The sequence below is a fragment of the Astatotilapia calliptera genome, chromosome 7 (assembly GCF_964374335.1).
Source record: "Astatotilapia calliptera chromosome 7, fAstCal68.1, whole genome shotgun sequence".
In the NCBI taxonomy this organism is placed as follows: Eukaryota; Metazoa; Chordata; class Actinopteri; order Cichliformes; family Cichlidae; genus Astatotilapia; species Astatotilapia calliptera.
In genome coordinates this window covers 27,007,881-27,117,376 of record NC_137428.1, presented here as the reverse complement: position 1 = coordinate 27,117,376, position 109,496 = coordinate 27,007,881, and the positions used below count along the sequence as shown (strand labels likewise).

Sequence of the window (109,496 nt, the reverse complement as noted above, 5' to 3'; positions counted from 1 at the left end):
CAGAATGATTACTTGAAGGCTAAAGTGACTTAGATGGTGTAGTTTGGCTCCCTCTATTGGTTCTCATGGGTCACTTAAATAGTAGCGTTACACGTTGACTCGTTGAATGAATGGCTTGATTTAAGATACGTAAACTCCGGGTGGTGGAGAGTTTTTATTAAAGCAATAATAATAATAATAATAATAATAATAATAATAATAATAATAATAATAATATAGCAGCCTAGTAGTCTCTTAAAACCTTTGGATTGAATGGTAACTGGGTTAATTATACAAGAGTTTTACTTCAGATAGCTTTGTTTTAATCATTGACAGTATAGTTTTAATCTTGAATGATCATCAATGGAAGATCATTCAAGATTCAATGAAAATTATACATATATTAATGCATATGACACCAATTTGTAAGCTAAATATTTAACAGTGTGGATGGTGGATACATGACCAGCAGAGAGAGGGACTGACTTTCAAAATGAATTCCTGTCAGTTTTATTTATTCTTGTATTTGAATAACGGAGTAGCATTAATTTAGCACTAGTAGTGATATAGTTTGAGATATACTCGGAGCTGCGGTGGACTTTGATGAATTCTGAAACTTCTTCTCTCCTGAAAGTGAAACAGAAGTTAAACTGCCAGATGAAATTTCATCTAGTCACGGCTGGAGTTTTTGGACTTTGAACCACCTGAGCCATCAGGTGTGACATGATCCTACCATGAATTTGTGGGAAAAATAGCATCCCATGCTTGTTCTTCTTCAGTTTTCCCCTCTGAATTCATGAATCAAAAGCAAAATGAACTGGACTTATGTGATAGTTTCATGCTGCAGTGACTCATATCAAGCCAAGCTATCATGTACCATCAGTGAATTACAATGGCAGTGGGAACTTCTCATCTGTCACCTTCCTGGCAACTTCACATGACAAATGCTAACTTAAATAAACCGTGTAGAGATATGTCACACAGAGAAGTCACAGTGTTAAGTACATGTGTGAACGGTCGTCACTGCGGACAAAACTTCTCCATATTACATCTGTTTATTTTTCTTTTTGAATACAATAATTTACTTATTAATAATTTTAATTAATTACATTTAAAGGAAAAATAAATAAAAGATGTCATGTCAGTGTTTCAGATATCCTTGCCTCGCCAACACCGTGTCTTTGTCATAGTACCTTTTACAGACAGACAGCTATTTTACCTGTTTTCCGTAAGTGAAAAAGACTGTGAAAATAAAGCTTCTCGTCACATTAGCTGATATTCCTGATTCAGCCAAGAGGTAAGCACATGGGAAACCCAGAAATGTTTTATGGTTCGATGTTATGCAGGTTGGCACAGGATAATGTCTGGATGACACCCTGCTGTATATTCCACATGAGGGATGACTTGACATGCAGGTAAAAATTCCCTCAGATAAGGTTATTTCATTCAACTCCAGCTTTCCAGCTTTCAGCACATGACTTGTTAAGTGTTGTGTAAACATCTTGGTTTTGCGCGTGTGTTGATTTAAACGGTACTTTTTTACAAATACATTTACATGCCAAATGAAAATTCCACAGTATTGACTGCTCTGGGGTATTGAGTCAAATACATGTGGCTTAAACTCATTGGGCAAAATTCTGCTTTGTTTAAATTTACTTGTTAATATTGCACTATGGCTTTTGTGTTTATATGCAATACTTCTCATCAGAGTAGCTGTTATGTTAGGGTGGCATAGTGCTGTCATGGTTAGGACTGTCCCCTCACAGCAAGAAGGTCCTGGGTTTGGGTCCTGCGTGGACTTTGAATGTTCTCCCCATATCTCCCCGTGTGTGGGTCTACACCGGGTATTCCTGCTTCCTCTCACAGTCGGGTGGATGGATGGATAAGAAATGCTGAGGCAGCAGTACTTTCAGAGCTCATTTAACAGCTTCACAACCAAAGGTGGACTCAGCACCCACCTATAGCTCTTCTCATGGTCTTAATGCATGATCACTACACAACTTCATCAGTCAATCGGTCTGTTGGTTGACTTTGAATGATCCCCTTAAAACTAATACGTTGGCTTTGCTATATGAATTTTGCAACCCAACCTAATTTAGATCAAGTAGTTATGTATTTTATCTTATTCTTTTTCTTTCTGGATATTGTTTATTGTTGCCGTCATTAGTAATACTGAAAAAGTAAAACTTTAGTAGAGAAGCTTTGGTGGGATCCAACTTCTTCCAGGAATGTGCCTGATTTACTGCCAGCACAAGAACCAAGCTCTAACTGGAACTGAAACAATGAGCAACACCCTGGTGGAGTCAAATGTCTTCTCCAAGCCCACAAAACACATATAGACTGTAAACGTGTAGACACATAGCCACCTAGGTGAGGGGTTTTTAGGCATGTCCTGCTGGGAAGAAGACATGGGGGAGACCCAGGACACACTGGCCTGGTGGCCTAGGAGGGGATATGTCTCTGCTTAGACTTCAACTCTGATGACCCAGATCCAGAAAAGAAGATCGATAGATGGATAGATTCTGAGTTAAAAACTTAATCAAAGAGTTACAGAGACACTATTAATAACTGTAGTTTTTAGAGGTGTTACGTGATAATAAACTATACTAAACACGTTTAAGGGGAATGAGTATGGCAAACACTGAGCTGAGGTTAATAAGATCATGTCTTGCTCATTACTTACCATCAACAGCGTATTACTATGATGTAGTAGAGGGGAAAACCTTAGGTACTGGCCCTGCTGGTGTTAAGTATGGAAAGGAAGGATAAAGCATTAATAAGTTACTAATAAAGTGATACTGTGCTATTAATAAGCAATTTGTAAATGATAAATATTTAACTTAGCATACTGAAATTAAAATAGTTACATGCAGTTTAAAAAGAACATCTATGAAGACAATGAACAAAAATTACAAAGTATTATAGTATAGTATTTAATTTTTGGTGCTTCAACCCTGAGTCAAAGTATAAAAAAAAGCCAACGACATCATTGATTGATTGATCTTAACCACAACCCATGGTAGTAGTTAATTAGTTTTCTCAAGTCTTGATAACCAGAGAAATGTAACCATTAGCCATTATAAGTGGTACATTAAATAAATAAATAAATACATTTTCTAAGAAAAAAGTCCTTCTTGATTCTTTCCCCCAAGTTATAGAGTTAGGATTATGACCTTAGACCGAGAGTTCAGGTGCTGCTGCTGGAATTTTACTTATTATTTACACTAAAATATTTACACAGCCTATTTTCTTTAAGTAGAGGATATCTTTGCTAACTCTTTCATCACTAATGATGATATTGTTATGAGTTTTACCTGGATTAATATTTACAGTAAGTGGTCAAACTGGGTGATACTAAGGTAGTATAAAAAATTCCCGATAAAGGACGCCATAGTTTGGGAGTCCTGACCACATAGACAGAAACAAGTGCGTTAAAAAAAAAAACCCACAAAAAACTAACCAGTATTAGTTTCGGACACAAGCTACAGGACTCGAATGTTGCTCAATATGTGTTTGCTGATCATTAATGTTTGAGCCACTATATTTGGAGGAGTTTACTGTCGGGAACATTTTGATCGCTTCTTTATCGGTGTGTTACAGTAATCACAAGTCAGCTTCCGTGTGAGCAGCGGAGAGTTAATTTCGAGCCGTCTAAGCTTTCCACGAAAAAACACGCCGTAATTTCATAAAGAAGTTGAGCTGAGTACAGTAAAGGAAGGAGGCGTGGCCACTTCTCCTGCCTTAACTGTTCGAAGGGACTGACGGAGGGAGTTCAGATCACATTTAGAGCTCAAGGAAGAAGGAAATAACTAATGAGAACACAGCTGGCTGTTTTTGAATGACCTACAGGTAAGAGGACATATTATTTATTTAGGACAACTCAAACATTTATATATATATACACATATATATTTTTAACACTAGAGCAACACCATCAATAATAACAATATTAATAATGATAAAAAATAATAATGTAAAGATATTCTATGTTCGGTATCTTTTTGCATGTACAAATGAGCCATGTACATTTTTTCTGTTTTTACACGGGCCATCTATTTTTGACGTTAACATTTATTTTTGTCTTTGGATTCTGTTTCGACTCATCTGATTTATCTGTGTATGCATACACGTACTCTAAAACTCCCTTACTATCACGTATCAGATAAGACTATGGTTAACCAAACAGATGACAGATCTTAACAATCAGAGTTCTGCAGAACTGTAGTTGTCTTTCCACTTGGGGAGGAAATCCCGGAGAAAATGTCTATTTATATCCTACTTACTCACCTATCAAAGTTGCTTACTGTGTAAGCAAACAAAGATGCTCTTGTACACATTTGCAGTTGCTGTTAAGTTATATTTTTTCCATAGAAGCCTGGTACAGCTACACTTCCAGATATAATGGTGTGGTGGAAAGATGTTTTATGTAGAGAGGTGGGCTGTTATGTGAGGATGGTGCGGTTGAAGTGTGCTGGCATGGCTTCAGTGTCAAAACAAAAACTTCCCTGTGTTATTTTTTCCTGTTATAAAAGATAAAGAAGAGGGAAGTACTTCTTTGGAGCTGAGTCATGCTAGATTGGGATTACCATGTGATATAGTGTCACACAGCTTTTTGCCAAATTAAGAGGCAAACAAGGTCACACTGCACATCTGGTTTTCTTCGGTAAAGTGACTCATGTTTCATCACTAAAGAATCTCAGCATCTGGTAATAATCCCTTTTTTCATCCTCAGATCTCAATGGACTGGGCCCTTATTATAGTTTTACAAGTGTTATTTCAGCCCTCTCTCTCAGGTGGGTGGTAAATACATTTTTTGGATATGTAGAAGCAAAGTCAGAACAATAACTACATATTTGACACGTGAGGCACTTACAGCTGCAGAGTGAGATTATGTAAAAAGTATAAGATGCTTGTAAACATTTTAAGACTGGAGTGTTTACCTTCATCTTGGCATTATTTTGTGTCATTTCCGTGCAGTCTTATTCACTGTTGAGGCAGAGCAAAGCATGTATACGTCAGAGTTTGGAGAAAGTGTCGTGATGGGCTGCAAGTTCAACCCTAAACCCTCCTATCCTCATCCTGACCTGAACGTGACCTGGCACTGGATCAACTCTGACTCCGTTCAGGACGTGATCCGGCTGGATAATGGCGTGCCGCGCTCGGAATCTCCAAAGTATCGGGGACGAGTGCAGCTTCTGACCGAGGAGCTGGCGGAAGGCTGGGCTAAGCTGAAGGTAATTCCTGGCACTGAGCTACTCAGACTTACATAACACATGTTGGACGGCTTACCACTTAATTCCTACTAACTTTACTCCGAGCATTAAGCTTGTTTAAACTTGCCAGCTCTTCTTCATCTTTTTAAAAATTACTCTCAACAGGTTTAAATTCCCTAGAAAGTGCCACAGGATAACTTTACTGGAACTTTACAGGGGTGTATACTCATAAAATGACTAAGTCTGTTTAATTTTTTATATTATAGTACAGAATAAAACCCTAATAAGAGAGGCAGAGGGAGGGATAGAGCTGAAAAGTTTTCCATTTTGGTTTCTTTAAGAGGGCATAACAGAGGACTCTTGTTCTTTTGTCACTTTACAGATGTCCAGTCTTAGAATCAGTGACGCCGGGAAGTACCAGTGTGTGGTTCATTCAGCGGATGGAGCCGACTATAAAACTATAGCCTTGTCTGTTGAAGGTGAGAAGTACATGTGTTGCAGTGTAGGCCTGTTACTTTTCTTTTCTGAAGATTTCACAAGCATTGTTCTGGGAATGGTCTCGTAACTGCCAAAGCGCATGGTCATTTCTGGCCAGTTAAAGTTTCACTCAAACTGAAAATGAAATAAAGACCACTATTAGTCAATTTTGTAAAAAAAAAAAAAAAAAAGAGAGAAAAGAAAAAAGAAAACAATCTTTGACAAACTCAGCACATGCTGTTATCAATCTTGTGTTACAATAGAACGTCATTTTCTTCCCTAGCATCTTATAAATCAGTGACCAAACACATTGAGAGGGCAGCAACAGGTGATGAGGTCCTGATAACCTGCCAGTCTGAGGGATACCCTAAGTCAACGGTTGAATGGCAGAATGGAAACCTGAAGACACTCAATCCCAACACCACTGCTGAATCAACACCAGACCAGATTTTTAGAATCACCAGCCAGATAAAAGTCAGCTCATCAGAAAAAAACAACTACACCTGTAAATTTACAAAAGACGGCAGCTCTGCAACAATTTATATTCCAGGTAAGCGTTCGTTTCCAGTCTTGAAATGGTACATGGTATTTACATGTCCTCCTGCGTGTGCATGAGAGTTAGATGCAGCTTATAGCTGTGCCTTTGAGATCAAAAGGAGGGCTTCCTTTCAGGAAGGCGTTGCAGAAGTGGATTTCTTCCAAAACAATACTCACAATATTTAACAGGAAGGGGGATGTAACATAATCCCAGCTTTTCCAGGTGGGAATCATCCAGCTGTACTGTGTGCCTCCTTTAAAAAAAAGGAGAGAAAAGGCTCCAACATTACATACTGTGCCTGTTTAACTGATCAGAAAGTGAAATAGATTTTTTTTAAACAGTCCCCAAAAGAGCAGACGACACTAAAGTTTAAGTGAAGCTCTAAATGTTCAAAGCTACCACAGGAAATATGTTCTCATAACCTGTGTTCCTGTCATCACCAACTTCCTGTTATGATTAGAATTTTGATTTGTACATGTTGGCTTTTATCCCCACCCTACATCAAACTGCAGAGACTTAGATATGTAGATATGATTCCCCCACTTTTTCCACCGCTTTCCTGGAATTCAAAGACCCTCCCATGTGTTTCTGTGAAGCCGGTGGGTGGTGTGTGTCTGGTGTGTGGATGTAGGTGCGTAGCAAATCTTCAAATGTGAGACTTTTCCGTGTCTGCATGTAGGGTGCTCATTGTTTTCACACCAATATGGAAAAAATATATATTTAATCATAACACGTATCGAAACCGTTTCACTTTTAATTTGCTTTGCGTGTGTCATATTTATTTCTTTGATGAAAAACTAGCCACATTTTCCCATGCGGTATTTCCCACAGGAAGCTTTATTGTAAGTCATATTGTAATGATAAACACAAAAGGGTTTAATGATGATCCTGTTGAGGGAAATGAGAAATATATTTTAATTCATTTCTTATACATATAAAATGTTCAATGCTAGAGTAAGAGAAATGTATTTTTAATACAAGAACAAATAAATAAATACATAAAATATGTGAAAGAAGATATTTTTATGTGATCATATCTGCCATTGCACCAGCATAACGAGGCACTATAGCTGCCATAAGGTTTTGTCCTTGACCAGCAAAGGGGAAGTTTGTGGTTATATGCCTTTGGTATGTTTGGTTATTTCCAGAGCGGCTAAAATTGCTAAAGCATAGATATTACCATGAAATACTAATCCCACAATGTTTTGACTCTTTTCACAGATGAAATACCACTTAGTCCTGCAAAAAGTGATGCTGTCATCATTATACTGTGCATAGCAGTGATAGTGGCATTCGTCTCTGTCGGAGTGGTCACCTATCGACGACGAAAAGGTAACCAATCAGTCCCTCAGTTCAGCACAGACAGGAATATCACATATCCTGTGTCGTGCTGCAGACAGAAATGTTGGTTTCAAACAAAATGATGGGTAACAATTTAGTGAGGTGTTAAAATACCACAGATAGCAGCAGTTATCTTGAATAATGGGCTTAGATAAAAACAGTTATCTCAAACAATGGATACTTTGCAAGATATTTAAGAAACAAATTCAAAATGAAAGCCAGTCATCTTGCAAAACCTGTAATACAACATGTAGGTGATCTTAATGCAAACCTGCATTTCCCTTTGCCACAAAAACAGACAAAGTATTTAACACCTCGCTGCAAATGCTCGCTCTGGTTTCATTTTAAACATTCAGTAAAACTGCATAAAATGTGCAACGACAGAGCTGACATCGGCTAAATGATTTTAACTTTAATGCCCAAGAAAAACCAAAACTTTGTTGTTGGTCTTGTGCCAAACAGCTCACAGACAATCTGAATTCATTACTCAGCACTGCAAAACGTATCTTTCCTGTGTCAAAGGCTGCGCAGCTCTGACTGGGAAAAAAAAGAAAAGAAAACAACACATGCATACTCCCGGGAACACTGGTGACACTGTAGGTCATGTAAAAGAGGAAGCATCTGTGAACGTTTCAGGAGGTTCTTGTCCGATTTGTTCTATAATGCTTGTGATTTGAACAAAACTTTGCTGGAAATTCTTTAGCATGTGACCTGCAGTGTTTTTTTTTCTTTTTCGTGTGACCATGACTTAGCTTTTTACATTCTACTGCGTTTCGCAACTATCAGACCAGACCGGCTAGATTGTGGGAAACACCCAGTGTGGTTTTGGTTTATCTACAAGGGGAATTCAAAGCTAATTGTAAACGCATGGGTGATTTTTTCAGCACGAGTTTATATTATTGTTCACACACCTCACTCAAGTTCACTGGAAAACTTATTAAACATATTTTCACATATGAATGTGTAAAAATGACGTTTTACTTACAGATAGATCAGGAAACTGTCACACAGTTATCAGGAAGGCATGGATCTTTATTGTGGTGCTTTCAAGAGCATATGATAATATTGGACATTTTGAGGAATAATTGAAACTTCAAAGCCAAAATATTAGAATCAGAATCACAGAGACTTTATTAATCCCAGAGGGAAATTGAGTGATCATATCTGCCATTGCACCAAGCACTGATTTAAAATAAAGTGTAGAAACAGACATATCGATACAAAAATATAGAGAAATACAGAGATATAGGTATAAATATACGTACCTATTTTAGCAAATATAAGATCAATTAAAGAATGTATAATTCAAAACAAACCAAACCCAACAACCTCCATACATTCAGTGTATCAGTGCTTAAAGACTACATCACCTGCTGTACCAGTACGTTGCATTAAAGTGCACTTTTTTGTTACAGGGTCCCACAATCACAGCACTCACAGCACCAGGAACCTCCTGGAAAGACCTGCTTCTACCGCTGCTTCCCGTGAGTTCAGTGGTTATGTTTTTATTGCTGTTTTGCTGTTGAATTTCTACACTGGTTATAAATAAAACTGAGTTCTTCAGTGTTTTTCTTTTTATCTTACTGTCCTCCGTGTTGTCATATTTCTAACAATGCTGTTCCGTCCTGTCAGGTCTGAGAAGTTATGACGACAACTATGAGAACGAGATAGCTCCTTGTAATGAAGGTAGGTAGCTTATCAAGTTGAGAAATATAGTTTACAGGATTTATGTGCCACTGAAAGATTATCTGAAAAGAAAGACCTGCAGGATATTTCACATCTTCAGCAAATGACTGACTGGACTTCTTTTTGTCTCCAGGCGACGTTGAGGAAAATCTGGGGTTGAATGTGAAAACGCATTACTCAGAAAGCTTTCTCAGTGCAGAGCGAAGGAATCAATGCACCACTTTCAGTGCGGAGGAGCTGCCTCGCAGACTGCAAAACAAGTGAGTCATAAATACATGCGTCCAAAATGATTGGGAAATAGACGACTATGCATTTATCCGATATCATTTCCCGTACACGCAGCCTTAAAAAAAAAATTGTTCTTCTTTCCAGAAAATCGCCTTGAATGAATCCTCTTTTCGTTTACTTGCAACCACCCAGCATTGTGCAGAGCTGTGTGTGGCGTGCTACATGAAGTCATCTCAATTAGTGTTCTATTAGGTAGTGGTCCTTGTTAGCAGTAACACCATCCTCTATGAATCTACAGTAATGGATAGCACATTTAAAAAATAATGAGGTTATTGTATTTTTAGGGGTTATTAATCAGAATCAGAATACTTTATTGATCCCTGGGGGAAATTATTTTTTGTTACAGTGCTCCATTATAAACCAACATTAAGACAAGACAGACAATACACTAACTAAGAATAGTACAATCTATACGTGTATATATACATACATAAGTCACTCATAAAGACAAGTTTATGGTCACAATTAATTTACTGTGTGGACTTCAACTAAATTTGTGTTGTATATTCAGCCACAGCCTTCGATTACTTACAGATTTAACTTAATGAAACTATATAATGCTGGGTTTAAACACAGTTCCTGTGACAGCTAAAAACTTTTTATAATACACAAAAGGGAATGACCATGGCATGGCAAGGCTTTTGTTTTCTTTTTTTTGTTCCTACATTTGTGTTTGCGAACAGTACTTCTGCCTATTTAATGCTAATTTATGATAGTTGACTGACATTGTCATGGCTATCGGTTTATCCAAGGCAGCAGTTGCGAAATCAGTGAGCGAGCTTGTGAAGCTCAGCTCAAGAACATTTTTTGAATGCACTGATAGCTACAGTACATGACGATGTATCGCAGTAAAGTTTTTAAATGCAAACGTTGTTATGCAGAAGTCACTGTGAGGTAAAGTAAAAGTAATCTGTAATAAGCCCAGGATCTCGAAAAAGAACTTAAACCTCACAGCCACACCATGCTCTAAATTTGTTTGGGGTTTTGTTGACTTCACAATCTCGACTTTGCTTTTTTTATTTTCAGTGAAGGCCACCCTGTGAATCTTCCTGCTTTACTCCCGGGTCCTGGTGAGACATTTTTCCTTGAGGGACTTCCCGGAAGCGGGAAAACAACTGTAGCCCACATCCTGATCTCATCCTGGACTGAATGGCCCACAGATTCCCTTTCCAACTTCCTCGACCTCAGCGCACTTCATCTTCTCTTATATGTTGACTGCAGCTCCGTGAAAGACGACTTGTTTCAGGAGATAACAACTCAGCTTTCACTCACCAAAAATATATCAACAGAAAAGTTGAGAACTCTTTTAATCACATCTGGCAAGGCTCTGCTTTTGTTGGACAGCTACAAAGAAGGAAACCAATATTTCGACGACTCATTAAGGAAGTTTCTAAGTGAACGAACAGGTTGCAGGGTGCTGGTCACGGCCAGCCCAGGACACTGCCCCGTGCTCAGGCAAACGGTTGGGAATGAAGGAGTTCGAAAGCTTCAAGTACAACCTGCAAAGTACTGAGTTTAAAAATAATATTGTGACCAAAAAAAAAACACTGTACATGAGTTAGATTTTTAACAAATGAGGCAAGAGTTTTGTGTGTGTGTGTGTGTGTGTGTGTGTGTGTGTGTGTGTGTGTGTGTGTGTGTGTGTGTGTGTGAGAGAGAGAGAGAGAGAGAGAGAGAGATAGGCATTTAGATTTTTTATAAGCCCAGATATGCTGCAGAATGTATGTACTGCATGATGATGTGTATTCAAAGTGATGCTTGGGAAGTTATAGACGTGCAACAAATTATAATTTTGTATTCTTTGTTGTCTTGTTTGTCACTTTCATTACTGTGCAATATGTTTTTTCAAAATTCTTTTAGAGAAAGTACATCATTGTTACTGGAAAAGCTGCATAGTGAAAGCAGTGATAAGAAACTGGTGTTTGCAGAATCTATGAACGCGGCAATTAAAATCTCCTTTTTCAATACATGTAACAGTTCAGATACAGCAGTGGTTTCTGTTTTAGCTCAGTGTGTGTGCATGAAAAAGAGAAAGGTCATAGTTAAGGCATCAGCTAGACTGCAATCAAAGCAGCAACAGCTTCTCTCTGGTGTCAAGAGTAAGAGGAAGTGACACTTTGAGTGTTCCTGACAAGAGATCATTTATGCCAGTAACATTTAATTTAAAAAAAAGAAAGGGTCTTTTTTTAAATTCTTTTTTAAAAATTTTTGTAGGTTCTTCATTTTGTGGAAAAGCTAGCATGTTTACAAAATTTCAAATGGCATCGAGCCAGTAACTTCTCTCAGCCCTGATCTGTTGCACTGGTCGACATCATCTTTTACTAAACTCGATTGTGCGCTTTTTCGCTACGGCTGGTGACTTTACATGATCTCAAAAAGTCCTGAGTCAGCAGTAAACAGCATGTTGTTGTTTCGTTTATCAAATGCACAAAAAGCGATGAACGTTTGTGTGGTAAATAGAGAAGTGAAAGAAAACATGCTTTAAATAAGAGAATGATATCCAAATAATGTGGCTTACTGTAGTTTACAGTCACACACGTGATGTGCGATTAACACTGCAACAAAACAGACGGGGAAATATTCCACCAAAGTAGTTTGTTGTCTTTAAGCTAATACACAACTAAAATGTGATTTTAAAAAAGGAAACTCAGCAGAGATGGGTTTGTAGAAAGCTAAAACAAGACCAAATCCCTAAAGACTCATCACATAATTTTACATGTAGGGAAGAAGGGCCTAAATCAGGGAAGCATCCAAGCAATTTGTCATTTAGCAGCCATAGTAGTTAAACCCAGTAAAAAAAAGAAATTTAAATTGTTGTCACAAAAAGACCTCATATGTTTGCTTTATTTCCTCATTTGGCAGTTGATTGGCTCGGTTTCCTGACAGATTTTTTTGAGAGTCCAGGATGTACAAGAAGTGTCTAAAAGATAATTACAAGTGGGACAGAAGAAGGAGAACCATCTCAACAGCACTTTATTACTTGTTGTTTTTTTTCTAAGCCAAGATGGCTAATAGCACTCCAATGCTAAGGCACGGTGGAGGCTGCATCATGTTATGGGGCCGTTTCTCAGTAGAAGGAACTGTTGTAATGGTCAGAAATGAGAAAGAGCGCATGCAACCTAGTCAGCCATCTACTTCTCTTTCAGCACAAGACCTTTACCCCAGACAGCATCTGTTTAAAAAAAAGACTTACCCAACTCCAGGCTTTGCCCTTGTGCACTTTGACTTCAATTCTTCACCATTTTTTAAAAATACAAACTTCTGTCAGATCTGTGTGGAAAATCACACACAACTCTGGGAATACCCGGCTGTCTAACTCCTGGAGTTTATAAAAAAATTCTTCTATATAACTCCCTCTTTATATCCAGTAGAATTGATTAACTGATTATTTTTGAAACAATCTGTGACTTCATGGTTTTTACTGGTCAGAATATCATCCCCTCTTTAGATGATATGCTTTTATGACAATACAACCACTGCTAAAGATGAAAAAGTGTTTTTATGTGTGTGTGTTTTTGCATATTCTTAACGCAAACAAACTTTTTCTTTGAGAAAATGTCTCCTTTTTCATTAAGCTCACCTCACATCTCTATCATTTTTCAAACTAAGCAGTTCCACAGTAGTTTACAGTTGATTTCTAAAGCCAATTAATTTGTATACAAATTTGTTTGTGAAAAAAAAACCAACTTTTTTTATACATTAAAATGGAAGATTATTGGATGTTTTTGAAATTTTAAAAGAAAAGGCTTAAATTAGATCAGCAAATAAGGGGGAACCAAAAAGCAACAATCCTGGAAACCTTTGCCGATGACCTGTAAAAAAATATCGATGTGGACTAATTTATTTCAATAATGCAAACCAACAAGAGCACTGTAAATTAGATGATCACAGTCCTCATTAGGCAAACATAACAAGCATAAAACAGTATTTTTTTTTTTTTAAATTTTATGCATGTGTTTCACTTTCACAGACAGCTCAAGTAAAGGCAGATAACAGATAATCTATACACTGTGATGTAAGGGCAAACCTTCTGTAAGAAGCTGAGGTGGAGCTGGGTGGGATCTTAGAGGCTGCTGTTCCCTGGAAAAATCTGGCACACAATCTGGAGCGCAGGCATTATCCAAGAAAACCTGCTTTAATGCAAAACCAGGGTGCAGTGTAAACTGGAAACTGGCACGTCATCAAAACACAGATCATTACTTCCAATCAGACCCTAAGAAATCCTTAAGTTGGTGAAGTCATGACTACTATGCCATGGTATCATCCTCATCATTTTCCCCCCACATGTGAGGCTGCAGATATTTAAGTCAAAGGGAAGAATCTGACTCAGAGTCATCTGAGAACAACAATTTCTGCAAAATCTGAACAGCTGAATAAGTCTAAATCTTACAATTTGCTGGTCTGCTAACTCAGCTCTGTCTCAGTCACGATACAATCTTGAAAAACATTCAAGCATGAATAAAGGGGAGGAAAAATAAAAGCCAAATGTATTTAAGAATACATTTGTAACGTTTGCAGAGCTCTGTGTGCAAACTCAGCAGTTTGCACACAGAGCTCTGCAAACGTTTTGGTTCTTCTTCCAGCTTTCATTATTGACTGATCTCTGTGTAAAACTGAGACTAAAACCGGACGCACCCTGACACACTCAACACGCTCAATGTAAAGAGCAACTTGGCAGCCTGCATGTGTCGTACTGGGTACGTTTATGATTCACTTAAATATTTTCCTCCCAAAATTTAGTGATGTGAAAGGGAAAACACGACATACGCAATAAATCTGTTTACGTGCCTTTCAGTCACAAACTTGTTCATGAACTTCTTCGGCAAAGCCAGACAGCAGACAGTAAGGTGGTTTTGTGGGCTGCAGATAGGAAAACGCAACATCCAGAACGCAGGAGGGAGAGAACTCGAATAAAACTCTCGCTTTAATTGGCGATTAAATAAATTCAAAAACACAAAGTCCAAAAACCTCCGATATAATCAAACACTACGAGTCAGACAAGGTAATTCTGTACAACAGAAATGGACCCAAAGCAGATGACATGTCGAAGAAGAAAGGGAGGACTGTTTTATTTATAGCCTATACTTACAACTCGATGGGAACAAGAAACAATCCGACAATCAGAAGGTCAGAAATGAAACAAGGCACCAGTGAAAACTTTTATAAAACAAAACAGGAAGCAATCCAAAATATATCGACTAAACACACAGACAACAGAAAGGAAACAAACTAATCGAGTGGGAAAGTAAGTAAGTAAGTAAAATTTATTTATATAGCACATTTCACACTGGAACTCTTTCCCATGTTGCTTGTCTGTGTTTATTGTGCTATGGTGTGTTGATATCTGTGCATTCCTGTATTATCCTTTTGTGTTACACATTTCAATGTTTTTTTTCCCCCTAGCCTGACCTGTCTCCCCAATGTGATGTTTGTGTATTGTATGTACGGTCGGCAAGGTCTGTCATCTCGGTTGTGGGCAAAAGACCTGCAACTGACAAATAAAGGCTATCTCTCTCTCTCTCACACACACACATATAAAAATCACAAAGTGCTTCACAATAAAATCAGAAATACAAATAAAATAATATAAAACAGTGAAAAAATTAATTAAAAGCTTGTTTGTTTATAAATGTCTTCAGCTGCTTTTTAAAGGAGTCAATGGAGTCTAGACAGTGTAAAGACAACAGCAGGGAGTTCCACAGCCTCTGTGCCAGTGCCTGAAAAGTCCGACCCCCACGTGTTTTAAACCTAGTACGCAGGACCACCAGTAACCTCTGACCCGACGACCTAAGTGCTCGGGATGAAGCATGAGGTTTCAGCAGGTCAGAGACATACTGGGGAGCTTCACCGTGCAGAGCTCTAAAAGTTACAACTAAAATCTTAAAATGAACCCTAAAATTTACAGGCAACCAATGAAGAGAAGCCAAAACTGGAGTAATGTGTGACCTCTTGTTTGTGCCAGTTAAAAGTCTTGCTGCGGCATCCTGTACAGACTGAAGGCGATCCAGAGCTGATTTGTTAAGACAAGTAAAAAGACCGTTACAATAATCCAAACGAGAAGAGATAAAAGCATGAATAATCATCTCAAGTTCTGCCTTTGACACCAGTAGTCTGAGTTTAGAAATGTTTCTTAGATGATAAAAAACAGTTCAAGTTGTTTAGAGTGTTTCTCAAGAGACACTGAACTATCAAATATAACACCTACGTTTCTGAGACTCGACTGAAATGAAGGGTCTAAAAAACTGATATGCTGCTTAATTTCTGAGAGCATGTGATCAGGTGCAATAATCAAGGTCTCTGTTTTATCTGCATTTAACTGGAGGAAATTGTCATTTAACCATTGTTTGATTTCTGACAGACAATTATTTAAACACGACAATTTATAAAACAGAAGTTTTGAAAGAACAGTATAATATAATATAATAAGAAATAAAGTCAAAACAGAAAGCGAAATGTTATACAAGACTGAGTCTCAAATGATAAAGCCAAAAGCAGGAAGTTATAATGACCAAAAAAAACAACAACACAGCACTAAAGAAACAGAAACCAACCTTACCATAAACCACAAAAATAACAAATCCCAGGGACCATCACAGACAGGAGGCTTTTTCTTTAAAGCCAAAAGAGGGTTTTACCCTGGCAGTGAGCAACAGAAAATCTGCCCTGAAAGGAGAAATATCAGACCCTCGTAACCACGAACACAAATCCAAATAAATGCCACATTTACTTGAGATCAGAGAAATAGATAAGAAAGGCAATAAATATGACTAGACTGAACAGCAAAGCCACCCACGATTATTACACATTATCAGATTTTATTGCCTTGTTCTGATCAGCAGCTGCCTGTAAATGATCTAAAACAACTTCCCCCAAACTCTAAATTGCTAAAGCAGAATCTGCTTATTCGGGGGTTTTTGGTAAGCCTCGGATTTTCTGCTCTTCGCAGCAAATTCAAAAATGGATCATTTTTTAGTTTAATCATTGCGCCTTTACTTTGTTCACTGGAACTGCTGGAAATTTCATTATATTTGTCTCTGACAGGGCTTCATCATTTGGGATTGAGTGAAGAGGAGGGAAAAACACTTACTGCCATGAAAGAGTCAGGAGCTGAAATAACCTTTTTTTTCTGAATCATTACATTTTAGTGTACACACACACACACACACACACACACACACACACAGTCATAAAAAAAAATCCATCAATCCTCATTCTTCTACATTAGACACATAACAGACCGCATAATCGAAGCAGTTTGACCACATTTTCAGAAACATCAGGACTCAGCTTCATTTAGTCAAAAATGCCTCTTCCATAGCTTCCACATTTTAGTATCTTCTTATTCTTAGGAAAACCCAAATTTACAGGAAGCACCAAATGTGTTGCGATATTTTGGAGATGGTTACAGACAGAAGAGAAGTGGTTAATGATGCAAGAGGGGCTTCTTCTTTGTGTTAACATAATTTCACCACCCTCAGCTCTCGCCAGAAAACCATTTGCTAAAGAAACAAAAACTGAGCTCATACGTGCTCTCTCTCAGCTACAAGCCTGCGCCTACATCAGAAGCCTCATGTATTTCATGGCTTTAAGTCTGGGTGACGTCTGGGTTTATAAAGCTAAACGGTGAGTGTAAACCAAAGCTAAGTACTTACTGGGAATTTACTTTTCAGAGATTTCTGTTCATTTAATCAGTGTTTACAAGCATGTTGGTCCAGCCATTAAAGCCTACTTACTGTGGGATCCATCGTTGCCTGCTGTGGTTATAAAAAGTCATTAAAATGTTTGTAAAAAATGTAAAAAAAAAAAAAAGAAAAGAAAAAAGAAACCAAGATAAATCATTTCAGAACTTTTTCCACATTCAATGTGTCCTATAAGCTATACAGTCCTGTTATAAAACAAACCAACATCTCTTAGTTTACTTTCCAGTAGGAGTTTCCAGACGTTAACTTAGTTGCAGCAAAATCCATCATCTGCGTAAGCATCAAAGAGATCAGTTGGAACACAAAAGAATTTCCAAGACATGAGATGGGTCACGGAAAACAAAGACGACGGTCATCAGTAAGTGAAGAAAACAGGGACAATATGGCACATTACATAAAAACTGGAAAGCCCCTCCAAAACTGGTGAAAAGAAAAGAAGAAAGCTGGTGAGGGAGGCTTCCAAGAGGCCTGCAGCAACATTAGAGAAGTAGCAGGGTCATGTACTATATGTGACAACAAGCTCCATATTCTGTATATACATTAGCCTGGGGGAGTTGGGTTGCAAGATGGAAGCTTTTTCTTATAGAGGAAAAACATCCATTTAGGCTCAATTTTGCAGCAAGTCACTAAAAAGCGTGTGATCTGATGAGCCCAAACATCTGCTGAACAAGGTAGTGACTATTCTTCTTTAGCTAGAACAGAGGCATCTGCTAGAAAGCTGAAATAGAAGATAAATTTCACCTTTCAGCACACCACCACTACACATGCACCCACGGAAAAACAAAAATGGCTGAACCAGAAGATGATTAAAGCTTTGGAGTGGACCGGTGAGAGCCCAGACCCGAACCCAGCAGAACATCTGTGTGGGGTCCTGGAGAGAGCTGTGGACAGGAGATGCCCTCACAATCCGAGTTAAGATGTGCCACGATGAAAGAAACTTTCCCTAAAACAAGTGAATGCTGTGTTAAAACCAAAAATGTGTTTCCACAAAGAATTAGTTTAACCTCCTAGGACCTGATGTCCACATATGTGGACATCACATTTTGGATTGTCTCAACCAAAATACTAAATTTTGCTCTACAAGGGCCTGATATCCACTTACAAGGACATTATGCTCCCACTGTTTTATCAAAATTTAAAACAAATGTCCTCATATGTGGATCTCACTTTTGTCAAAAACAAAAATCTGGTAATTCTTTGTTTTTACATTCATCAGGTCCCAATCAGAACAAATACCAAAGAGAAATTAAAAATGCATGCCGTGAAAGAGTTCAGGTCTTAGGAGGTTAAGGGTGTCCGTATTTATTTACCAACCAGGTAAAGGATTTCAGTTTTCAGCTGTATTAAGTTACAGGTCACGATAAAGGTGGAAAAAGTTCTGAACTTACTGATCTTGGTCTCACTTTTTATGCACACACACAAAAACAGACACTTTCTTTAGCCACTGTACACGAGGGTCCCACTAGATGGTGCAATTGCACTTCTCATGCAGGCTCACAGTGAGAGCTGTGGACTTGGTCTGCTACTCAATCCATGAAATTTGATTTACTTGTGTGGCTAATCTGGATTTCAAAAAAAGAAAACATGAACAAAAGCAAGCAATATTTGCTGTGATTCTCTCATTGGGAAGGATTTTATAGCTTCCTTTCTTCTGTCTTATCTTCAAAGTGATTTATCCCCTAAGAAACCCTGATGTCTGCCAAAAACCTGCCTAAACTGAATCAATTAAAGTCACTGATCAAACTGTTGTCACTGTAAATGTAATGGTCCTGTACTGAACTTCATTTAACAAGGAAAAGAGTACATAAAATATCAAAACAGTGGCCAAAAGAGCGCATAAATATTACAGTACAACTATTAGACATCTGGTTTTATGCCTTTTTGTTCTAATTGAAAAAAACTTTCTTTGAAATCAACGTAAATCTATTGATAAGCGATCAATCACTCGCCAGTAACAGTAAAGATCCACTTTGTCCAGTTGTCCCAGAAAATTCTCATCACCCATTCAAAAAAACCCAAACCTTGCCCTGAAACCAAACTCAGCCGCTCTACGCTCCACATCACAACAGACCCACAAGTCGCACACACGCAAAACGAGAGTTAACCCCCATCAAAAAGAACGATCTCCTTCATGTGTGCCCCCCTCCCGCACTTCCTCCCTCAGTGTCAACCTCTCAGACCGACAAAGCTTCATCATTTGGTAATTAATATTCTAGGAAAGAGGGGAGCATCAGGAAACAATTATTCAATAATGTATGAATGTAAATGCACACTCCCTCCACACAAAAACACACACATATGCACAAGGGCATATACATCACTGTGATCGACTCTTCCTCTATTCCAAGATCAGATTACCTTCATACATTAATACAACTGGAGTGAAAGCAATGAATGTGCTGGCTTGCACACAAACACTCAGAGATTCAGCTGTGATGGGTGTTCTCGTGCAAAAATCCAACGCGGAGCACCGCGGTTTTAGCTCTCGCAAGCTGATCGGCTTTGTTTGCGAACGTGCATCTTCGTTTATCACATTAAAGCACCAGAAAATGAAAAAAAGTCAGTGTACTCCGAGGTCAGCACGGTGCGTTCACTCAGACTGAGTATTTTAAATATCAATGCAAACACTGTGAGGAGGTTATAGAATCAAAATCTCCTTTAAAAGTTTCTCGTGACAATATATTACATGCATGCAGCTCATGAAAGGAATTGATATGAAACACCCCCACGACAGCACATAGCAGCAAGTTATGGGAACGCACAATACACTACTACAGCTTATGCAAGGTTCTGGACAGCAGGGAAGACCAAAGAGCAGATACAAAAAATGTATTGAAAACAAATAATTTAGAAATTGTCTTGAAGTGGTTTGACGCTGCATTTTATCACAAAAACATATCTCTTTTAAATAGTAGATTCAGTAAAAGATGAGCTTGGAGAACAGTGAAAGGGGTCAACCAGGACACCAGAGCTCAAGTATCAAATTTCTTGGCAGTTAAATTGGCACTGTGGGTTCAGTCTCATTGCAAATAGGTCACAGGTTTGATCGAGATGTCAGATTTTAAGCCCTGGACGGTTAACCTAAATGTACAAGGTCACTTGAGGGATTATTTTTTGCTTAGATTACAGTAGTGGACAGTGTTAGGAACGATGGAGCCACGTGTGAGTACCCCTCTTTGATGTGCCACAAAGCTTAAAAAAAAAAAGAAAGAAAAGAAAGAAATGAAGATGCCACTGGGGTTGTTGAGGTCCATTCTGAATCCTCACTGGAGTCTGGTCACACAACTCCAGTTAATATCCACACACTCTCTGTGCTGGCACTGACCCAGTCTGTTTGGTAATTGGGATCAGATGAGTGGCAGCAAAAGCGAAGCGACCAGGGTTCCTCCAGGACCCGCGGTAACCTGGAAGCATTTATTTTATGGAAAAGATGTTTAGTTAAAGTGCAGCGCAGCAGCCTACAGCCCGGCCCCTCTAATGACCCTCCAGCTTTCTTGCCCAGGCCTGGAGACAGAGCCCTGTGATGGATATGACTGGCGAAACAGGCGCGCACACACACACACACACACATATGCTTCCAACACTGCGCTATGTGATGGATATGACTGGTGAAAGCTCTGAACACTGCTTCCTGAGTCCTTCACTTCCTTCCTCGCAGGCCTCGGTCAGCCAAGCTGAGCCAGGTTTCACTAGACTAGGGCTGGATTGAGTTGCAGATTAACAGGCTTCCTGTCCAGTCCGTTGGCTGCGTTCATCTGCTTTCCTACAGGTCACTTTTATTGATGACCGAGCAGTGACGTTATTGAGGATGGATGGGTCTCTTCAGGATGGATGAAATGCTGGAGACTGGCCGGGAGTGTGGAGAAAACAGTGTTACCAGCATCAACACTTACACTTTTCCTTTTATCAGCTATTGTCCCTTATCATGAGGATTTACAGAGTACAAACTGGGTTACATTTAGGTCATCGGTAAAATAAAGGCTAAATGTTTTGCAGTTCATTGCAACAGGATTTTTCACTTCTTAAAAATGTCTTAAAGGTGCTGAAAAAATGATAAAATGTAACTTAATGGTCTTAATGACAGATGACCTACTAAAATAGAGCCTTTTCCAAAGGATATTTTACCTGCTGTGGATATAGTACAATATATACAATATAATATTGTTGTACCACAGGTGGCTCTAATAATCTTTAGATTTAAAAATGGAAGAAAAAAAGAGGAAAAAAATATTTGTTATAACAACATTGCTCAAAAAGAATTTTTTTCATGCTTTCTATTAAATAAACTGATATATCTAGAAACCAAGTCCATTGCCATTCCCTCCACCATCTCATCACTCCAAGCCTCCAGCACCACCCACCCCACACCTCTCATCCTCTCTCCCTCTCTCCTGCTGGCAGCCGTTGATTACTCTCGTCTCCTGGGGGAAGGCTTAAACTCCTCAGAGATAGTAATATCGAGGGCACTACTGGCTAGTCACTTCAGATCAGGGCGGGGGGAGGAAATGGCGACGGACATAAAGCTAAATATATAATTCCTCCCATGCCGGTAATCACGATGTCCAGACGATTTGAAATGACAGTTTAACCACTTTAGACTGAGGCACGCTTTGTTCAGATTTGAGAACCGGGAGGTGTGTGTGCGCGCAAGTGTGTGTGCGCTGGAACGTCTGGTTGGTCCCTGTGATGGTTGGGGAGCCTCTTCGCGGGTGTAGTAGCTATCCAAAGAGGCCCCGTGTGGTCCTCTCTAAACGCACCGAGGGGGTGGGGCGGCGGCCGCTCCATTGAGTTAAAATGGCTCGCAGACCAGACAGGAGCAATTCTGTGAATGACTGACGTGCCAACAGCTCCGGAAGGAAACACTCTCACTACCCAGTATTGGTTTACGTGATTATTAGGATATCCAGCTTCCTCCTAAAATGGTCGATCATTTCCCTGTTAGAGGCAGCAAGAGCGCCCACCTGGATTAAGCCTGAACGTGGTCCACATGCCACCAGGCGCAACCAGGCCTCACGCCACGCAGCCCACCAATTACACGCATAAATATTAATAGGCTAATCTGCGCAGATTCTTTTCCTCAGAGCCTGTTAGTACATCCCTGAAAGGGTCAGAGACACTCTAATTCATTTAAATTTTAAGTTCAATTTGCATATGCAGAGATTTTTTTTCCTTCCAAACAGGCTCTCGTTTCCCCCATCATCACATCGCAAGAGGAGCCTGCATTTTGTATTCATACACTGATTGGATCCTTGATGAGATCTTCAGGGTGGCTTCTCACACTCTGGTGCTCTTCACACTCCAGAGGAGATGAGAAGAGAGAGAGGGGAGAAGGAGGAGATGAGAGGTGTGTATGTGGGATCAATCCAATTCTGACTACGTTGAAGTGGTCCGCTCCGTCATCGCCCAACTCCACGTCCTCCTCGTCGGTTTCAGCTGCAGCAGGAGCGCCGCGGCTCGGGCTATAATCAGAGGCGGCACAGAAGGAAGAGAGCAGGCAGAGAGCCTCCATATAATATAGACTCCTGCTCCTTTTTCGAGACATACACAACATAACAGAATTCATATTACGCTATTGTCACCAGATTCCCTCAACATGTATGAATAATGCAGGAGACAAATCTGCATGAAAGGTGAGAGAGAAAGAGCACCACACCCAAGCATTTCACATGCACTTTTCAGTCACGCACGCTGGCTTAGTTTTACTTGCACTGTATGTCCATGCCCAAATGCATTTTAATGCTTCAGGTCCATTTTCCTGTGATTAAATTAATTGTGTGTTTGGGCAACGAGTTCTGCCAAACGCGGGTGACCTAAAGCTCTGGGCCTGAACACTTCCTGTGCAGACAGAGAGAGGACGGAAGCTGCTGTTCTCGTGCTACGCTCAGACACCAGAATATATATGTTTTTAAAAACAACCTGAAAGTTTTCCCTGCTAATAAACACTTTGAGCACTAAAATGCACTTTTAGTTAATTTACCGTACAGCGTTTTTTCTTTAGCCTCTCTAGGTCTGATGGTACCTGTTCTTCAGGGATGCTACTATCACAACTAATTGAGTGTCATAGAAAATAACAGCCAAGAATATTTGATAAATAGGCTGAACTTACTAAACCTCGTAAACACTTCACATGTATAAGCCAATGCTGAAGTCTTCACAGCAGCAAGGGTCTACACTTCGCAGCCATTTTGAAATGCTTTTGGGCACTTACCTAGGTAGTTAATTTGAAGCACTATCTTAATAAACATTGATTTCATTGGTCACATAGATGCTTTATGTTCAGTCAAATATCACAAAGATGCTCAAAAACATTGAGCATTTTGAGACTAGTTTTTTCCCTCTTGCTAGTTAAACTTATATCAGCATTTCTGCTGAAATTCTGTCAGAGTTCAGGGTTTTTTTTATGTCATCACTCAAGCTTATATACTGTATGTGTAAATACATGAAACTGTTAGTTAGACATAGTGAATAACTAATACAGAAGCTAACTAACATTAAAAAAAAGTTGCGATTATGCTAAAAGTATAGCTAGCAGCTAAACTTTTAGCTAACAATATATTAAAACTAATTCAGTAAATATAGTGAATACCTGCTGAAATACATAGACACTGGCTAAGATTATATCTAATTTTTTTTAAAAGCAATTTAAATAGCAAAAAAAGAAACATCACTAAAATTGTTAGCCTGCAGTACAAACCTTTCAACCTTTCATTCTTTACAGAGGAATTCATGAAAGCTAGTTTCCACCGCTGAAAAAAGATAATTTTGCCATCTGTAAGTCAAAAACTCAACTTACATACCAACTAAAACTTAGATTGAAATAATACATCAAAAATTAAACTTTGCGTGGCAAAGGTTTGTTTGTTTTTTTTAATACAGAAACAATGCTTCCATTGGTTAAAGCAGTAAGCTAATACTTGTGGACAGCAGAGACGTTTAACAAACAGCACTCGAGAGACTTACAGTAGTATAGATCCAATTATCAGTTTGAATATGAGCAGCCTGGTTTTAGTCCATCAACAGGGCTGTTAGGGTGCAACAGTTGCAAATAGCTTAGCACCTACAGGCTAACTGTATGTTAGCAAACTTCACATTTTCTACTTATATCAGTCATAAAGGTTGTTCATGGATTTTAACTCCTCTGCTGTAGAAATTATTCTTATTTCAGTTGGTTTTGGTCCTTGTTCTTGAAAACCTGGTTTTAATAGTCAACACTTTTAAAAAACGTTTTATTTCAGTAAAATGACATTTTTATAAAGGGCGTTGTGAGTAAAAGCAGTGATTTTTGGGTGTGTGTCTGGTTATCTTTTCCTCTGCACACCAGCCTGGGATAAAAGCCTCGGCTATCAAATCAAACGTTTACTGAACTAATTTAGACTTGTATATTTTTGTGAGGAATCGCCAAAGGACACACCAAAGACACAAAGACAAACCTCCGCCGCTCTCGCTCGCACACGAGCGCAGTCTCAAGCACATGCACGCACGTCAAAAGGCGGTGCTAGTAGTAGTAGTAAACATTTGAAAGGAACAGGGGTAATTCACTTGATAAATGTCAACCAAAATGAAGCTATCAGCTGAAAGCAATTTCCTTGTGCTTGCCTGTGTTCTGCGCCAGGAACTTGGGAGATTTTCACCCCTCCATCGATCATGAAGCCTCTGTTTTAGGCCAAGGTACACAATGCCCTCAAATTGCTGACATATGGACCTAGAATCACCACGAAAACCTGCCATTTCCACCCCACCCCTCCTCTGTCCTAACCCAGCCACTCCTCTGCTAAACTCTTGTTTATCCAGTGACTCTGGACTGTTTAGGCCATTAAAGAAAAGCCATTGAAGGAGACAGAGCAAATATAATAACATAAAAAAGTCACAACCTCTAACCAGAAACACAGCGTGGCTACCAAATACCAAAGAGAAATGTGGTTTGTTACGGTTTCTCAATTCATTTTTAATAAGTCTGAAGGCACTCTGATTAAAATGTAATTAGCTGATGCAAAATTGGAGCTCTGTGGTTTCCAATCAACTGTGTAGCTGTAGGACCAAGTGTGTGGGCAAACTTAAAATAAAACCTGTCTGACTTGTGGGCCGCCTGTGACCAGTAGCGGAAGAAGCAAAACAAATCACGATAAAGACGATGACACCGACCACATAATGGCTGTAAACAGCACATACATGAAAGCAGGGTTTGTGTGTGTGAGTGTCGCTGGGTTTCTCATTCAAACATATGTTGGTTTCAACAGCTATTGCGCTACAGTTCCTGAGTGCAGCTATTTCAAGGCAAAGGCCAAGTGCACAACATTAAAAGCCTTCTCCTAATGGACAATTGTGGTGCCAGGGCCTAGGGGTCTGTGCGCAGGAAAAGTCCATTATCACTCCAACTAATGGAGGAGGGAGCGACTTCAAACATAAAGTGGAGAAAATGAAAAGAAAACAAGAGAGAACAAGATGACGCACATGGTACAAAGCAGCGTTTCTTTAATGGACTCCATCAATAACGTTACGTTCCCAACTTTATTGTGTTTAAAAAAGAGAGTAGCCATATTATCAATCCTCAACATGGACAGAAATTAAAGCCCCCTTTTTCCCCCCCTCAAGTGCATTTTTAACAGACTTGGAATCAATGTGAAACAAATGTTTGGCAGCATCTTAATGGCATCTGTTCGGTCGACTCCTACGTCTCTGGAACAAACTCGCTCTCGCTCTTGCCACCAAGACAAACCCGCAGCCAGTTTACATTGAGACGGGTGCGCTTGCTTTTATATAAACAGACAGGCCCTGTGGCAAAGGGTTTGATTAGGAGGAGGCCCACAAATCCCATTAAAAGTCCATTCGTTGCTTTCTCGCTGTTTGTTTGAAGACAGGAAGAGTAACAAGGGAGGAGGGAGGTGACGGGTAGTCTGTTGTCGTTTTTGTACCAGTTTTTGTTTATGCAGATATCACGACGCAGCAAAAAAAAAAAAAAAAAAGAAAAAGAAGAAGGTGGTCTTACCCAGTGATGTGGGCAGGAACAAGAGCCCAAGATGTGGTTTGAACAAAAACTACCTCCCCAACATGATCCAGTCACTGTCTATTAACAAGATGAAAAAAAAAAAGGAGGATATGTTGCTGCTTTTCAGTGTGTCCTCTGTTTCACAGTGACACAAATAACAAGTTCCAGTCAGCCTAACAGCTCCTTGGTCTTGGCTGCAAGCTGCTTGTCGATGTCTGCTGCAATGTTGTCTGCCATCTGCTGAATCTGTGTAGGCAGAGAGAGGGGAGGAAAAAAACAAAAGTAATGAAAGTTAACGCTTCAGAGAGCAGAGGTCTAATAAGAGGTGGCGTGAAACAGCTCCAGAAAAGGATGAGGGTGAGCGGAGGTGAGCTCCATTCGGGTGGAGGCTAGTTTCTCATTTTGAATGTAGTTTTCAAATAAAGAAAATACGATCAATAGTTAACTTATCAGTGAAGTGGACTCACTACACTTTTCCTTATTTTCTGTAATATGTGCTCTTATGACAGTGCATGCTGATCAAGCTCAAAGAGAGCTGACATCCTATGGTCGTCTCACCAGCTCCTGCTGGTCAAACCTGTTTGCAAGGGGCAGCCAATCAGGCAAATGTTTCTTAAAGTGGGAGGAGCTAAAACTGCTTGAATTGGATAGAAGATGAACTGAGAGGCTTCACCATGTCCCCGTATAAAATAAAACTTTTTGTAACTTTGCGATGATAAAGTTATCATTTGTCATCAGCTGTATCCTTTCAGTGTTCATGTTTTGATTGCAACAGCTGGTAAACTCTAACTAGGCACTTCAGTTTGGTGGGGGGGGGGGGGGTTTGGAGGGAAAACCTCGGAGCAACACATTTCTGATGAGTTTTTCAAATATATTTTCTTAGAGTTTTGTGCAGCACAACAAAAGTGACTTCTGGTCGTGCTGCATTCAGGGAAACATATCTGACAGAGGAAAAACTATTTGATCTTTTCCTCACCTCAAGCTATACTTTTTTTTTTTTTTTTTTTTTTAAATCTCAGGGAATCCCTCGTCTCCTACCTGTTTTTCTACGAGTCGTATTGTGTCTTCTGAGTGTGCTTCCTTTGCTTTTTTGACCTGTGTGACAGCATTAGAGCGCACTCTCCTCAGTGAGTCTTTAGCCTTGTTGCCGAGCTGTTTGGCTACCTTGGCCAGGTTCTCCCTGTGCTCCCGAGTCACTCTGCAGGGAAACGGGAAAAATGTCAGAAATGAGAGGCAAAACAAAAAAACGAGAGTACAAAAAAATATAGAATTCAAAGTTACAGGGGAAAAAAAGGGAGATGGTCTAAATACTTAAATGAGACTTCTTGCTGCATGCCAGCAGCTTTGACATCACTTTTGGCGTATGCTGCCATCTGCAAGCACAAACCGCCTGTTATGCATCTGTATTTACCATGTTTATTTAAGACGAGATGAAGTCTAATACCAGCTCGGTTTGACCGCATTTAAGCACGAGCTAGGAAGTAATTACTGTGTTTTGTAGAGTACGGTAAGAAGGTTTTATTAAAAATATCCTGGAAACGACAACATTTCAGTAAGAGACACTAACAAGCAGTCACAACTTTGTGTGGCACGAGCAAATACACTCTGAAAAACAAAATAATGAAAACTAAGGTCCTCACTTGTGCAGATGGGGACGCTAAGTGCTCATAAGCATGACGTCTGATCCTCTTAGCTCTGACTTGCAGCAACCACCAAACAATCTTCCTCAGACCTTAGAGCAGAGCCGAAACATCCGTCATCCTAACAACTTTGCATTCGCTCTGCATTTGTTAATCACTTAGAAAGTCCTACTTCCCATTTCACTCTCCCTCTTTGTCCTTAATTGGCTTTTTTTTCCCCTTGTTTTTTGCCTCAGGGACTATTTGCAAACAATCCAAGTGCGCCGTCTATTTACTGCAAACAATACGGCCTAATTACCGATTCCAGGGCCAATCAAGAAGCGCCTTCTCTTTGGAAATGCAAATGTAGGCTTGGAGCGTGCCGAGACTGATTGCAGGGGGAAAAGCAGTCTGACTCTCGTGTCCCTCCTCTGCCAGAATAACACCTGCTGCTCCATGCGCACACACACACTCATGATAATGCATGCACATAACCACAAGACAGCATTCATGCACTGAGACGCACGTGCACGTGTGTATATGTAAAAAAACATACTTTATATACACAGGCAGAGCGGTTTAGTGAGTGAGTGACTGATTGTTTTGTGTCGGGTTGTTTGATTTGGCCGGGGGAAAGAGAAAGAGACTGGCCCAACCCTCACGTCGTCACACCGGGGGTCTCTATACATGTACAGGCAAAAGTCAATAAACCTGTCAGTTTAGAGCACGGAGACGAGTGGAGGAGGAAAATAGAGGAATACCAAAAGAAAAATAAAGGTGAATGAGAAAAAAAAGAAGTGAAAGACAGAAAGTGCTAAAGGGAGCAAAAATGTTTTCTGGCCTCCGGCGTGTTTGTCTGCGAGTGCGTCAAAGAGAGACTCACTTGGGAACGGGCACCTTGATGATCGTCCCGTCCACCTCTGGGTTTAAGTTCATGCTGCTCTCTCTGAGGGCACGGGTGGCCGCTGCTGTAGCCTGGGGGCACATGCACACAGACACACACACACTGGAGTGAATAAAAAGCAAATCTACAAGTGCAGGTAGTGGCTTAGCTCCAGCTGGCAATCATTAAGGTGTTGTGTGTGGTGTGTATATGGTGTGTGTGTGTGTGTGTCAGGGAAATCCCATGTAGTGTGGAATTGCCTCGGGCCACTGTCAACACTCGGCCCCGTGGGACAGGACTGAGAGGTTGCAGGGCAGGGTGGTGACTCCTGGTGACCCCACAGGAGAGTCTGCTTGTGGATGATAGATCAACACACACAAACTTTGTGAGTTTGTGCTCAGTTGTACTTGAAGGTTTTCTGGTAGAATCATTACCACATTATTGTTATTATTATTATTATTATTAATAAAAGTTATTTATACTTTGTTCGCCTGTGTATATGGGGGGTGTATTTATGCATTGTTGTTTTATTACAATGACAAACATGTATATATTTATTCACCTTAATAAACAGGAAATGCAAACATGTTTTACATATGTACATGACACAGACAGGAGCTATAAGATTATGAGTTACAGATGTGAAAGACTCATGAAGCATGAACTACACAAGTTATATTGAAGTATATGTAGAATGATTACTGTGTATAATTTCCCCCCCCGCTTCGGATACACAAAACAAACACTCCTCCCTTAACACTTGTTATCCTGTTGCCCTTTACGAGTCCTTACCAAGAAAATAGGAAGTGCTCAACTCTGCTCAGATCAGCAGGATGCTGTGTTTGTTGCAGGGCGCCCTCTGGTGGACAAACTATGCAACATGAACACTCACAGCATGGTTGAAGGGTGTTTCTCTCATTTTTACTTTTATGAATGCAGATACTGATATCAGCCTGCAGCTATATCAGTCACAGTCTAGAAGTAAGACCCCACCAATGGATCGTTTTTTTTTTATAATAATACAACATCCAACTACTGTTAGCTGCATCTCTATGGTAACCGTTGAATCCTTAAACAACAGCTTGGGATCTGTCTTGAATTTATCAAGATTTATTAATTTCCCCCCAGACTGGAGCTGTCATCATTATAATGAATTAAGATTGGGGGAGATTAAAAGGAGAGCGCTGTGTGGACACTGGTTGAAGAGGCAGCAGTGCTGCATAGAGATAGAACAACAGGATCAGAGAAACTACTGGACCACAAACACACAACAACAACAGTTACGCGAGAAGCTGGATTTTGGTCTTTTTCCCAGAACTAAGAAATACACTTAAAACTCAAAATGACATATTAAGACATGTTTACATGTGTAAAACTGAGACATTATCTACCAAGTGAAGCTTAAGTTAAGCAATGACTGCATAGGACCATAAAGCTACAGTTAAAAGAGTGCATAGACACAATGGAGAGGAACAAAGCCACACTCCTCAAGCTAGCGCAACAGCCTCATAACTCAGTTTGCAAAGCGAGCAAATGTGCAATGCATGTGGAGAAAAGAAAAAGGAAAAAGATTTCCTCCTCTTACTTCAACCGTCACTAACCCATCCTGCTTTCTCAACAGCTCCTTCTGGCCTCATCCACTGGGGGAAAGAAATGGCAGCAACATTAAAGGAATTTATTTGTGTGCATTAAATTAATTCAAGGGGTTTCTTTTCTTTTGTTAAAGTCATTCGGGAAACAGGCCTGCAGTTGCACTCTTTGAGCGAGGGGTGATAGATTCATCCCATACCTATGTTTGATTGTTCTCAGCATCAAATTCATCACCATTTCCCCTCTCTGACGACCACTCCGGTGGTTACTAAAACCCGAGTGGAATTTCTCTGTGAAGGCTGGGCAGGTTCTGGTTAATATGTTGGAAAGGAAGAGAAATTACACTGAAGTTTCACATCAAACGCTCACGACTTGGTTCAAAGCAAATAGGCGAAGGGAGAGGAATGTGTGTGTGTGTCTAAAAAAAAATTTAATGCTTAAACATGGACACACACACACACACCAAATTGCCTCCGGATCCGAGCGTAGTGGTTAGATGTTGTTCTCTGTATCGTCCCAGCCTGCTCTTAATGAATGAATGGAAAACAATGGCAGGGCCTCTGTAGTTCCTGGTAATGGATAGGCATCATTATAAGCCTGTTAGCTCTGAGTACTGACGACTCACCTCTGTGTGGTACATGGGTAACACGGGACATGACAGGGTAGCGTGCGTGTGGATGAGTGTGTCCGTCAGTGTGTGTGTGGTCTGTGGTTTCTAGGGTTTCTGGGAAGGAAAAAAAAGAGACTCCGGATTCAGGTGGAAAACTGACTTCACAGATTTGAGGTGTTGATAAATACTTGGATTTGCATGTTGTTTGTATGCTGTGGTTTCACCTGGAGAACAAATGAGGGAAACCACAGCCCTCAGGTGACTGGCTGTGGAAATAGAAGGTGCAGGAAGATATTTAAAAACAGGTTTTTGTTTGGCAAGTTGTACTGGAAAAAAAAGAAAAGGAAAAGAAAAGCTCTTGGATGTCGTGTGCAAAGACGCTTCTTTTAACTTTTTTTACTGAGACAGATTTTTATCGTTTGCCTTCACTGCCTCTTCTACCGATTTTATATATAGAAGAAAAGATGCAGGCTGTATCTGCTGTCATCATAGCCAGTGTACAGTCACTTTACTTAGGACCTGCTAATGCCCCCAATTAAGGAATCTCTGTTTTACAGAGATGAGAGCAATGAATTATTCTGCCACAGTCACATTAACCTCCTAGGACCTGGCGTCCACATATGTGGACTAGAGATGGCACGATACCACTTTTTTATGTCCGATACCGATACCGATATCATAAATTTGGATATCTGCCGATACCGATATGAATCCGATATAGTGTTTTTTAATCAACAAAACTGTTTTTTAAATATCTTGCTGCATTTTGTATAAGTTCATACTCAAGTTTAAAACAACAACTACACTAAAGCTATTCTGTTATACCTGTATCCAAAAAAAATATTTCATAGTTCAGCAATACTGATCAATCTAATAAACTTAAACCTACACCATCCTCCCTATTCTGGTATTTTAAAGAGTACTTAGTGTAAATATTAAGCAATCTAACTAATAGGGTTCCAACTCCCAGCAACAACAAAAATAAATAAATAAAAAAATAGGGAACCACCCCTCACGCTCCACCTCATGATGCTTAATCGACGTAATCAACCTTAATTTGATGCAGTGTGAAAAAAAATGCACAGAAATCAATTATTTTTCAAGAAATATTAAATAGATTCAACATCTTTCTTCAACAAAATTGCAGACTGCACAGATGGTACCTTCACAAAGGAAAAAGTACTATAGCTTACTAGGGTATATATATATATATATATTAGACTTAATAGTTACTATATACAGTAATGGACTTCTATTCATTTTGCATCAAATTAAAACTTTGGCTGTCAGATAATTATTTATTAAAAGCTTGACATTTTAAATGAGAATAAGAAAGAAAAGTATGTCTTTGTGCCCCCTTTTCCCTGTTAATGCCCTATCGGCCCCCCTGGCTAAACTTTGCTAGATCCGCCCCTGCACAGTTACCAGCTGTCAGCTACGTAGAAAAAGATCCTCGAGTAGAAAGTAATATTAAATACATTCTAACAACAGCTGATCAAGCTTAAACGTGCTGCTGTTGTTCAGCCGCTGGTTTCCTCTTTCTGGTGCAAAGTGGGCCAAAAGCAAACAAGAGAGACGTACTCCCGACAGAAAAGCCGATCAGCTGATCGTTAAGCAGTTTCATGATTGAAGTAGCAGCAAGAAGAGGCAGTCGTTTGTTAAGCTTAACGCAGGAATGCTTTACATACATTCAGAGATGGACTTACACACTTGCTTTACTTCTCTCGGGGATAACTTTGTCGGAGATGAAATGCCGGGTTGCTAGCGAAGCTCCACATGCTATCCAGACCACCGACAGGTCCCGCATGCCACAGCCGCTCTATCACGTGATGCATACTGCTCCGACGTGCTAACGTTCTGAGGTGAGTTACGGCGTGTTGCAAGTTTTGTGAGGTGCTTTCGTGATATTTAATGGATCGGATTACATTTTTTATTTTTCTCCGATATCCGATCCAGTAATTTAGGTCAGTATCGGACCGATACCGATACGTAATATCGGATCGGTCCATCTCTAATGTGGACATCACATTTTGGGTTATTTAGACCAAAATCCTCAATTTTGCTCTACAAGGGCCTGATATCCACTTACGAGGACATTAAATTGCCACTGTTCTATTGAAATTTTAAACGAATATCCTCATGTGTGGCTCTTATTTTTCTTAGAAACAATAATTAGGTTAAAAAAACCCTGGTAATTCTTTGTTTTTACATTCATCAGGTCCCAATCAGCCCAAATATCAAAGAGAAATTACAAATGCATGCCATTGAAGAGTTCGGATCTTAGGAGGTTAATGTTCAGGAACATTTCTGTAGCCAACATAGCACAACAGCAAGCTGTGCAGTTTGTCCACACACTGCATAACCAGACACTTTTAACGACAGACTGCATATAAAATATTTTTGGTGTTTTTGGGGCCGCAAGTGACCATATTTGAAAAGGTAGAGTGCTAATTTATAAGCTAATTATCAGAGGTGTGGACTCGAGTCACATGACTTGGACTCGAGTCAGACTCGAGTCATTAATTTTATGACTTTAGACTTGACTTGAAAAAATGTTCTAAGACTTGTGAGTTGACTTGGACTTTTACACCAATGACTTGGGACTTGAATTGGACTTGAACCGGTTTACTTGAAAAGACTTGATATTTTACCCCAAATATAAAATTTAACATGCATATTATATAGAGATTGAAAATGTGACGTCATTCACGGGTAGAACCGCAAAGGATTCTGGGAACTCGTGGCAAGCGGTACTAGCACACGCAGGCTTTCAATTGAAATCAGTTACACAGCGATAAAAAGAAACACAAAAATGTCAAGAAGCTGTTGTATTATTAACTGCAAATAGCCGGTCGCATGACAGCCACGGGAAGCCGACGGGTAAAGAGATCGGTTGTTATCGGATTACGTCATTGAGGAGAAATTGTTCGAGCCATGTTTCCGAAGTAACAAAGACGCGACGGATGGCCTGGATTGCAGCCATTCAAAGATCAAATATAACGTCCCAGAACACTCCAGCTCACAGGTTAGTCTGCTCCAAGCATTTACACGAAGGTCAGTGTTTTTTAGTAGTTAATGCGTCATTTTCTTAACATAATTGGTGATATAGGTTACAAGCAAGTCTGGCGCTGAACAGAAATTGTCGCGCTATGCTCCTTTATTTATTGTGCATAAATAGTGAATTGTCCTGACACAATATTGCGTTTCGCTTCTGTTATTATGGTACATTGACAAAAACATATACTTTTATTCACAGGATAAAACAGGTTTTTTGTATCACTAATTGCCCAGTACGATTACAGCATACAGTATTATTGTCACTGCTACATTTCTGTGACGCTACCAGAAATTATTTCCACTGCTAATTAATTACCGTTGAGCTCAAAGGTCCTATTAATAAACGGTTAACGAATGTGTATTTATGAAGACGATTTGTGAGACTGGTAAACTTATGATATGTACGATGGTCTTTCGTTCTACACGGTACATTTCAAGGTCCTGCACCCATCCGTCGGTAAACTGTACCTGGGCTTGTTGCAGTGACCTGAAGTTACTAAACTTCATGAGTGTATGCACTCACTCCAAGAGCCGTATGATTATAAATATGCATATAAATATGCTAAGATGAGATAGCTGACTCCATCTAACTAGCAAATGTTTTCCAGGCTACGTTGGTGATGCAGTTTTTTTTTAAATGATATATATTTTAAAAATATCATTTATTTATGTATGATATTTTTGTCATGCGATTTTAAAGCCGGTCCTACAACCGCATCCAAGAATAACATGCAGCTTATCTCAGAACTGTCGGTGAAAATTATTCTTGGTTTAATTGAGCTGCATTTTAAAGAGGTGCAATTTCACAATTTGTGTATATTTTCTAAGTTCACTATTTTGTCATGTGTTGAGAAAAACACAGATTTAAAAATTACATGGTCTAATATTTACATTTAGCATATAACTGCAACATGCTTTTTTCGTTTTTTTTAACGACTCGAAAGGACTTGAAATTCAAAATTTCAGACTTGTGACTTGACTCGGACTTTTACACCAGTGACTTGAGACTCGACTCTGACTTGCCTGACATTACTTGAGACTTGACTTGAGACTTGAGGATAAAGACTTGAGACTTACTTGAGACTTGCAAAACAATGACTTGGTCCCACCTCTGCTAATTATTATTAAAGCCTGATTATTACCCATTGTGGTTCAATCACACTTATTTACAGAGTAAAAATAGTATGGCGGCCTCTTCCAAACCTCCTAGGAAAAGAATTAATGGTTGCCCGGTGATTGCAATGAGGTTTTTGCTGCTGCTGGAGACTGACTCCTAGTAGTTGGGGTGACCAACTGGTTACCCATGTTTTGAGGGTGTTGCTCATCCACCTGAGCAAGGACTGAGAGATTTATTAAGGTTTGCAAATAACTGCAGACTGATCTGAGTCAGTCTGCAGCGGTGAGTGCAACTTGTCTGCCACAGGAAACTCGACTCAATATATTCTGGTTATATTCCTACATAGAAGCAAGGTTGCTGAGTGTCTTGTTGCAGTTAAATTGCTGTTCTAAAGCAAACGTGGCACGATCTGTGGAGGGATTTCTGAATGAGTATTATTCTGATGAGGTTGAATCTGAATGTAAATGCTAATATGAATTTCTATGTATACAGACAGCAACAAAATCTTCTACAAACAACAACAGATTTGTGATTTTCACTGATTGATCCCAATCCCTGTGTTATCAAACACAGATTACACATGATTGTCGACTGGCCCTGTTCAATCGGAGACTGACAGCAGACTGACTCCATCACTTGACTGTCCTCCGCTTTGAAGACAATTTACTGCGAGTCGTTGGAGGCCTGGTCCCCGTCTTCACAGGAAACATGACTGTGAGTTCGTTGCTGTGACAGCGTACTACGGCTTCCCCCTTCGTGTGACTGTAGCATGAAAAAGCTGTGTAAAGTTGAGTGACTCACACTCTACTCGTCATCATTCAGCCCTGTTTTAATGAACACTCCGTCTGAGAATCTTCGGATTAGTCACACCTGTGTTTACTACAACTAATCTGTGTCAACATGGCTTCTGTGAAACACTGACAAGGACCGTTTTACGGCATTATAAGTGCTTTTACGTTTCATTCATAATGTCATTTAAGTATTTTTTTGCCAATATAGTTGCATAACTGTGTTGTTGGCACATTTTTTGCATTAATTGTGGCTAAACGATAAAAGTTTAACCATTCTTAACTTATCCTCCACGGTCATTTCTCAGCTTAAAGTACACTTTCTATTATAAGCAGCATCCATTAGTTCTGTCTCAACTGCCCTCGACCACAAAAAGTACAAAACACGGAGGTAGGCTGCGTACAAACTCAAGTTATGTCACAGCGACGCAACGAAGGCAGTCCAAACATGCAATTGGAAGAATGCGTCAGGTGGATCCTTCGCAGTCCACCCAGATTCACTGCACATTGGTTAATGTAGAGTATTTTTGGAGAAAAGAAAATGACGGTGCAAGTGAACAGTACAGGAATACAGTTTTAAAAGTATGTGCTGGGTTTTATCTCAGTCAAACATCCAACAGTTCAAAACGTTAAAATAACAAAGAATGTTAAAATGTTCAATTCTGACAACGTTTCAGCCAACTTATGTGACATGCAGCTCAGGTCCTGCATGCTTTTAAAGCCTTTACATTAAAACCAAAGAAGTATGTAGCTTCTGTGTGATGCTTGTGGTCACAGACAGACACCCGGTCCTAAAGAAGTCTATGGGAAAATGACCTTTAACCCTGACCTCTATAAACACTTTCCTGCTGAGATTATTCACTCAAGCACCCATTTCAGGTGATATTTTAGTCATTCTAAGTAAGAAGGATTACCCAGGATATGCTCATTTACTAACCTCTGATTGACAAGTCATTAGCGATGAGCACTAGACCTGCGAGTCTTAACACCAATACTTGTGTCCTTCACACAAACAAAGTCAAGGAAAATTCCTAACAACAAAACAAATACAGTCTATTACAGATAACTGTAAAACTAGAAAACCAGCAGCACCATGACAGGATGTTAACACTTTTGGAGGGAGAAAAAAAAACAACCACCTGAAAGATGAAGATTGTTTAGAGGGGTCTTGTTTAGAGACACGGTGGAAGGGAAATGCTTGAGGGAGCAGCTCAGGAATACTGGAGCTCAACGAGTAGAAGGAGTCTCTCTGGGAGGCTCAATGTAAACCTTAAAAAGAGAAAAAAAAAGGAGACTTGGATGCCAAACTGTAGCACTCTGGAGAGTCTGACAAAGGAGATGGCAGAGAGAGAGAAAAACTGGAGAAGGAGATGAAGGCTGTGGAGGAACAAAATAAACTGTAGGAAGAAAGAAAGTGCTGGATGAGGAAAAGGAAGAAGTTAAGGTGGCAATCAAAAAACTGAAAGAGGAGGGAAAAAAACAACTGAAGAAGGTAAAGAAAGACGTGACAGAAGCAAATAGGAAATATGACAAGAGAGAGAGAAAGATGAAAAGACCAAAGCTGAAAGGGGCCAAGAAAAGACTTAATGAAAAGCACAGGCAACTGTGGGAAGACAAGAAAGAATTGGAGGAAGTGCAAAAGGCAGTGCAAGAGTGGCTGAGAGAAGCAGAAAAAGAAAAATAAACTTGGTGAGGAAAAACAAGTTGTGGAGGACACAAAACAAGTATTAAAAGGAAGTGCAGAAGGAAACCGAGGGCAAAAAAGTGAACTGGATACAGTCAAACAAGAAATGGAAGATACAAGAAAAAAAGGATAGGCAGTGATGGAAAGAAAGTGGAGGAGGTGAGGAAGAACCTGAAGGAGACCAATATGGAGACTGAAAATTGGACCAGATGTGAGGAAAGACAGAAAAGGATGAGAGGAAGCAGCTGAAACACAAAAAATGCAGATAGGACGGTGGAGTAAACTCCTCTTCCTTGCCACTTTCTCTTTATTGGCTCCAAGCTCCCTCCGTCTCCTTCATCCTCATCGTCTCCCTCCATCAGCCTTCTACTTTACTGCCTCTTCCTCTCAGGTATGCACAGCGGTCCAGTGACTAACATTATGTTACATGTAGTTTTCCAGGTAAACTCCATCCCAGTAGAAAACAGTAGAATTGTAAACCAGTATAAATAATAATTTTTTAAAAAATGAATCAAAAGAAAATAAATGCATTTTTATTAAAAATCATTGAAAGTTCATGCGTGTGTCGGTGTCTCTTAATAAACAGAATACAGTAATTAGACCTCAGCATGGCTGCTGGTTGCTGGGAAAACACTGGTGGTTATGATTCAAGAAGGACTAAAGCGGATTGTTTGTATGAGTTTCTGTTGTTCCCAACCTTCCACTATGAAAAACACCAACTTATGATATTGTCTGATGATGTCACTGTGATGACTTAACTGAAAAAAAATAGACTGTCGGGAAGTTTAGTTTTACTTTATTTTTACGATCTTAGACATAACTCCTGAGAATTGAGTCATTCTTTTTTCATAAGTGCCCGAATTTCAGAGCGGTGTTTTCCGCAGGTTGATAATATGGTGGCTGTGGGTGGCGTGGGCAGAGTTTCTCTAAACACCTCATAGGCATTCAGAGTGACTGAAATGGGCCTTTAGAACAAACTATTACCAGAATCAGCCCATCCTTACTTTTCACTCCACCTCTCTCAGGTCTGTTTGAGAGTTCAGACTAAGAGTTTAAATTTAGTTTAAGAATCACCCTCAAATAAAGCAAACTGTTTAAAGAAGTGAAATCATTTATTTCCTGTTGTGTGCTTCCAGATTATACCAACACCGCTGGGCTTGGTTTTTTTAGTTTTTCCTCCACATAAATGACATTTTGGCATCCATCCAAAGGGGTTTAAACCAGAGCCAAATGGAAAACAAATACATGTTAATTTGGGTTTATTTACACAGGCAAAATAGTCAATTTTATTAATGAAATAGTCCTAAACAGTAAGAAATTGCACACATTTCTGTGTCTCTGTAGTGAAACCGGTGACCGTGCTTTATTGCTGTGCACAGCCAATCCCCCAAAGGCCCATAATGAGCCAGGAAAACCCTGGTTATGCATATTTCCGTATTGTATCCTGTCTGAAGCACTTTTCCTCATTCATACATATGTGGAGATATTTTCATTGCAACATTTTCAGATCATTTTTTTCTTGTTTGTCATTTGCAAGAATAAAGGACTGTGCACATATTTCCGTTCAATATTTAATGAGATCAAAGAAAATGTAGCAGACAGCAGAAAAAGTTGAGCATATCGGTCATTAGCGTCTCTGGATATATGACTGTATAGTGACACATGCAAGCACATTCAGCTTTTCCAGACCACCAGAAAGTCTGGCCACCAAAAAACATGAAAATCTACAAAGCAAAGGAGGCAGCGAAAAGAAGCAAAAAAAGAAAAATAATCCATTCCTTCCTAACCTGGGGGTAAAATGAGGTCATTTCCTATTCTGTGACAACTCACACTAAGACATATCCGCGCTGCAGTACACACATACAGACTTTTGTTGCTATCTTTCACCCCAGAACAAAGGGCTCCCCGAGTGATCAATCAATTAGCATCTGAGACACAGCATAGTGAGAGAGAGAGGTAGGTCAGGTTTCATTTACAGAGTGATGTGAGATTCGAGTTCTGGTCTGGCTTACTTTTCCTTCTGTGAGGAGGACCATCTATCTGTCTGTGCGTCTGATTATTTTTACAAAGCTTAGTTACTGCGCGCTTGTCCATATGAGACAAACTGATACCGGTAGGAAGAAATCATAGCTGTGTGTGCTCTGTTTGACTGTGTGTGTGTGTGTGTGTGTGTGTGTGTGTGTGTGTGTGTGAGAGAGAGAGAGAGAGAGAGAGAGAGAGAGAGATCGTCTTACTTCAGGGAAGCTGCTCATGTTGACCATAATGAGCTGAGGTGACTTCATGGAGATCTGGCCCAGCTGCTTGAGAGGGAACTTCCCATCTTGAGTCGTCACCACAATGTGATCCAGAGCTCCTAAACAAATACAGGTCAATGGTCAATGCCAGTGTTTACTTTCTTCATTTATTTACCTTCATGGACAGTTTAGGCATCATTGTTCTCACTGTGTGCACTGTAGCATCCCGATTTTTCCTTTGTATTCGTATCACAGGATTAACCGTTCTACTGTAAGGCAGATTTAACTTATACATTTAATGTACTTTAATTCTTTTTCTCTTACTGTTGTTTTTAATTATGAAATCCATCTTTCAGAAAGATATGATATGCATTGACCCCAGAATTATAATTATAGATTCATTCTCATTTTCTTTACATTTTTCTTTGAAGGAACCAGACTTTTTTTTTTTTTAAGTAGTATTAAGTAGTAGTTCTCCAGGCACTCTGAAGGTCTTTCAGAGTGTCTCTTTGGACATTGGCTGTTTTTTTCCATTTTTGAAGACCATAGAATCAATTTTAAAATGTATTTTAAGGCATTTTGTTACTAGCAGAAACACATAATTTGTATAGTTGGGGGGGAAAAAAAAAAGCCAAATGTAACATAGTTTGATGGGAATGAAATAATAGTTTAGCACCAACAAGGTAATTCCCAAAGAGCTCTTTGCGAAAAACTTGGCAAATCATGGTTAGGAGAGAGGTACAACAGTCAGCATCCACAGCCATCTTTAAAACACGGCGGAGGCTCGGTCACAGTCTGGGGACGCATTTAAGTGAGTTGTGTTGGCAGAATCGTCTCAAAATTGCTCCAGCAGCACCTGGAAAGTATCCGATTGGCAGTTATTCATTTATCAGCAATGCCAATGATCCCAAACACGCTGTTAATGCAGTAAAAGCATACCTGGATAGAAAAATATACAATTGAATATTGGTCGTGGACTGGCCTCCCCAATGCCTGGGCCTCAACAGTGTGGGATCATTTTGATACAGAACAAAAGGCAGCCAACATTCAAAGATGAGCTTTGAATTAAACTCAAATGAAATGTCTTAAATGTTGTATTTCCATGTATATTTCAACATGTTTGAGTGAATAACTGCACCCGTTTCCCCATTTTTATAGTAAAATATAAAGAAACGGAGGCTGGCTCAAGACTTTTGCACAGCACTGTAGCTGGACATGTTTTAATAACTCATTTCTACGCACACATGCATTCATATTCACATGCATGCTTATGGCTGTCCTCTTTTCAAAACAGTAACCTAATTATCGCCTCTCTGTGACGCATTTAGAGGAAAGCTGTAAATTGTAGCTTTAAAATCAGGTGAATCAAAAAAAAAAAAAAAAAAGCAGCAGTTACCACCACGAAACAGCCCAGTTGATTACTAACAGAACAGTAACTGTATTTCTGGTTAAAGCCAGGTTAATCATTCATTCTTGCTTCACAGATGGAGGGAAATCTATCTTTAATCACTCCATAAATCAGAAAATACTTTCAAGAGCCATAAAAAAAAAATCAAGTCTTTTACAAACAAAGTAAAATTTGTCTCTTAAAGATATATTATCAAATGGTTTCTGTAAAAGCCTTCAAAATATAAACAGAGAGGAAAATAAGAGTTTGTTAGCGCTCCTAAATTGGAAGATTTCAAGCTATGAGTATGAAAAAAGATCTCTTTTTGATCGGGTCTTCTAAAATCCTGTACTGTAACATTCGATTTGTCAATTTTAAACCAGCATTTGTATTGCAGTGATTTGCACATTTGCTTAACAAGTGAATGATTCCCAGTCTGATCCATGGAGGAGGCAAACAACGCCTTTGGGCTTGTCTCAGGAGATAAAAGAAAATCTACCAAATCAAACATGCGGAGCGATGCTACGGCGACTACTTACGAGTAACAAAGCAGTTGCAAGTAGCTTTATATCACTTTAAAAATCAATCAGAGGCTTTTTTTCATTACAACCTTTCTGAAAATATATGTATGATAATACAGATGGAGTATTTTATCATTAGATATTAACTACTCTGGAAGAACGACCAAAAGACCAGTTTTGGTCCCAAATGTGTATTTTGGAGCTTAAGCTATGGAAGCAAAATAGCTCAAATTGAAAAATAAAAATGGTCTGACTATAGAGTTTCACCCTGTGTGTTAACACCAGCACTGGCACATAGTTAATATGGTAAATGGTAAATGGCCTGTATTTGTATAGCGCTTTTCTAGTCCCTAAGGACCCCAAAGCGCTTTACACAACCTGTCATCCACCCATTCACACACACATTCACACACTGGTGATGGCAAGCTACAATGTAGCCACAGCCACCCTGGGGGCGCACTGACAGATAATAAGATGTTGCTATGGTGTAATGGAATAGATGTGGGGAAAAATCATTTAGTCCTTTGGACAGATTAACAGATAGACAGAGGAACGTGCAATAGCACAGTAAAAAAATATTCATTTTGAGACCACTGTCAGACTCTTAAAAGTTTCCATGATCTATTGTCTCCCCTCTTTGTCAACACTGAACGAAACTAATGCATGTTTGCCAACACAAGCTGACTTCTGTCCCTCCCTCCCTCTCTGTATCCACCCACTCCTCTCCATCCTCCATCTGGCTAACCTCAGACGCGCTTGTTTCCTTCTTCTCCACCTCTGCCTTACATCACTCCCTCCCGGCTCACCCGGTGGGGGGCTGCGCTAGTGGTGTGTGATTGTGGAAATGTGAGGTGAACCGAAGGTGAGCCAGTGGTGTAGTTTTCTCTAAAAGATCAATTTATCATATGATTTCAAGGGTTAAAAGAGAGAGACATATCCAATCAAAAAGTAAGATACAGCTGCAAGGAATTAAAATTAAAAGGTTGGTATGATGTGATAACATGGATATCAGCTGACACGCTGCCTACTTTGCTGCCAATTATACCGTCTCCCTTTTTTACTTTGCTCATGCCCATATCTCTGCCTGTCTGACTTTGTTACCTGCACCTTCACAACGAGCACCAGCACATCTGCAAGTACTTTAAGCAGGCAGGCCGGCAGACAGTCGGTCATTGCTACAAAGATGGATGGTGAGAGGGGGTGGCAGCTGGTTGAGATATCGGATGAAATTTGGCTAAAATGCTCTTTATTTTTTAAACACGTTGAGTTTTTAACGATACCAAAAACAGATTTTAAGCTGTATGCTGCGTCTGGGTGTTGGTGTAATCAGGATACGTACCACATTAATTTGCACTTTTTCCCTCTGCGTCTTGTCATGTCAAATTCTCCTTTTAAAAAGGTGCAGTAAAAATTTATATCAGTTCCCATCTCCTTCGCCTATCTCAGCGAGTGTTTGTCTGAACCGTTGCAAACTTGCTGGCTGTAATGTCGTTCACCCGAGTAAGCCCAATGCTCAGTTTGAGGTTGTTTGGATGAGCAGTTCTCGCCTTTTGGTAGTTCTCCCTTTCCTGGAGTGACTGCTGCCTGCTCCAGTCAGTTTTTTGAGGAAAGGGGTACTGTGCAAAAGTCTTGAGCCACCTCTCATGGCTTTATATTTTGCTTCCAAGAAGCCAGACTTTATTGTAATTCTTATAAAAGTGATCTTGATCAATAGTTCTCATTTTCTTTGAACAATGACTCATTTTCAGTCCAGTCTTTGCACCCCATTTTTTTGTAATTATTTAAGTCACTTAACACTGTCCTAAGAATCGTTCAAGGATGAACGCCCAACCTAACAAAACACCAATTTTAAATGCACTTTTTTGCTGAAATGAAATTTGCACCAATTTATATTTTTGCACCAACGAGGTGATTACCAAAGAGTTACTAACTGAAAACCTGTCATATATTGGCATGGAGCGCTGTGCAGTGTATGCCAAATTACAGTAGAACAGGAATGAATCCATTCTTAGCAACAGTTCTTAATGGGATGCAAATCCAAGTGGAAATTTTTCAAATTATCATCAGTATGTATGAAGGAGATCAAGACTAGGCTACAACAGTGAGTGTTTACAGGCATCTATAAAATACAGTGGAGTCTCTGTCATCTTCTGATTGACAGTGGTTCATTTTTCACCATAACGATGATTCCAAGCATGCTTTCACTGCAGTAAAAGCACATCTGCACAGAAAACACACTGGAACACTGAGTCATGGATTGCCTCCCCAGAGTTCAGACCTCAATATTACTGAAGCAGCTTGGGGTCGCATTGACAGAGAACATAATAAAAGGCAGCCAACAACCAAAGAAGAGCTCTGAATGTCCTACAAGTAGCCTGGAGAACTATTCCTGAGGACTACATAAAGACATTCTTAGAAAGTGTGACTCAGAGAGTTCAGGCTGTGTTGAAGAATAAAGATGATTACATCAAATACTGACTTTCAAACTTGTACAAACTGACTTTGGATTTGCAAGTCTCCAATTTTCCTAGCAAATTAACAAAACGAGGGGCGGCTTAAAACTTCTGAACAATAGTGTAAATGGTTTTTGTTTCACATAACAGCAAAGCTGTGGAGTAATAATACTGCATCTGTGTGTGCTGACCGGTGTTCTCGTTTACACGTGAAAAGCTTTACTTCTGCTCAGATTGTTGAGGACAAAATGTTGCACTGATTTGAATCCAATGAAAGGCAGCACTATGATTTTGTGTAAGTGCTCTGACCTGTGCCCGGTTGTGTCTGATTATAAGTGTCCTTGTTAGAAGAAATTTACAAATATAGGTGCTGTCGAGAAATGCCAACAGCACAAAAAGGGCGATTACCAACATAACCATTTTCTGACGCGCTACAAACACTCAATATGTTGGATTAGTGCTTCTTTTTTTTTTTGCGCTGTCCTAAATCATACATCGGCTTCTTAGTCATGAAAACTTTGAGACCTCCAGTCCAAACCTAAACTAAACTAAACTCTGGGGTTTTCCTGCATATAAAATTCTGTTCTATTGGCCTTCTTCCAAAAGAAAATCACCAGGGCTGTGATAAATTAATACTTCAGACGTTTCTTTTTAAAGTGGTTTTATTTTATTTACTCCAGGATAAATATGCTTTTCTTTATCAAATGGCCAGGGGTAAAAGGAAAATGTATATAGCTCTGTTAAGTAAGACTCATTACCGTATGTGGACTGATGTGCTTTTGTGTGTAGTCTCAGCACAGAGCCGCGTTTTCAGCCAGGAAAAACTCGGTAAACCTAATTCTAAAGTTTCCCTAAAACCAAGTCTTCACCCTCAAACAGGCTTTTGAAGGAGTGTGAAAAAAAGGAGGCAGGCCAAAACACTCTTTTACAAAAACCTGTAAAAATTTCATAAATCTGACGTCCAAAACCAGTTCTCACAAAGACAGCTGGACATGTTTTTATTCAGTTTAATTTCTGCAGATCCACGCTCCGAACCAGCTCAATCACACACACACATGCATCCAATGAGTGCATCCTCATAGCCGTGCTCTTTCCAAAACGGTAATTTAATGATTTCCTACATGTGATGTGAGCAGCGGGTGTCCACATGCATTGCAGCTTGGGCGGATTACAATTACCGCAATGAGAGTATATGCTGATTAAAAGCTTAAGAAATGGCAATATCCATGTTTCAGCTTGTTGTTTTTACCCGTCTGCGAGAAACAAGAATGTGAAGTCTACTTTAAACAATGTTTTCTTGGACACAGCGCTAGTTTCCAAGTCACATTACCCATCTGCGATGACCATGAGATGGTGGGCGTAGCACTGATCTCCCTCTCTCTGCATTTATCTGTCTGACTTTCTGCTACGTGTTTGCTGCACACATAAGTACAGACTCATGGCAACAAACAGCAGTACATACAGTCATACACTCACTCTCATAAGTTTAATGAGAGCCAGATGAGAGGTTCATGAACAACACACACACATACGCTCGGACAGCTGACGTCATCCCATTCCACCATCTCATCTCTGCTGTCAACTCTAAGTCCTGCTGCCTCCCTGGATTACTGTCCAGCTGGACAGAGGAGAGGGGGATGAATGGACCAGAGGAAAGGAGCGAGGGATATATAGATTAGGGGGAGGGAACACAGGAAGGATGACAGAACAGAGGGATGGATGCAAAAAAACGGTAGAAAGGACTGGAAAAAGAGGAAGCGATGAAGGGAACTTTTAACTGAAACGTGTTATAAAATTGTAAAAAGGTGGTTTAAAAATTTCTTATGTGGTCTTATCTAGTCAAAAGACAAAGTATGAAGCTGAGAAGCACTGGAAAATTATAAGACAAAAGTAATAGAGGCAGGGCTCCACACAGAAAATGACTCAGAGCAAAAATCAATTGAGTGATAACCGGATTAGAAAAAAGAAAAGTTGGGAATGTGAAAAGCAAAGCTGGACACTGAAGGGTTCATGATATTGTATGTGTCTTCATTCTGTGTAAAAAAAGAAAAAAAGAAAAAAAGGAATATTACACTAAAAGCAAATCAGATACGTGTGCGGAAGAAAAGTGGAACAAATTCAAAGTAATTTCAGTTTGAAGTCCGATTCAGGCAGCTGCCTCGTCCCCGGGGAGCTTCCATTACACACCCCACCTCTGACTCCCCGAGCACGCCCCCATTTATTAAAATGCAGAGAGGAAAAAAAAAAAGAAAAAGGCTGTGACCTGGATGTACTTGGGGAAACAGGGGCCAAGGCGGGGTCAAGGTAACATCAAATAGGGATCTCTTTATGCTAAGCCTTTTGGCGCCGTGTCCGAGAAAGACTTTGATTCCAAAAGTTTTAAAAACGTTAAGAAAAAGCCCCCCTGTTAACTACAGTGCACGCTGTGCACACTATATTTGGACACTTACCCATTTTTTCCCTCCAGTATGTTAATTCTGAAACGAAATAATGGATACCACATTAAATGTCTTCCTCTGGCATTAATATAACCCCTAAAAACTCATCTGTCTTCATCATAAATACATATTTTCCTTTAAAGATGTGAACAAGAGCAAGTTTTCACATTTTAGGATGAAAATTAGCCCCAACCCCACCTCTCAAAAACATGCAGCTCACCTAAACACTCTAAGGTTTCAGCTGTAATTCGAGCAGGTTTGCAGAAATCTGAAAAGAACTAAGTGGGAGACGTAATTCTTTTAACAGCTTAGGAGCACAAAAGTAAATGGAAAGATGCCCGTGAAGGAAAACAATAATAATAAATGCTTAGAATCATTTACACCATTACCAGCATGATGTCTATCGACTTCTCCAAGGCTTTAACTGTTTATCGTCATCGTCTTTTAGATTCTCTCTTTCTCTCTCGTTCAATTTTAATGGATCGTTTACTACAAAGTTTGATCAGAATTGATTGAAGACCTTTCAAACTATCGGGTTTACAGACAGAATGTCAAAAACATAACCTCCCTGGTGGTGGTAAAGATGAGCAGAGGTTTCTCCAACATCATCTGCAGTACATAATATCATCAAAAGACTCTCTGTATGGTGACATCATCAAAAATTAATATTGGCCGCCTGTGATCTCCAAGCTCTCAGGCAATGTGGATTAAAGACTGATATGATTCTGTCTTTGAAATCACTGCATGGGCTCAGGAACATTTCAGAAACCACCGTGTGTGAACACCGTTCACCGTGATGGCCACAAATACAGGTTAAAGCTCTGTCAGACGAAGCCACACGTGAACGCGATCCAGGAATGCTGCCATCTTCTCTGTTCGGCAAAGTGGAAAACTGTTCTGTTGTCAGATGAATAAAAATGTGAAATTCTATTTGGAAAATATGGACACTGGACTACACAGGAGAGGGACCGTCCAGCTTATTATAAGTACTCAGTTTAAAAGCCAGCATCTCAGATGGTGCATTAAAGCCTACAGAACTGGCAGCGTGTACATCTGGAAAGGTACCATCAACGCTCAATGGTTTTAGAGCAACATGTGCTTCAATTCAGACATCATATCTCAACCAGTCAGTAGCACGGCTTTGTAGCAGAAGGGTGCGGTGCTGAACAGGCCTGCTGGCATTTCAGACCTTTGACCAGCTGAAAATGAAAAATATGACAAAAAAGACCTAGGACTGCTTAGCTAGAAACTCATAGCAGACACAAATGGGACAACATTCCTCTCCCAAAAGTCCAGCAGCTGGACTCCTCAGTCCCCAGATGCTTAGAGACTGTTGTTAAAAGAAGAGAGGATGCAATGCAGTTTAAAGCTTTTATGAGACTTGTTGCTGCAACCACATCTCAAATTCAAAATAAGACAATAATTTTCTTAAAATGTTAGATTTCCTCAGTTGAAATAGTTGATATTATCTATGTTCTGTTTTAAAATGTTGTTTCTGCATTTTGCTTCCATTCACATTTCACACAGAATCCACAGGCCTTTGTGGAAGATTCCTCTTTGTGATATCCTTGTTATGTGAGGCACTGGTGAGCTTTTCTGTGCATGAACAAAAGCTGGACGAGCACACAGGTAAAGTTTAGCTGCCACGTGTTTAACTGTCTTAATGTTTTCAGTCTGGACTGTACGTACATGAAGTGATGTCTGAACGTTTCTTTTAACTTTAGAGGTAATGCTTTCATGCTTCATCTGCCTTGTTGGTAACCCTTTGTTCTCTGCTTTGAACTTTGTACTAAAACAAGAGGAATGAAAGGCACAGTCCAAAAAAGAAAGAAAGAAAAGTACGATAAGCTCACTACCTGGCGAGGTTCGGATGCTGAGGTTTCGTGTGAAGTCATCTTTGAGCGAATCGAGAACAGTGGTCATGTCCTCCTTCACTTCATCCAGACTGATGATGTCTTCCACCAGAGATGAATTAATGTTCACCTTCCCTGACTGGCCCTTTGCCTTGGCTTTGAAGATTAAACGAGAGAAAGAAGGAAAAAACCGAGGGAAGAGTGGAGACTTATCTAGATAAATAACATCACATTTGTGCCAGCAGAGTCATGGAAGTTGTACAAGTTAACTTCAGAAATCTCCTCACTGACCTTTGGCCTTTTTGGTGGCGTAGAGCCTGATGCAAACAGCAGGAGCAGGGTGGTGGAAAGCGTCAGGAGCCAGAAGAGGCCTAAGGCTGACTCTGGATGTGAGCGGAGACCTGACATGTCGCAGCAGGGGCTGACACAGGAGAGGCCGCAGCAAGCTCAGATGATTCAAAGCCATAACTGTTGACACCGGAAAGGGGGGGGGGAGGGAGAGTTTAAATTAACAAAACATTTTAAAGTAGATAAATGCCATACAGCTGAGTTTGGAAGGGCAACATGTGATTACATTCGACAGAGCTACAATTCAATCAGAAAAGCAGTTGAAAGCACAGCTGGTAATATTAATCAAAATGAGGTAATAGCTCATATCAGCCAGCAGGAGGTAGGCCTTCATCTTCTTCTAACAGTACGGCACCGTAGTCTGTGTGCACCTCAGTAAATGCATGATAATTTCTGACAGAAGTGCAACTAAATCAAAATGAATGCAACCTACTAATCTGTCATCTGCTACATTTGCTTTGTAGCATTTCTGTTACGGTCTCCATAAATTATTAAAGCATTCAAATCAAATAAAAGGGATTGACTTGCAGATGAATGATCAATATTTGCTCTTTTGTAAGTAAATGAAACCTGTTATTAAGTGAGAGCACATAATGACATCATAAACTGTTTGCTTGATAAACAGCTGATCTGATCTAATTTTTTTCCAAAGTTCTGTAACTAATTTTTTTCCCTGTGAGGTTTATAAGTGATCTTTTACTCTGTTTCTGACTGTGAACATGCTGTTATGTTACACTATCCGATAGAGGTTTTTTCAGTCCCTTTGCCACGGTTGTGTAAATTCAAGTACCTAGCCGTGCAGATTGTCTTTACAAATGTTCACTCTAAAGAGCTCGAGCGTGGTGCTGTAAAAGGGTGCCGCTGTTTCAAAAAGTCACTTTGTGAAAGTTCTTCCCTTGTAGATATTCCACAATCAGCCCTGAGTGGAGTGATATTATTGCAAAATAGAAGCTTTTAAATACCACAGCAACACAGCCAAGGAAGCACGGTGCTGTCGCCTCACAGCAAGAAGATCCTGGGTTTGAATCCAGCTGGGGCCTTTGTTGCATGTTCTTCCTGTGTCTGCACACAGTCCAAAGATGCGCATGGGGTTAGGTTGCTAGGTGATTCTAAACTGGTCGCAGGTGCGAAGGTGAATGGTCTTGATAACTGTTCATACCTCCTCTGGTATTAACATCAGCACAAAAACTGTGTGCTTAAAGTGTCATGGAGTGGGTTTGTGTAGGTGGCCAACTACGTTTACCTTTATAGTGTAACTAAGTCTTTCTTTTTCCCCACTCTGTGCAAACGTTGTAAACCTGCCAGGGACTGCAGATGAAAATCAGCCAGTGTAACTAAAGCACATTTACACGAGTCTCGGTGTGCATGTTAATGTGCACGATCCCCTTAGAACATAATAAAAAAAAGAAATAAACTCTTTTCATGAATAATCATGTGCGTGTTTGGGTTGTGAAACAGAGATAAAAGCCTATGAATAAGAAATTCTTGAGAGCAGCTCAAAAATTACTCATCAACTGATCTAAATAAATAAAAGTTTATTATTTTTCTGGTATTCCAAAAAATATGAATCCTTTCCACCTGAATTACAGCCCATGCATTTGACCAGAGTTTCTCTCGAAGTAGAACACAGACGGTTGGTTCTTATAAATCCATCCACACGTCACTGTTTTTGTGAAGCTTTCAACAGTCAGCTCTACCACCTACATTACATTCAGTTACACTCATACACTTAAAAACATGCCATTTCTCATAAATCTGTGGGATAAAGCTAACCATTATCTCAGCCCACGCGCACTCGTCTGGGCATTCCTGAGGGAGGAACCTCCTATTCAAAAAACCCCCCAAAAAACAACAATATGACAGCAGGCTCTGCCTTTCAATGGACGAATCACACCCCACCTCACAAATAGGCTCTTGACTGTGAACTGTGTCACTGACCCAAGGTGTGCACACACAAGTGCAGAAAAACACGGAGATATTTAAGCCCCCCAGACACAAACAAGACTCTAAAGCCTGTCTTTCACAGTCAGTGGTTGTGAACAGCGTGCGGTGCACTGCTGCCCGCCTGACATCTTCTATTGTGCCTCGTGTATTTATAACTGCGACCTGTGAGGGGAAACACACCGTCTGAACAGTCTTAATACCCGAATTGAACATTTTAAGTCAAAGGCTGTGTCACAGTGAGCTTTAAACAAGCCACTGGGTGTGGTTTGTCTCCAACCAGACATGACACTGACCTCACTGTTCGCCATTATACCTCCAGCTACCACTAATCCCTCGGAGTCAATCCAACGCTCACTCCAGATATTAACCAACATCCAAACTCATTCCTTTGGCAATATTTAGGCTACACAGTACACCACCACCTCCAGTACAAGCCCAAAACAGGCATCCACGGCCGGCAGGTTTCCCAGCAAGTATGATGCGACACGCCACAATGTGGCAGAGACGATAGGCCGAGATGCGGGACGGTGACAGATCTCTTTAAGAAGCCAGCCGAGCAGAAAGAGTGAGGCACAGGTGTTCAGTGGGATACTGTAGCCTCACGTCCTGTAGATTTCACACACACGGCAGCAGCTGCAGACACACCCTGTGTCTTCCAGCAGCAGAAACCAGCTGGTGAACCCGCATGCTCTCTCTCCTTTCGCTCTGCAGCCTGAGCAGCGAACAACACAGCAGAGTATCTGATGATGTTCTGCGTGGCTCTGCCTCCTCAAACAAGATGTTCATGCTGGGAGCGAAACAAATTATTTTCTTCTCATTAAAAACCATTGAGCGCACCTGGTTAAGTGTGTAATGAATTCCTAAACTTTCCTCAAATGTTCTTTTTTGTCTAATACCAAAAATGCAAAAGATCCCCAAATTTTAGAAGCAGGCACCAGACAATACTTCACATTGTTACAGGCTTGAGGATGCCATCAATTCAAACGAATCATTTCATCACATAGTAGCACTGCAGTTCGACTGATATAACAATCAATCAGCATAATGTGTTGATGAATATGTTTTTACCACAGCATAATGTAGAAATGGAGACTCATTTCTTGTGACCAAGTCTTAGTACCCAGTGTTGAAAGGTGCAGCTGGAGTAGAGAAAAGGTTCTCTGGCAGAGCTTTACTCAACGAAGCAAAAGTGCTACTATTGCTAAAGTGGTTTTTTTTCTTGTTTTTTTTTTTAAACCATCATAGTACAAAAACAGGAGTGGCACACAGCTGTTTATTTTGGGTGATTGAATGCGTGACTAAACCTTCTTGTCTTTACACTCTGTGCGCGATTAAAATAAGGTTTGATATCTTGCCACACTTTCTCATGTTGTGAATTTAATTTTGAAAAAAGTCCCAAATTTTGAAAAAAAAAGTCACGAAGAATGTTATATCTGTGATAATGAACACAATTTATACAGCAACAATTCATAATTCAGCTTTGTCACACATCATATTTAAATGACATGGCTTTACAATTAGACAAAGGCACGTGTCTCATCCCTGCTTCCCCCACACACTCTGTCTACAGAGAAAAAGAGTAAATATCCAGTCAGCAGAAGTTCTCTGGTTGAACTGTCTCTGGAGGCCAGAGAAAAATGGTCAGACTGCTTCAAGGTGACAGGAAGATAATAATAACTCTAATAGCTACTAGTTACGACCAAGGTATAGACAACAGCATCACTGAGTGCACAACGCGCCGAACACTGTGGGTTACAGGAGCAGAAGACCACACTGGGTGCCATTCCTGTCTGCTAAGAACAGGAGAGCGAGGCTATAATAAACGCGATCTCTCCAAAATTAGACAACAGAAGAATGGAAGATGAGTCTTGATTTCTGCTGCAGCAAGCATCCATCCTGCCTCAAATCAGCAATGATGATGCAACCCATGGCACAGTTTCAAATAGCTCAAATAACACCAGAAAGCACTGGTTTCTTGAAAATGACAGTGGGTTTACTGGACTCAAATGGCCCCCAATCCAATACAGGTAAGATGAACCTAATATCCAGTGAGTCTAAATATGTAAAAACAGGAACTATTGCTTATGTACGTGTTTTAATGGACCTTTTCACAGACTTCCTGTTACCCAGCTGGGTATGAAAGTGATAATTTTGTAGTTTTTCCGACTATAAGAGGACAAACTAGAGCAACATGACACAGCATCACCTAGTTTTACTGACACCAACAGTAAATTCACAATTAATCAAATCAAACACACAAATCAATAAGAAACGTGCGCCCCAGCCATCTATGGGGCACATCACATGCGCAACTTAACATGACGTTAAAAATTCATATGTTTTTATATTACTGTGGACTCGCTCCTGCATACAGCACCAGAACGATTCGGTGCAAATTTCACAGCAGTTACAGCAGTTGGGAGCTATCATACAAGCCCATGCACATTTAGGTTAACCAACTGTACGACTCTATAGCTGAGGGGTTGAGAAGGTCAGTAAGACTTCTCTCCATTCTTACAGGGGGCAAACTGAACCAAAGTGAACTGTGTTCAGCACAGTGCTACCCTTAATTTCAACAACAACCCAGCAAAATAAAAGCCTCAACTGTAAAGTGCACCAGAACACACACTTACTTCAAAAAGTCTTCACAGAAGCGTGTCAGCCTGGGCAACAACCATCGGGGAAAACGCGTTTGACATCTATTTCGTCATCACCACGAGACTGTATGTTATGGCCACCTGGTAGATGTTCGATATCTGTACAGGTTACACTGACTGGGCGGGGTTACCGACTAAGAGGACACTGGAAGCGTTGTAGGAGAATGATATAGGCGATACCAAACAGTAACCGAGTGCTCCCATAGGACTGCGCATGCTCAAACAAACTACGTCATCACCCCGCGCCTTTGTTGTCAGACGGTAGCGAGGTATCGTCAGAGCTAGCTCGCCTAGTCTCTAATATAGAACGAAAACAGTTTAGGAAATGATTAATTTGACGTTTTGACGCACCAGAATCATCCCGAAGGTGGGATCAGTGGTAAATCAATTCGAAGAATTCGCCAGCGAAGAGGAAGTTTGACAAACAACGAGGTAAACGGAAACTCACTTAGCTAACTGCTGCAATCCACTGCTCTTCTATAACGAAGTGACTGAGAGCTCATCTTCATCACATATGTTACCACCTGCATAACCGTGTCTGGTTTAACTCTACCCGGGCGGATCTATCCGAAGAAGTTCCGGAGTTAAGGAGTAGAATTGTACGGTTTGTTAAACTAAGATTATTTGCTTAGCTTTTCCCAGATGTGGAGTCGGAGTTTTGCTTTTTCAGATGTTTTCAGGAACTATGTGTTTATTTGACAGTGCGAGGAAGTAACCCACACTACGTCGTTTCCTGATTCTGTTTCCTGATTAAGTTAAAACCCCTGTTATGAATACATACATCGGCACAACCTTTGCGCACATATTGCACACAACTGCTTTAAATTTTAATTGAATGAAATTAACTGAGTTAGATTAGAAAATCCCTAAAATTCACTGTTTAATTGGACACTTTTCAGAGATTAGATCATTGGCGTGGTAGTGGCTATGTCGTAGAAAGCATGTTGGTGGTGAAACTGCCAAGCAGAAGGAAGAAAAAGGTTCGTGGATGTAGGGAAGGAGGACAAGGAGGGTTGTTGTGACAGAGGAGGATGCTTGGGATAGTGTCAGATGAAGGAAGATGATCAACTGTGGCGTCCAATAAAGGGCAGCTGAAAGGCAAAGTTTTGAGACTCTTTATTATTTATGTGCAGTTAATGTGGAAGCTGTTTATCTGACGCTTTACTTTTTTGACCTTTCCTGGATTTTTCCTTCAATGAGGGTATAATTAGCTGAATATCTGTATTTGGTTGAGCGTGCAGATGCCCAATAGGTGTCCAGGTCTTCTCTGGTAGGTTCCTTCATGTTCCAGAGATTTCCAGAGGCAAACGCCCAGCTGTTGAGTGTCTGAGCTCCTCAGCTCCATGCAAATTCATACTTGCGATAATCAAAAACTCTGCCTTTTGCTTCTTTTATCCCACAGATTCCACATGTCATCGGCAGCAGAGACAGTCGAAAATGCCTCTATTATTTCAGAGAGCACGGCCCATGATGGAAACCGCTTGTGGATAGGAAACATTGATCCCAAAATCACAGAGTGAGTAAAAAAAAAGTCAGCTTCTGCTTTAACGCAAGCTCATATTTCATCTTCATTGATCCACCAGATATCACTTTAGATAGTGTAAATTATCTACAACACTTTAATCCGTTAGTAATGATTACAGGGATCTGAGCTCATAGTCAAAGAGCCACTGGGATTACAATAGAGCTGTGCCATAGTGAGCATTTTTAGGAGTTAAATGTAACGTTTTCAGCGTCAAATGTGCGAAAGCGCCACTTTAATATGGAGTAACATTTAGTGATGGCTTTTAGTGGGTGATCTGTGGTCACTGTAATAGATGGTATGAAACTGAGGCATTGGTTTGTACCTTCTACCCCATAGAAAGGCAATGTATTGTGTGTCCGTATATGATTGATTAACTGTGTGTGTAGAGTGTGTGTGTGTGTCACAAGCTGAGACTGAGCAGACAGGGCTGGGTGTGTGAAAGAGAGGCAGTGAAGCGCGGAGACCTGCTCGGCTAAGGAGCAGCCATCATTCCTCAATCACCTGCCCTGTTTACTGTTTCTGTGTCAACCTGGAGCTCTGTGTGTGTGTGTGTGTGTGTGTGTGTGTGTGTGTGTGTGTGAGATGTTTGGGTGGCAGCTGGTAGAGGCTTTGACACCCAGAAGAGTCTTGACAGAGCATCACATGCAAATCCTTTTTTTTTGTTCCTCCTTCTTTGTGTTTGCTGCTGAATGCTAAAGACATCCCTGCATATGCTGTGATGAAGAGGAGGTAGTTTTTTGGGGTGAGGGGTGTGTTTGTACGCCTGTGGGGGCTGCTGGAGAATGTACGGGCAGCAGCTCTGGTGGGCGTCTAGACAGGCGTTTCCTTCCCCTTTCCCTGCTCTGCTCTGCTTCTTCTTAAATGGCCCTCTACTTCTCAGTATGGAGGGAAAACAAGAGAAATGCTCAAGGCCCCCGTTGCTGATTGGGAAGATTAATTAGCTCCGGGATAGCACGCAGTACCCCCTGTGTTTGTCTGGGTGAGCCAAACTCCCTGCAGATGCAAGGTGCTGATGCCACAAGGAAAAGTGATTGAACTGAAACAAACTGTTCTCAGCATTTAAAATCAATACAACTTTAAACTGCCCCCAATCTTAATTTATATCATTTTATTACAAAAGATGACATGAGTAATTTATTCTGCGAGGGTGAAATTTTATTTCTTTGAGCTTGGATCATTTGAAAATACAAAAGTGTGCAAAAGTCTTAAGCCCCACTTGATTTCTTTATATTTTGCTTCCAGTGATACACACTTTGTCTTTTTATAAGCAGTAGTTCTCCAGGCTTTCTGAAGGTCTTTGAATGATTTTTTTTTTTTTTAGATTGCACCCATCTTCAGTCCAGTCCTTGTACCTGGTCGTCCCAAAGGAATGTTTTTTGTTTGTTATGACACTTAACACTCACCTATGAAAAGTTTTAAAAAGGCACCTAACAAACTAGATGAACCAATGTTGTGTCTACACATAACACACAACTTAGAAATGAACCAATTTTAATGTGTATCTTTAGGTATATTGTGACTAGCAGCCTGTCACAAAAGTATATAGTTTGTTCCAATTTCTGTAGTTGAATCTACACTGCCAAATATAATTGGGTTTGACTTGGAGGAAACAGTATTTTGCAGTAGCAAGGTGATTTCCAAAGAACTATCAGCTGAAAACTTGGCATTTTGATTTTGATCCACAACGCAATACCATCTGGAAAACATTTGAATAGCAGCGGCTTCCCAAAAACACTACCAATGCAGTGAAAGCATACCTGGATAGACAAAGACACAGTTGAACACTGGACTGGCCTCCCCAGAGCGCAGACCTCAACAGTACTGAAGCAGTGTGGGATCATATTTGACAGAGAACAGAACAAAAGGCAGAAACATCCAAAGAGGAGCTTTGACTATCCTTCAGGAAGCCTGGAGAACTATTCCTAAAGACTTCTTGTAAAATTGTTGCATTTTTCAGTGCTGGCGTTTAGGTGAGATTTAGTTCTGTTTCATGTTTTCAGTGCTGTTTTAGGTGGTTCAGGGTAAAACGTTACACTTAATTTGAATACAGTGAAAAGCAGCACTGTGATTTTGTGTGAAGTCCTGTGCACCGTTCTGTTTGATTATAAGCTTCCCTGTTGAGAGAATTATGAAATTTTCCTATGAGTTCATCATACAATGAAGAGAGACGAATTTATTCCACGCGTGATAATTAAATTGACCTTTTCTGCTTTTCATCCTGTTCAGATATCCATTGGGTTATGGGGAAACTATGATGTTGTTTCCCTTTTAAATTTTCAGTAAAAATCCCACAGTTCCTGTCACAGTGCTAGTTGTCAGTTGCACGCTCTTTTACTCTTTACAACTGCAGATAGCTGCATTGTCAAGCAGTCAAACCCTAGCTCCTCCTCTCCAAATTCTTCCCTTCTGACCTGCACTTTTCTGGACCGAACCTTTTGTCTTATCTTTTTCTGGACTTGACTCACATCCCCCCCTGTCCCTTCCTTCCTCTCCTCTTGTTTCCTAACTCTTGTATCTGTCATACCTGGCTTCTCACCTCCTCTCTTCTTTTGCCTTGTGCTCCTCTTCCTACACCTTTCACCTTGCCATCAATATCCCCTCTCTGAACTTTAGTCTCCGTTTGCTCACCTTTCCCTCCCTTTCCTCCCCCTTCTCTTCCCCTCTTCCTCTGGTGGGTTTTACAGCCCCCAGGAGGAGCTCTCCATTGTGGTTTAGCATCCAATAAGGTTCTTAGTGTGTAACCTCTGTTAAAAATACACATATGCTCAAACGTCTAACTATATAGCTTTTTCAAAGGACGGCATAGTTCACTAGTGCACAGTTTTTGTTTACTGAAGTGTAAACAACAACTTAAGTGTAATCTAGGGCTAGATGAGCCACTGTCACATGGGGAGGCTTGCAGGGTGTTGTCTGGGAAAAGCAGAAACTGTCGTCGGTCTAAAGCCCCCCAGGGAGTCGTAGAAGACATTAGTACAACCTGTAGCTTAGAACCTCGCTTCACTCTGAGAATGCCACATCAAGTCCCTTGCACATACACTGCACACTTGCACATTGACATTTTTCTGGTCTCTCACACACACACAAACCACTTGAGGATTAAAAATAACAGGCTCCTAAACAATAAAAGGCTGAAGCATTAATTTCTCTTTAACAGTTATACAAAACACCTGGGGTCACTCTGAGGCCTGGACAGTCACACAAGGCAATGGCACCAAATCAAGAACACAGGAGGGCGTCTGTTGGACTCTTTTCTTCGAGCGTTTCAGTTTTTTCCCCTGTGACAGAAGACAAGAACATGTAAACAAAAATAAAATCAACGAATTGCTGAAAATGTTTGGCTTCAACTGTTTGTGCATGTGCACGCTCCTTGGGTTGACACAAAATATTAAAGTATACAAATGTGTAACTGTAACCTTTTTTTTTTTTTTTCGTAAACTGCTGATTGAGTTGGTTTGCAAACAGTTACGGGTGTTGTCGTCTTTCATACAGTGAGGACTGCTAAAAGCCGTTTCTTTGCCTTCACTCAGGAACATGAGGAGTTAATTCTGTGGTGGTTTCAGTGACTAATCAGCAGGGCGATGTGTTGTTTCTTGTTGAGGAGTTTTCACAGTGATTCAAACTTGTTCTTGGACCTCAAACAGTTACTGTAAATGAGTCCATTGACACTCTTAAAAGAAGTCTGCAACAATTTTGCTAATTGATTTCACCATTTCAGTCATTTTTTGAGCCTGACTCACACAGTTGACCCCAGCATCTCGAATGTGTCAGTATATTGGAACTTGGGATGGACACTTTTTCCTATTTTCTTCTTAACGAAATGGAAAAGCACGTGCTGCTCAGTTTGTGTTGAAAACAATCAATCAGCCCCGGGGTATTTACAGTAGTGTAGCAGCGAATCTAGTCTCCAAGTGACCCTGAACTCATTGCTCTTTTCTGTACTGTCAAAAGAAATGTTTTTTTCCCATGGCTGCAAATTGCTGGTTAAACGCGCGCGCACACACACACCTACAATCTCACAAACACTGCATAGCTCTTCAGTGACCACATGTATGCTCATTTGTAGTCCTAAGCAGCGCCGCACAGTCAGTGGAGGTTGTTTGTGCAGATCTCTGTGCTCAGGGGGGATTTTAAGCTTCCTCTGTTTTATTCCCTCATTGTCCTGCTACTGTATCCTCAGCATTGTCTCAGTCAGAGATTTACTGTCACCGGCCTGCCACACCAGCTGGCCTGCTGCTAAAAAGGTGTCAGGGAGAGAAAGCTGTCATTCTCATTAGCCCCACTTGACAGATTTACGGGGGCCAAATACAGCATGGACTGAGACCCTTTTGCAAAATATCAAAGTCATTTTGCCTTCTTATTTCCCATTTTCTGTCTTTACGGAGCAGTCTTTTCTTACACTTTTTTTTTTGCTCTCTCTCTCTTTCGCTCTCTCGCTCTCTCTCGACAGGTATCACCTGGTGAAGTTGTTAGAGAAGTTTGGCAAAGTGAAACAGTTTGACTTCCTGTTTCACAAGTCTGGGCCTTTGGAGGGACAGCCACGAGGCTACTGCTTTGTCAACTTTAGCACCAGGGAGGTACGTGCAGCATGTTTATCTGCATATAAATGTCAGTTGTGTTAAAGTTTGTTTGTTTTTTTTAAACCCACAGAATGTGGCTTTGTACACTAGTACGTAAACTCAGATGCATGAAATACCAGATTTATCATTTCTAAAAGTAAATCCTCAGTTGGCAGGAGTAAAACGAGTCATTTCATCAATATAGGAAAAATATTTGAACTTAAAGATCTGATGAGAAACAATTTTCATCCACTATGAGTTGGATGTTTTATGAAAATGACCCAAACTGAGTGTAAAAACGTTCATGAGTCAACCTGAAGCAGTGTGCGTGTGTGTCCTGTTGAAGTGGGCTTTATAGGGAGCAGGTTTAAGCTTCACAGGTTGTTTTGGAGCGTGCTGTGGGATTGAGATAAGCATCTAGTTTCACAGCTAGTGTCTATCAGTGGGATATGAAGCCCTCCCAAAAGGATTATACAGAGGAAGTGTGTGTTTATCTTTCACACTCACACACACTTACATGTAGACACGCTTGGATAAAGAACTGCATTAATATAATTTAGCAACAAAGCCACTTGCACATTTGATTAGATAAAACTGTATTTATTCACACTGCCTCTCATACACACAGCCACACACTCAGACACCTCAGTTATGGCCTTCTGCTGTTATGAGGACTAATGATTTAATCACTCGGATGCAATCATCAAAGCTGATTTTTAATCACGACTTAAAAGCCGCCCCTCTGTCTTTCTCTCTTTTCCTCTTCCTTGTTTTCTCTGCGTTTGTGTTTCTGTGGCTGCATGCAGGAGGCTGAGAGGGCTATCCAGTGTTTAAATGGGAAGCTAGCTTTGTCCAAGAAGTTGGTTGTGCGCTGGGCGCACGCACAGGTGAGGGTAAGTATCACGCTCACTCCCAACATACAATACTGCTCTGAATGTGGCTGACATTTTGGGTTTAATCTGCAGGTATAGAGACTAAATATAAATATTAGATCTGTGCATTAGAAAAATGTTAGGCTCTCTAATGACCGAAGGGTTGGGAGAAATCACCAAAATATGTGATGGCAGAGGTCAATCTGGCTTAGGGTGAAAGATAAAAATGATCCGCCAGTAGTGGTTTTAATTTTAGTGTTTTTGCTGTCAGAGCCAGTTTACAGAGAGCACAGGGATCCCAGCACAACCAGCATGCCTGTCTGTTAACAATAGAAAGCCTACTGGCGAAGGGTGAAAGGATATCCTGTATAGAGACGAATCACGCCCTACACACACACAAACACATGGTAGAAGGGGGTCAAGGTCAACGCTGCCGCCTTTAAGAGAACACGCTGTGAGATAAATCTGCTCAAAGATTTACCTAATAACAGTTCAATCAACCGTTTCAAGCTAAAGTAGTGGCTGTTTATATTCATGCTTCTACAAGTGTTCATTTAAAAAAAACAAAAAAAACAATTTTTGTGCCACTAATAAAAATGACCTTGAACCACTTAAGTAACAATCTCCCAACATCTTTGCCACTCGCCTTAGCTCACATGCACTTTTTTAGGTGCGGTACTATGAAATCAAACATTTCCTTGCATAACTATTGTCCAGTTATGCAAGTCAGTTATGCAGCTTGCATAACTGCTGCATGTAAAAACACTTCCATGCAAGAAGCATCTCTAGCGTAGGTTATACTAACAGGAGAGCACGGTTAATCTTGTGAATAATTTAGTGTACTGTAGTGAGTGAATATAATCAGCTGAATGGGGTCTGGTTCTGACCCCTTTTTTTTCTTCTTTTTTTTAATAATTAGCAGTACGTGTAGGCTAATATAAATAATTCTCAAACTTAATAATTGTTTTATTCTTTTAAAGCTTAAAATGACATATTAACAGTATTTTTCAGGGTCAAGTTGGGGTCATCTTAGATTCAACAGACCCCAGACTGTAGCGTCAGGTTTGTTAATGTGAGGATTTATATGAATAAACAGGTTTTTGACTCTTTGCCTGCATGGCAGGCATACAGTAAATGCTGGTTCCTCTCAGTAAATACCATTTTCTGTCTATCAGCTCAGGCAGTTAAAACACAGTCTTGGAGAATATTTATCTTGCTGTCCTCTCTGCCGCATACGTGACTAACAGAGTCAGAGAAAGTGCAAGTTTTTTTAGGAATTAGTTTTTTAATTATAATTAAATTGTCAGTGGGTTATAGACTGGGGTTGACCTCGGCTTCCAGCGAATGTTGTTGGTATTCTTAAGCTTTGTTCTGTTAAAGTAAGCTAGATATGCGCAACCCCATTTTTCCACTCTGCTGCAGTGTGTTGATGGACGGTCGTGATCATGTGACCCAGCAAACTGTCCTGCTAGACTTGATTGCTATAATTAAAGTTTCACAACAGGGAGTATCTCCGCCTAGCCTGCAGACATGGATTTGCCTCCCTCCTGGCAGAAATGAATTCACACATCACCATTATCATGACCTTTGTGAAAATAAATTAATATTTCAACCACAGTCATCTTCACATTGTTCATCAATCTTTCTCCCTCATGTTGTAGACTCCCCCACATTTTCTTATTGTGAGTTTTAGGCAAGGAAAAGATTAGAGGTTTAAGCATGACCCATGTCGTATGTTCCAAAAAAGATGGCACCGCAACGCTCAACTTCACCCATCACCTCAGGAGCTTTTTCCTAAGAGGTATCTGATCATTAAACCTCCTTCTAAAGCATGCAATATGTGCGCTTTTCCCCTTTCTTAACCTTTGTTTGATGCATAATTTCAAGGGTTATGTTTCTTATTAGCTACAGAGATTACAAAATGGGGTCAATTGCAGATCACTGCCAATTCCAGTGAAGCCGGTATACTGATATTTCAAGTGGACTAGTCTGTGAAGTGCGAGTCACTAATTTTTGCAGTCCCGTCTTTGTGAGCAATCTTCCACTGATGGAGCCGGCTCAGGTCAAATTAAAAATGAATTACATTTTTGCCAGCCTGTCTTCATTGAGTCCAACCCAGGAGTGATGTGCTGGGATATGTGAGTCACAGACAGGTGGTGTTGAAGTTATCCAATCATCCAGGCTTACATCTTGACTTTATTTAAAGCTTTGAAATGGAGGGAATTACTCTGATGATCATTTATTTAAGGATGTCCACAATCCTCAGATTTCCAAACCTGCAAATGCAACTGTTAAAGATGGCGTATTTTATACCCATACTTATATAAGTAAGCTTATCTATGATGCATGCCACCTTTGGAGATGAAATGATTTGTGTGGCTAAAAGGGTGCAGTGCTAATTTATCAGCTTATCCTAGTGAGCTTAGTTAGCAAGTGCAACACACAAACACACTTATCAGCTTTATGCTTGTGTCAGGGCGCCTGCCGTGACCCTACCTGTAACTGAGTTACCCAGTTGGATGAGTAAAAAAAAATACCCTCACTCGGAGTTGATCTGAGGGTAAACTATTATTTTTTTTAATACCAGGTATGCAAGTTTTCTTTTTAATGCTGCAAAGTGGAGCATTTTAGCATGGGAGTCTTTGGGGTCTCATTCCTTTTTCGAGCCAACCTCAAGTGGTCACGAGAGGAACTACGGTTTTGTACACTTCTTCTTGGCTTTATTTGTTTGTACTCCGTGTTGTGTAATAGGCTTTTACTTTTAAAACAACTTGATATTTTAAAAGTAATCTATTACATTAAAGCATCATGTATGCATTAGTTACTCGTTTGAGTTTGTTTGCTTTACCAGAAACAATAAACGGTTTTCATTTAGTTTGTGCGTGTTGATTATTCATCCTGAGCGTGTGAAGTCTTCTTAGTATATTGAGTTTACTTCATGATATTTCCAGCACCTCCTCAACTATTTTACCACCCGGTTGGGTGAACTTGTTACTTGTTAGAAAGTAAAAGTTATTGGTGTCATATTGTAAGGTGATACATCCAACACTGAATGAATTTACAAAACAAAAGTTTAACTACATTTGCTATGCATTTCTCACTTGTCAGCCAATTATAGTGCAGTTATTTAGATATTTAGTTTTATTAACCTAATTTAAAATGCTATCTCCTGAAAAACAAATTTAACAACCCAAATTTAGCTTTATTTGCAGGTTTTGGAGTGTTTTCAGATTCAGTGTGCTCTTATTGGCTGCATTCAGATCTCTATGCATTCCAGCCACATGCCTTTAGGAATAGGTGGAAGGGAAGGGTCCTGGCTGGTTGCATGGTCATTGTTTTTACTCTTATTCTTGGCTATACATGTTGTTTATTTCATGGGACTGTATGTAGGAATGTGTGTGCGTGTGCTCTGCTGCATTTATGTAACTTCATGTAATGTCATGTGAGTCTGTCTCGCTTCCACCGGCTGAACTTCGCCAGATGGTTTCCAAACGTACTGCACACGGAAACTGCTGCGCCAAGTGCTGGAGCTTATCATTACCCATCATGTGACTGTTACTTTGTTTAGTTTTTCTTTTTTCTTTCTTTTTTTTCTCCACAGGTTTCAGTTTTGGCTGTTGGAGATGTTTGGAAGGTGGTTTTGAAAGGAATGAGTGCACGCGTTGGTTGTTGCTCATCAGCTGGTCCCACTTTTATCCTCGATCATCCCTTAGGGTGTGATTACAAGCCGGACGTGCTTGCTTGCTGCTTGGTTACTGTCTGTTTGACCGGAAACAAACAAGATCAATACTGTAGTTTAGTAATGTTCATATTTGTGGGAGAAAACTGGAGCTGACTTCAGAGACCTTCTGTTAGTATTTATTAGAAGGTCTGTTGTTTTCTAAATGTCTGCCTTATTTTATTTGGCCCTGTTTAAACTTAGACCTAAAATGTATCTCAGGGGTAAAATGCTGTTAAACTGATATTAATGATTAGGAATTGGAATTTTTAGAAAGTTAAAGTTTGATTGATGTGTACTGTGAGCTGTAATCTATATCACAGTCCACATTATATCTTTAGGACATATTCAGTCTCTTCCACTGATTGTCTGCTTCCCTGTATCTTGTGTATCTTCTGCCATTACTTACTCTACTTGTTATTTTACTCCTTCTGTTTATCTCTTTTCATCTGTCTGTCCATACACGTTTCCATCATTGTTTGTGTGGGTCTTTGTTTGTTTGTTTTTGCCCACGTATGTTGTTTACAGAGGTTTGAAGGTTTTCGTAATGACAAGACGATGCCTCCCAGCCTGGAACCGTCATGCAGCGGTTCAACAGAGGATGGATCCATAACAACCAACCACCTCAGGTTGGCATCAACAGCAGACACACACGCACACATATAAACTTTCTGCTGTTGTATCAGGTTTTGTTTTTTCTCTGAGTGTGTTCACATATGAGCTGAAGGCCTGAACTTTTGTATTTGAATGGATTTGAATTGGTTTCTAATCTGTCGGCACCCAGTGCAAAGATGAGCCAGTGGGCATCGAATTGCCTTCTTCTTTCTCTACCTGTCAGTCTTGCTTAAACCTAAGAAAGAATTTCTAGCAGTGAGAATGCTGCTGAAGTTTACCGTCTCCTACTACAAGAGAGAGCTCCAACTACTAAAACCTGAGCCTCATAACAGTTGCCATCCTCAGAGAAACTTTATTGCATTGAGAAGGTGATAAAATGGCAATAAGACAGTCTGCTACCAGTCAGCCTGTGATTGAACTGGATTAAGTTGGCATGTACACATGCAGTCTATATCTGATTAACTGTGATAAATCGGTGAAGATCGCTAATCTGGTGCTATCTCCTTCAATGTAAATGCACTTCAACTGCTTACATTCAGAGTCTAGCAAGAACCTCATAGATCCGAAACAGAAATTCAGATATTTCTGTTTATCTATTAACTTTTACATAGGATTGTAACCAGTTGGCAACCAGTTGAGTCATGTCCCCAACTGCAAAGAGACCAATTGCAGACGAGTTGCAACTGACACCAGTGTGATGGCAACGTTATAAATTAAACAGCAGTTATTTGCAAGCCTTCTCCGATCTGTCTGAGAGTGACTGCACTCAGTCCGAGTCAGACTGCGATTGTTTGGAGGCAGGTTGCCTTCCACTCGGTGACCTATGCATTGATTGAAAGTGGGCACTCATAGGTTAGGGTGTTGAATGCTTAAGCTCTGGGTGACCAGTTGGTTGTTATAACTACTTGCAGGGGGTCACTGAATGGGGGAAAAAATTTAAAAAAAGTAAATGCAATCAGTAGAAAACACTTGTTTATTTTTTTCCATTCATTCTTTTCCACTCATCCAACTTTGGGGGGAGGGCTGGAGAAACCCATGAAGCATTTCACCCACTCTGTGAGTGTGACCTTTTGTTACATCCACGATCACGTCTATCTTCTGACATACTGTAATTAAACCTTAATTAACCAAGCCAGCACAAATACATGAAAAACAGAAGTTTCAGACATATTTTGGACCGCATACGGGCCTAATGTTATCTCAAGAGCTGTTCTCTTTCTTTTAGTGTAGTCCAAGTACCTTCTGAAAACATTCACATTTAATGAAACATCCATTTTAAAAACAGTCTGAGATGTCTTAAGAAGAAAAAAAGAGCTATTTCAACAATGTTCCTCAGTTTTTCCTTGCATTACAATTTTACAGATCAAAGTGGATCTTATAAAAAAAAACACGCAAAACGCACACGCTTGAAACTAAACAATAGTATTTTACTCATTTATGATTGAAATAATCATTTATGATTTAGAAAAAGTTTAGCTATCCTCACAGCTCCACCTCTCCAGCAAGAGCAGTGCAATTTGTTAAAGAAAATGAGTTATTATTAGCTCCTCAGCCATTCTGATACTTTGTAAAGCTGTCCAGCAGGACTGGATTTGACCCTTTGCCAGGATGCATGTCTGACACCTCTGCTATAAAACATTCTTCACGATACTCAACTGTGGTGCTGAAATTATTGAAAGACCACATTGGCTCCAAAGACATCAATGGAAGTGTTGAAATTCTGTCCGACTCCAAAGTATGCCATTATAGCAGCCACATTTGCAGCCCTTATTCCCATATACACACTTGCAGGTCAACCAATTAAATAAATAAAGTGCTGTTAAGTCACTCTGTGGCGTTTTCGCCTCCTACTGAGGTAATCCAGCCTAGAGTCACAGCAAAACGTGAAATACACAGCATGAATTTTATGCAGGCTACTCAGTGAGTATACATCCCACTGGCAACCAAAAAAAGGCAACTCTTGGACTTTAACCTGAACTATGATATTTTCCTTTACTATTTTGGGGCCTTTTTACCCTTTATTTTGATGGGATGTTAAAGAGAAGACACTCAGCAATTGGCCTCACGGTGGATTCACCTTACCATTGTGAGGTAAAGCAGTGCGCTGATCAATGATCTTTTCCTTAACATAAACAACAGTTTTAGGGGGATTAATAATGCATTTGCAGCCTATTTAAAATAAGACAAATGGAGTGTAAAAACGGTCAAATGCCAAATTAGGTTCCCCGGAGTGAGCAGACTCACTGAGCAGAGTGTTTTTTACCCTTTAAATGTGGAAGCTGTTAATTTTGTGTAAATATGTCGTGGTTGAAAAAGAAGTAATTTCGTGTTGTTGTGCAGGAACCTCTCATCTATCTGCTGCAAACCTCAAAGTCACTCTATCCACACAGCACAAGAGAGGAAATATACACTATAGCTCTCTTTTTTTCCCTGATGGCCCCTCTATTGTTTTCCTCTCCAGTTTTTTTTTTTTTTTTTTTTTTTGCTACTTCTCGCGCATACTCATTCCCTCATTTCCCCACCGCCTCCCCACAAGCACTGCAATTTTTTTCCCACAATCTTATCTCCTCTGCTTCTCCAAATTCTGTTTCACCATTTAAATAAAAGTAGTCCTCTGTTTCACTGTTCATTCTTCTGTATTTTATTTTAAACCTGTCCACCCCCCTCTCACTAAGACTGCTATTACCTCCTCTTTCTGTCCCCCAGAGTCTGTACATCAGTCCTATTTGTCCCTCACACTCAGTATCAACACTAGTATTTCCCCCCCAGCCTCGCTGCTAACACCTCCTCTCATTTTTTCCTTCTTCCTCCAGCACGAGTGCTAAGATCCGCGCCATCGAAGCCAAGCTCCAGATGATGGAGGAGAATCCAGACGATAGCTACTCAGGCCCGTCTGCCTACGTTTACAACAAGCCGCCAGAGAGGAAACGCTGGGAGCCCTACTCTAAATCACACCACAGCAACCAGAGCAGGCCCCGCAAGTTCAGGAGATGACCCATCCTCCCACTTATTCTATCCCCAGCCACCCACCCCTTCCTCTCTAAACCCAAAGCCAGCGTCTACACCTCAGCCCCCACCTCCACACAAACAGTTTCCACATTCAGTACTTTCGACTGTCTGATGTGGGGAAAATAAAAGCTCTCGAAGGTGAACCCTGACTGTTAAGGAGTAACCACAGCCATCATGGACGGCACCCAAAATGGGTTTTGGGGTTTTTTTTAAAAATTATTTCAGGTCTCAGAATCATCGGTCATTATTTAGCCGGACATGTGACCCAAACCTGGCTGACGTGCAGGTCGGGCCTCTCGTCGGCCTGCCTCATCACGATTTGCAGCGATTGAACACAGTTGAAAGTGTTAAGCGGTGTAAACGCTGCTTCTCGTTTTGTTTTGAACACATCTTCTAACTTCCAGATCACATTATTTAATTAAGGAATATGTTTCTTTTGGAGGGCGGGTTGGGCTTCGGTTTGTCCTAATTGGTTACTATTAATGGAGTGTAAAAATAATAAGCCACAAGCCGCTTAGCGACTCTCACTGCGAGTTTTAGTGTGTGTGTGTGTGGGTGCGCTTGATTTCTCCCCCCTTTGTTCTTTTTTTTGTTTTTTGTTTTTTCTTGGATCTAATTTTATACGACTGTTTTTAATGACTTTTGCGTAGCATTTAGATCCATCCCTGGTCGCATTCTTGTTATTTAAAATTCTCCATTAAAGGTAAATAATCACTTCGCTCCTGTGTTTTTCATGTTGATGGTGTTCTTTGTTGCCATTAAAATATTTTGTTTCCATTGCCCAAAAGCTCCCTCTCCTCACCACATGTAACCCTTTCGTTTTGGGGGTTTTTGTTTGTGGAAAATCAGCCATCATGGATCAAATCATTTATTTATTACCAGAAAGAGCATCTATGTAACAACATTATCCACAATAATCATATAGTCTTAGCTATTGTAGCCTTTTGAGGCTCACTTTTCCCACTCTAGTATGATGAATATTAAGTAGTTTACTATTTTTGTGCAGTTCCTGTAAATACTTCCAATACTTTGTAGGCCTTTTTGTAAGACTGATTAATGTGGACACATTTTCCTTATTATAAACTGCATTTTTTTTTTTCATTTGCTGTCATATTGGGCATTTTTTTCTTTATTGAAGTTTGAGGCTCTTATGATTTTTTTTAAAAAAGAAAAAGAAAAAAAAGAGACGAAATCCCGATGAGACTGTAAACTGGATTTAATTGGCAGATGATTGAATTTGCTGGCCAAATGGCCTTTTCTGTTTTTGTGAGGTTACCAAGTAGGAACTGTTGGTCTACAGCTCGCAGCGGGCTAATTGTTGGAGAAGACGGAAGAGCACAATTTCGTGCAGACCGATGGACCAAATCCTACCTCTTGACATCACTCAGCTCTTCGTGGGATTTGTTTGTTGCTGTAAAATCATTCATGCGGCTGCAGAACATTTGTGAAATCCATTACAGCATTTTTTTAAATTCTATTTTTGTTTTATTTTATTTATTTATTTTATTTTCCTTGCCTGTAATTATCTGTTTTCAATAAAGGGCCCACTGGATAAATATATCCTTTTTAGTTCATGGATACACATTCGGGTGTATTTTTTTCTTCTTTTTTTAAACGCTTGGATCATTTTTGATGGAATAATTCCTGAAGTGTAGATTTACAGATAATCATGGATCCGCTGTGGAAAGCGGGATGATTGACATATCGATCTAAACTATTGTAGGCTCAAACATATCCTGTAATTATAAAGCTCAGCCTTTTGTTTAATGGCTCCCTGAGTTTCTGTCAGCGTTTAGATTCAGTTACATCAGCTCCTATAGTTTATGTATTTATGTATATGTCTTTATACTTTTGCATAATTGTATTAAGGATTTACATTAAAAACAAACAAACACATTAATCTGTGGATTTAAACGTAGCGCCAGCTGTGTTTGAAAGATCTGTAAATCGTGAATATTTGCCCTACTAATATACATCTTTTAACTTATTACTTAAACATCGAATTTATTCTTATTTTTTAATGAATTTTAACTTCAACCAGTTTTATTTTATAAATACATGATGCCTTGAATCGCAATATTTATGTTCTTTAAATAACTGCAAGCATAGCGACAACTGGCATAAAATTATCCAAAATATTAACGGAATTATATTTTGAATCATGGAGTTAAATTAATTTCAGTCTCAAAATTGTCTTCTCTTTAATAATGACTATTTTTTCTTTTATATATATATATATATATAAATGAGTAATAAGAACATACATATGGTTTTATCCGCATATACACAACAATCAGCGTGTATATAACAAAAACTTTGGTTTTCGAGCGCAAACTTGTGCGTTAATTGCCGCATTGTTGTCCGCGGTCAACGCCAGCTGTATATTTCCAGTAGCAAATAAATGACAATCATATAAACAAGTATAATTTTATTTTTTTTCCCTCTGCTGCTATAAGTGTCTAAGATATCAAACATCCACCAGCAGAGCTTTGAGGAATCAGAACTGTTCCGAACTGCGCGTCCAGCCTTCTCACGCACATGAAACTCTTTACTCGCCCTCCCCCTTCTTTAACTATAAGGCAGGCCAGAGTCTCGCACAACTTTCACTGCAGCTCTGCAGAGACACTCAGGTTCTCCGCTCGCCTGTGCAGCCCCTCAGGTCTCTGCTGAACCTCAAAAGCTTTTCTTTTTGGGGGGAGTTTTTACGAGGCGCCTCGATTTGATTCACTTCCTGTGGTCGGACCCCCGATCAGAAAAGGGAAAGAGAGAAGAAGAAGACAGAGAGAGAGAGAGACAAGGGCAAACGTAAGAAATCTGTTGTGAAGAGCAGCAAGCAAAACTCTCCGGCGCTGCGTGGCTGCATCACTGCCGTGACAGACCGTGTTCGTGCTTTAAAGAGACACTTTTCTGTAAAACAAAAGTGCGCGCCACAGTTCATTCATGGTACGGATATAACTGTTTTTCCCCATTTTTTACTTTTTTGTTTTCTTTTTCTTTTGTTTTTTCACGCCCATCGCCGACTATTCTCCTGATCCCAGACTCTGGAAACTCTGAGACGCCAGGGGTTCATGTACTGGAAAAATGAAGTGTTGTCCCCTCTTTCAGAGGGAAATAAAATTCTGTCCGAAGGAATCCCAACAAAGCAGGTACTGACACGCAATGTTTGGGCCTTTAAAAAAAAAAAAGGTTTAAAATGACTCTACTTGCAGCTAGTCATATGTGCAGTGCGGATGCTATACTAGGCTCTAGCTTTACTGTGGGATATTTTCAACATGCCAGTTTCTTCTCTCACTGAACGGCACGGACGGCAGAAGCGCGCAGTTTCTTTGGCAGCCCCCCGGGGAGGGGATCGTGCGGGGATTTTTATTTTTTTGTCTCTCCGCGATCTCACAAGAATCATGTTTCTTGTGTGTATGTGGAGATCAGCTGCACGCGCTTCTTCTGCGTATGAATGGCGTGATTTGCTGTCCGTGAGGCGTGATTTGCTGTCCGTGAGCCTCTCGAGCGCTGCCAACTCGCGTGAAGAGAATTAGATTTTAATTACAGCCATTAAAAATCAAATTTGCAATTCTTTGGGTGACCGTTGCCTTTTTTCCACCCTGATTGACAGTTGAAATTGACACTCCGTGTCCCTCTTATCCCCCCAGCGTTTCAAGCTATTTGTAATTACAGGTAGTCCCCCCCACCGAAAACACACACACACACACACACACACACACACACACACACACACACACACACACACACACACACACCACTCCACTCCACTCCCCATCCTCCAGTCTCGTGTCCTGGATTGCGAAGAAAATACTATTATTCTGAGAGGCATGGGTTAAGGGCAGGGGGAACAAAATCAATCCAATTTGAGATAGCTTCATTAAAACATTGCCTTTTGTTGCAGGGGGCTTTTAAACAGGTTTGACCGGGGGTTTATTGTCAGGACTACTTTAAATAGGAGTAGCCTCGGAGAGCTGTCCGCAAATGTATCCCGAGGATTGCTCGGCTCAGCTGATGATGAGACGGAGAAAGTGATGACCCGCCACTCACTGATCGTTTTCTTGTAGGTGATCTCCACCGAGCACCAGAGCACACCGGGAGCCTCGCGCTGCAGTGTGGACTCTAAGCACACGCCAATGGTGAGAGTTTTATTGCCCGTTTGTGCTTTAAAACATATATGTTTAAAAAAGGCTCTTTCAGTGCGCCGATAGCGTGCAGCGGATGACCGTTTGGCCCACGCGCATTCGCGCTGGCGAAAATTTGTGAATTATGCGCGCACTGCAGTGCAAACGCATGGTAAAAAAAAATGGCGACACCTGAAAACTGTCAACGCGCTGATGAGGATGATCGGTGTGTGTGTGTGTGTGTGTGTCAGTGCTGAGCTCTGCTGATGCCCTCTTGCAGTCTCACTCGGACGGAGAATCCCAGCGGTCCAACATGGAGCGGGAGGACACCCGCTCTTCCCCCAGCACTCCGTCCACCCCCTCCGTGTGCTCGCCGACCTCCTCCACCAGCTCGGTGCCGTCCACCGGGAAGAACCTGTGCGCCAGCTGTGGTCTGGAGATCCTGGACAGATACTTGCTGAAGGTGAGAGGCCGGCCATACTTTTAGACTTTTTGTTTTCCTTTTTACATTAACAGACAGAAATAGTTCGTCTGCACAAGGCAATCGGGAGCTAATGAAGAAGGATGCTGTGCTGACTCTGCCCTTATTTTTGGATTTGGGGGCCCGCCGTAAGTTTGCACGGAATTTAACGCAATTTGGAGATTGAAAGCAAAAATAAATAAATACAACTTCAAACTGAAAACAGAAGAAAAAGAAAAAAAGGTTGCAATGATATTTGAAAGCAGCTATATGCCTGACTTACTTAAAACTTTTATTATCTAGCCAACTCGGAAAACAGGAAAAGACACAAGAGGCGATTTGTTTCTAAATCTCAGCTATGTTATCGCCACCGTAACATTTCAGGAAACGGAGATTAAACGGCGCTCTGTGTTTGGGAGACCGCAGACAGTCACAACAGGGATGTTTTGGTTCTTTTGCTGTTTCACAGCCAGGACGCCCTGCTTTTGTCGCGTGCGCTTTCCAACCCCAAACAATCTTCACTAGAGCGCGCGCGGCCCTGTGTGTGTGTCAGGAAGTGTGAAGATCATTAGTTCGTTATCTGCCTACTTTGTTCTCCATCCGCGGGACAGATAAGACAAATGAGATTGTTTTATTTAAATATTTAATGTCTGGTCTTAAATTAAACGTTTATGCTATTATAATAAATTAGTCACGCTGAAATTTTTATTTTATTTTATTGTATTTTTCATGTCCAGAACTATTAGTTTATCTGCAATTATCTATAGAAGACGTTTTGTCTATACATGTTGTAAATTCTCTGGATAGGTTTAATTTATACGATCTCAAAACCTAAACAATTAAAATCTTTTGTGTGCAACAATTGTTTGTCTTCTTTATTTAGCCATTTAAAAAAAAGTAATACATATTTCCCATGATTTTAAATGTCGGGACTGATCATTTAACACCGTATTCAAAATAATAATTTAAAAAACTCAAATTCATCAACGAAAAATATATCTATTAGGCCAAATAATAATAATAAGTACTAATAATCATTTAAGGTTATAAATATAAATCTAACGTTAGGGCAAGTGTTTTTGGCAGCCTCCTTTAACTCTCATATGAATAAATAGACAAGCCGGATGGCTTTGCTGCCTGTAAGCTTGCAAAAGTATAATTTTTAAAAAAAAGTTTTTAAAACATTTTTTAAATTATTGTTTTCCTAAACGATTATAGTGCTGTTTAACGAAGAAAAAAATCCAGTCACAGAAAATATCGGTTGATGCCTTAATATTTCGTATAATATCGTAATTGCCAATAAAATATGTTTTAGGACAAAACAAACAAGCAAAAAAAAAAAACCCTCCTAAAAAGCATATTGCTAAAATACAGAAACATCTGTGATAAGATGCGCGCCTTATAGTTTCAGCATAATATTCGTAAATGGCTTAAAATTGTGAGGTATTTTTATTATTTAGAGTTTTTTGTATTTTATTTATTCATTTACAATAATGAGTAAAATACATTTTTAAAAATTGTTTAAAAAAATTTATTTATAGCTCTCATAAACATTCAAAATAAGCTCACGATCGATCGGATTTGCGCAGGCGCGTTCATAACGCATGCTGCTGCATCACGTCAGTGTTCCACAGTGTGACAAAGTCATTACTCGCCACAGCAGACACCCTAAGTCCTTAATGCGGCCTTATATCATCAGTTTGTGTGTGTTTGACACGCTTGGTGTCTCTTTGCAGGTGAACAACCTGATTTGGCACGTGCGCTGTCTGGAGTGCTCAGTGTGCAGGACGTCACTACGTCAGCACAGCAGCTGCTACATCAAAAACAAAGAGATCTTCTGTAAAATGGATTATTTCAGGTAGGGTAAGTTTATGGCCGTGTTTTCAAAATACCACGTCCGCCCCTCTGCCAGCACAGCTCTCTCTCTCCCCCTCTCTCTCTCTTGTCGCACACACGTGCACTCACGCACGCTTATCCTTTGAAACGTATGCATGTGGGTTGCCTCATATATTCTTGAAAAGCCTTTTCAAAAACTGAAAGTGTGTAACAAAAGCTTTTGCCTACAGCGAAGGGCTGAAAGATTCACAGTTTTGTTATGGCTATCCAAAAAACGCGACATTTTCAGCAGCTAGGCCTATAAAAGGAAAAACACTGGAGTGCTGCACTCTGGGAAAATTTCCCTAAAGTGTTTAAAAAGTTGTGGGCTGTGTAGTTTTACGCTATTTAAAGAAAAACGCTTTTGACCTTGTTATGACCAGCTTCTCTTTACCGCTTTGATCATATCAGATCTTAAAAGGCAAATTAAAGTTAGCACACTTTAGTTTCTTTTCGCTTATTTATGCATTTCCAGTGCCAGACTGGCTGGGCGTGTTTTTGTGTTTTGCAACTGCCCGATCATTGGATCCTTTCTCCAGCATTTAGTGCCTAAAAGCTGGTGAAATCATTTTCTCATGACTCAGTCTTGAATGAGGTACAAAATTAACACACCACGTGCCACGATGCGCGCGGATAACTGTTTTAACACCCTGACAGGGACACGTGATGTAAACGGAAATTGGCGGAAATGCCAGTTTGAGCTGTCCGGATTTAGTCGGTCCCTAAAGACAAACAGAGCTTAAGTGCAAAAAAGGAAATGCCTATCTATTCTATAATAAAAGGATATGTCTCATTTTTAAAAAACAAATACAATTTCAATTAGAGAATCAAGCCTAATAGCAATAATAATAAAAACCCCAATGATGATTGTTTAGTAAACCTTAAAAATTAAATATCTCTGATAATATATCTAAAATAATACAAAATAAAATTGTATACCGTCTGTATACAACATGCCATGAATGCGTAGGCAAATTTTGTACAATTTTATTACAATACAAGCTGGACTAAGAAAGCCTGTCTGATGTGTTGACTCAGTTTTCTATTCCCTTTTTGTGTGTTTTTGTGAGTGCCAAGAGGAAAATATAAAAATGTGTGCAGGCCTGTGTGTGTGTGGTAGTATAGGGTTAAATGGGGTTCACAGCCACAGCAGCATCAGTATGGTAAATTTCTGTTCAGTAGCCTGGAGCTGGTGTATTAATCGTATGGACACGTGTGCCAATTTGTGCTTAACGCTTTGTGTGTGTGTGTGTGTGTGTGTGTGTGTGAGTGGAGTGAGTGCATGGAGCTGCAAGTGAGCGTTAGTGTTTGTCTGATCAAAATCTGACACCAAGTCACTGCTCTGAGGTTTATAATCACCAGCAATTAGTTGTCCCCCCACCCCAGACCCTCAAGCCTCCAGACCAGCAATTAGACTTCCCCGAGTGCCTGGTCAGCATGTAACTCGTGTGTATGTGGCTTATGTCCAAACTGAAAACACACCCTGAGACAGATACCTGCACACAGACAAACATGTAATAAGAAACATAAAAACACAAATATGAAACTTTGCAATGGGCATTAGCAGAAATGCCCATTGCAAACACCTGCACACATAATCCACCTACTCACACGCACACACTGGTCACCAACACACACAGATCTCTGTTTATTTATGCATGTCTAGCAGCTGCCAGTCATTTTGCTCATATTTTCCCGAAAATGGAGACTTTTGTGTTTGCTCTGCCGCACCATAATATTTTACCAGCCCAGCTCTGGTTAAATGCTCCCTTAGAATTTACCTCCACACTGCTCACTGATCACTGAGAGACTCAGAAATGCTTTTTAAATGTGGACGCTTAAATACGTCATAGTATCAGATCTCCAAAGATGGTAATGAATAAAACAGTTTAAGCTCTCTTACAGTCAAAGAGTTTTAAGCCCTTGATTGTTTTAAGATATATTGTCATTTGTTGGTAGAGTTGTCTTTCATCAGATTGCTTCTCTTTCTCCTCTGTGCGCCAACGAATTAAAACAGAGAAAACCTCGGCAATGTGGCGTCATCCCATTATAGGAGAAGTGCAACACTGCAGCAATTATTATTTCTTTTAATCATCAAGGCATCTGACAAATATTTAGTCACTTACTCTTTAGCGTTTTAAAGGCCTGAAAGTGGCAACAAATGTACATAATCAGACGCAAAAGACCTCAATAATCTAATCTAATCTCTTTTTAGAATTACTGCAGTATTTTAGCCCCAGATATTAAAAGCCATTTGTCATTATTGTGCTAATTTAATTTTCTTTGCTCTGTAGTGGTTGATTTCTGCATCCTGGGTAAAAATGAAATGCGTTTGTTGTGTATAATGACGGTCACTTAGGGCCTCTTTCTGGTTAATTTGGTCATAGATGTAGTTAAGTGGCATTTTTAAACCTATATGGTTGTTAATTAATTATTTAAACGCACAGAAAGCTAAGAAAATATTTAATTCATAGAAACTGGGGGTCTAAATTAAACTGTCACATAAACTGACACATTTCCCCCTAAAATAAAACGTATTATTACTCTTGTTATTTTTCCTAATTTTGTTTAAAACGTTTTTTAATAAAGGGTGTGAATGAAAAGGGTTTTTCTGGACAGATGTTTTATAAGAAAAACTTATAGTTATTTTCACAAAATGCTAAGCAACTAATTTCCTAAATTTAGAAGTTTAAAAACTGGTCAAAGGACCTAAACTGCTCCACAGTTTACCTCACATTTGTCATCTATCTGCTGTACAGAACTATGACTCTAAAGACAGGGATGACAAGCACAGTCATAAAAGAGTTCATAATGCAGATACGCAGATTAAAAACTACTGCAATAGTTAGTATGGTTACGATATGTGGACGAAACCCCTCTTTTGCACAATAACATCAGTACTTTTGGATTCGATGTCCTTATAAGTCACTCTGAGAATGTGATGCTATTTTAAAAAATGCTGCATTGAAGCTTTGCTGCAGGGCTGGGACCTGTGCAATGGTTACTTCTGTAAATATAAACTGTAATCTGGGTTTAGGCCAGATTTAAACTAGGCTAAACACCGCTGCAAGTCCAGATCCTTTGGGCTGCTTTCAAACCTCTGGAGATATTTCCTCATCTGTGTCAGCCTCTCATCTGGCTTTGGACTGACAGCTGCTTTAATGGGGCGTAATAGCAGGAAATCAGAGTGGGTTTCCCTCCATATACGTGTGTATGTGTATGCAGAGGTTGGGTGGGGGCGATGTCAGCGTTATAGGGGTGCAGGACAGAGCCCCCGCTGTGCCTCTCAAACCCATGTCAGGCCTTGGGGGCTTGCTTTCTCTCTCTCTCTCTCTCTCTCTCTCTCTCTCTCTCTCTCTCTCTCTTAACCACACACACATACGCAAACCATTTCTATATCAGCCTCCTCCCCTTTCCCCCCTCGCCTCCTTGCAGCCCTCCCTCGCCTTGCCCCATAGAAACCCCATCCGCGTCCGTGAGCTGCAGGCCACACAGGAAGTTGCCCTAATCAGGGGCACCCCGTGACACTGACACTGTAACCAGAGTCCACGTATGTAATGAACTTCGTGGGTGAGATGAGAGCACATGTGGATGTGTGCATGTCTCTTTATGCGTGTGTGTGTGTGTGCGCTTGAATTTTTAAATTTTTTTGCAATAATAATTATTCATCAACCACCCACCTCTGGTTAGCTGATTAGGTCTCCATAGCAACAAAGGAGAGCAGCAGCTACAGAGATTTTTATCAAGAAGCGAATGAATTAAAATTATAATAAGACATCTGTGACACACAGTGTTACGCTGCTCAGTTAAAGCGCTGCACTACATTATTCATGCCGAAAATCAGATTGGCTGTTCCAAAGAAAACTGCCCGTATTCCTAGTTACTACAGGCTAAAAGAGCAGCGGATGAGAGTGTCAAGGACTTGTATTTTCTGCAGGGTTTATCCATAAAACTCTGATCTATTAAAACCTGTTAAAAGACGTAAAGCATATGAAACATTTCCCCCTCTTTTTCTCAGCTCAGAATCCTGTCAGCCTAATGTGAACCTCTCGCACACAAACCGCACAGCCTCTCTCAGGACAAATCTAATAGAGATTAGCATGTTCTCAGAGCACATCATAAATAATCCAAAAAACGTGTACCTCCTCAGGCCCCTCTTTCAGCAGCAGGTGAATTACTGTATAAAAAAAGAGTAAAAATTAGACAGAATAAGGGGAGCAAATAGGAGAAGTCTGAGGAGGAAAGGAAGTTTTGCGGTGAGTGATATAAAGGCTGCGAGGATTGACACGGATCCAAAATAAACATCAGTTTTTTGGTGCAAATGGAAAATAAGATACAGAAAAAGTATGGGTGCAGAAGTAAGAGGGAGGGGAGGAAGACAGAAGAGGAGGAGGGGGTTAAAACAAGGGATGGTTTGCAGCTTTTTCTGGGTTCTGTCTCAGACCATGAAACTGACAAGCTGTCATGCTGCATTAGCTGCAACGTTCCACAATGTTTTCCTCTTTACTGTAGAAACAGGCCCGACTTCTCTGTAAGAGTCTGAAAGGATATCGTACAGTGAGCCGTGCACTCCATTTGTCTCCCGGAGCGGCTTTAATGGCACATAAGAGGTTGTTTGGTTAAATCTGAACATATCAGAGACAACTTAAGGCCTTAGTGGGTGCCATGCCAGCCAATTTTCCTTGAAGGTCATCACAAGGACTCGCTGTTACAGTTGCACTGCTTTTCCCCCTTGATGAATACCATTTTTTGCATTTGTTGTGATATCTACATAATTTGTTGACCTGTGATGATAAAAACTAGGCTGACCCTCAAACAGTAGTCGCCTAATGATGCCCCATAAATAGTCTGCACCACACTACATGCATAAAAGTGACTTCTGGCAAACAAGCTCCTGCACATAAGGAGGGTTACAAGCTTGTGAGATGTCAGGGCCTTAGTATGCTTTCATCCTAGATAGAGTGGACTTGAGTGCACGCATACGCTGCCAAACCCACTCACTTGGCAGCCCTTGTGCTCCTCTGCACCCCCAGCTCTCTTTGCTCGCTCTCTCCGCCGCTTACGCTCTCCACTTTGCCATTTCCCCCCAGCCCTACGACTCCCTGTCTCAGTCACTTACGTCCTCTCTCTCTCTCTCTCTCTCTCTCTCTCCATGACTGTTCTTTTCCGGCTCCCTGCCCTCCGCCAGCTCCACTGACCTCTGACTCTAAATATGGCTCATGTTTGTGGCTGTGTATGGAGCAGCGAGCGAAATATCGGGGTGAGCACGGCTGATGAATGTACACAAATCCGGCTGTACAGTGCAGCACACTGCGCATGTTTACCCCCACCCCCTTCCACGCCAGTTTTACCCTTGAAGGAGCACTTTCTTTCAGGCTGCTTACAAATCTGGCCTCCTCCAGCAGAATTGGCAGCTGCCGACCCCAACAATGGCTCTTAACATAACCATAACCATCTCCAACCTAAAGCGTTTGATACCCATTAAAACCCATAATGGGTCCTTCAAATGAGGCGCTTAATATCTTTTTATTCTTGTGCAAAACAGGGAGCATCTATAATATTTCTGTTGCAATAAAATGGAGATTTATTTGGATACTCCACGGACCCAGCTGCACAGTAAACACAATCTCGTGAAGGGATATGAGATATTCGACATTTTTCCATCTGTATTGCCTATGTCTGATATATCTTATTTCATAAAGCACAAGTGCTGCAGCTCAATTTGACTAATTTCTACACACATATTACTAATGTACTATTACATTTGAAAATACTTTTTTAATATTTGGGATTTACATTTTTTCTTTTTAGAAGAATGGCCACCGACATACGGGATAGGAAGGCCTTTTTGTGGGATTAGTTATAAATCTACAGCAGCCTTTATTTCTTCTTTGACCCCCGTGTCCCGTTTTATCCCCCTCATTTAAAACATTTAAACTAAGCAGATGTTCAGCTATCTTATTTCTTGCTAATGAGGAATTGTCTTGAAGCATTTCTAGCCTTACATCTTTGACCCTCTTTCTCTCTCCCACCAACCACCCATCCATAACAGCAAGTCAGGTGGTTTGGGTTTATTCACTGCCAACCTCGCTGTTGCTATCAGTTACAGCGAGGCGATCTAGAATGATGTCATCTGGGTTTTTCTTCATATTCCACTGTGTTTAAAGCCAACCTGGCTTATGTGTGTTTTTGTGTGTGTGTATATATGTGTCAGGGGCTTCATGCATCAGTCAGGAAATTGCAGGTGTTGGTTTGTTTGCATTCAAGGCTCAGCTTGCAGCCGCACTCAGGAGTCTTTTCTGAAAGCCATATCCTCCTCCTCCAAGGTTTCCTTTAAAGCTTCTGAGCTTTGCCAGAAATTAAAAAACAAATTCATGTCAAACTTCACTTCAAGAAAATATTCTCAAAGAAAAGGAAGTCACTGTGTATGTTTCATTTTCTGTTCTGCAACAATTTGATCTTTTTCCCTTTTTTTACCCATAATTCCTCATTCTGCTGCTCTGTTCTTATCCCCCTCACAGTAGGTTTGGTACTAAGTGTGCCCGCTGCGGGCGGCAGATATACGCCAGCGACTGGGTGCGGCGTGCAAGGGGAAACGCATACCACTTGGCATGTTTTGCCTGCTACTCGTGTAAGAGGCAGCTGTCCACGGGAGAAGAGTTTGGTTTGGTGGAGGAGAAGGTCTTGTGCCGAATCCACTATGACACCATGGTGGAGAACCTCAAACGAGCAGCTGAGAGCGGTGAGTGGTTGGGTAAATGACAAGATATATCTGAAGCTATGCTTTTCAGCAAATTTATTGCCTGATTGAATCATTCCTTGTCATAACTATTTCAAATGATTGATATCTGTTAATTTTCTGAGAACGGTAATACCTACAGAATTAGCATGTTATGCTGCAAGAGCGGAAAAGTAGGCCACGGCTCTTAAATTTGGGTCCCTGCTGGGGCATCAAAACTCCTGAGGTCCCTTTGATATGATACATTTTTCAAGTCCTGTAGACTACCTATGTCTCCTGACATCTATAGTCACTTTATTTATCACTGAACTATTATCTGACTTGCATGTGTGTGTGTATTTTTGTAGGCAATGGCATCACATTAGAGGGAGCAGTTCCAACAGAACAAGACAGTCAACCCAAACCGGCCAAAAGAGCACGGACATCGTTCACCGCAGAACAGCTACAGGTGAGAAACGCTCTCAGCAACACCGAAGTACACAACGTTGATTTACTGTGCCAAAGCCCTGACACAGTACCTAATATTTTGTCTCATTGTGCAGATCATGCAGGCACAATTTGCTCAGGACAACAATCCGGATGCCCAGACGCTACAGAAACTAGCTGACATGACAGGCCTAAGCAGAAGAGTCATACAGGTGAGCAGTGTGTATAAAAAGCACGAATGGATGACGTCAATATAATTAAATGTTAAAATGCTAAACTAATGGAACACATTCTTACAGTACACTGAAAAGACAAACTTTAAGAATATAGCCACATGATGTCTGGTTACATTGCATCTTCATAGGTGTGGTTTCAAAACTGCAGAGCAAGACATAAAAAGCACACGCCCCAGCACAGCGGGGCTCCTCAAGGTCATCCTCAGTCCAGGATACCCTCATCTCTGCCCGATGAGCTGCATTACTCTCCGTTTGGCAGTCCCGAGCGAGCGCGCATGGTGGCCCTTCATGGGTACATTGACAGTGAGTTATCATTTACTGTGGTGTAAATAGGCACATCACTTTTAGTATTTGTTTTGACTTTTTAAATTATGGGAGTTACTTTGTAAGACACATTTTGCTTTTCTTTTTTCTTTTTTTTAATCTTGTGTGTTTTTTATGATTTGCTCCCCAGGTCATCCCTTCTCTGTCCTGACCTCTCAGAGTCTCTCTCATCAGGCCATGTCGCTGCCTCAGCTCCCCCTCAGTCGCTAGTTCTCCGACATGGCCCTTATGACCCCTGACCTCCCGATCCCAACCCCTGATCTAACATCAGTGATGTCTCATGAACCAACTCGAAGGTCATCCAGGAGTCAGCGTGGAGAGGAGACAAATATTGCAGGAGCCTTGTCCACTGAAACCAGAAAAAAAGAGAAATGGATGAACGAGATAAAAGCTAAAAAACCATCTGTGATTATGTTCTTTTCTGGGGATAGGACTTCCAAAAACGACTTTGAAGCGTTTATCATTAAACTCACAGACTATGTATCACACGGACCCTTTTGCTTCACATGTACAGCATCCTCCACTCTACTCAGCCACCACCTAATGTGGAGGTGAAGGGAGCTTTAAAGGGATAAACTGAGCAAGGAAACTTCTTGAAGTGCTGTCAAAACACGAAGAGAAATTTAAAGGGGAACTATCTTTGTGGCCCAAAGGCCACAGTAGACCACATTAGAGGTAAGGCTCCTGGCTCTTTTCTCTCTAAGCAACCATGAAGGAATCTAAATATAACAGGAATCTTTGATTGTTGAAATATTTTTTATTTCGGAATGACATATTGACTTTATGACGTCTCAGAAAACCAGAAACTTCCTCCTTCCTTTCCCACTGAACTGAGGTGCAGAATTAGAGACAAGAAAATATTACGTGCCTTATCTTTTCCAAAGTGATATTTCTCACTAAACATTTAACTGTTATTACGCAGGAAAAATTATGAGACTCCTAAATCTTCAATTGGCAGAAAATCACAAACTATTTAATAGACTCTGTTGTAGCATTTTGTCTGTTTACCATTTAATGAAGCTGCAAAGGACAACATTGGAGCTGTTGCGTGAATAAAACACCGGTTATAAGCAGGAGTTTGCAGACTTTAAACCGTTACAGTCCTGTTTAAAGAGGAAAGTCTGAGATGACCATACAAGTCAAACTTCACATTCCTGCAAAATCAGACCACATTTCCAGATTTTCCCACAGGTGTATTGTTACTAATTTATAATTTATAAGGTTGCTTGTTCAGCCTCTGTATGTGTGTGTGTGTTCCACACAAGCAGGCGGGGAATATTGTATTGGTACAATATGGACAGTATAAAATGACTGGGTTTGTACATATTAAGATGTGTGTGCGTCTGTGTGTGTGAATGTGTGAGTTTTGGCAGGGGTATAGAGTGTGCATTTGTATTTTAGTTCCATGGCCATAGTGTGAAGAACAGGATCCAACAAGACCTCAATGTCCTTGTATTTATTGAGATGGTAAATCCCTGTAAAGCACTTTTTCCCCCATTTGAAATGTTTTTTTTTGTTTGTTTGTTTTGTTTAAAAAAAACATGAAATGAAACAAAAGTTTATTTGATAGACTGTGCATCATAAATGTTTTGTGTAATAAAATGCAATAAAATAGAATGTGATATTTTTTTGGTGGCTTTGGATCATTTCTGAGGATAAACTAACAAAGCAATTATTCACGTTTAATTTTCCAAAACATGTCAACTGCGAAGCACAGACAAGTGTGTAAGACAATTAAATCAGGCTCAGATGGAATGAAGTTTCAAATGGTAAATACACAAATAAAATCCATAAATATAAAGTAACTCTGTGTTCCATGTGTATTTTTTAAAGTCAGGCATTGTGTTTTGCTGTAACTTCACTTCTTGTGTGTTTACTTTAGCATTTGTGCTTAGATTAGTGGTTAACAGTGTACATCCTCGTGTGTGTGTGTGTGTGTGTGTGTGTGTGTGTGTGTGTGTGTGTGCTGGGTCTGCATTTTTGTGCAAGACAAAGAGTGCATTATGGGAAATTTCTCCTGCTCTCAAGGGTGTTCTTTCATTATTAATTTTATTTGATATTTTTTTAAAAGATGATCTGCTGATGGGAGTTTATGGCGATATGTTGAAGAGTAATTTAATGAGTGCCTGACGCTCGCCCAGCAGATCAAAGCCTTGTCAATGTTACCTGCTAATTTCCTATCTTTGGCAAATTACCTCAGATTGTAGTTTAATACACTCACTTTTGAATGCCTGCTAAAATCTTTCATTTAGGCATGAAAAAAACCCTGCAAAAAAAGCACCAAAGCCCCTCAAAACCAACCCTCACACATGAATGGCACATTTGTGTTACACCAGCAATCTGTGGTGTTTTGCACATCATTAATTCACTGTAAATAAGTCAATTCTTATTACAGGGATGGGAAATGTGTTGTTGGATAAAGTTAGAATAACAGAGTTGTTTGGGCAGCATGTATAAAGACTGTTTAACCCAGTTGGAAACTGATTGCCTGTCCTAATTCTTCTGGGTGTGAGATGTAGATCTGAAATAATACAGTATGGCAATCAAAGCACGTAATAAAACTGGATGTATTCTGTGCTGCCTGTAAACTGATTGTAAATGTATTTCCCAGATTCTTTCCATTCCTCTAGCTCCCTCTCTGTAATGCATACAGTATTATGGAAATTAAGATGAATGCACTGAAAGGCGGCTGTTGCACCTCCCAGAATTCATAGGCCACAGCAGCAATGTGGGTGGGGGGGAAATAAAACGAGATGATTTAAAAGCATGGACTTGATCATTTACTTTTCAGTCATTAATGCAAAATGTAATACAAGACAGAAATTCCCTATAGCTCGGTTTTAATAAATAACATGCTAAAAGTTAACATTGCTGCTCTCCTCACATCTGGCTGCAGCTGATTTTTCCGGCTCAGCGCCACAAACCTCATCCCAAGCCTTCCGACAAGTCCGCACAATCCACTCATGCTCCTGGTCATCTGGTGGAAAGATCCAAAGGGAAATTATTAGAATTTGTATCTTTTTATTCTTCTTTTTATTCCAGATAAAAGTGAACCATTTAACCATTCTTTTGACCTACACTCTAATAGTACAGAGTTAATCATATAAAGGCGCACAGCAAGAAGCATTTTTGGTTGAACTCGCTTAAAACGTTTAAATCAAAAACCTAACAGCAAGCATTATCACACCGCAGGTCGCACTGAGTGCGAGGCAGCACCGTTGAAGTGCCATTTAAGTCTCGGTTAAATCTGTCAAAGCAAGATAAGCCCGACAATTAGCAGAAAATAACTTCTCAGAGCCACTTCAGACACCAATAAATAATAACCCCCACACACAAAAAATGGACGCCAATTTTTTTTCCTTTCTTCTTCTTCTTCTTCTTCTTCTTCTTTTTAACCGAAACGACTGCCAGAGGAGATGATAATAAACCAGTTTTTCGTTGTTAAAAACTGAAACGAGGAGCTAATTGCAGGGGAAGTCGGCTTTTCTCTCTGGAGCGCGCACAGCTGCACGCACTTGAGCGGCTCGCGGGCCTCACCCCTAGGTTCGACCGCGCGCGGGGCTCCATTGTACAGAGGAGCAGGTCTGCAGCTCTCCCGCTGATTGTGTGTAATTGCCGGCCGAGGGCGTCAACACTAACAGCCTCTTCAAGTGTGAAACGACCTCTCCCCTCATTCTCTGCCTCTCCTTTTCTACCTGCTCTGATCGGGAGGTCAATTGAACGCGACGGACACGCGGGCAGCTGCCGCCGCGGATCTTTGTAACGCATTTTGTTAGCGGAAAAGGTAATTACGGCAGCTCACACATAACTGAGCGGCCACGAGACTGACCTCAATTAACCACCAACCCCCCAAAACCTTCCTTAATGATAATTAGATTGGGGGGCATTTTCATATTTGCTGCAATTTCGCTCTCTTCAGTGTTGGCAGCGTTTATCTCTGGATTTAAGTCACGTGTAATTGGCACCTAAAGTTAGCTGAGGGTACAGGTGGCTGGCGTATTTACATGCGAGGACAGCACTTTTTTGTGATTTTTAAATTTAGCAGTTTTGACGGTGGTAATTATCAGGCAGGATGGGTATAACTGCAGTGAAATCCCGGGGTGTGCGTGCGTGTGTGTGTGTGTGTGTGTGTGTGTGTGGGGGGGGGGGGGTAATTATAAGAAGGAAAAGCAACACAACAATAACAGAAACAAATTCATCAACAGTTTTCTGGTCGACTAACAACCTACATGGAGAACCTTTATATGAGTGTGTGAGAGGAGGGGAGTGTGTGCAAGCGATAATGGCACCTTGTTAAAGTCTGTTTATCTTAATCCTCAAAATACACTCAGAGAGAAAAGTGTTTCCTTCCAGCCTAATGGCAGTGGTGTAGCACACATACATACATACGTATACATGCACACAAAGATATACAGCATGGCTTGACTACAAAAACGAAAATGGGTTTTCTTATAGCACAGTGGTTGCATAAGAGATGAACAAGGTTCTGCTGAAGTAAATCCAGAATTTGGATAATATTCACAGGAACTCTGTGACTCGCTGAGAAACGACCTGACCCTTCACTGGTGCGATCGATGGAGCACACTTTTGGTTTCTAAGCAAAGGCTCTATGGAAATCAACAAAATGAACACTTAGACAAACATTCAAACATACATAAATAAGTCATCTGTCTCCAATTTTAATGTGGTTTTGTGTCTTGATGACACACACATACAACATGAAACAGCGATGGTTTTACAATTTCTAGCTGTAAATGTATTAATCCATCTGCCAGGGCTCACAGGATTAACACAGGAATCCTGTTTTATAGGAAAAGCAGCGTGAGGATATGTTGCACTCCCCAGCGGACCGGCTGACTTCTATCTGTCTGTGAAACACCTTGGCTGGAAGGGGACAAAGGGAGGGGCCGCGCTTTGGTCACCAGAGAGGTGTTTTCCTTGGCAGTGAAATGTGTTCGGTGTGCAGCTTGCTCTGCCCAGAGTCTCAACTGGAAGCGGTTATTCCAGAAACAGGAAAACGCTCCAAATAATATGGCAACACATGGCCCCTTCTGAAGCTGCCTGTTGCCAAGACAGAATGCAGTATTCACAACTGATTGTGTGTGTGTTTGTTTGCAGTAATAACAGAACGTATTCAGGCACTCGCCAGTGGAGATTTCCAGCGCAGATGTGACCTATGCATCCCTCATTCTTTTTAAATTACAGTTTCACAGAGCAGTGCAAAATGTCTTAGTACCTTCAAACTTTTAGCAGCAATCTTCATCAGCAATGGCTAATTAAAGTACTAATGTATGTCCCTGGAAGTCTGCAGCAAAGCAGATTAAAAATAGCCTTGTGAGCTGTTTGTATTTAAAAATATTTAGTCTGTTGATTGTGTGATTTGGATTTAACATTTAACAGTAATCATTTCCCTGTGTTGCAGTCTGTTGGTTTTAATTAAGCTGTGTTTGAGGGTGGAAAGACACAACTGTTGTAACGATCTCATCATAATGAAAATAGAAATTATTAAACAAAAAAACCTCAAACTGCTTCAGAACTGCAGTCTAAAAAAAATCTATAGTGTTGTTTGTTTTCACATCATGTGCATTTATCAAACCTTCTCACCTACAGGCTATCTGGTTCTTTTAAACTGGATTAGAAAATCTCAACTGATTTAGTGAGATCACTCTTAAATAGGGATGGGTATTGATAAGATTTTCACGATTCCGATTCCATTTTCGATTCTGTTTAACGATTCGATTCTCTTATCAATTCTTATTTTAAAAAAAGGAGAACACTAAGGTCGATTAGCTTAGAACTTTGTTTTATATCTTCTCTTTGAACAAGATAGAAATTTAGGAGTAGCATGGCCTTACAAACCCAACAGTGAGATCTTAAGAGATCCACAGCCTATGGCTCTTAAATGGGGTGTCACAGGGTCCCCAGGAAAAAAAATTGTAAATGTAAAATTGTAAAATAAATATTCTTCTGTAGCAATAACAAAGTATAACATAAATTATTCTGTAGCAATTACACAAGAATATCCAGTAATGTCCCTGCCTACAATTAAACACATTCACTTACCGAAAATCGGGGGCATCTTCTGTGGCAAATGGGTGCAAACCTTTTACCACAAACTTAGACACTGCTCGGTGACATTCGTCTATCCTGGCCTGAAAGGAGACGCTACCGGTAGACTGCAGCGAGAACTGCCAGCATCTGAGCCAGCCAGACTCTGTCTGTCTCTCTCATCATGGTCACCTAAATGCACAGTAATGGCAGGTTTTGTAAGAAGGCAGATCGCGCTAACATAATATGCACTGTTAGTTGATTATTTACCTGCCGCATTAACGGGAGAGGACGTGCAAACGTTACCGCTGCCGCTGGGTTGAGATTCACGAGTCCGGAGCGGAATTAAAAACATGACATTCATTTAAAGTCATCATGTGTTTTGTGAGCAAATGCTTTTGCATATTCGTAGTGTTTCCTCCCTTAATTAAATATCTACTTTGCAAGTATTGCACGTTGCCCTGTTCTCGTAAAGTACAATCAAACTTTTGAGCGTTTGAGCCGCCATGTTTCCTGCCAGCTAAATGGCGTTCCGCAACGTGGTGACATCATTCGGAGTGACTGGAATCGATAAGGGAATCGTTTGCAAAAATGGCAAACAATTCCAAGGAATTGAAACAGTGGGAACCGGTTCTCAACAAGAACCGGTTTTCGATACCCATCCCTACTCTTAAAGTTAGAGCACAAAGGTGCTCCCTCTATCTGCTGCTTGACATGCACTATACTCTTATTTTCCCTTGGTCTATTCTCCAGGTGAGCAATAAGTAACCTACTGCACCACCTACAAACTGCTGTGGGACTTAAGAAGAGGTAGTAAAACCAGAAACAAAATCTGCGATAGATGAATGTGTATTTTGAATCGCTTTCAATAACTGCACAGTGCACACTTCCTTTTTTCCGGTCCTCTGTTCAAAGCAGGAGGTAGCTTTGTATCCAAGTGACCTGTCTGACTCCTGCTCGAGACCCTTTTCCAAACTCCCTTCTTCCAGTGTCATCCAACCAAAAACAATAACTGTGCGGAGCTGTGCCAGTCTTTGAAATGCCTCTCGAATCCTAATGAGAAATTATTTTAACTGAGGCTATGAAATCACTAACTTTAGATATAATAAAAAAAAAAAAAAAGATAATTCTTTGCTTGATTAGAATCATAAAACTAATTTAGCAGATAATTTAGGACGGATTAGCTTTTCAAGACTGTATGACCTTAAATGAAATAATAAACAGCAGCCAAGAACGACACACTGACTTCATGCGTCAGCGTGTTGGAGGAGGACACTTATCGTCTATAGGTTAAAAAGATCATTCCGTCGGCTTGCAGAGTCATTTTGGTCAATGATTAAAGTGAATATTTGTAATGGGCTTTGTGGAATTAACTGAGCAGACCACTTGGATTCAGAAAGAGAGGGTCATCCATTACTGTTGTCACTGTTTGAGTTGCAACTATTTGGCGTTGGCATTTATCCAGAGTAACTCACGTTTGAGGAGTGGTTTAGGGTTTGGTGCTGAGCTTGAGTAAACTTGAATATGAGGAACAAATTCCCAATCGTTCTATTAATGGCCAGCATCCTCTTTCATGAAATACAGCTGTATCTGTATCTGAGGCTTATAAAGCAAAAGAGCACCGTAGTTGAGAATGAGTGTGGACAGCCAGCGTATTTGGAGATTGTAAACAGACTGTATATAAAAGATGGAAGTGCATTAGCGTTGCACTCTTTCCAATGGCCAGCAGAGGGCATTAGCAATGACCTCGGTAAACATTTTTCTGAGAGGTTCGCAGTCTCAGTCACTGGTTTCTTATTGGATACAGCATTTTCTAAATTATGATCAGCATCAGCCAAAAGGAGGCGAAAACAAGGTGTTTTAGAGTAACAATGCCCTTTGAGTTCTTTGTTTCTGGTTCCAAAACATGCTTATCTCGAGTCTTTACAAATGGACTTTGTTAACCAAAAAGTACAATCAGCTTGGCTACAGCCGTCTTAATACACAACGTATAGTTCGAACTCACTCTTGAATCCTCTTCCCTGTAGCTATTTTGTATTTTGTGTCCACTCCCACCACTTTCCATTATCACTATCACTCTACATGGTCCGTTTTTGACAAATCCCTCCATACATACGGGAACTGACAAGAAAGCGCTTTGACTCCAAAAATAATCTAAAACCTCTTGGGGAAAATTATCAACAGATCCTATTGTTTTGCTGCTTGGCGCTGTTCCAAGAAGGACTGTTTGTCCAAGTTTGCAACGGCTTCTTTGCAGAAGGTCCAATTTGGCGGGTAAGGAAAGTTTAGCCAGATATATCCAAGCAGCAACATGTGGTTCCAGGGGGTAAAAATAATAATTTTTGCACCTTCAAAACAAAACTAAAACAACATGAGACTTTGTCTTCATTGGCTCAATTTTTCCCCACAGCGACATAGGGATCTCCTTCCTCTTACTTGCTGCATGCAAACTTCTCCACTGGGAGGGCGGGCCTTCCCTGTGCCCCATCATCCCCGCAGTCCTCATCCTGGGCGGAAACCACGAGGCAATAAATTCAGTCTTCACACCCACTCTGACAAATATGCCTTCACCTCCCAGGGTTGAAAAATAAATCCATACAGGATACGAAGACATTCTTCTCAAGAATTGTATACCAAGACAAAAGGGAGAGTACACATAAGCATAAAGAGTGTATGTAACAGCATTCACCACATACACAACACATCACTCCACACAAACTGCATATGAACAAAGGGGGAAAAAAGAGGCACAGACCCATTAAACAGTTCCTGTTTGACTTCATATTTATCTAAATCAAAACAGAGTCTGAGTATTGTTGGAAAGTTTTTGGTTCCTCTTCTTTTTCAACTCAACTTCCAACCCCCCCCCCAAAAAAAGCTTTCCTTCTTATCCTCCCTTATTCTTTTCCCCCATATCTCCCTTTCTTCATCACTCTGCAGATCAATACCAGAACTATAATGATGATGAACAACTCGCATTAAGGAAAGGATCGTGAACCAAATTTTTGTCTTCTTACACATACCGATGACATCTGGCAAGGATGTGGATCTGTTTGATTCTCTCTCTACACATATGTAAATGAGGTTTGTGTACCGGTGGAAGTAATCTGCATTGTGTTACAAGTAGCTCATCTAAATACAAATATCCTGCCCCGAAATACATTAATACCTCAGGGAGCTCGTGAGTCACCTTGTAACTTGTGCCAAGAATCATTTCTTAAGACTTGTTTGTGATTCCTAAAGAGGAAAAAGAGTCAATCAGATTCAAACACAAAATAAAGCAGATTTGAAAATGGTTAGATAAAAAGCCAGACATTGAAGCTGGACTCTGTCTTATTTAACAATGAAAGAATGTCAGAAAACACTGACTTGTAGGCTTACGGCAATTAAAACCAGTGTTACAAGAGTTTTGCAGGAGTTTGTCAATACATTGCAGAGCACATGTTCAGAGAAAGGACTGCAAACCCCACAGGCATGAGGCCTACTAAGGCCTGAATAAAGTGCACAGCTATCTATGTGGGAGCTGAGATATTTATCCAGATCAGATTGTTGGATCGACTGGGAAGCCACCTGACGACAGCCTGATGTTGTCAGCCCTAGAAACATGACACTGACTATACGTCTTACATTTTCTAGTGATGAAAAATCATGGCAGGGAGACACGACAAACAGAGGATGTCAGAATTTGGGACACCCGACAGACTGCGTTCACTTCGAATCAAGACTTCCAGTCTGGGCACTCGTTCAGTGGAAAAATGTGTCTTCAATTTTCCACTTTTGACAAATAACAAAAGAGAAAAAAAAATTACTGCTGTAGCCTATAGAGGCTTGCCTATCAGATGAAATGCAACAGTGATCTGCAATCAGATAATGCAAGGATAATCCATTAATGTCACTCCATGGGTTCAGTCTTATCAAGACCTTTCCATATGGCCACACTGTATACTTTGAGAGTTGTAGTTATTAAATATGATGAAAGAAAAAGGGTCCTAAAAGCGCTCTAGTAAAGCAAATCCTTCACTGATGCCATTGCCATAACTCACGTTTTTAAAGTGAGTCACTCGTGGATTTTTCCTTTGATCAGATCCACCTTTCCACCATGTCTCGCTTGCCTGAACTATTTGTGTAATCTCGCTGACAGACATACTGTGCAGGCAGATGCACAGAACAGAACGTATGAAACTCTGAAAGAGGAACTGAGGATTTACTATGTTTAAAAGTAGCTTCAATAGAGTTTAATGAAGTTTAGCAAAAGTTCAATCAGAAAGACTAATGCAATTTACATTCTCTCTCTCACCATGTCTCATCAGCAGCTCTCGAACGTCTAGAACAGCCCATTTCAAAAGTGAAAAAATTCACCTACACCCCATACCCTACTTTTTACTTTTTTTTAATCAATCAAGCTTGTGCAGTAGTATCAGAAAAGTCTTGTTTGTGAAATTCAACTGGTGTCATATGATATTTTTCACACAATTGCCCACCTCCCACCTGGATGCACCGCGATAGTCTTGAAACAGTCTTCTGCTCCTGTCAGCGGTCATTTCAGCATCCGATTAGTGCAACCCTTTTCTTCGCCTCGCGCTTTACATCACCACCAGTGTTCACGGTTGTTGTCCTTCCAACTAAGTTCATCACATCCGTCCAGATTCTTTAGCATCACTCTTCAGCCCTGCTCCACCGCTCCCCCCATCAGGGAATATTTGTGCACAGCTCATTCCATCAGTAGCCTCTTAAATATTATGTTACAGTAAAACCCGATCACCAGAGACTCCTCACCTGTGTACCTCACGCCAAATCAATCAATCAATCAATCAATCAATCAATCAATCAATCAATCAATCAATCAATCATTTAACCTCTCAGCCTTGTTTTTTACTTGATTCCCTCCTGTTTGAATTCAGCAACGCGTGTTCTCAGTCACACAGAACCATATTGTGAGGAAATATTTGCTTTCTTCTATGATCCAAGCATTAGTTTAAACATAGGTGCAAAACTTATATTTGCTGTACATACACATGCGGTAAATTTGAAGCTAAGGTTAAATTAATTACATGATTACTGGAATTAATATTGTTTCTAGCTATGGTCAGTCGTAGAAACAAATGGACATACTTTATTAGGTTACTGAATAAATATATTTTAACATAAAGCAATCCATCACTGACAGGTGCTTTACTGGACGTAACACTTTGTGTACATAATTTGAAATGGAAATTTTGTGTTTGAGCTTGCCTTTAATCTTTCTAATTTACCTTGGCGCAACAGGCCACGGTGCCTGGATATTGCTCAGCAGTGGACAGAGCCAGTTTGGCAACAAAACAAGTGGAAAAATGTGCACAAAACCGCAGTGGGGTAAGCAGTGAAAGAGGAGGATTTTGTTGTGAAAATACAGATAATTCTGCTTCTTGTGTGGATCAGGGGTACAAGCTACAAAGTATCCACTAGTATATAACAAAAAATTAATATGAATGAGCACACCTCTCCTAATGGTTAGCGAGCTTTGCTCTCACCTGCGCTCCTGAGAAACCTGCCGGTGTAGGCTGTGACCACTCTGGTGCTGGGGTTATAGAAACCATCTCCACAGTCATAACATCCATCAGGAATGGCTCGTGGAGGATGTAAATCTGTTATCTGAGATTTTCCTGTATGAATAGATGGAATTATTATGATTTGACTGAGGAATGACTTAGAGGTAAAACCATCTATTTGTCAGGCCAGTGATGAACACAGACTCTGGCTCATGAAGCAGGATGACAGAACTGCCTGCATAACTTTGCTAGGTAAAAACAGGGACCGAAATAGAAAGAGCTGTTCAGATAAAACTCATAGTTTACAAATTATCCAGCACTGAGAGGAAGCTTTCAGCCAAACAATACAGAGACTTGGCTTGTACACTATATGCTCATCATTCCTTGTGTGTTTGTTTAGGAGTGGTCTAGAAAATAAGATCCAACCTGCAGGTCTGAGGCCATTGCACCTCTCCGTGTAGAAGCGTCTGTCATAACCATTGCAGTAGCTCCAGTCCTTCTCCTGGTACTGCAGTCCGTCTGCAAAGGTAAATGTCCCCTGGTGTGGAAGCACACACAGACCTGTGAAGTATCCTTATAATTAAGTCTGCTTAATAAAAACCACCTATCAGTGATATCTTACAAGTGGAAAGTGAGGGTTTTCTTTACCAAAGCTGTAATATCTGTATCCTCCCCAATCCCAGTGCACTGTTAGTGAAAGAAATGTAACGTGTGCTCCTCAAATCAGTGAAAAACCCAAGATAATGCACAGATCTCACTGATGACAGTTATCGTACGGAATATTCCAGCAAACTTTGCTGCATGTAAGGTCTGGGTCTGGGTTATTCTGCATACCCCAGGCATGGTTTCTGGAAAGATAAGTTGAAGCTGCGGTTTTCAAATGTCAGTTTTGAGTTCTCTGAGAACCCAGAAGAATTTAAATTTCCCTCCATTGTCTTTCGATTGACGCAGAGCTCTCAGTGATGAATATCTCCAAACCTCAGCAGATAAAACCAAAGCTGTCTGCACAGATACATATCTCAAGGAGAAAGTGGAAAAATATGCCTTTTGGTATTTGGGGTGAACTTTATTTATCCTCAAGGGATGATACAAGAAAGACGCTGTTTGTTGTTCTGCCTCTTTTCTCCCTCATTCCCCCCCCCCCCCCCCCAAAACCAGTCACAGCAGATGGCGGCAGACGGCCGCCTGTTTTTTTTAGTTTGTTTTTTACAGCATTACACTTTCCAGTCATTTTTAGCTATATATCTATATTTTTTCATTGTTCTTCCATGCTTTCCTAATTTTTCCCAATAAAAATATCCTTATAACTGTCAAAATCTTCCAAAAAATACACACATTTTCTTTCAGTGCATAAGTAGAGTTAGATACTCTGGATAGTTTTAATTAGAGTTTAACTAGAGTTCAACTGTTATAGTGATATTTTCAAGACCAATATTAATACTGATATTTGGCTATTTACAAATCTGGTATTGCAACATATCAGCGGATATTTTTTCCCTTTCAGACACACATAACATAAACAGACTTCCCTGGCATTTATTATGTATAGTTATTTATTTAGTTGTTTACATTCTGCATGACTCGACTGAAGCTTTTTGAGCCACTTGAAAAAATATTTTAAGCCATTCATAAGCAGTGTTGGTCAAGTTACTTGAAAATAGTAATTAGTTACTAATTACTGATTACTTCTCCAAGAAAGTAATCCCGTTCCTTTACTGATTTCCTCTTTTCAAAAGTAATTAGTTACTTTATTAGTTACTTTTAAAAAACATGATACACAACCTGAATACATAATAAAGCAATAGACCTGTAATCAAATAAAAAATACTCTTTTTAAAACTTGTTTTATTAGTTTTAAATCTTTTAACTTTATGCACATCGCATCTTGCAAAAAATAAATTATATGCAACAGTCTTTGACTTTGAAGAAATTTGTTTAACATTTAAACTGTTACGGCCCTGGGCCTTGGAGGAAGTGAGACTGCCCCTGCCGCCTAGCAGAAGGAGTCGTAACAAAACCTATTTTCTGCATATTCCAGCATATAAAATAATTTTGTGTTTACACTCACTCTTTCAAATAGATGCAAGTAAAACAGCAAAAAATAAAATAAAAGATCCAGCAGCACTAAGTCCTGCCGTTCTTAAATCTATTTTCACTTTTTTAGCAGAAATGGGGCTGTCAGGGGTTTGCCAGGTGCCGCAACTGTCATGTCAGCGGGGGGATCCGGGGCTTTCTCTGTGAATTTCACATTCATGGCAGTGTCCTAGATAATTGCTCGGATTTGAAGTTTAATTTTTTGCTGTAGAAAGAAGTTTTCCTCCTATGCAGAGTTTACAGTGGAGTTTATGTTTTTGTCACTTTTTGCAGAATAAAACTTGAAGTAATTTAAGTACTTCCAAGCTTTAAACGCTACATGGTTGTGCTCTCTCACTCCATACTATCCATTGTTGATCTACACACGTCTGTTGCTGCAACAGATGTCGCACACTTGTAAGACATTGTCATGAGACACTCTCACAAACAAAATCACGGTTTAGCAACGCAGTATCGTAGCGTGCTTATGGGAAAGTAACAGTAATCTAATTACTGTTTTGCAATAGTAATCCCTTACTCTACTCATTACTTGAAAAAAGTAATTGGATACAAGTAAGGACAATAAGGACAAGGATCCGAAAAGGATAACTGTAAAGTCAAACAGGAATGTCACCTAAGATAAAGCTCTCAATCTACTACAATAAAGAAATCAAAACAGGAATCCAGAAATCCAACACAGAGATCATAACGGGAAACACCTGAAATAACAATAAACCTCCACAGAAGCCCAAACTCAAATATATTCACAAGGAATTCAATATCCCCAAAACAAAAAACAGCTAAGACCTTGACATTTAGTCTAAGTCATATTCAGAGTACATCTCTGAAACCTGCACTAGGTGTGTAACCAATAAATCTGCTCCATTGAAGTGCACCATTATCTCATGTCAGTGAGCTGATAGGGATCCAGGAGCAGCAGCTTCGATTAATGCTGTTAACTATACAGCATATATATGGGTCGTAATGCTGTAAGGTCTTCCCAGGAGCATGGCTGCTCACTGGTTTCTCCTGGATCCCTGGTTTTCAAGCCTGCTCCTTATGTATTAAGACCAAATCATGCAGCCACTGTCTGACTGAGTGGAAGTGTGTCATGCTTACTCACAATCTTTGCTTAGTTTTTGCTCCCATGACTCTCTGTGCTCTAGAGCTCTTTTTGTGTGCCAGCCAGCCACATTTCTGACATATAGCCTCTCTGGGCTCCAACCTCATACCTTTGCTCCTTGGAACCTCCAGGCCTGCTCATTCTCCACTGCCAGAAGCAGTTTCAGCACCTGCACAACTCTAACTAAGGCTGTGAATAAAGATCCTGAGCGCCTGTAATCTGTGCTCTTCTTATTTTTCTTTTATTTTTTTTATTACATTTGCCAGTTCTTTTAAAAAAGCTAATTGGTATTACAAAAGGATCGCATAGAAAAGGCAAAAATTGGAGGAAACTTCTGGGTTTATTGAATTGTTTAGATTTGTTCTGCATGGAGGTAAGTTGCAGGTCTTTCACTGGCACTAAAAGCAGGTGCTGGGTTGTCTGGGCCAAGGTTTGTCATGGGTAAGAGCTACTATCATTTCAAATGAACCGCAACAGCAGTGATGATAATAATTGTAGTGATTGCTATTGCAGTGAGGTTCATGAAAGTTTACTTTAGAGCAGGAGAGGCTAAAGATCCTACCGAAAAAAGGCAAACCTAATTACTACGATAATAACTGTGAGTGATTACTAAAAGGGACCAGATGTAATATCAGATAATATCAGCTATAACCAATGTGAAACACACACAGTTATGCATGTGGCTGCAGACAGTCTGACATGAAGGGATGGACACGCATACAAAACTGTTCACCTGTTTGGCTATGCCGTTTTCCCAGGTGCTCTCATATTTACTTCCATTTGGAAAGTACAGCACTCCTTTGCCATGGAACATTCCATCTTTCATCTCTCCCACATATCTTGTATTTGTAGGGAAGGTGTACTCTCCTTCACCTTCCATCCTGAAGCAGAGAAAAAACACACTGTTTTATGAACTGTGTTTGAGTATACGAGCACACACAAACACACGCACACATGCAAACACTGTGTCTGTGGCTCTTTTTCACAACAACGGCCAAACTACCTGCCAAATTTTGTTGCCCCATTGTAACTGCTTCCGATATGCTCCATTAACACAATGTCCTGCTTTCTATGTAGGGTGGAAAAAGCATGCAAAGTCGATCTAAAAACAATAAAAAAAACTGAAAACAGCAGTGAAGCGGTATACCGTTACCATGGCAATGACGCAACAATACGACTGTTGAACAAGTTATTGGTTTCTACTCATCTTAAAAAAAATGTTTTTTTCATAGTTTGTTGGATTTATTCATTTTTAAATAAAATATGATAAATGTCAATCCAATTTTATTTTCTCAAAAGTCTTTTGACAGTGCGCATGCGGCTCCGCGTCGCTCTGTGAATTGCGTCATCAGAGCGCGGCCACTAGCTGACAGTAGCAGGGGAAGTTAACTGACCTTCTTTACGGCCTCGTCGCTCGCACGTCTGACGAGGACCTTGAATGTTTTTCACCAGCGGTATTTGAGCTTCTTGATTTCTTTAACTGCACATCTACGCAGTCATGCCCACAAAGCTGGAAGTCCCCACCCTGCAGGAGATGAAGGTGGACGAGGTGAGCAGCCATTATTGTTTAGCATGAATGAAGAAGACGGGACAAGCCAGCTAAGTAGCTAGCTGAAGGGATAGCTGCTGCACGGTTCATTTGAAAAGTTGTAAACTTTAAGCCACTAGCTTTACTTGCTAAGATAGTTATATTATATTGATGAATGCTATACATACGTGAGTGAATATTTACTATAGCACAGGAAGGTGTTAAATATTTCGGGCGCCTTTATAACTATTTTTGACAACAATATATGGCGTTAACGTCTTGAGTCTTTTAAGTTTAGCAAATGTGCATTCAGAATGTACATTTGGTTATACCTGTCAGGGTGAAAGGAGCTTTCGATTCCATTCGGTTCTTATACCAGTCTGTTGTAGCAGTGCTATTTGACATATTGAACTTGTCCTTGGAAGTCAGGTGATAGCTGTCAGCAGCAGCAGCCTGTGCCTGTCCAACAATAATAGCACCGTGGATATAATAAACGAGCCTGCACCATTAAATTAGATCTGTCCTAACATCCTAGCACTTGATCAAGCTTTTGCTAAAGCATACTCTTTCAGCTTGTGAGACAAACTTTCTTTAAGTACAGTATGACTTTTGTTAAATACCTGGCAAGACCCCTGCAGATATTTTAAAGAGAACATGAAGAGAAGAATATAGTGTATATATACACAGATATATTTATATGTTGTAGAAATGCACCAACATGTTTACCTTGTTGAAAGATTTTGATATTGATATTTGATACAGATAGTAAATTCACTTATATTGGAAGTAATGGCTGAACAGGGTCAGATAGAAGCAATGCTTGTATATATCTGACCTGCATTCATATTGTTAAAGCTGCCTTACCCTCCAAAAGAGAAGACACAAAGAAAACAGCTATATCATTAACTTATGTAGCCCTCAGAAATATTGTTGTAGATAATATAAATCATTTAAATGTAAATAGCGTTTAATAATGTCATTTTTACTACATAATTCAACACCAGCAACAGAGATATTATTATTTAATCTCAGTTTTTTCTTTTACTTTAGCTTTTTGTATATTTAAATCCTGAAACTGTCACAAATAATGTTTACACTCCTGTTTCATTTGTGAACATTTGATTTCACCTTAAACATTATTTGCATTATTTTTCAAAAATAAAACAAATCATTACATTTCATAATGTGTCAAATGGCATCAATGGCAAACAGTGGTTGATGTCTGTTTTTGTTTTGTTTTTTGTTTTTTCTCACATTAATTTTGTGCTGGCTAAATGTTTACATGTGTAGGGTGACGAGGAGATTAAAAAAAGTTCAGAAATAAATAAGCAAATGTTTTCCTTTGATAAAATGGAAATGCAAAACAAGTAGATGCATGCGTTGGCTATAGCTAAAGTTTTATTATAACACTGACCAGGCCGCAATTTTACCATGGGGGCAGTCCTAGTAAAATATTCAGATTTTAAAAAAGCCAGAATTTGTGGGCTAAAGTGGTCATTCTCATGTTAGAATTTGTACTTCTGTGTAGAGTTTTGCTTCATAATGTATTTATTTATTGTATAGGTTGTGTTTCTTATTGGACAAAAATAAACAGTCAACAGTTCAGATGCTCAAGGACATGTTTTCACAGCAGAAGCTCTTAATATGTTGAGCGTGCCTGCTCTTCATGAGATAATAATGCATATAGCAGCTATAAATTAAATCACATTAGTAGTGATCACTACAAGGCAGTTGTAATGGGAATATTAAAGTAGCAACACAGCTCTTTCTTTATGTCACATCATGCTGTTTTTTCTTTATTAACTGATCAATACAAGGTTCATTTACAATTCCTACTGGGAACTGCATCCAGGCTTTTGTTTGTGTTTTTTTTAAACACAGCCCATCTAGAGAGAGACATTGCAAATAAACTTTGGCTTCACTGTGGTCTGTCTTATGTTTCTTGTTGATATACCAAAATAAAACTAGTACTAAGTGCTACCTTAATATACACTCTTGTTGAGTTGGTGCTATATACATAAAATTGAAGTGAACTAAAGTGTGTCTCATGAAAACACCAATTGCATAATTGTTATTTGTTAGTGTCTCTTGTAGTTATGTTCCTTTTTCATTCTAATTGTCTTCCATGTGTTGCTTTCTGTGCAGATAAAAGTGTCCTCTTCGGTACTGAAGGCTGCTGCCCACCATTATGGCTCCCAATGTGACAAACCCAACAAAGAGTTCATGCTCTGCCGTTGGGAGGAGAAGGATCCCCGGAAGTGCCTAGAGGAAGGGAGAAAGGTCAATGAGTGTGCACTCAACTTCTTCAGGTAGTAGTTTGGTGCCATATAGTTCTGGTATGAATGGACACAATATCTGAAAGTGAACACTGAAAGCAGGAGACTATATACAAACAGGACTGGATTGATGAGGTCTTAGACGTATTGTCTGAGCAGTCTGAATGGTGAAAGGATGAGCTTTGTCATTTCTGCGAGAATAACATTTTTCCTTATGCCTTGGCTTGACGTTGTCATGATATTTGACAGAAAGGCGATACTCCGGTGATTAGGCAGAGTAATTATATTTTTAGAGCTGAGGGCTGCTGCATTGTTGTCATCTGCAAAAGTGAACAGTGTGCTTGTGGTCAGAGAGTGATTGAAAATGTGGCTTGACTTTGGAGCCAGCTGAAAGTGCAGACTGTGGGAGTCCATGTGAAACTCTGGTCAGATACTTTTGCATTTCTTGGTGATGGGCATGTGGGTAAGAGAATGTGTTCTGAGGTTTCCAATGCTGCTCTTGGGCAGTTGTGCCTTCATAGTTCAAAGTTGTTGAAGACTGCAGAGTTGGGAAGTTTCATATTCTGTGTCTTCTACTGCTAATAAGGTTTTCAATCTTTTGACTTTTGGTTAAAATAAATTATTAACATAACTGAGTAAACGTCATGGTAAAGTTGAATATGTGACTTAAAAGTAGTGCAAGGGAAGAAAAAGGTGGTGATAATCAGGTTTCCATGTAACATCAAGGATGGAGAAGAGCAACTAGATTCTAGAGAAGTAAGCATTTTTTCCATTATTACCTACTCGTCTCAATGCGACAAGTCATTTTCCATTACAGTCGAGTACTACCTAATGTGTACGTGGGGTTGTTATATTAACACGGCTCAACGTCCCGTGACATCATTTGTATGCAACATGAATGCTACAACATTGAGGTGATGTTATACCTGCAGTGCAGTCAGTGGCTTTTTGTCAGAATCGGGGACCACAGTGTTAGTTCTGTTAGTGTTAGTCAGTGTTAGTTCCCTTGTTGCTGGTTTGCAAAAATGGTGGTTTTGATTTTTGTGAAGGAGACACTCTCATTATTTATCAAGTGATGCTACTGACTAGCCAATCGGTGACATGCAGTCTGACAACGTCACATTTTCTGATTGCTTTGAACCTCGATTGAGTAGGTACTAAAAAAGTACCATGTACCTGGTACTATCACCTAATACAGCGGTCCCCAACCTTTTTTGCACCATGGACCGGTTTAATGTAAGACAATATTTTCACGGACCAGCCTTTAAGGTGCCGTGGATGAATACAACAAAATAAAATGATACGACCAAGACAAAAACTGTGGTATTTTGTAAATTTATTAATAATAAGCGAATTCACTGTGTAATTGTGTAACTTTATTAGCAGCGTCCTCCTGAAATGCACCAACAACATTGAGAGTAACACCCTCCTCTCTGCCCCTTTATGCTCTCTGGTCGCTATGGTAACGGGTAAATATATCTTTCAAAACAAGACACACAACTACAACACGAGAAAAGACCCAGGGAAACCAAGCTAACAATAAAATCCCTGAAAACCATAAATTTCACACCCGAGCCTCAACTCTCGCAGCCTGGTATCAAACAACCCAGTCCGAATAAATGTGTTAATTTCCACCTTTAGCAGGAACAGGAAAGAACTGTTGGAGTTTGTTGAGGTAGCTGCCTTTTAGGTACTCATCATGGGAGGCTGATGCTTGGCTTTCAGACACGGCCGTGCTGATCCTGTTGTTGTGCACTAGGGAACATAAATTTATGGCGTTGCTATAGCAATGATATAGTGATATGACATTTTTTATATCACATAAAAATTTATATGGGTGTTATCCAAGGACCAAGGGACGATAAGTGGTATACAAAAATCAATATGCAAACAATATATTTGTGTTTTCCAGACACAAAAGGAGGAGATGCTGCCAGTGTATTAAAGCAGCTAAAAGAGCAGCATGAGATCAGTTAAACAAATTAATTAATTAATTAAAAAGATTGTAATGATAAAATCCAAAGTATGTCATCCTGAAATCCATGCTACCATTTGGTTTGAGACTGTGTGCACTGCTGTTGCGAAATCAGTTTTGCCTAAAATGTTTGCAATGGCTAATTTAAAGTATGTGAAACATTACTGGGTGATTCAGCATCTCGATCATGACATCACCCAGGCTCAGGAACTACAGGTAGTGCAGAATTATTAGGCAAGTTGTATTTTTGAGGAATAATTTTATTATTGAACAACAACCATGTTCTCAATGAACCCAAAAAACTCATTAATATCAAAGCTGAATGTTTTTGGAAGTAGTTTTTAGTTTGTTTTTAGTTTTAGCTATTTTAGGGGGATATCTGTGTGTGCAGGTGACTATTACTGTGCATAATTATTAGGCAACTCAACAAAAAACAAATATATACCCATTTCAATTATTTATTTTTACCAGTGAAACCAATATAACATCTCCACATTCACAAATATACATTTCTGACATTCAAAAACAAATCAGCGACCAATATAGCCACCTTTCTTTGCAAGGACACTCAAAAGCCTGCCATCCATGGATTCTGTCAGTGTCTTGATCTGTTCACCATCAACATTGCGTGCAGCAGCAACCACAGCCTCCCAGACACTGTTCAGAGAGGTGTACTGTTTTCCCTCCTTGTAAATCTCACATTTGATGATGGACCACAGGTTCTCAATGGGGTTCAGATCAGGTGAACAAGGTGGCCATGTCATTAGTTTTTCTTCTTTTATACCCTTTCTTGCCAGCCACGCTGTGGAGTACTTGGACGCGTGTGATGGAGCATTGTCCTGCATGAAAATCATGTTTTTCTTGAAGGATGCAGACTTCTTCCTGTACCACTGCTTGAAGAAGGTGTCTTCCAGAAACTGGCAGTAGGACTGGGAGTTGAGCTTGACTCCATCCTCAACCCGAAAAGGCCCCACAAGCTCATCTTTGATGATACCAGCCCAAACCAGTACTCCACCTCCACCTTGCTCGCGTCTGAGTCGGACTGGAGCTCTCTTCCCTTTACCAATCCAGCCACGGGCCCATCCATCTGGCCCATCAAGACTCACTCTCATTTCATCAGTCCATAAAACCTTAGAAAAACCAGTCTTGAGATATTTCTTGGCCCAGTCTTGACGTTTCAGCTTGTGTGTCTTGTTCAGTGGTGGTCGTCTTTCAGCCTTTCTTACCTTGGCCATGTCTCTGAGTATTGCACACCTTGTGCTTTTGGGCACTCCAGTGATGTTGCAGCTCTGAAATATGGCCAAACTGGTGGCAAGTGGCATCTTGGCAGCTGCACGCTTGACTTTTCTCAGTTCATGGGCAGTTATTTTGCACCTTGGTTTTTCCACATGCTTCTTGCGACCCTGCTGACTATTTTGAATGAAACGCTTGATTGTTCGATGATCACGCTTCAGAAGCTTTGCAATTTTGAGACTGCTGCATCCCTCTGCAAGATATCTCACTATTTTTGACTTTTCTGAGCCTGTCAAGTCCTTCTTTTGACCCATTTTGCCAAAGGAAAGGACGTTGCCTAATAATTATGCACACCTGATATAGGGTGTTGATGTCATTAGACCACACCCCTTCTCATTACAGAGATGCACATCACCTAATATGCTTAATTGGTAGTAGGCTTTCAAGACTATACAGCTTGGAGTAAGACAACATGCATGAAGAGGATGATGTGGACAAAATACTCATTTGCCTAATAATTCTGCACTCCCTGTAAGGCTGGTCATCTACTGATCAGAAGGTCGGTGGTTCAGTGTGACAATTATCCAAAGTACATCCTAATGTAAGATGGGGGAGGATGAGTGCTCAACTTGTGCACTAAGTTATGGGAAGAAACCTTTAAATCTTGTTGTATTTTGCTGGTTGATTTATGCAGTGACATTTTTTAATGAGATCAGTATGAGCCTCAATAGATATTTCATCAAAATTTCAGTTACTTCAACTTTAGGGTTGTTGCCGCATACGTTGAAGAGTTATTTTCCATTGTGTAATGTGTGATAATCACACAGCCGCTTGCACTTTTGCATCATTTGTCCTGTTGAGTCACTATTTGTTTCCACAAAGCTTTTTATTTATCATGTTCTCTTTACTTATTGATCAGTATATTGATTTTGACTTTATAAAAATCAGTTCCAGATTGTCATTTCTCTGTTCTGAGTTACTCAGCCTCTTCTCTAAATTATCCAAAAACATAAGAATAAATCATCAACTTGAGCTCATTAAGTGTGATGTAGAAAACACTCCAGTAATTTTCCCTCTCTTTAGTAGAAAAAGTGGCCGATTTAGAACATGAATAAGAAAATTACCCATGAAGCGTATTGTGTCCATAAAACTTTGTGGTCTGGCCTTTTTCACTCTTAAGTGCAGTGTCTGTGTTTACTGAAAAGTTTTATTCTGAGCTTTGGTTATGTTGTGACGCCTGTGCAGCAACTGAGGTGCTTTTGTGAGAGAAAAACCTGCAATTATGATAATGAAGATAGATTTGAGAAAAGTTGTAATTGCACCAGGGGCCTGTTTTGATTCTCTGGTGTTTCTGGCAACTGCCAGCCACCTTTAGGTGTTCTTGTTATAGAAAACCAGCCCATAGCAATCAGATTCAATCAACAAGTGACTGCTCACAAGCAGAGTAACCATACGCTGATATAAGTTCTTAAATACATTTGGTTTCTTAAATTTGAGCAGCTCTGTCCTTTACATTCTTGAATTATTGACTCCTATGATATGCATTCTTTTGAAAATCCCACTGACTGGTGGGATACTGGTGCTGATTGGTGTCAGCTGACTGGTGTCAGCACCAGTATCATACAACTAGGCATCAAAACATCAAAATTACCTGCCTAATATTGTGTAGGTACCCCTTATCACCCACCAAAACATCTCTCAGTGGTCGCTGGATTGATGGGATCTCTGGATGGTGTCCTGTAGGATGTGGAGAGGAGCTTCTGTGCATCTGACTTAGTTTGCTTCCTCCAAACTTCCCAGATTGGGATCTAGGAACTCTGGAGGTCAGGCCAGTGACTTAGGCCACTTTTGCACTCTGACAGGGCACATTTCCGCAGGGTGGAGGCCACTGCTGTCGGGGAGTGCTTTCACTTTTTGGAGGGTGAAGGTGTTAGCAGTGGGTGTGTTGGTGTCTGTCTGCGACATGGGTGGTGTGCGTCAAAGTGCTAGTCACATGAATGCTGGGATCATTTCCCAGAGAACACCGCATTTAAACAATACAGTCAATATTATGAATTTCATCTTTGTGGTTTTAATGTTTCAATAATGGATGATGGATAAAAATGAATTATATTTTAAGAGAAAGATTTCCACTTCATGCGTTGCAGATTCAGTCTGTATGAAGATTAATCCTGCTTCTGCATGTTATGATGTGTGTCTGTCTGCACTGTGCCTTTTAGGCAAATCAAGGGGAACTGTGCCGAGTCCTTCACGGAGTACTGGACCTGCCTGGATTACTCAAACTTGGCAGAACTCCGTCACTGCCGTAAACAGCAGCACGCTTTCGACAGCTGCGTCCTTGAGAAACTGGGATGGGAGAGACCTGACTTGGGAGATCTGTCTAAGGTGAGACTGGTGAGGGATTAACTTGTGCATTTGCAGTGTGAGTACTGTAGCTCGGTTGATGGGCTCTATTCATGTTGATTGTGGGGTATGTATGATTGCATCTTATGCAGTCTCATTCAGCTACAGTTCTGAGCAGGCAAATAGTTTTATGCTGCTTTGTTTTTTTCTCTTTCCATAAAACCAGCATTTTTAAGGGGCTTGTATAACACTGGCAATCACTAATTTAGGTATCAGCAATCAAAACGGAGCCAAAAAGCGATGCCAACAATAGATTATTAGACATTTATTTATGTAGTCTTTTAAAAGGACTTCTGCAAAAAAAAAAAAAACAACAACCCAAAAACCTGGGAGCGTTTGAATGGTTGTAATCAACTTTCTGGCTGTCTTTCATTTGTTAGACAGAGATATTGTGCACCGACTCAAACATGTGAGCCGGCAAAGAAAAGAACAAAAATGTGACTTTGTAAAACTGTGAAAAATGTTCTTGTTTAACTCATTCACTGCCAGGGTTTTTGAGCATTTTTACTCATTTTTGAAGAGCCACAGAAAACTGTGTTATGATCATATAAACGCTGAACCTACCAAAATGAGGAACAGACTCTCTTCTTCCATCCCAAAAAAAAAAGCTTGTTTCTACCATTTTCCGTTCTTTAGTAATCAGCTGTAGAAGAGAGGTGGGTTCCACCAAAAATGCCTGTTTTGACCAAAAAAAGGGAGAAAACGAGCTTTTTGTGAAAAATACATTTCAAGCAGTCTGATGTTCACTGACAAGCTGCCCGAGGTTGTATTCTAGCCCCTCCCATTGAAAACGTAATTGACGTCTATAGACGTCAATGGCAGTCAACGTAAGTTTTTCAATTGACGTCTATAGACGTCAATGGCAGTGAATGAGTTAATGTGCATCTGGACCAAGTTTCTGGCTGCTTATATATTTAAAACAGATTCCATTTTTGTTACTCATTTTGGAACTTAAATTAGCAAACTGTTTTTTGTAAGAAAGGTTAGGAGGCAAATGGTGTGAAGGTGGGACAAAGGGGACAGTCTGGATGATTTTGGGGGAAACAAAGAGGTGCAGGGATATAAATCATGACAAGGGATGAGATGGAAGGCCCAGTGAAAGGCTAAGGAAATGTTCAGGGCTTCAGCTGTTGACAACTTTTGTATGGTTTCATTTTAGCATGGACCTATTATGCGGTTTAAGCATAATCTCTTGTCAGAGATTGGCACGGAGCATGTGCTCTATTGTTTCCTAATAACTGCCATGTTTGACATCAGTGTGTCAATTAATATTTGAGTGAGTCTTCAGTGTGTTTATACTGTGTATGTCTGAGAATTTATGGTTTGTGTGTTGCTTTTCTTCCTTAGGTCACCAAAGTGTCAACCTCGCGGCCCCTGCCAGAGAACCCCTACCACTCTAGACCTCGTCCAGAGCCCAACCAAACCATCGAGGGCAAACTGGAGCCTGCCAAACATGGCAGCAGGTTATTCTTCTGGAACTGGTGAGGCAGCTCTGGAAAATCAGTCACCCTCCAAAGCCGTGGGCTCTGTCCAAAAACAGCTAGGCTTCTTGTGACTGTTGATACTTCTAAGATAGTTCTAAGGTTTGAATTTCTGACCTGCAAACACGAGCATTAAGGATGCTGGATTTGGACAGGGTTCATGCCTGAACAGTCATTTCTTTTTTTGCAGCTGTACCTCAAACATTGTCCAATAGTTTGATTAAGGAACAAAGTCCATGAGTCCACCACTTCTGTAAATGTAAAAAAGTGAACAAAAGCAACATACTGTTATTATTGTTGTCCGAAAATAAAGAGATAAATTATAAAGGAGCTTTCTGTTTTTATTTTAAATTTATTTCAATGCTCAGTTAATATTACTAATGTGTTTTAACATCTTAAGCATTTCTGACTTTTAAAAAAATATATACTTTAAGGTTATTAGGAGCTGCAAGTCTGTGTTTTGTCAGAGTGATTCAAGGTGAGGTTAAAGGTCAGGGTTCAGGGTCACTACCTGAAGCAAGAGAGCGCTGCTGCTGCTTCCTCATTTTCTCTCGGCTCACTTCCTGCCTCTGACCTGGACTGGAAGAAGACCAGAAGGGTAATTTTCAGAGATGCACGGTGAAGTGTGTTTATTGCTGCACGTGTTCATGACCTTGAGTGGAAGGAGGTGAGAAGCCTTTTGAAAGTGGCCCGCTGGTCTGTGGAACATGTAAGACTGTGCCAATGTACACACACGTGCTCACGTATCACTGGGATGGTGTCCAGGATCCAAGCTTATCTACAGTGTGGTGCGGGAGACCGGTTTGAAGACAACTTACTGTAAGGCCTCAGAGTTTGTCTCAGCCCACATAGCAACTGTTTAAAATCTATACTGGCAGCAGCAGTCGCGATTTGGTCCATTCCAAACATGAGACGAGTCTCTGACCTCTGCCATGTGGGTGACTTCTGTGGGAAAAATGGTAACATAAAATTTGACATCTTTCTCATACTCACAAGCAGAGATGTGGCCCTGGGGTTTTTATGTACGATTAAAAAACACTTTTTTTAATGGTGCAAAAACAAAGTGAGTTAACAAAGGATAGTTTTCTGCTGACGGTCTCTGAGTGTGTGTGTATATATATATATATATATATATATATATATATATATATATATATATATATATATATATATATATTATTTTCCCACAAGTTACATTTTATCCTACACACAACAATTTCAGCACAGTAGGACCCCATTTCCCAAAACAATCATATTCTTTCTTTGTGTACAGAAACACTGAATGCAGTCATGTAAAAAATAATCCCTTGCATACACCCCACCAAAATTTGGTTGCCTTTTAATTATGTGTTCATACAAGCTAGCTTGTGATCTTTGTTGAAGTGGCTATTTAAAAAGGTAAGATACTTAAAAGAAATTACACTTAACTGACATTATTTGGTCATTTTCAGAATGATCCGTTTTCTTGCTTATTGAGTATAGTTTTCCAAGGTGCTTGGAAAAAGTAAGTCAAAATTGCAGGCCCTACGATCTCTTACTTAAACTTCTGACATCTACAGTCTGCTTTTCTTTCTGACGTTGAAGAGTGTGATGCTATCATGCCAAAAGCTAGGTATGATAGCAAAAGGATTCACGGGGGGGGCCTTCTGGATACCTATGACTGTGATAAGATCTCCCATTTATTTGCAATTAACAGTTTCCATGTAAGAACTATCAAAGTCAGTATTGCCATATAAACAGGACAAAATAAGAGTTCCATCTTTGGCCCACAGTGTGCAAACGAGATGAATAAAGACTCAAATGTAAAGATATAAAAAAGATAAAGAATGCAAGAATTATTAATATGCAGTATTGCAGGGACTTGAGTGACTAAAAGGGTATTCAGAAGTGGCTTAGCACATCATTTAATGCAAAAAGAAATCTTCAATATTTGTCATGATCTTATTCAAGCGCCTGGAGGA

General features: G+C 40.2%; 6 protein-coding genes and 1 long non-coding RNA gene across 22 annotated transcripts; 5 read left to right on the top strand and 2 right to left on the bottom strand.

Moving 5' to 3' along the window:
* The first annotated feature begins 3,614 nt into the window (after positions 1-3,614).
* On the top strand, positions 3,615-11,491 carry LOC113025841 (coxsackievirus and adenovirus receptor homolog). The gene is made up of 10 exons (XM_026174033.2): positions 3,615-3,828; positions 4,712-4,772; positions 4,957-5,213; positions 5,575-5,671; positions 5,953-6,219; positions 7,429-7,539; positions 8,964-9,032; positions 9,181-9,234; positions 9,368-9,494; positions 10,549-11,491. Exons 2-10 carry the CDS (start codon positions 4,718-4,720, stop codon positions 11,033-11,035), a joined length of 1,524 nt encoding a protein of 507 aa, XP_026029818.2. The 5' UTR covers positions 3,615-3,828; positions 4,712-4,717; the 3' UTR covers positions 11,036-11,491.
* Positions 11,492-25,677: 14,186 nt separating this feature from the next.
* Positions 25,678-53,858, bottom strand: mrrf (mitochondrial ribosome recycling factor). Of its 3 annotated transcripts, none has more exons than XM_080304332.1 (8): positions 53,840-53,858; positions 48,734-48,910; positions 48,446-48,598; positions 46,602-46,628; positions 39,791-39,909; positions 28,711-28,802; positions 27,247-27,406; positions 25,678-26,454 (listed from the first exon to the last, which is right to left on the bottom strand). In XM_080304332.1, exons 2-8 carry the CDS (start codon positions 48,906-48,908, stop codon positions 26,377-26,379), a joined length of 804 nt encoding a protein of 267 aa, XP_080160458.1. In that variant the 5' UTR covers positions 48,909-48,910; positions 53,840-53,858; the 3' UTR covers positions 25,678-26,376. The 3 variants fall into 3 exon arrangements, with proteins under 3 accessions (XP_080160458.1, XP_026029808.1, XP_026029809.1); XM_026174023.2 differs by lacking the exon at positions 53,840-53,858 and adding an exon at positions 53,368-53,513; XM_026174024.2 differs by lacking the exons at positions 46,602-46,628; positions 53,840-53,858 and adding an exon at positions 53,368-53,567.
* On the top strand, positions 53,625-69,270 carry rbm18 (RNA binding motif protein 18). 8 transcript variants are annotated; one of them, XM_080304336.1, is made up of 7 exons: positions 53,628-53,823; positions 54,794-54,907; positions 59,364-59,490; positions 60,279-60,359; positions 63,946-64,058; positions 64,591-64,691; positions 67,491-69,270. In XM_080304336.1, the coding sequence occupies exons 2-6, from the start codon at positions 54,801-54,803 to the stop codon at positions 64,673-64,675; spliced, it is 513 nt and encodes a 170-aa protein (XP_080160462.1). In that variant the 5' UTR covers positions 53,628-53,823; positions 54,794-54,800; the 3' UTR covers positions 64,676-64,691; positions 67,491-69,270. The 8 variants fall into 8 exon arrangements, with proteins under 8 accessions (XP_026029810.1, XP_080160462.1, XP_026029815.1 ...); XM_026174030.2 differs by having other exon boundaries at positions 60,279-60,365; XM_026174025.2 differs by lacking the exon at positions 63,946-64,058 and having other exon boundaries at positions 53,625-53,823; positions 60,279-60,365.
* Positions 56,169-97,820, bottom strand: morn5 (MORN repeat containing 5). Of its 3 annotated transcripts, XM_080304337.1 has the most exons (6): positions 97,643-97,820; positions 97,373-97,520; positions 93,870-93,981; positions 93,426-93,557; positions 84,752-84,844; positions 82,108-82,216 (listed from the first exon to the last, which is right to left on the bottom strand). In XM_080304337.1, the coding sequence occupies exons 1-6, from the start codon at positions 97,687-97,689 to the stop codon at positions 82,176-82,178; spliced, it is 573 nt and encodes a 190-aa protein (XP_080160463.1). In that variant the 5' UTR covers positions 97,690-97,820; the 3' UTR covers positions 82,108-82,175. The 3 variants fall into 3 exon arrangements, with proteins under 3 accessions (XP_026029817.1, XP_080160463.1, XP_080160464.1); XM_026174032.2 differs by lacking the exons at positions 82,108-82,216; positions 84,752-84,844 and adding an exon at positions 56,169-58,191; XM_080304338.1 differs by lacking the exon at positions 84,752-84,844.
* Positions 70,248-83,672, top strand: lhx6a (LIM homeobox 6a). Of its 5 annotated transcripts, XM_080304330.1 has the most exons (10): positions 70,265-70,491; positions 70,725-70,832; positions 71,751-71,822; positions 72,088-72,270; positions 74,004-74,125; positions 80,664-80,884; positions 81,229-81,329; positions 81,424-81,519; positions 81,672-81,846; positions 81,998-83,672. In XM_080304330.1, the coding sequence occupies exons 2-10, from the start codon at positions 70,755-70,757 to the stop codon at positions 82,075-82,077; spliced, it is 1,128 nt and encodes a 375-aa protein (XP_080160456.1). In that variant the 5' UTR covers positions 70,265-70,491; positions 70,725-70,754; the 3' UTR covers positions 82,078-83,672. The 5 variants fall into 5 exon arrangements, 4 of the variants coding, with proteins under 4 accessions (XP_080160457.1, XP_080160456.1, XP_026029802.1 ...); XR_013910417.1 differs by having other exon boundaries at positions 70,248-70,832; positions 81,692-81,846; XM_080304331.1 differs by having other exon boundaries at positions 70,263-70,832; positions 80,667-80,884.
* On the top strand, positions 84,851-87,148 carry LOC145430041 (uncharacterized). The gene is made up of 2 exons (XR_013910418.1): positions 84,851-85,651; positions 86,679-87,148. It is a non-coding gene; the product is annotated as an uncharacterized LOC145430041 (long non-coding RNA).
* A 134-nt stretch (positions 97,821-97,954) lies between the features above and the next one.
* Positions 97,955-107,862, top strand: ndufa8 (NADH:ubiquinone oxidoreductase subunit A8). Its single transcript, XM_026174016.2, has 4 exons — positions 97,955-98,188; positions 100,313-100,476; positions 105,871-106,036; positions 107,402-107,862. Exons 1-4 carry the CDS (start codon positions 98,138-98,140, stop codon positions 107,537-107,539), a joined length of 519 nt encoding a protein of 172 aa, XP_026029801.1. The 5' UTR covers positions 97,955-98,137; the 3' UTR covers positions 107,540-107,862.
* The last annotated feature ends 1,634 nt before the right edge of the window (positions 107,863-109,496 follow it).

What these genes read in the sequence shown, in the direction of transcription:
- LOC113025841 (XM_026174033.2), top strand. Translation starts at nt 4,718, where the DNA reads ATGGACTGGGCCCTTATTATAGTTTTACAAGTGTTATTTCAGCCCTCT. An exon ending in TATAGCCTTGTCTGTTGAAG is followed by an intron (nt 5,672 to 5,952) that starts GTGAGAAGTACA and finishes TTTCTTCCCTAG; the next exon opens with CATCTTATAAATCAGTGACC. An exon ending in CCTCGCAGACTGCAAAACAA is followed by an intron (nt 9,495 to 10,548) that starts GTGAGTCATAAA and finishes TTTTATTTTCAG; the next exon opens with TGAAGGCCACCCTGTGAATC.
- morn5 (XM_080304337.1), bottom strand. Translation starts at nt 97,689, where the DNA reads ATGGAGCATATCGGAAGCAGTTACAATGGGGCAACAAAATTTGGCAG. An exon ending in CAATGGCCTCAGACCTGCAG is followed by an intron (nt 93,558 to 93,869) that starts GTTGGATCTTAT and finishes CTATTCATACAG; the next exon opens with GAAAATCTCAGATAACAGAT. An exon ending in AAAATCAGCTGCAGCCAGAT is followed by an intron (nt 82,217 to 84,751) that starts GTGAGGAGAGCA and finishes TTCTGGTTTCAG; the next exon opens with TGGACAAGGCTCCTGCAATA.
- mrrf (XM_080304332.1), bottom strand. Translation starts at nt 48,908, where the DNA reads ATGGCTTTGAATCATCTGAGCTTGCTGCGGCCTCTCCTGTGTCAGCCC. An exon ending in ACATGAGCAGCTTCCCTGAA is followed by an intron (nt 28,803 to 39,790) that starts GTAAGACGATCT and finishes ATGTGCCCCCAG; the next exon opens with GCTACAGCAGCGGCCACCCG. An exon ending in TACGACTCGTAGAAAAACAG is followed by an intron (nt 26,455 to 27,246) that starts GTAGGAGACGAG and finishes CTGCCTACACAG; the next exon opens with ATTCAGCAGATGGCAGACAA.
- ndufa8 (XM_026174016.2), top strand. Translation starts at nt 98,138, where the DNA reads ATGCCCACAAAGCTGGAAGTCCCCACCCTGCAGGAGATGAAGGTGGAC. An exon ending in AGGAGATGAAGGTGGACGAG is followed by an intron (nt 98,189 to 100,312) that starts GTGAGCAGCCAT and finishes CTTTCTGTGCAG; the next exon opens with ATAAAAGTGTCCTCTTCGGT. An exon ending in ACTTGGGAGATCTGTCTAAG is followed by an intron (nt 106,037 to 107,401) that starts GTGAGACTGGTG and finishes TTTCTTCCTTAG; the next exon opens with GTCACCAAAGTGTCAACCTC.
- rbm18 (XM_026174025.2), top strand. Translation starts at nt 54,801, where the DNA reads ATGTCATCGGCAGCAGAGACAGTCGAAAATGCCTCTATTATTTCAGAG. An exon ending in TCAACTTTAGCACCAGGGAG is followed by an intron (nt 59,491 to 60,278) that starts GTACGTGCAGCA and finishes GGCTGCATGCAG; the next exon opens with GAGGCTGAGAGGGCTATCCA. An exon ending in GGGCGCACGCACAGGTGAGG is followed by an intron (nt 60,366 to 64,590) that starts GTAAGTATCACG and finishes TGTTGTTTACAG; the next exon opens with AGGTTTGAAGGTTTTCGTAA.
- lhx6a (XM_080304330.1), top strand. Translation starts at nt 70,755, where the DNA reads ATGTACTGGAAAAATGAAGTGTTGTCCCCTCTTTCAGAGGGAAATAAA. An exon ending in CAAACGAGCAGCTGAGAGCG is followed by an intron (nt 80,885 to 81,228) that starts GTGAGTGGTTGG and finishes GTATTTTTGTAG; the next exon opens with GCAATGGCATCACATTAGAG. An exon ending in CCTTCATGGGTACATTGACA is followed by an intron (nt 81,847 to 81,997) that starts GTGAGTTATCAT and finishes TTTGCTCCCCAG; the next exon opens with GTCATCCCTTCTCTGTCCTG.